Source organism: Amblyomma maculatum, chromosome 6 (assembly GCF_055883805.1).
Source record: "Amblyomma maculatum isolate TAMU_Amacu chromosome 6, ASM5588380v1, whole genome shotgun sequence".
NCBI lineage: Eukaryota > Metazoa > Arthropoda > Arachnida > Ixodida > Ixodidae > Amblyomma > Amblyomma maculatum.
Window position 1 is genome coordinate 57,459,138 of NC_139349.1, and position 144,179 is coordinate 57,603,316.

General features: G+C 45.2%; 3 protein-coding genes across 3 annotated transcripts; 1 reads left to right on the top strand and 2 right to left on the bottom strand.

Annotated features, from left to right (window-relative positions):
- Positions 1-6,159: 6,159 nt before the first annotated feature.
- On the bottom strand, positions 6,160-28,909 carry LOC146185826 (uncharacterized). The gene is made up of 3 exons (XM_084607923.1): positions 28,799-28,909; positions 24,049-24,990; positions 6,160-6,201 (listed from the first exon to the last, which is right to left on the bottom strand). Exons 1-3 carry the CDS (start codon positions 28,907-28,909, stop codon positions 6,160-6,162), a joined length of 1,095 nt encoding a protein of 364 aa, XP_084464049.1.
- Positions 28,910-29,566: 657 nt separating this feature from the next.
- Positions 29,567-113,703, bottom strand: LOC146185827 (uncharacterized). Its single transcript, XM_084607924.1, has 5 exons — positions 113,521-113,703; positions 76,009-77,037; positions 40,485-40,620; positions 32,176-32,287; positions 29,567-29,828 (listed from the first exon to the last, which is right to left on the bottom strand). The coding sequence occupies exons 1-5, from the start codon at positions 113,701-113,703 to the stop codon at positions 29,567-29,569; spliced, it is 1,722 nt and encodes a 573-aa protein (XP_084464050.1).
- Positions 113,704-116,699: 2,996 nt separating this feature from the next.
- On the top strand, positions 116,700-124,346 carry LOC146185828 (beta-1,3-galactosyltransferase 1-like). The gene is made up of 4 exons (XM_084607925.1): positions 116,700-116,785; positions 117,181-117,486; positions 119,023-119,227; positions 123,864-124,346. Exons 1-4 carry the CDS (start codon positions 116,700-116,702, stop codon positions 124,344-124,346), a joined length of 1,080 nt encoding a protein of 359 aa, XP_084464051.1.
- Positions 124,347-144,179: the final 19,833 nt, after the last annotated feature.

The following is a 144,179-nucleotide window of genomic DNA, read 5'->3' on the forward strand; positions in this document are numbered from 1 at the left end:
TACAAGAAAATTAGCGCGAACAAGACACAGCATCTCTTCGTTGTTGCTGCAGGTCGGCGCGACAACGTACTTCAAGCTTGCCATGACGAACCAGCCTCGTATACTATCGCGACGTAACCACCATGCTAGATGGCATGCTATCTTACGCCGGCAGCGACGTCTCTGAGGTTGTCCCATCCTTCAAACGCAGAGAGAAGGCCCGACAGGCCGTTCGACGCACATTCCAAATAACACAGTCCATACATATGCTATGTTCAAAGTACTCATGTCCTGTGCGCATACACTGGATTCGCGGCCATGCTCGCGATCCACATAATATTCAAGCGGATGCTATGACGCATATAAACACATCAGGCGATCCACCACCTTCCCCTCTTCCCCCAGATCCGTTCCTGTCCCCCGTTTCCGATTCGCAAGTTCTGCGCCAGCGAACACGCGCTCTCATTCCTCCGTGTTCTCACCCTCTCCCCCGTAGTCTTACTCGGCAGGAGGAGGTGACAGTGCGCCGGATGCGGGCAGGGGCGGCTCTGATCCCATCTGTTCGACATCGATGGCGGGAAAAAGATCTACCAGTGACTGACATGTGCCCTCACTGTGACACTTCACCTGACGTCTGCGATGTGCGTCACTTGTTGTGGACGTGTCCATCAACGACTAAAATTAGGCAACGGATAATCATGAAGGTGGGCCTGCGGTGGAATCGCGATAGTGATTATGAGAAATGGACAATGAACAATCGCTATACTGCCAACCTTCTCGAATACATAAGCGCAACTGGACTTCAATCCTTTTTTTAACTTTCTATCTCCTGCATCCCATTCCCCCTTTCTCAACTTATGCCTTGTGGCAAACTCTTCGAAAAAAAAAAAAACTATCATGCGTCCGTATAAGCAAGAAGCAGCGTTCATATGCCGAGTGCTACAACTGTCATCGTCATCACACCGAATATGTCGTCGGCGACCTCGTCTGGGCCTGGACTTCAGCTCGCCAATTGGGACGGAGCGAGAAGGTCCTGCCCAGATGCCTTGGGCCCTACGAAGTCGCGTGCCGCATAGGAAACCTGAAGTATGAAATAGTTCCCGGCGGGCCAGGAGCATCGCCACACGGTCGCACCCTAAGGTTGTCACGTAGTGTACCAGAAGCCGTATTACTTATGAACGGATCCTACCCCCAATACCACTTTCCTTGCTTTCTACCCCGCCGATATAGCCAGGCGCTAGACGCATCCAGTTGATGCTATTCCGACCTCGATAGCGGTGCCTTGTGTCAGCCAGCAGCCTGGCTCCGAACACAAAGAAGTCGCTGGCTCTCGCTCGAGCTTAATACAGCAGGGTCGGGTGCTAGGGGTCTTGACTGAGCTTCTGGTGCCACTAGTATTTAACAGCGACCAAAAGCGCCAATTTATCGACATCCCTCAACATACGTGTGTAATTTGGAGAGCGCAGCTTTCTCGGTAAGTGTCGGGACGATAGGAAACTATGGGTGACATTGGTTCGCACTCCTACTAATCAGAGAAAGGGAAACATCGAGTATTCGTCCGCGTAGCCGGGTCATGAAAACATACCGGCGCGGACACCGGTAAGTGGAGCACGCTATTCTCTTCAAAATACAGTCACGTTTTTTGTATCACATGTAATGAAACTGTTCTCTACACAGCGCCTAGGCGTCGCCTACCAGTCGACACACACCATAGCTGCAAGTTTCAATAGCGACGAGTGAAAAATTTTCGAAGGCAATGTCGTGCTGCGTCAACTTTTTTCCATACCTGTACATTAGAAAAGGCGGTACTTAGAGTTCTAGTGGCCGGTATCAACGTACATGGAGCGCATGTCACTGAGAGAGCGGTTGGACCGCTCAGTCATGCCGTTGGTTTGGGAGTTATATGCTGCAGTAAAGCGATGAACGATCGAACATTCGATAGAAGTATAGAGAAACATGCGTAATGAGTGGACACTCGAGCCGTTTCACGGCCGATCTAGTAGGGGTCTGACAACCCACGAGGCGGCGTAGCCATCTTGGCTTCCACTTGTTGTTGTGGCTGTAGCAAGGAAGGAAAAGAAAATGCACGGGCCTTCTACTGGCTCTGTAACTGAGCTACCTCCGCTGCCTCATGCAGACAGAAGAGGTTTGACTGATTTATAGGAAGGGAAATGCGCGGTAACTGTCTCACTTGCTTTCTGTGGACACCTCAACCACGCCGTAAGGGAAGGAAGGAAGGTAGGAGCGAAAGAGGAAAGAGAGAAAGAGGAGCCGTAGTGGAGGGCTACGGAGTAATTTCGACCACCTGGGGATCTTTAACGCGCGCTGACATCGCACAGCACACGACGCCTCTTCGTTTCGTCTCCATCGAAACGCAGCCGCCGAGGTCGGGTTCGAACCCAGGTACTCCGGCACAGTAGTCGGGCGTCTTACCACTGCACCACCCCGGCGGGGCTCTTCACCACCCCGGCGGGGAGACAGAAGAGAAAATAGAGAAGAAGCAAAAGGAAGAGGCAGAGAAAGATGCGCACCGCAAGAGCAGCCGTCGTCCACCACCGAAGCCGAAGCGGTGGCGGGTGCAATGACGGCCTACAACAGATAAAAAAATTTTGGTGGCAGGCTAGCCCCCACCGCAAGCGGTAGTCACCAACCTGCCCATCAGGGGAGTCAATCTGCTTCCACTTCAGCTCAGAGGTAGACAGCTTATTATACATACACTGCATTGCATGCACGCTTCCCCTTTCCTTACCCATTCTATACAAGCGTTGACGCGGCGCCGGTAATGTGCCGCCAGGTACGCACGCCTCACCGCGCTTTTCAATGCGTCGCCTCGTGTTGCCGGTAACTTGGTTCCCTTTGCCTGCAGAAATATTTTGGTGCTTCTTGAGCAAAGAATGTTTCAAGTAGGTCACTTGTTGCGCTCCGTGAGCGTATTTTCCACATGTAACTTAAAATATGAGCCATAGCGCCCTTTTAATGTGTAGTGTGTAGTTAATGTTTGTTTTTCATTGTGTTTTTCTGAAGAACATGTGCCTCCTTCCATTGCGTAATTTTCTGAAGTAACCCATAACACTTACGGTTTAAAACACGGAATACATCGGTAGCTTGTATGTATCGTAACACAAACATTTATTTTGCACTACAAGAACACCCTATTGCGAATTTGAGATCATCTTGTGATTGATGTTTGCTTCGCTATATTTGCACAATGCATGCGCTTTTGACGTTTCGTAAGCACCATTTTTACATGCAAAGTTCAAAGCATTCTCGTTGTAGTCAGAAAAGCACTGCTGCCAGTTCGTGGCCTGCATTTTTGAAGACATCTACTGCTATTAGCCGCTTACAATAGGCTTCCTGTAATGCCTTTCTCACACGGGCAGAGGGCAGTTTTGACCGCGATCAGGAGTATAAGCATATTATTGTGATACTATTACGTATTCAGTCTGTTGTATTTTAAATGTTTGAACAGCTTATATTGCTCAAGGTGGAAGTATAGAAATTCGGTGTGGGCTGTACCTGCATTTTTTCCTCCTTACTTGGGTGTAGCCGTTCACAACTCAATTTGTGTTGCTCTCACGGGTGATGTTTTGGAGGAAAAACACGCAGCGGGTATGCGCAATTTTTCCTTTTCTTTGTGATACCGTGCAGCGTGCTTTACCATGCCTCCTTTCTTATCGCTTTTTGTGCTTTTTTTTTTTACGTTTTCTAAAATGTGTGATCCAATATTTTTTTGGTACAATATAAAATAAAAAAACAAGAGAAATGAACTCTGTGTCTGGAATCCATGCCTCCTATGAGGTCAACTGAGAAAACCTGCTAAATCACAACAAAAATGTACAAAAAGAACAGCCTCTATCATATTATTCCAACCTGCATGAACAAAGTAAGCTGCGCTTAGGTTCGTCGAGAGCCTTGTTGGTATTTCCAGTAAAAAGGCTGCGATCCGCAACTTTGTTACGCCTGTATCCATGACATCATTAAAGACCTTACGCGCCACTAGAGACGTTGTAGTTGAATATTTTAACAGCCAAAGTTAAATGAGAATCGAAAGCATTGCTATCTAAACCAAAACTGAAACAGAGCAAAAGCACGCACCTAAAATCTCGGCGGACGTAATTAGCGGTCTGACCAGCCGATTGGAACGCTGACGGCAGAGCAGTAGCTAGGCAGCAGGGTCCCTATGGAAGTGTCCGCTCTATACTTAAGTATGTTTCTCTATGATAGAAGCGCTTAAACAGTGTCAGAGAGGAACACATGTCCAATGTTACTTGCGGTTGTTTAGTTACGCGGTGACGAAGTAATCAGATGATGTAGGATGAACGAAACAAAATCTTTTTCTACTGGCAAATTGCAGGGTCGACGTTTCCACGTAATGTGTGTGATGGTCTGAAGTGGTTGACAGCGGGCCACAAAGATCGATGCAGCTGCGGTCAAAATGCAGGTTGGGACATGGAAACGGCTGCTAAGTTGCCGATGCATTTGAAGACGTTTCTTGCGACACTGGTAGGAGGTACATGACCAAATATAGAGTAGAATGAAAGCCATAAATGCCGCGCCACTAGTAACCCGCACGCCGCAGAGCATAGGTTTTCAATGCAGTTGTGTGGGCGCATTGTGGATTTGTGTAAAAAGAGGCGCATGATAGCAGAAAGAAGGTGTCAGGGAATCACCAGCATCCACTTCCGCCATCAGACAGATAATTACGGAAGCAATTACGGCCCATCACGAACAATGAAGTGGTGAGCTTGGCAACGAAGTACCCGGGACGGAGGAATCGCCAGAAGGGTCAGGATTGAGGCAATGTAAGGTTTTGTCAGCAGCTCTGAAAGCCCATTGTTAATGTGAAAGTTCCGAAATTTCGTAAGCGCAGACCAAGCAAAGGAGGAATTATATGGTAGCGGCGAACTGGAAAGGAATTCAGCGTCAGAGTGCTTGCGGTCATATCGATTTATGACGAGAATGTCGTACTCGTGGAACGTATGACTCCTGGAGACGTAAAGCCCAGCGGGCGAGACGGCTCGACGAATGTTACAGGAAGGACAGCCAGCAGAGTTTCGGGGTGGTATGTGACGACATTGAACGGCTGGCCCTAGATGCGCGAGGGCGGAAACTGGCGCAAGCCCAAATGATTGCTAAACATTTCTTTTCGCTTATAGGATAGTTATATTCCGCTTTTGTGAGGGTGCGGCTGGCGTGGGGGGAGGGAAAGCATATTCCCAGTCTTCCGTTGTGCAAGAACAGCGCCCACACCGACGCCGCTTTAGTCAGTAGGAACTGCGGTTAAGCAGTTGTGGTCGAAATTACGGAGTGCGCTGTAGAAACCAGCAGGTGGTGCGAATTATTGAACGTTACATTACAAGCGGGGGACAAAGTTAAAGGTTTTGGTTGCCGGCGAGAAGCATGCAAAGACGCGATGATACAGGCGAATTTGCCTGTGAGCACAAATATGAGCACAAGTTGATAAAGCTGCGAAGTTCTCTGAAGTTTTTCGGTTTCGCGAAGTTAGTGGCCGCCGGATGGTTCATGTAGTGTCAGGTAGAACGTCATCCTCGAAGGTAACATGGACTGGTACCGTGAGCTTGGTACCGACAAATAGGACATTTTTTCAAATTGAGCTGTGGCTGCCTTAATCAAGGCACGTAAACAAGCAGTGAAGGCGCAGAAAGTTAAATGGGAAATGTTTAGAAAACAACGACATCATCAAGATAATACGGACGTTTCTTATTTCATCCTGCTCACAGTTTTACCTATAATTGTCTCGAAAGTGGCTGGGGAAGCTGAATGGCGTTACATTAAATTCACACAGTCCTTCGGAGGCGACGAAGGCTTTTTTTGACCGTTCAGCGAGTGCCATCGCCACTTGCCAATATCCGAAGCATAAATCCAACAAAGAAAAGAACTGTGCTCCCCGCAAGCAATCTAGCGCGGTGTCTTTTCGTGGCGGGGAATAAACACCTTTGCGTGGGATCTCATTTAGGCAGCTGTAGTCCACATAGAACCTAATTTGCCATCTTTCTTCACCAGAACAACGGAAGATTGCCAGAGGCTAGGAGAGGTTTGTATGATTCCGCATCGAAGCATGTCGTATACACTGTCATGGTTGACGCGGCGCTAAGTGGGCTCGTGTCCTGTGGGCGATACGCGGTACGGTTAGTGCGCAAGGTAATGCACACACCTGTGTCAATTGCTTGAGAGGCGACCAGCGCATGGCACATGGAATGCCTGCAAAGGACAAAAGAAGCACTGCAGCATGCAGGGCCTCTATCTGGTTACGTTGAGCGGGTGGAAGGTTGAGAGTCATGGCAGAATAAAGGACGTCAACAGGAAGTGTATTAATATAAGTAGCACAACACGTCATGGCAGCGACGTGGGAAATGGCAATGGGATTGGAGAAATCGTGGGTGAGCATGGTACAGCTCCTTAATGTGTCTAAGGCATTCACCGTGAAGGAGAGCTGAAGGACAAGGAAACGGGTCGGAGGCGTGGATGACAGAGCGACCATCGCAAATCATGTGAACTGCGAAAGGAAGAAGGTGGGGATGGCGGGTGTGGCTGCGGTGGGTGGAAAGAGGACATGGATAACGAGGCAGAGTCAGAACTGAGAGGAACGAGAGCAAGAAAACGAGAAAGACATCGGAGTATTCAGCTACACGGAGCGCACAGGCACAAGGAAATATCACACACGGGGAAAGTGAAACACTAACGCGGTTGCAGTCCATCACAGCACTGTGAATCTATAGGACGTTGAACTAGAAGATGACGACGTGAAAGTACTCGCATACTGCAATAAGCTCGACGAGATACGCGGCGACTTATATAGAATCTTGTGCTATGCCATCTGCGATTGTGTTTATGAGCTGCGAATTTGCAGTGTGGAGCAAAACGCCATAATTCCGCGGTGTTACTTTGGTAATCTTATGGTGGAGGGGATCACAAACGAAGGAAATGAAAGTGCCTGTATCCACCAGCGCGAGAGCAGGAACGACTTCCCCGGATACGCCAATCATATTTGTGGTAGGAGACGGAGACTGAACGAGTTCGCAAAGACGCACTTCGTAATTATCTCAAAAATTACTGGCCTCAGTTCGCCCCTTGGATGTGAGCCGGTGGCTGGATCATCGGTGAAATAGGATGTCGGGGACGGCATAGGTGACCGGTGTGTTGGGTACTGAAGGCGAGATGCAGGCGATTCAGAAAGATGCTGAACATGGCTGGCTGGCTATTGTATCGGTATGGGTGAACATCGTTCTCGAAAGGGGGGATTGCTAACGACAAAAACGTCTGACTTCGCCCGGAAGTCAGAAAGAGTAGCAGTTGAGGTGAATGCTGTCGGTTAGCCACGAATCCGTAGTGTGTCTTCGGTATCGGGAAAACGAAGCTGACATTCGAGGCACGGGAGGGGGTGGAGAATAAAAATTAGGGCTGCTGAAGAAATAGAGCTGGGTGAAGAAGGAAAAGAAAATGCACGGGCCTGCTACTGGCTCTGTAGCTTAACCACCTCCGCTGCCTCGTGCAGACAGAAGAGAAAATAGAGAAGAAAGAAAAGGAAGAGGCAGAGAAAGAAGCGCGCAGCAACAACAGCCGTCGTCCACCACCGAAACGCTGGCGGGTGCAATGACGGCCCACAACAGATAAAAATTCTGTGGCAGGCTAGCCCCCGCCGCAAGCGGCGGTGACCCACCCCTCCCAGCCCCATCTGGGGAGTACTGATTTGTCACGCTATCAGCGCACGTTATCGGGCACACTTGCTCTATGGACACCTGATTTATAGGGAGGGAAAGGCGCGGTAACTGTCTCACTTGTTTTCTGTGGACACCTCAACAGCGCATTAAGGTAAGGGAGGAAGGTACATCGCATGTAAAGATCCCTAGGTGGTCGAAATAACTGCGCAGCTCTCCACTACGGCTCCTCTTTCTCTCTTTACACTTTCACTCCCACCTTCCTCCCTTCCCTTAATGCGCTGTTGAGGTGTCCACAGAAAACACGGAAGACGGTTACCGCGCCTTTCCCTTCCTATAAATCAATCAATCAGGTGTCTATAGAGCCAGTGTGACAGATACTGTGCCCTTCCCTTCCCATGAACCAACTATTATTATTACTTTCAAATTGCGCGTCAATCTCTTCCTATGCCCTTTTTCGGCTCTACTTCCTGTTGCGTAAAGTCGCACTAATTGACTGATTTAATTAACCATTTTAATATTTGATACATTGAAATGTGGTGCCAAGCTATTCGCTAATGAGACCATTTTCACCTTTACTTTTTCATACTTTGCCTCTAATTATGTACCTAATTAACCTATCGCCCTATTTATTTTTTCGCACACACTACACCACCTTCTATCGATTGACACTGCTTGTTAACCTCTACGACTTCTCAATTACTCACAACTGCTGCGGACACGATTTTACGTGTTTTACTTTAATTAACTACCTAATTATCTTGCCATAGTTATTATTTTGGACAAAACATTACGTCACCTCAGCTGCTGCGGACAACTTTAACATTTTTTGCCTGTAATTAATTACCTAATTAATTTATTGACCTAAATATTTTTGCAGCGTCATTACGTCAGCCTCTATCGATTGACACCAATGACTAACCTCTACCACTTCTCGATTACCCGCAACTGCTGCGGACACGATTTTGCAGACGCGGTCTGCGGTCAGAAATCTGTGAACATAGCGAAGTAACGCTTTCACTTTAATAAACTCTTTGCAGTGGACGCCTCGCGGTTGGTTGTGGGAACGCTGACGTAAGAGATTAGTTGCCTCAAAACGACAAAGCACGAGCGGAGGGCGACTTGGCAAAACACGAGAGGAAAAAGCTTTCAAAATCTTTCCGGTCAGAGAAAAGGCACTCAAAATGCATTGGCAATCTCAACCTCTTCTAAGCGATCTCACGTATTATGACTAGCTGGCTTGGTCTACTTCTACATTGCCAGCTTTTCATCTGTATTACTCTTGGATTCTGTTTCGTTCGAGTTATAGCGCTCCGGTTTCATGCGAGAAAATAAAATTGGATGCCACTTGAGCAAGCAAATGCGACGAATGTAGCAAATCCAATTTGAAACGAATTGGCATCCTATATACATCGTGTCTTCTTGTTACAATGCGGTGATAATTTAGACAAGGGATCACTATCAATCCCTTGTAGCTTTGGCTACGTTGAAAGGCGTATAACCAAATTACAGAAACCGAAAATGACAGGAAAGCTGTTTCATATAGCAGCACTGTTGTGCATCTGCAAAGTACTCAAACTGCTAAAACTGTAATAGGCTCCAGCTCGCCCAACTGGCTGAAGAGGCTGCTAGGACCCAAGACTTCCTAGCCTGCATCTGAGGCGGCGGCACCCGCCCCCTGACCTGCGTGTCGGGGAATGGGTAGATCACCTTATACGGTGGACATTAAAGTTTAGTCGGGGAAGGGGGGGGGGGGGGGCAGGGGGCAGATCAACTTATCCGTTCGACATTAAAGTTTAGTCTATCTATCTACTTTTGCGGGGTAAAATAACGCAAATTGACAGAAAGGAAATCGAGAAAAAAGGTCAAATGACGTGCAATTGTGTGTACACATGCAATAAATGTGCAGCCAGCGAAGTTTAAATCAATCACATTTATTCAAAGGGTTCATCGCGTAAGCACATCTGTTTGGCGTAAATGTTCTATGTAGGTGCAAAAATGCACTTATAAAGTTTTTGTTTGCATATTGCTAAAGTTGTGTTTGCAGGGTACCTTTAATCTTATGTTTTAAATGAAAATTCTTAACCTGCGCTTGAATTCGGGGGCTCTCGTTTCCGGAGTGTAGTTTAAATATTACCTTAGTGATTTTCATTTCATAAGCCGGTCCTGGACGTTATTTTAATGCCAAAATTCAGAGAACCCATTCAATTTTCAGCGCAGCTTCTTTGTGTATTGAAGAAAACATCTCGAGCTAGTTGGTTCATCACAGAGCAAAACAGCGCAAACTTCACAATGGACAGAGAAGGGCAGACGCCCTTCTCTGTCCATTGTGAAGTTTGCGCTGTTTAGCTCCGTTCTTTGTGTCCCAAACTCTGCCTCAGAAAGCTAAGGCTTCACAAATTAGTAAATAAATTCGGGCATCCGGATTGTTGATACGCTTTATCAATCATTAACTGCGTAAATTCAGTGAGCTGATAGCACTGTATCTATTATTTTCCTCCGCTGTAATGCTGCGGTCTCTGTCTTCCATACGCATTTATATGTTTTTTTTTTGTGTGTGTGTGTGTGTCGTGAATAACAGCGTTGAATTGTTTTCCGAGGTGCTTTCAGATAACAGCAGTCGGAACCTACCGTTACGTATCGTCGATAATTGGGCTTTTAACATGCCGTGCACCCAAACTTATTCTTGGTTCGTTGCTCAGTACTTCTGTATGTGAAAAATATTGACGTCCGCGTTTATGGAGATATTCACGAACCAAGTTACTACCCAAAGAGGCATTTCTTTTTAGCGGAGTAAATAATTTGAAGTAGTTATCTGCGAAACTTCTTGCTTCTAGTTTGCTGTGGTCCTTGTGAGACCACGCAGCACTGTTTTTCATGTCGCTTTCAGGTATTTCACAATTTTTACAACAGTCTGTCAAGCAAAAACTATGCCGCCGTTTTATAACTGGGTAAATACCGAAGAGTAAAAAACCAGGTAATTTTTTTTTTTACCTGAACGACATCTTTATTTGTCGCCTATGGATACGAAAATGCTAAGAAGAGTGGGCGTTTGGAATAAAGATTTTTGCGAAATAAATCAAATTGTGTGACATGTCTGCCTAAAGGAAAAGTAGAAGCGTCAAGTCAAAACTTTTCTAGCCCGCGCTCGGTTTTGATGTTGCCGTCTTTCGCCACGCTTACAAGCTCCTTTGAAGCATGGTGGGTGGCGAAGTTCCCATCAATTCTCCGAGAGCTCATTATTCTCAGCTTCTCGACCGTGAAGACAAAGGAGGCAGCGCGCACTTTGCTGCCACCACCGAGAGCATAGGCCTGGCAAACTTCCGTTCACATAGGAAGCAGTGCTCGTCGGCGATGAAAGATAGGACTTTCCACCGCAGCACTTCTTGATTTTTCTCCAAGAGAAAGGTTCACTGCTTCATTAGCTTACTATAGTGACACCCAAACCATATTTTGTCAACGAAAGTTTTCTTTCTCTAAGCTAACCGGCTTTTGGCACTATTATTCCGTTCGTTACCGTAAATGATTCAATACGGGCATGCGCATGATCTAAAAACAAGTCGGTGGCGTAATACATGCAGTTCTAGACTCAGTTCTAGAAAAGTCTCAGATGAAACTTGCGGATGTTTTGCACAGCTAGGTATATAGAACTATGTGAATTCCATCATTATTGCCCCCAAATTCAGTTGACAAGTGTTGCTAGGAAACATTGAATAATTCGTCATAAGTGGACATTTTCTCACTTTATTAGGGGGAAAGCCTTTGTTGGCTCATAATCTCGTTCGCAGATGTTACACTTTGTGGTCACCCTAGGTCACGTGATGCCACCCAAGATGAGGGCCATCATCGCTCAAGGTAGGCCACCCTGGGCCCACGCCCCCCAAAGGGGGACGTATTAAGGCGTTACGTGAGAGGCGGTAGCTGGCAGCTGACGTGGCCGAGCACTAACTGTACGTAAGGCTTTCTGACAATACGCTTGGTAGGCGCTGCCAACGCGGGCCTCTCCTTTCATATGGGAGGGTGATATCACAATCAGCCTGCCAAGACCCTTGCAGTCACGTTATCTATAGGCCACACAGGCATGTCCATACGACTCAGTTAAAGCGGGGCTTTATTTGTTGGCTGGTAGCGTAGGCTGTCGCGTTATACCGATCCAGGCTTCCATGTCGCGCCTTTCATTTGGCCTTCCTCGAACAGCGCTCCACACAGCCTACAGAAGCACAAGCAGTAAAACCAGAAATGAAGGAAGTTTAAAACAAAGGCTTTCGCCTTATTGCACTTTAGTTGTCCAAAGTGCCACACAATGTTTATTTTTTGGCAAATGCTTTCCTTGAAGTCTCCTCATGCAGTGGTTTACTGGCGCTTCCTGAGCAGAGGTGCTCTGAAGAAGCAAATAAAGTTATTAACTGTAGAAAGTTCAAATCGAGTTAAATGTTTAGGGATTCACAAGAAAACGAAAACGAGTATACTTGGCCTTTCAAAGAACACAACTCTGGTTAAGCTAATATGTGTTCAGAGTCCAGACTTGAAGCGCTCTTCGAACATACTTATTAATGTAGCCAATAGGCATCGATGATAAGGAAAGCTTCAGTTCAGTTCAGTCGTTCAGTCGTGTCCGACTCTTCGTGACCCTATGAACCATGTCACTCCACGCTTTCCGGTCTCTCACTATCTTCCTAACATCACATAATTTCATCTGCAGTGCCTCGAGGATGCCATCTAACCATCGCGTTCGCTGCCTACCCCTTCTCTGGCGACCCTCAACCTTTCCCAACGTCACACGTTTCTCCAGCGACTCCTCTCTTCTCATCAGATGACCAAAGTAGCTGAGCTTTAACTTTAGAATTTGACCCTCCAATGAGCAGTCAGGGTTTATGGTCGAAAATATCGACTGATTTGACCTTCTGGCAGTCCAAGGAACTCTCAAGGGTCTTCGCCAGCACCACAATACAAACGCGTCCATTCTTCGGCGGTCAGCCTTTTTTACAGACCAACTCTCGCATCCCTACATCACAGCTGGAAAGACCATAGCACGAGTTATATGGATCTTGGTTGGCAGACTAATGTCTCTGCTCTTTACTAGGCGGTCAAGGCTAACCATTGCTCTCTTTCCCACAAGCAGGCGTCTCCTAATTTCATGGCTGCAGTCTCCTTCCGAGGTAATCTTGGAGCCCAAGAACAGAATATCTGTCACAGCTTCCACTTCTTGTCCATTGATGCTCCAGGACTTGATAGGGCAAGACGCCATGATCTTTGTCTTTCTAACGTTCAGTTTAAGCCCAAACTTCTCACTTTCTTCTTGTACGCGCATCAGAAGTCTCTTGAGTTCCACTTCACTTTCTGCCATTAAAGTGGTATCATCCGCATATCTAAGGTTGTTGATACGTTTTCCAGCAATCTTCACTCCATCTGAAGACTCGTCCAGACCGGCCTTCCTCATGGTGCACTCTGCATATAGGTTAAATAGGCAGGGCGACAGTGTGCAGCCTTGCCTCACTCCTTTCTCGATCGGAAACCAATCAGTAAGACCATGCCCAGTTCTGACTGTGGCCTCTTGCCCTTCATGCAGGTTCCTGAAGAGACAGATGAGGTGAATTGGAACTCCCATTTCTTGGAGAGCTTGCCACAATCTGCTGTGATCGACGCAGTCAAACGCTTTCGCATAATCAATAAAGCAGAAGTAGATGGGTTTCTGGAACTCTCTTGCTTTTTCCATGATCCAGCGAAGGTTGGCAATTTGGTCTCTAGTTCCTCTGCCCTTGCGAAACCCAGCTTGCACGTCCGGAAGCTCCCGATCCACATACTGCTGCAACCTACCTTGGAAGATTTTCAACATCACCTTGCTAGCATGCGAAATAAGCGCGATCGTGCGGTAGTTGGAACAATCTTTGGCACTGCCTTTCTTTGGAATGGGGATGTAAACTGACCTCCTCAAATCCTGAGGCCACTGCAGGGTTGTCCAAATCTTCTGACATAATGTATGCAGAATGTTAACAGCGTCATGGTTGAGGTTTTGAAGCAACTCAGCTGGAATGCCGTCAATTCCGCTAGCTTTGTTCTTAGCAAGGCTGGCAAAGGCCCATTCAACTTCACTCTTCAGGATGCCCGGCTCGAGATCAGTAATCACAACCGTCTTACGTTGGGTTTGCACATTCGGGTCCATCTTGTACAGTTCTTCTGTGTATTCCTGCCACCTCTTCTTTATCTCTGAGGCTTGAGTCAGGTCCTTGCCTCGTTTGTCCTTTATCACGCCCAGCTTAGCAAAGAAGTATCCTTTGATATCTTTGATTGTCTTATACAGAGCTCTTGTGTTCCTTAATTGGCTGTTGTCCTCAACTGCTTGCCACTGTATGTTCAGGAAGGCATTCTTATCTCTCCTTGCTATTTTCTGAAAATCCACATTGAGAACCTTGTATGTATCTTTCTCTTTCCCCCATAACTTTTGCCATCCTCCTTTCCTCAGCTATTTGTAAAGCCTCTTCAGATAACCAGTTTGCTTTCTTGCATTTCTTTTGCTTTGGAACTACCTTAGTAGCAACTTCTTGTATTATATCACGAACATCAGTCCACTTCTCTTCGGGCTCTCTGTCTTCTAGATCTAATTCATGAAATCGATTCCTCACTTCCACAGCATATTCTAATGGAATTTGATCCAGATCATACCTGAAAGGCCTTCTAGTTTTCTGCGTTTTCCTCAATCGAAGCTTAATTTGGCAACAAGAAGCTGATGATCGCTGCCACAATTGGCCCCAGGCCTTGTTTTTACGGCTTGTATAGCGCTTCTCCATCTCTGCCGGCAAGGAATATAACCGATCTGATTCCTGTACAGACCGTCCGGTGAAGTCCATGTGTACAGGCGCCTCTTGTGCTGTTGAAAATGAGTATTCGCTATGGTCAGGTTGTTTTCTAGACAAAACTCTACTAGCCTCTGCCCAGCTTCATTTGGCTCGCCAAGACCGAACATGCCTATAATTCTGGGTATTTTTTCACTCCCGACCTTATCATTCTGTCTCCTATGAGAAAAACGACGTCCGATGATGGGGGGCGGTCTAAAAGGCATTGTAGGTCCGCATAAAATCTCTCAACGTCAGCTTCTTCATCAGTAGTGGTTGGTGCAGAGACTTGGATAACTGATATGTTGAAAGGGTGACCTTGGATCCGAAGTGAAATCATTCGGTCGTTTGTGGGGTTGTACCCTAGCACTGCTTTGCCCATTCTTTTGTTTACTATGAGAGCGTCCTCATTCCTTCTCCTGGATTCGTGCCCACAATAAAAGACATAATGGTCGCCGGAGTTAAATTCTCCTACTCCGGTCCACTTGAGCTCGCTGATACCCAAGATATCAATGTTCAATCTGTCCATTTCTCGCTTGACGACATCCAGTTTACCTTGCGTCATAGATCTTACATTCCATGTTTCTATGTGATATATCTCCTTGCAACATCGGACTTTCCGGTCGCTTCCCGACACATCCACAACTGAGCGTCCTTTTGGCTTTAGCCCAGCCACTTCATTCGCCCTGGAGCTACTAGGAATCGCCCTTTATTCATCCCCGGTAACATGTGGGACGCCTTCCAACCTGGGGGGCCCATCTTCCGGCGCCATATCATTAATGGTATTGTGACTGGCCATAGGGTTTTCTTAGCAGGAAATACCGGAGTGGGTTGCCATTACCATCTCCAGGGAATCACATTTTGTCAGAACTCTCTGCCGTGACCTGTCTATCCTGGGTGGCCCTACACAGCAGAGCTCACGACTTCATCGAGTTTCGCAAGCCCCTCCGCCACGATAAGGCAGTGATCCATGAAGGGGAAGGAAAGCTTAGCGGAGCGTAATAAGTTTCTTTGTTTGCTTTGATCTTGATCGCTGGGGAATTATTAGCGTGATGTTGTAATTCCCAAAATAACCAATTTCCGAGTTAAGAATTACTACAGGTTGCCAGCGGAATACTAACTAGCCTCCACATTGATGCGGCGTGTGGTGCTCTTTATCGGCATGTCGTTTTGATTCCATAGGCAACATAAACAGGGAGAAAGTGAAATGTAATAGGGAGGAATATAAGGAGCGTTCGCATACCTGCGACCTTCATCTTACGGTCACATTTTTAGGTGAGACTCGTGGCAGTAAAACATTTTTCATATATGCTGCAATGGGGAGGAGCTTGATGCTGGTGGTAAGCTCGCAAGGGTACGTTAAACCCATCATAAATGCACACCTGCTGCAATAGCCCTAACGCTAGACTATCGTGCGTGGCTTTATAAAAGCCGTGCATTCGAGTCCCAGTGCGCCATGTAATTGTTTTAAGGAGTGAGCAGTTATAGTGAACACACTGCAAACCGTATCTTTTATGAAGTCCGTTTAAGGTTATCAATAGAGATGGTCAGGAAAGAAAGAGAATGGAGAAGGTGGCAATAATACAAACAAGCGAAGTACGTCGAAAAATGAAGGAACGCTTTTACTGGCAGATAGAGGAAAACCAAGCAAAACTTCAGAGCATGGCGGCTTTATCTATATTTATTGATATATATTTCCCGTCCTTTATCGCCACTGGCAGTGGCTGGACTTAAGAGGGATGTTATGGCTGACAAGAAAGCCTGAAGGTGTTTCTCGCCCTATGGCCTCATTAGCCCGCTCCTAACTTTGCGTCAGTCTTCCTCACCCCCTGCAATTTTCGCAACTCGGAAGCGGATGTTCTTGGCAAGAGGGAGGTTAGCTGAGGTTCTCTCTGCCAGAGGACGGAAAAACGGAATGCCAAGAGAAAAACAAGTTCGCGTGATTTTCGCTAACGCTACCACCCTGCAGTCCAACGGAATGCGAAGGATCACCGTCGCTCTCGAAAGACTCGACGTTGGCGTAGACAAGCGCAATTTGTTTTACGCGACGTAATAAGAGTCTCGCGTCGCGGAAAAGCCAGCTTTACCGTCGTCTATCATGGTGTTGTTGACCATGAGCGAATTGTTTAGATTGGTTGAGAGGGTCGAGACGTCACAGCTGCAAGACCTCGCCTGAGAAAGTTGAACACCTAATAACGTTCGTTTTAAACGTGACCTCATGCGTCATAGAGTTTCTTAGTCTTACCTAGAGGGAAAGCTGTGCTGCCGTCTATGGGAGTTTACATGGCGTTTCCAAACGGCCAGTTCAGCCACCATGGGCGCTCAAAGCATCATGGGCCGGAGAGCTACCGAGTGCAGAACTACAACTTTTGGCCAAAACTAATGCAAAGATAAGCGTTGTTTTACCGTAAATAATGTCCTAAGATTGAATATTGTGACCATAAATTGCAAAAAGAGAGAGAAACAGCATGTCAGTGTGATATTTATTCAATATAAGCGAGGGCTCTTTCTCCTATTGGCTTAGTTTTGAGCAGCACAAATACCAATATTTCGCACTTAATAGGCAAAATTTGAAACAGAAAAACGTTATAAAAATATTTATGGTTGTGCAATCACTTAAGGAAGTTTTTAGTGGCATTTCGGGAAACAAAAACCATTTATTGGCGACGTCTGCTTTTGCGCCTTCGCTACTATGGCTTTCGCGGTCTACGTACCCACCTTCAGATGATCATTATGACGAAAAAGAAACATTGCAGTAACGCCACTCCACGTACTCGAGAAAAACCGACTGCCCCGCAACAAGTAGCACACCGGCCCATGATTCTTAACGCGCCCATGGTGGCTGAAGGGCAGCGCCCTCAGCTTTCCCTCTAGTTAGTGTAAGGAACTCTATGTCTATGCGTCGAATGAAAGTGATTTAAAAGGGACACAATTTGTGAATAAAGAATCGCCGAATGTTGCAATTGATGAAACATTAAAATAAATCGGTTTCGACTTACGAAAATAATTGTATGTTAAATTTGGGCTTCTAACAATAACCTTTGAATTGCGAATCATACAGGAAACCGGCAGTCAATGCCACACAATGCAAGCGTTGTTCATTTATATGGCAATACAATTGCAAATGAAAATCCGTAGGAGGCACTTAGGTCTCTCCTAAAGGCGGTAAGGCAATTTCCTGCATCTCATTTCACTCAATTGTTGCTTTGTTTCCATTCATTTGCGTATTTTCTGTTTCGCTTTTTCTTTTTTTTTTGCTCCATCTTATCTTTTTCTTAGTCTGTTTTCTCTTATAATGTTTCTACTCTATTTGGGTTGCTTTTTTCTTTGTTTGCTGGTTTTACTCTTTTCTTCTTTTTCACTACTTTTTTCCTCTTTTCCTCTTCAGTGACTCTATCCGATGTTGTAACGTAATTACGAGGCCTGACATTAGAGCCTTGCAACATTTTCGCACGTTTCTTGCAGAATTGTGATGCATTTTGCATAATTCCGACGCCCGTGGTAGTTTTCAGGTTGCACACTATGTCGACCTACGTAGTTATTTTGATGTTTAATTGGTTATTTTGCCTCTGAATAATTAGCTAATTACTACATATGAGTTAAATATTACACATAATAGACACCTTTTTCCTCCTCTGAATCATGCAGCCATTATTTTGCTAATAAATAACGTCATTATTTTTCAGGGACAATGTAGCACCCTCCTCGGATAGCCACTTTCTGCGCACACTCATGCGGGCTTAAAGGTTTTTGACTTAAAATTTCAAACATACCAATCCACATCTCAAATCGTTTCGCTGCAAAATACAAGCCTGCTACACATCCACACTCCAACACAGTCACCAAAATCTAGATTCTGGAAGCACTGCATATGCACTCAGATCTAGTAAAGAGGTTCGTCGAACCCAGCTTACACTTATCGCATCAAAGCACACTACTCTAGTAACACTGGAGTCTATGGTCGTGGAAGTTTGATATGAGGATCGACCATTCGTCTGTTCTGCAAACCGAGCTGTCGGGTCAACATAAAGAGAATTCGGAGTATCAGAATTGTATGGTGCAGAGTATATGAGTGTTCTGATGCGTTGGATTTGACACGCCCCAAAAGGAAATAGCACCATGCACAGAAGAAATGAATTATTATTGTCTGTAGCTGTGCAGTTATATTAAGACGGAATTTCGCAATTTATACCACAAACATCTAAATGTTGAGCCTTGACAGACTCAGTAACTGCCTCAGCCTTCGTCCTTCTGGAGAGTCTGTACAGGTAATCCAGAGAAAGGCACGCGGTATGTCTCGAAATTCTGTAAATAATAGCGACTCCTCATGAGGCAGTCTTATAGGTAAGGCACATGAGCACAGAGGCGCCTGATTAGCACAGGAACAAACAGCGGGTGGTGAGGGGGGTGCTAAGTGGAGTAGAACTTTTTCACTCATTCTCAACACGCAAGGCATGGTTGTTTGGCTAGGGAACAAATGGGAGTTTAAATGCATGTCGTGTGGTATATCCCGTACAGTGGTACCTTAAAGTGCATACTAAACAATACATATATAATTAAACAGGAAAGATGCCGCCGATGTATACTTTCCTTCTGAGCTATACCGGTAAGCTGCTAGTCATAATCTGCGAGTGCTTGCCAAATGCGCTCCTTCTCAATCTTATGCTCCTTGATATTTCCTTTTCATGGCCCGCATCTGTGGTTACTACCTGTCAAATGTAGACATATTTGCACGCTACTTCCAATACTTTGCTACCTAACGTAAACTGATGTTCCTCCCCTAGGCTGTTGAACCTTACTTTAGTCTTCTGCATATTGATTTTCAAGCCTGCCTTTCTATTTTTCCTGCCTAGGTCATCAATCATTATTTGCACTTCATCCCCCGAGTTGCTGAGCAAGACAATGCGAGTAGCAAGTTGCAGATTACTGAGGTATTCTCCATCTATCCTACTTCCTAACTGCTCTCATTCCAAGTCTCTGAATACTTCCTCTAAGCAAGCTGTGAATAGTGCTGGGGAGATTGTGTCTCCTTGCCTAACACCTTTCTTTATGGGAATTTTGTTACTTTCTTTATCCAGAACTATGGTTGCTGCGCAGCCGCTATATATATCTTCCAGCACTTTCACGTACGGCTCGTCTACATCCTGATTTTGCGATGCCTGCATGACCGCTTTAGTTTCTACTGAGTCAAATGCTTTTTCGTAATCGATGAATGATATGTATAAGGGCTGGTTATATTGTAACGTAACGTTGCACAGAAGGCGCTCTGGCACTCTGGCACCGAAGAACACCAACAGCCGGTCAGGGCAGCACAAAAGCGGAGCACCGTTTCACTTCGTCGTCTTCTCCGAATCGCCCGTTCAAATCTTCGTCGTCTATAAATGGCATGTGTCATTGCCCCCCTTCTTGGCAGCATCGCCTCGATGCTGCGAATGCTGCTTGATGCGATGAGCTGACAGATAGTATGCTAGGTTGGTATGGGATTCCACAGCACAAAACGGGGCGCCATCAGTCTTAAGATGAGTCAGCGGGGCGATCGTGGTAGGGTTTCATCCGGATGACGTGTACAACATCAGTGAACTTGCGTCGTCTGCGGCTTGAGGGATCTTGGGTCGCGGATTCAACTTCGTAGGTAACGTCGCTGAGGCGGCGGAGGACACGGTATGGGCCGAAGTACCGGCGCAGCAATTTTTCAGAGATCCCACGATGACGAACGGGCGTCCAAATCCAGACATAGTCTCCAGGCTCGTAGGCAGCGAAGCGCCGTCCCTTGTTATAACGGTCAGCGTCTAGTTGCTGTTGTAGGTATATGCGCTGTCTTGCCAGCTGCCGCGCTTCTTCCGCACGCTGAGTAAAACTAGCAATGTCCAGGTCGAGCTCATGTTCGTCGTCGGTGTATACGGGCAGCATTGTATCAAGTGGAGTGGTCACTCGACGGCCGAAGACAAGCTCGTAGGGTGTCAGCCGCGTCGTCTCCTGAAGTGCCGTATTATATGCGAACGTGCCACATGGGAGGATTTGATCCCAGGTCTTATGCTCTATATCCACGTACATAGACAGCATGTCGGCCAGAGTTCTTATAAGCCGTTCCACCAAGCCATTAGTTTGCGGGTGGTATGCCGGGGCCCGTCTATGGCTAGTATGTGTAAGGTTCAGTACAGCCTTAGTCAGGCGGGCCGTAAAAGCTGCCCCGCGGTCGGTAATGACAACAGCCGGAGCGCCATGACGCAACACGATGTCGTGGACAAAAAACTCTGCTACTTCGGTGGCAGTTCCATTTGTGAGCGACGCGGTCTCAGCATATCGGGTCAAGTAGTCTGTCGCGATAACAATCCAACGCTTTCCATTAGTTGACTTCGGGAAAGGACCAAGAAGATCCATCCCCACTTGTTGGAAAGGAGTTTGCGGTGGAGCGATCGGCTGAAGAAATCCAGCTGGTTTCACGGGTGGAGTCTTTCGGCGTTGACAGTCACGGCAGGTTTTAACGTAAGATCGCACTGAAAGTAATAATTTCGGCCAATAGGATTTCTCCCGAATTCTTGCAAGCGTACGACTAACTCCCAAGTGGCCGGCGGGCGGTTCGTCGTGACAAGCGCTCATGATGTCAGGCCGTAAGTGCGTAAGTACTACGAGTAGAAATGACTCTCTTGATCTTTCAAAATTGCGCTTGTAGAGAACTCCACTTCGTAAAGCGTATGACTGCAAGCCACGACAAAAAACAAGCGGTACTCTACCATCGCGTCCTTCCAGATAATCGATGAGCGGCGCCAGCTCCGGGTCCTTAAGTGTTGAAGGTCAGCCATATGGGTTTGGGTAATGACCCCAATAAAGGGAAAATCGTCGGCGTTTTCCACTGCAGTGGAGTCCAATGGCGCGCGTGACAAGCAATCCGCATCTTGGTGTTTATGTCCCGACTTATAGACAACAGTAACGTCATACTCTTGAAGACGGAGGCTCCAACGAGCTAAGCGTCCAGACGGGTCTTTAAGGCTTGCCAGCCAGCACAAGGAATGATGGTCGCTGACAATATGGAAGGGTCGTCCATACAAATATGGTCGAAACTTGCTGATGGCCCAGATTACCGCAAGGCACTCTTTCTTCGTTGTCGAATAGTTCGCCTCCGATCGTGAGATTGTTCGGCTCGCGTAGGCGATAACCCGTTCTACTCTGCCTTGCCACTGAATGAAAACTGCGCTGAGGCCAACGTTGCTGGCATCAGTATGTACGTCGGTTGCGGCGTCTTCATCGAAATGGGCGAGTATTGGGGGTTTGTGTAGGCGGCTTCTAAGCTCCTGGAAGGCTTGTCCTTGATCGTCTCCCCACAGGAAGGGTATGTCTTCTCTGTTTAGTGCTGTCAATGGTTCAGCTATCTTAGAAAAATCTTGGACGAAGCGTCGGTAGTACGAACACAGACCTAGAAATCGTCGAAGTGCCTTTTTGTCGGTGGGGAGTGGAAAATTTGACACTGCGGTAGTCTTCTCGGGATCAGGGAGAACGGCCTGTGCGCTGACAACATGGCCGAGGAAGCGTAGTCGCTTGAAAGCAAAGTGGCATTTCTCAGGCTTGATCGTTAGTTGCGCACCTTTGAGTGCTTGAAGCACGATGCGCAACCTGTCCAAGTGTTGCTCGAAAGTAGGCGAGAAAATATCATCATCTAAGTACACCAAGCCCGACTGCCACTTCAGACCTGATAACACCGTGTCCATCATACGTTGGAACGTGGCCGGTGCAGAGCAAAGACCAAACGGAAGCACATTAAACTCGTATAGGCCGTCGGGCGTCACAAATGCCGTCTTCTCTCTGGTTCTCTGATCCACCTCGATTTGCCAGTATCCGCTTTTGAGGTCTAATGAGGAGAAGTACCGGGCATCGCGTAGTCGGTCGAGGGCATCATCAATCCTGGGCAGCGGACAGACGTCCTTTTTGGTCACGTTATTTAACTTTCGGTAATCGACACAGAATCTCAAGGTGCCATCTTTCTTTTTGACAAGGACCACTGGCGACGCCCATGGGCTTGTCTAAGGCTGGATCACGTCGTCCGCAAGCATTTCATCCACTTGCGTTTTAATGGCGTCACGTTCCTCAGGAGAAACCCGGTACGGGCGCTGGCTTACCGGTAACGTGGTCTCATCGGTGATGATGCGGTGCTTGGCGACAGGAGTACGACCGACCTTAGAGCCTGTGGCGAAGCAATCTGCGAAATCGCTCAGAAGAGCCGAGAGAAGATTCCTTTGATCGGGCCTCAAATCGGGGCAAATTTTAACGGTTTGCAGAGCCTGACAAGCTAGGTGCGGCCTCTTCTTTAGGGTTCGCTCCGGCGGTGCATAAATGAGGTAAGGCAGTAACATCGTGAAGGACGGCAACAGCCGTGTCCTTGGCGAGATGCCGCATCTCCTTAGCAAAATTTGTCAGGAGGATAGTAGCACAACTGTTCTGGAGTTGTACGAGTCCTCGAGCAACGACTAATTCCTTCTCGAGTAGTAGCGGAAGGTGCCCATCCGCGATGCCCTCGTAATCGTGGAACAAATCATGCCTTACAAGAACCAGCACACTAGAACGTGCCGGAACCCTCACGTCATCGTCGACTATACGCAAAACGTTCAGACCCGGATCTTCGTTTTCAATGCGCGCCACGGCTCGTTTCGTCGAAAAGGAATCACGCGCTTCTTTCAGGTCAATGACAGCGCCGTTGGTCTGCAGGAAGTCTAGACCAAGAATCAAGTCTTTCGAACACTCAGGAAGCACGATAAATTCTCCGACATACACAAACCCACGGATGCCGACCCGCGCTGTACACTTGCCTGCAGGTTCAATCAAGTGACTTCCCGCCGTACGAATTTTCGGGCCGGACCAATGTGTCAAAACTTTCTTCAATTCTCGGGCGAGACCACGGCTCATTACTGAATAATCGGCACCAGTGTCGAGTAACGCGGTGACATCCACTCCATCAATTGTTACACATAAATCGGAGGTAGTATGCCGGACGCTGTCGCTACCTGACACAAGCGAAATCTCGTCGGGTCGGCCTGACGATGACGGAGGATCTTCACATTTCCCGACATCAGCGACTCTGCCTCCGGAGGCCGCTGGTATTAGTTTTTCCGGCCAGGGCTGGGAGAGCGGCGTCGGGAAGAGGTGGGACTTGTCGAACGGTTGCTCGTCGGGGACGTAGACCGACGCTCTTGGTAACCGGATGTGACGGAGTACAGTCGCGCTGCAAGGTCGCTTGCAATCTCATTAGGCCGTTCTGCATTCCGAGGGTAGAGGCCCTCCGAGGCGAAACCCCGCATGTTAACGCGGCGGTACGGGCACGCCCGGTAAAGGTGACTGGCTTCACCGCAATGATAGCACAGGGGCCGACGGTCCCGGGGCGGCCGCCATACTTGACTTCTACGGGGTCGCTGGTAGATTGGCGGAGGGGAGTAGCGAGGCCCCATGCGACTCCATGCGAGGTCCTCCATGCGAGGACCCTGCGGCTCCATTGCTGGAGCTGCGGCGTTGATACTATGGTCCGGCGGGGGAGCCTTACGTAGGACGGACGCGTAGGTGGGCCTCGCATCGAGCGTCTGGTGGGAAACGCGCTGCTGGGGAACGTCAGCAACTTGCTCAGCCGCCATATGCACCTCGTCCCGGATGACTTCAGCCAGTGAAGGAAAAGGTGTTGTGTTGCAGGGCATCCGGAGCGCTTGCAGTTCCTCCCGCACGACAGAACGGATGAGATTTCGTAATGCGTCCATGTTGCTGCCGACCTGCACAGGGGGTGCGTCGGACCCAATGATGTTCACACCACGGTTATACTGACGGGCTCGGTGCTGCAGCGTTGTCTCCATGGTCGCTGCCTCGCTGAGAAACTCCGCCACAGTGCGCGGTGGACTGCGCACCAGTCCCGCGAAAAGTTCTTGTTTAACGTCCCGCATCAGGTGACGCAACTTCTTATCTTCTGGCATTTGTGGGTCTGCACGCTTGAAAAGGCGTGTCATGTCCTCAAAAAACATACGCACGCTCTCGTTCTGGTGTTGAATGCGCGAGTGTAGTGCAGTTTCTGCTCGCTCCCGGCGGTCGGCGCTAGGAAAAGTGGCTTTCAAATCACGGCAGAAGGCTGCCCAGGATGGGAAGGAAGCCTCATGGTTTTCAAACCATGTCCGTGCAGACTCTTCAAGTGCGAAGTACACGTTGTGGAGTTTACGCTCATCAGTCCACCCGTTGTAACGAGCAACTCGCTCGTAGTTCTCAAGCCAGTCCTCGGCGTCCTCGAACACGTCGCCATGAAAAGAGGGGGGTTTTCGCGGCTGATGGCACAGGATGTGGGTGGGAAGCCTGCTCTCAGATGTCATTGCAGCAGGTTCTACGGCCGTCTGAGGGTGTGTCGTCCTGGTAGCGGCAGGAAGGGGACCGAATCCAGGGGGCTCTCCATGTAGGCGGCGGCTGAGGCGTTGATGTACGGGGGTAAGCTCCGTATTGACAGGTTGATTATGCAGGACTGGATCGATACCCAGCACCTCCACCAGATTTGTAACGTAACGTTACACAGAAGGCGCTCTGGCACTCTGGCACCGAAGAACACCAACAGCCGGTCAGGGCAGCACAAAAGCGGAGCACCGTTTCACTTCGTCGTCTTCGAATCGCCCGTTCAAATCTTCGTCGTCTATGAATGGCATGTGTCAATATTCCAAGCAACTTTCTATCACCGGGTTGTTGGTATGGATATAATCGATAGTAGAGTACCATTTACAAAACCCTGCTTGATTATTTGTTTCATTTTTGTCTTAGGTTGTCCTTATTTGTTAGCGATTACCTTAGTAAATACCTTTTACGTAACAGCCTCTAAGCTGATTGGTCTGCAATTTTTCAGTCCTTAGCGTCTACATTATTATGAATTAAGATAATGTTTACATTCTTCTATGGCTCCGGTACCGGTGATGACACTAGCAGTGCTTCTACAGAGTGGTCAGCTTTCCCAGAACGATATCCCCCCGTCCTTAAATAAATCTACAGTTATCTGATCCTCTCCAGTGGCGTCCCCCTCTTCATAGATTCCAGTGCTTTCTCAACCTCGTCATTCGTCACTGGCGGAACGTCTGACTGCTTTTCCCTACCGCCAATCTCATTATTGTCCTCACTACTTTGGCTACTGTAGGGATCAGTATAGAACTCCTCAGCTGCTTTGCTTGTTTTGTTCATATTCGTGATGCCGTTGCCCGCCTCGTCTCTTAGCGCATACACCTGGTTTCTGCCTATGCCCAATTTCTTCTTCATCGCTTTAAGGCTTCACTCTTTTTTTTTTTTGCAGCATGCTCAGTTTTATTCATGTTATACTGCCTTATATCGGCCACTTTACGCTTATTCTTTGATGTATATTCTTTTAACATTCTTTGAGGTTTGAGATCTCTGTCAATTCTATCTTGTCTGTTGGATTGTAAGCTTTTATACTTGGGCGCTTCTTAATAAACCTTTTCGTCTCCTTAGACAGCTTACCGGTATTCTCTCTAACTGTCCTACCGCTTACTTCTACAGCGCACTCAGTAATGATATCTCTGAAATTATTTTCATTGCTTCTAGGCTAATGTCGTCATCCTCGGTTGGAGCTGAATATTCTCTAGCGAGATCCTGAACTCCTCTGCCCTACCCCTCATCGCTAATTCGTTGATGGACTTTTTTTTTACTAGTCTTTATCGTTCCTTCTTGAGATTTACACTATTTCGAGACCTTACCATCTTGTGGTCACTGCATCGAACTTTCCAGATTACCTCTACATCCTGCATAATGGCGGGGTTAGAACACAGTATGAAGTCAATTTCATTTTAGTCTCCCCGTTAGGAGTGTTTCATGTCCACTTCCGGTTCTTCCGTTTGCTGAAGAAGGTAATCATGATTCTTAATTTATTTCGCTCGGCAAACTCAATTAGCAATTCCCTCTTGCTATTCCTAGGGCCAATGCCATAGTCACCCACTGCCTGGTCTCCTGCCTGGTTTTGCCCTACCTTGGCATTGAAGTCGTCCATTAGTGCAGTATACTGCCTCTTTCTTTTCCGCATTGCCGATTCTACATCTTCGTAGAAGCTTTCAACTGCATGGTCATCATGACTTCATTTAGGTGCGTAGGCCCATACAACTTTCAGTTTATACCGCTTATTAAGCCTAATGAAGTACTCACCTATAGGACTGAAACGTGGAGGCTGTTGAAGAGGGTTCTACTTAAGTTGAGGACAACTCAGATGGCTATGGAACGAAAAATGCTAGGGTAACATTAAGGAATAGGAAGCGTGCAGAGTGGGTCAGAGAAATAACTAAGGTTACTGGCATTCTAGTGGAAACCAAGAAGAAGAAATGGGCATGGGCAGGACATGTAGTGCGAAGAGAGGATAACCGATGGTCGCTTAGGGTAAAAAACTGGATTCCAATAGAAGGAAAGCATAGCAGGGGGCGGCAAAAAGTTAGGTGGGCGGATGAGGTTAAGAAGTTTGCAGGCATCAAGTGGATGCAACTAGCACAGGACCGGGTTAAGCAGAGAAATGTGAGGGAGGCCTTCGCCCTGCAGTGGGCATAGCTAGACGTATGATGATGTTGACGATGCAGTAGACAGGAATCCTGGCCCCTATGGCATCAGACACTGAAAGCATGCCTTAAGTGTCTCCCTAACATTTCGTACCGTAGCGAGAATCAGATCATCGTCGCAGCGAGAATGTGTTGCGGCGTGCTAAGAAATCTTCGCAGCTGCGACAGCGGTGTCGGCGACAAGGGACTGAAGGTGGAGATTTACCTTTTAAATTTCCGCCTCCGACCAAGTTCGTACTAGGAGCCCCTCGCTCCATAGCTTAGGAATAGTCAGCATGAAGAAACTGCCGGCCGGCCGCCAATTGACCTGGATGTAAACACTAGGCGATAAAGGTTTCGAGTAGAGCCATGCTTGACAAACATATATGCGAAATGCCTCCAGAGCTGGAAAGTAAGCTGAGAACTTGAATCAGGCCGGGTTTGCTTTTTACCATTGCACAAATGTTAGAGCCAGTGCTAATATCCGAGTAAATAAGCTCAGGTCTCATTGGTACATCAAGAAGACGATCGTCTGTTATAAGACATAGTATCTTTATATTGTAGCGGACAACAGGGCAAGACGTGAACGACAGGGCTAAGCTGTAGGAGCAGGCAGAGTTCCGAACACAGCGCGCGAGCCGACTTCAGTGTCCTCTTCTTCTAGGCGCACTAAGAACATAGGAACACCAGGTGGCATTACTCACCCTCTTAAAAAAGAAATCAGAGACGGAGCGCGAGCGATGGTCAATGCAAACGAAAACAAAGATCAGCACATGGACAGAGTAGATAACGGCTGCAAAGTAAGGTGTCCTACGCGGCAACGAAACAAGCACATATCACACTGCCGCGTGAAATAGGGCTTCATGTTGACAACGTGCACAACCTCGGAGCATGGTTGCCGACGCGAGGGCTTCACAAACCCGCTGGAAAAACTTCGTATGTCACTTCCGTGACACGGTGCACAACTTCGTAAGATCAGAAGTAACGGTAAATAATTGTGTCACACAAGCCGGGCCGACGCACCGGGGTCCACACCTAAACTTGCTCTCCAAGATGATATGTGACTTGTCGATGACGGAGGTTGTAGCGGCGTGCATCCGCGCCCTGCTGTTGTTGAATGTGAATGCGGGCAAGTTGACGTGCTTCCTCAGCGTGCTGAGCAAACTGCTCGACGTCTAGCGTGAGTGGATGATCATCTGTGCAGATCGGAAGCATGGCATCCAACATCGTCTGAACGTCACGTCAGTAGACTAGGCGAAATGATGTAAAACGCGTCGTCTCTTGGGTGGCCGTGTTGTAGGCATATATGATGTAGGAGCGAATCTCATCCCAGGTTTCGTGCGGCGAGTCTATCTACATTGCGATCATGTCAGCGATGTGTTTGTTGAGTCTCACCGTGAGGCCATTTGTCTGCGGGTGATATGCAGTGGTTTTTCGGTGGTTGGTATAACTAACCTCAAACACGTCGTGCGTGAGCTGTGCCGTAAACGTGGTGCTTCGATCGGTGACTGCTAGGGACGGTGCGCCATGACGCAACGCGACTTGCTGCATAAAGAACAGCGATCTCAAATGATGTGCCACGCTGCACTGCCTTGGTTTCCGAATACTGCTAAGATAGTCGGTCGCGACTATAATTCATTTGTTACCGACCGATATCAGTGGAAATTGGCCCAGAAGGTCGATGCCGACTTCGTCAAACGGCGTCCGAGGTGGATTAATAGGTTGAGCAAACCCGCGGACTTGAGAGGCGGCAGCTTTCGACGTTGACACTCACGGCAGCCTCTGACGTAGTGATGGGCGGCGTCGGAAAGTTTAGGCCACTAATAGGCCTGACGAACTCGAGCGAGTGTGCGTGCAAAGCCCAAGTGGCCGGAAGTGGGCTCATCGTGGGAAGCAAAAGGATATCGGCGCGACGATCGGCCGGCACAACGAGAAAGTGCGCTCTGTCAACAGTGCTGGAGTTTTTCTTGAATAAAACGCCATTCCAAAGACAGAATGCAGACAGGTTCCTTCCAAACTGGCAGGGACGTCAGCAGCGCTACCCTCTAGGTGGTCAATTACAGGTCGAAGATCTGGGTCAACTCGCTGTCGGGCCATTATGTCTAAGGCATTCCCTGGTCCAAGAAAACCTCTATCGTCATCCTTGGCGTTATCGACTAATCCGACGGCTGCCCGCGAGAGCGCGTCAGCATCTTCGTGCTTCTGACCCGGTTTGTACACAATGGTGTAATCAAATTCTTGGAGGCAAAGGCTCCATCATGCTAGGCGCCCCAATGGGTCGCGGAGATTGGCCATCCAGCACAAAGAAAGGTGGTCAGCAACGACTTTAAACGCGCGGCGATAGAAGTAAGGCATAAATTTTATAGCTGCCCACGCAACCGCGAGGCATTCCTTTTCCGTAGTGGAATAATTTATTTCAGCACGGGAGAGCGTGCGGTTGGCATACGCAATGACCCTTTCCACGTCAGCTTGGTGTTGAACGATTACAGCGCCAAGGCCTATGTTGCTGGCGTCGGTGTGGACTTCGGTGGCAGCGTCTTAATCAGTGTGCAAGAACAGGGATGGTTTGCAGTAGTCTGCGCAGTTCCGCAAAAGCCTCCTGTTGCTCGGTGGCCCACACGAGCTGTGTATCATCCCAGGTGAGGCGGGTCAGGGGTACGGCGGCGGTGTTGAACTCCAACAGCCTGTGCTCAGGGGGCACGTCTTGATTCCTCCTGCTAGTACGGTGCACAGGGGTGCCGACTGGCACAGGAGTTGAGTCCTGGGCTTGTGGTGGTTTACGGGACATGTACTGGGATTGATACCTAGCACCGACACCAAAATATATCGCGAACAACAGGGCAAGACGTGAACGACAGGGCGAAGCTTTATGACAGGCAGAGTTCCGAACAATATTTAGTGTGGGAAGAGGCCAGCGTGAGGGGATCTTTTACCGACATGACTCACTGAGGTCGGAGGCTTACTAATTAAAACAAAAACGTAGCCTGTAAGCATACTTAATTCAAATGATCTCTCTTCTGACGTTCATTACTCTGCTTTCAACTTAACGTGTACGCAACTTCAAGCGCATTCAAGCATTTAGGCATAGAATGTAAAGAGCGGTCATTTATTTTATGGCAAACATGCACTTTTTTGTCAAACATTTTTCTCGTTGGCGCAGTCTGGGCACGCTCTAATTATTCGTCATTCATCTCAGCGACAAAGGATAGATTTATTATTTTTAGCTTATTGCGCGGTTGTCTCATCAAGGGCTACGTAGACATAAAGCTGGTTTTCGAGGAGAGCTCATTATTTGCAACCTCTAGAGCGTGAAATGCCTCGTCCTAAAACTGGGTCTTCACGCAGACACGAGTTCTCAACGCCCTGACAGTTTGGAAACATAAAGAGTTTCCGTGCTGCTTCTGCAATGTTTGGACACTCCGGGTCCTTAAAATTTACTGTGTTCACATAGGAAAATGATGTCGCTCTAGTGTATGTATGTAGTACAGCCGCGCAAGATTTATACAGCGTACCACAGAGAAGCCAGGCCACGAATAGTGTGCTCGTATGCGATCACGTTTCTTTGAAAGATGATTTCTTATAGGTTAAAGCTAATTTTATAAATTAAACCTAGAGTCAAGAAAACTTTAGCAGACAGGAAGATAAAGTGAGGGGTTGTTAGAACTTTAAAGAGAAATAAGTTAAACTTACTCATCTGTTAAAACTTTCCCGAGAAAAACTGTAGGCTATGCTAGTTGGTACGGTTTCATTATTTCAACAATTGCAGGATTTGTGGGGAAACAATTAGGAAGTTGGGCATTTTTGTTGCGACATTGGTAAGCGTTATTATATAGTCAGACCTAGAAATCGACTCTGCTTATTTGCTTTATCTAATACCATTGGAAAATAATTGGTCCCGCCGTGGTGATGGAGTGGTTGGGGCGCTCGACTACTGTGCCCATGAATGCGGGATCGAATGCCGGCCGCGGCGGCCACTTTTCGATGGACACAGAAATGAAGGCGCCTGTGTGCTGTTCGATGTCAGTGCACGGTAAAGAACCCCAGGTGGTCGAAATTTCCGGAGCCCTTCACTACTTCATCTCTCATAGCCTGAGTTTGGTTTGGGTCGTTAAACTCCATTAACCAAACCTAACGAAAGAAAGCCTGTCATCAGCATGAGAGTAATCGGGAAAGGAGGTAAGTGGAAGATGCAAAAAGCACTTTTGTTTCAAGGCTCAAGATTCATGTAACCGTTTAGAACATGAAGATTAGGATCAGGTGTTGATTCCAACTCCCTTTAAAGAGCAGCAGTCTTTGCTGGGCTGAAATCGGAGGATTTGGCCACACACTTGTATATCGTTTGTCTGGTTTCCGCTTCTGCTCCCTGTCATGATTGGCGCATCCTAGCTTCTTGTCGTCCCTGCACGGTGGTCGGAACAGCTGCGGATGGCTTGAATGCTGCGTCTTCTGCTTGCTGACCCCCAAGCAGTGAACATTCACGGCGAAATTCTCGTGGTGCAAAATCTGCGCTGCGGACTGCATCGAAATCGCCGTACATTCCTCCAAGTGAGCAAGAAGCGAACGCCGGCGGAATGCACTGTCACCAGGCCAATCGCAGTGAGCAGCCGTCTCAGCGGCGCAAAAGAAATGGCTACAGCTAGCACACAACGAAACAACACACATGTTGACAAAACAGCGTAAAACGAAAATCGTAGGGGCTGGCGATAAGCATCGTACTTTGCAAGTTTGAGTATCAGGCTGGAAATCCTTGGCCATGACCAATATTGGCTGTTGTCGCACAAGTTTGCTTATATACCTCTATATGTCGTAAACTTTTTCTTCATGTTATCCTTACGAGGAAAATCATGTGAGCTATACTCATGACTGTCAAAAGGTGCGACGATGTTGCTCGCACCGAAAACGATCGACAAAGAAGACAACCATCGTTGAAGAGAAGGCTCCAAGTGCTACTATATCTTGTCCAGCTCCGCCACCACCTACAGTAAACGCAGAAATCGCACCTTCTAGTGATGCTAGACCTGGTGCCTCCGAAGCTTTCTACGCGCACCAGGCCAGAAACGTTGCTTCCATCCAAACCTCCAACACCTATAATTGAGCGGTAGCTTTTTATCCAGACGCAGGACGGACTAACCTCTTTACACAAGTACTCACGCGGAGTCCCACAGAGTGGGGTGTTGAGCCCAGCCCCGTTCAACCTTGCTCTCATCGGCCTGGTCGATTTGCTGCCACAATCTGCTCAGGTGTCTATCTATGCCGATGATATCTGCATTCGGGCGTCAAGTGTGACTCGTCCCCAAGTCCGTGCGAGACTTCAAAGGGCAGCATCAATCATGGCGTCTTACCTACATTTGCAAGGCCTTAACATTTCAAGTGAGAAATGCTCTTTTCTGGCCTTCACACGAAAACCGATGTCACACTACACCATATCTATAAACGGGAAGGCCATTCCCTATGAAAAAAAAGCCATCGTTTTCTGGGAGGCGTCATCGACAGGAAACTCTCGTGGAGCCCACATCTGAATGATATGAAAAAGTGACTACCTGCCATTGTACATGTTCTCTCCTTCCTCGGGGAAAGTCATGGGGCGCATCGTGCACTCGATGCTAAACCTTTATCGATCAATATTTATGGGGTACATGCGGTACAGCCTTCCGATATTCAACAACATCAAGAAGACGAACATTCGGACTCTCTAAAGTGTGGAAGCGCAAGCTCTCCGCATCTGCCTTGGTTTGCCTAAATGCCCTTCAACGGCAGCAACTGTTCTTCTAGCCGGGGAACATCCTCTCACTGCCTATGTTGCTGTCGAGATCGTAAGAACACACATTAGACACCTCGCATGAGTTTAAAATCACCACCTGGCAAATCTCCCAGCAACTAGACCATGCTGTGCCTTTTCCTAAACCATTGAAGCGCAGCGCACTTATTTTCCATTGAAGTTCACCCCTCCTTCAAGACCGTGAGCACTCATATGGAGCCTACATGAACCTCAGATTCACTTTTCAATTCCTGGCACAAAGAAGAAAGCTAGGCTACCAATGTCTGCCTTGCAACAAATGACGCTGGAGCACCTTCATTCTAAGCATAATCGCCGAATACATGTGTACACGGATGGCTCAGTTACGTCAGCTAGCACCGTGGGATCAGTGGTAGTACCGGAAAGGTCCGTCTTGATAAAGCTGAAGACTACACATTTCACCTCGTCGACTGGTACGGAACTAGCTGCCCTACGGGCTGCGGTTGAATACATCAGCCAGGAACTCCCCCAAGAATGGTCAGTTTTCACTGACTCCAAAGCAGCGTTTCAAGACACGCAAGCGGCACTACGCCGCGGTTCAAATGAACAACTCATTGTAGAAATCCGCCCGCTGCATCACGCCGCAATATACAAAGTTCACGACATCATCTACCAGTGGTTGCTAGGGAACTGTGGCATTGCAGGAAATAACCAGGCGGACGACGCTGCCCGTTCTGCCTACAACGACGGACTTTCAGTTCAAATTCCGTTAACGAAAGTTGACGCAGCTAGCCGGCTTCGCTGTTTGGCTCTGGAGCGGACACATTCTGCGTAGAACACCGGAGAGTTCTCCAACCGTCGCCTCAAGGCATTGGACCCTGGACTGCGCCTGCGTATTCCCCACCACACAACATGTCTTGGAAAAACGTTACTGTGCCGCCTGTGGCTTGTCGCTGCTTTCGCAAACAAATACGCCTTCCTGATCGGGATGGCTGACAGCCCTGCTTGTGAACAATGTGGCGTTGACGAAACGATTGAGCACCTCCTCTGTGAGTGTCATGTTTTTGCAACTGAAAGACATATGCTGCGTACTGTATTGTATCGTCTGGCAGCTCACCCCTGAACGGAAGGGAAGATCTTGGGACCATGGTCAAAAAGGTCATCTGCGCTCAAAGCCTACAAAAAACTTCTCTTTCTAAGAGAGACTGGCCTAATTTACAGACTGTGATATTCTCACATCCGCTCCTCTTCTACCCTCCAGTTTATTACCCCCCTTCCCCTTTCCCAGTGCAGGGTAGAGAACTGGAATTATTTCTGGTTAACATCCCTGCCTTCCGCCCTCCTTTTCTCCTCCTCCTCCTCCTGTCAACGGTGTTCATGCACGTTCCGGCGGCAGCAAGGAGACGAAACAATCCACCCACGCATATTGTTTTCACATTTTGATGTTGTAAATGGTTCCGCATAGCAATTGACACGAGAACAATGTTTCTAAGCATTCTTTACGTTATTCACCTGACGAGTGAGCTCCTGAACCACCGCATGGAGAAAAAAAAAACAACTTGCCTTCACTTCCCATAAGACGCCGCCGCACTGCGCTTTGCGTCGGCAAACTGGGCCTTTGCCGTTTCAAATACTTGGGTTAGCCTCGATGCAAGATTTGATTATGCCTGAGGAACGCCAGGATTTGTATAATTAGATTTGTTTATTTTGGCAAGATTTCCAAAAATGTAATAGCTACAGAGCGAAGCCGGCCGAAGGGGGCGGCGGCCATTACAGAGGGTGGGGCCAAGAGAATCAGTTCTGCCTGATGATTGGTGGACGTCCAGCGGAAGCATGCTCCCGCGTTAGCGAACGAATTCCAATGGCAAATTTAGAGGAACGGATTTCCGTCGGAGCAGTGTGCTTCGTTTGTGATCCGGTGAGGCGTACGTGATCTGCCATTTTAATTCAACCTGGTGATAAAATATTTGACGAAAAGGAAACAGCGCGAAAGAAAGTGTACAAGAGGGAACATGCAACAACATGAGACGAGCACCCCGCCCCCTATGTTCTTGCGTTTGCTTTCTTGCCTACGTTTTTCTCGCTGTTTCTTTTTTCGTCAGTTAGCAATAAACCGATTAGACGAAAAAACAACTGCCGATTCAACCACAAATTTTGTTGAGAAAAAAAAACAGGTTCAACCATTCAACAATGGTGTACCGAATGTCGGGCGTTAGATCAAATCGTAGGAGCCTGGGAATCATGAGACTACTCGCCGGATTTATAATGCGCTGGAACCACAGGTGGTCGCAGACCTTATATACGTACCTAACTTATAGTTGGTATAGTATTGGTGGAAATCGGTAATGATGGGCTTGCTAAGTTCGAGTTTGCGAGTGTTGGGCTGCTGGAGTTCAACCCGGCTGAGCCTAGTTTACATAGCGGAAGCGCGATTAAGCACGGTCAGTCAAGACTTTCTGTCGTTTAACTCCTCTATGGCTTCCTGTGAACGTCAAGGAAACGCAGCCGAAGCATTGTTTCCAGGATAAGCCTCATCCATGGCTGTCTGCGAGCCTCAATAACAGTACAACCGAATGTAGGGACACGAAGGTGTCGACACCACTTTGAAGGTGGCGAGCCAGATGGGCAGTGATGGCTGTGGAGGGAGAGGGTGGGCAGGGAAATGGAAGTCTGTGTGGCATTGTGCCAGACAGTTGTGAAGATATGTACCGGAAGGAAAAAATTACCAGAGTTTAAATTAAGGTTAAATCGAGTTAAACGTGCAAAGCACGGTTTATCTGGTTTAGCTGCTGGTCGGTATTTTTTTGTTTGCTTTAAGTTTCGATTTGGTAACGCTCTACGATATATGCACATTGGGAACTGTGTTCAAGTTCGCGGTGTCTCCTCTATCCTTTCAACTCACCCCGCCGGACCTGGCACGCTTCTTCGGTCGAGACAGTAGAAGGACCTGTCTCACTCGACATCCTTGCGTGGCCTGACATGCCATAGCAACTGCGCGGTGCGCCTATGCAGTGGAGCGCAGCAAGATGCTACTTTGTTTTTTTTTTCATACTGATTTATTTTTGTATTTTATTCTTTTATACCGCTATTTAATATTAATTAATATTTTATTAGTATTGGTTGGTATTTATCATCATCAATATTTATCATTTCTCATACCCTACAAATACCCTCACTAGTAATTGGTTTACAGGAAACGAAAGACGCAGTATTTATGGCGCACATTCTGAAAGCCCGGTTAGATCTCGTGAAATAGTGCATTCATACTAAAAAGGTGGCAGGTGTGTGAAGAAAAAGCAACAGCAGCAGGTGTGCGAGTTATAAGAAGCGAACGGCGCCGGCTCTTCGCACTGTATTAGAAGTCAAATTTTGGTGTCAGTTGACATCCACATATAGCAGCAGTAGCTGACGCTCTGAAAAGCAAACTAGTTCCCTATAAGAAACATCGCAGCTCCCAAGACCTTATTCCACAAACTTCCATTTTCAATTTTCATTTAGTATTTATTTGGGCCTTTGGAATATGTTTAGTTACGATGTTGCGGCTTTGAAGCTTCCGTGAGAAGCGACCGTAGCATTAGCCCATCAGTGAACGCACCTCCGAAATGGCTGCATGACGCAGGATGTCGTTACCGCAGCGTGCGGCGAGTAACGCTTGGTTTCACGGACGGTAGGACTCGCTGTATAGTGATTTCTGTGATTGGCGCTCACTGCTTCTGTCTCATGATGTCACTATGCTGAAGTCCGACCAAACCGAACTGTGAATTGAAAATGCACGCTGAATGAGTGTGGCTCTAGGTTTGTTTCCCAGCAAAACAAAAAAAAAAGTTCTCCATCTTAACAATATATTTTTTTTAACATTCGGATGAGGCTGCAAGCCAATAAACAGATGGATGACGACCGATGACGACGATGTGATTTAATAAATGCCAGCAGGCCTGGCACGATCACTCCTGCCCGCGCAGCTGCCCGCTATTGCGTCCGTAACGTTACCAGGGGCCACCGGCGTGACAGGATTGGAGAAGATAGAAGAAGAAGAAGGGAAGAAGACAACAGTTTGCCGCCACGATGAGCCCCGGATGAGGCATGGCCCAGGACATTTCCTGGCCACCCGTAGCAAAGAGCCGATGGCCGAGCCCCAGGCACGCAATGCATGGTATGGCCAGGGGTAATTTCATTATTTGTGTTGGTGTCTTGGGTCGTTAGGCTATTTGCTCTGCATTTCAGAGCAGTGGGGTCACCTAGATGATCGGGTCTTTCGTCGTTCCTTGTGGTCATGTTGATGGCGTCTCTCGTCAGTGGGTTAATTTTGCTGCGTTTTGTCCTCCGTTGTGTATTATGGTCGGGGCAGGGGATGGGGTGGGTGGAAGGTAAGGTCGTGCCGGGTTCGGCAGGCTGGGAACAACCATGCGATGCTTCCTAGAAACCCGTTGTCGAAGGCACAAATAGACACAGGACGCCGAAGCTCTGGGCAAGGATGAGAAGAGATGATGAGCGTACCCGGCACCTGCAACCAAAATGTTACGAGGCTGCAAGCCGATGAACAGACGGATGATGAAAGATGACGACGAGATGATTTAATGAATGCCGGCGGGCCTGGCGCGATCACTGCTGCCCATGCCACTGCCCATTTGTTCTTCGTCCGTGACAATATTACTTTCGACACGGCTGCCCTATATCATGAGATTTGCACTGATTGAAGAAAAATGCTAGACAATTCTTTTATAACGAACTTGATCTTGCAGAGAAAAAGCATTACGAATTCTTGAATTAAATCGTTTTGGCTCTAAATTACCAGAGCATATTTATAGCATAAGTAAAATACATTATAGAAATGCCATTTTAGACACTAGTTGGCATAATAACGCGATGTAAATCCTAAATTCCAAAATATTCGCAAAAATGCTGTTTTTGATGAGGAAAGAAGTTCTGTTGGTGGGCTGCCTTGACACGCATTTAGCCTTTCGAACAGGGACAACCATTCTAGCTTCCAGAGGGTAAAGATTTTCAAACGTAGGCTGTCAGTTTAGAATTCCTGAACAGCGTCCAAGGTAACTCGCTAATCGTACAGAAGAAACTTCCTATTGCACAATGCTGGCTTAAGAAATACGTAACAATTGCTCTTTCTCGCTTGTCCTCTGCACATTTTTGATCTGGAACTATCGGTATGATAGTAACAACGTTATCATAGTAGTTCTATAACCAAACTATTGATGGCGAAAAATTATCAATCATTAGTACTCTCCAAATGAATGATGCGTAAACTCCGCTACGTGCAGGCGGTCATTATACGGATGGCAAGGCTTTTAGTCCTCGCAGTCCATGCGTCACCGAGTGCTGCAGGTTTTGCCTCCATAGATGCAGTGGATAAAGCACTCAGAGTAGCGCGCCTTGATCCTTTCCAGGCACCTTCTGCGTTCTGAAATGCTTGATGACGTGCACACAGAGTGCCGCTTTTTGTTGGCCTTCCGTCCTTTGTGCTTTGCGCTTTTCCACGCTTGAACATCGTTGTGGCATGAGGCCAGCCAAACTAGCTGAAGTCCAGCGGCAGTCCTGGTATGGCATGCGTCAGTGCTCAAAGGTGTTGAGGAAACAAACATCTTACTTTAATAAGCTGCTACACAACTTATCGCGTGTTCGTAAAGAGAATTGAGCATCTAATGACAGGCAAGATACAAAGTGCCGTCTACAGCGGCTTTCTTGGGAAACAGGTTATACACTTCAACGCAAAGCTAGCAGTGCACTGATTGCACGCCAGCGGGATGGTAAGTTGCTGTAAGGTCCAGGTGCATAACGTGTATTCAATGTATTTCCTATAAAATGCAGGTGCGTTATCTATTTCCTTTATTTATGTATCTTGTATAAAAGTATTGAACCATTTTGAAATCCACCTCGGGTTCAGCATATTCGGATTCGATTGTGACGATAGCTAACAATTATAAAACTACTGATTGCACTATCGATAGCAAACATTCATGGACTAATTCTGCTATGGGATCGATAGTGTTTTCGCACTATTATATTCTAACAAAACTCAGGATACCACCAATAATATAGAGACCTGAACTTCGGCATTATCAATGCAATTGTAATATCGAACACGACGAATACGACAAGCACCAGCGTCGGCTTCTGCCAGCAGTAACAGCGCTGACGTCTGATCCGGAGCTTTGTATGCGAGAATGCTGCTACAAGGTTCAAAAATAACTGCTTACATTTAAAACGTTTTAATAGTTGGGCAGAGGCAAACGTGTCGAAATTATCTACTCTGCACTTTTCATTGTAATACCAACGGCAATGTTCTTTCCCAATATTGACGTTTTTGCTAAAGTTAGTGCTAGGCGTTAGGTTTTCGGTTTTTTCACGGCCGTGTTATTATTTGGACGATGAAATACTTGAGGGGTTTTCCTTGCATTAAACCTGATATAAAAGGTTTTCTTGTTTCTCCTTTAGAGATATTTAAGGACAATACACTTAAAATTCTGCCCTTTTTTGGGTGTTTTTGTGGTTTCCACAATTCTTTAATATGAGACAATTTGAAATATAATGTTTTCTTGCATACAAATATGGACCTTGATTACTCACTGTTATCGGAATTCAGCAATATTTTAATGCTTAAAAAACGTTCAATGCAGTAATACGGAAAGTTGAGCTAGTTGGTACATGATTGAAAATTACGAGCTATTTTCGGTTCCTAATAAGCTGGACAAAATTTGTGCGGTTGTTAACAGAAGCGCTAGAGATCAGAAACAAAAAAGTAGAACAAGAAAATGTGCGTGCCAAGTGGACCATGATTCGCGTTTTGACGCATGTGAAGAAGGGGTTGTGTACCAAGTACCTTTTAAATGTGGGAAAAATTATATAGGGCCAACCGGCAAATGTATTAATACGCGCCTGCGCCAACATAACATTTCTTTGAATAGTGCCCCTTCATCCAATTTGGCCCTTCATTATAGAGACTGTCATTTAAATAAACCTAGTGGGTCAAATGTGCCTAGTAGGAAAACATGCCTACCGCTTTTTAAGAAAACCAAGATTAAGTTTAGACACAAAGATCAAATGACTAGAGAACTGTCAGAGTCATATCACATCCATAAGAACAGTGACATGTGCGTGAGCTTACCATCTGTAAGCATCCAAGATTGTGAGATTTTATATGTGGATACCTAGGAAAAATCTGTGAAGCGTATGTGCCTTTGGTTGTCTTCTGCGAGTATTTAATCTGTGTTCTTCGAATAAACTTTCAGTTGATAGTAGCGCCTGTCCTTGTCATTACTCTCTCGTTGTTGTTCTCCGTCGCAGCGCTCGTAATTTGCAATTACGTTCAATGCATCCTCCGCTATTTAATAAAGAATATGGGCACAGGGACATTATGACGGTATTTTTCGAGCTTGTAAGTATAATGCTGAAGGTTGTGGAAATCCCGTTTTTTTTTTTTTCTAGATTCGGTCATGGTAAAAAAAAAAAGTAGATAATTTGATGCGGCTTGATCTTTTTTGCGAGTAAGGCGAGCGCTCGTATGTGCTTTCGCTTGACAACATCCTCGGCTTGGAATGAGAAGAGATGCAGTGCAGATCTGCTAGTCAGTGATTAAAAAAGGTGGTCAAAAAGAATATCGAGAGATATAGCATAGTAGAGAGCTTAGAAATAATCTTCAAAACCTTGGGCTCTTTAACGTGCACTGACATTGCTTAGCTCGCAAGCGTCCTTACATTGAGCCACCTACCGCACGCAGAGCCACCACGGCCTGAATTTCCATCGGCGTCCTCGAACAGCGTGGAAGATGCTGGCCCAGCAGTAGCGAGGCATGGTGCTTGCGACTGGTCACGGGCCCGCAACTGGCTCCAGCTGAGCCAGAATATCTGCCACGTGCAGAAAGAAGAGTTATGAAAGAGATAAGATAAGAAGGTTTAGAATAAAATACTGGTCGGACCAGCCGAGTCTGCTGAAGTGACGATTACTGCTAGATTAACAACATACCCCCCTCGTAAATGAAAAACAGGTGGAATATGGGACGTTAACCCTACCTTCCTGGTCAGGAATCAAGCGTGGCTGAAGCATATGCCACAAATGTAGTGGAACGCGGGAAGAAAGCAGGCATTTCGCCCCACATACTTGTGCTCCACAGACGAAGGGCGCAGGGCATGCTGTCAGGATGGTAGCCAGTTCAAAAACAATCATGGGGCACAGGAACCTAAGAAAACCTACAAACATTCCTTCTGACGTTTGGAAACGACCTTCATGCCCTTCACTTAATATATTATCAGAACAACGCATTCATAACGAGCCCGTTATGTCGTTAGTGCGCTTAATCAATCAGACCCTGTATGTTTCGTACTTACCCGGTTTCCTTACAAGTGCTACTTCACACTCTCCCTTTTCTTCGAAGCTTACCTAAATAAAACATTTGCCTAATGCTTTCTTTCTCTTAGAATACTGTATTATGGCCTAGAAAACTTTGCGCTTCAAAAGGACGTAGCGGATACATGCATGGTGCACGCCAGGGACCCTATAGAAGCGAATGTTCAGTGACTTTTTGCACTAAGTAAAACAAATACAAGTATGGCAGATTATGGAACAAGGAACAACACCCAATATACAGCATAAGGACGAGGCAGATAAGCCGTTTACAATGGCCAGAAAGAAAGCCCAAGGTACGGCACTTTTATCTTAGCTGGTAAAAGGACTTGTCTGCTACTCGAAGGACTTCATTTAAGAGGACTTTGCCTACTCAAGCCTTTGAGCTTTAAATTGAACTCATATGACGCTACAATATCCGGTGCTTATAACTAAGTTTTACATGATGTGCCTTTTTTACACCATTGTCAGAGCCCAACAAAGAAGCATGTCTTTCCACTGCCTTGTTGAGATCCGCAATTCGGCCTGAAAATAATTGCCATTCGAAGCATAAACTATACCTTTACGCGGGAAAAGGAAGGTTTTATTTTAGTTTGTATTAATCTCAATGAACTCTTGATTTATGAATAAGATATATGACCACTGTGTGGATCCTGTGCGATAAACCGGATAAACTGGAGTAGGTCGGAGGCAATGAAGCGGTTCCTTTTCCCCATCTCGCTCTGAGATCTCCGCGGCACGTTGCCAGTTTTACGTGTGAATTAATAATGCACACACTACGGTTCCCGTCCACGGATCGGCACCCCGAGAAGCAGAGCAAGGAAGTATCTTCCGCTCTCCACCTCCCCCGCTTATTACTTATTCCTTCACGCGTTCCTGACTGCAGTCTATGTGCGCTGTTTTCTTTTTATGGATCTGTTATTTCCTGCATCATTTAGTACCGCATGGACTCTTCCTTGGAATGTTTCCTCGTTTGGAGTTGTGAGCATTTTGGCTGAGCATGTTATCCTCCAGTTGATAGAGTTAGTGTTAGATTCGGTTTCAATTTCAAAATTGCGATTATCATATATGGAGGTTATTTAACTAAAAGTTAGTGAATGGGTGCTAAGAGCATTTCTTGGTTATAAATTCGGCCAAATGGTTGAACCTGCTGGCAAGAAGGACGAAGTTACCTTCGACATTATTAACTCAGAACAACAGAGTGAAACTTCCTGTTTTGCAACACTGCGGCAGCAAGCCGGTTTGTTTGAATTAAAGGATTTGATCTCACAAAGCGGTATCTATTAACAGGGACGCCAGACTGACCAATGCGCTGAATTTAGGCTACCTGCTGTTCTATAACTTGCACAGAGGTCGCAAAGTATCCGGGCGCCATACGTTTCGCCTCCATCAAAACGCGACTGCATGGCCGGGATCGAGTCCCTACCTTTAGGATTATCAGTCGAGCACCATCATGGCGGTGCACGGCAGTAAGTAATCTGCCAGGAGCTGCCATACATTTGCATGGAGAATTATGTTTGGAGAAAGAAGCCACATGATGACACACGAGGATATCTCAGTGATTAGACGGAGCGAAGTAGCGAAGTACAGAGCAGGCTTTGTTCTTTGGCAGGCGCGCTTAAAAGCTGGCTCAAGGAAGGCGAGCCGCTGTTAAGACCTTCTAATGAAGCTAAGGCTCCGATATGTGACAAAACGAGAAGCAACTAAGAACACTATGCTATGTTCTATTTAGAATTCTTCGTTTTTGTTCGGCCCTTTTCGCGCGGTGACTATGGTAACAAAGAAAGTTCGTTTCAGTTGGCTTTATAGCTTAAGGTATCTGCAAGTGGTGAACGCGTTCCATGCAGCTGTTCATTGAGGATACTTCCTACATGTTTAAAGACCATGATTTGTTGTGTACACAAGGTATATTGATGATTTATTTAAGAACTTCATGTTTGTGACCTAAATGGAAGCACGGAAAAATGAACCATTCGTAGGCTAATAAGCCGCTACACGTCCCCGTATCAAAACTATAACACAGGACGCATAATCGTCACTACTGCGGAAGAAAATTTAGGCTTACTGTGAGATAATAAACTTTTAGGCCAATTAATGCGGCATTGTGTATTCTTTCTACTTTTCCTTCTTTTTTCAAGTTGCGCTGGTGTGTCAGTGATTTGTTCCCCCATTAGAAAACCTAAAGTCCGCCTCGTGCGGCAGAAGCCTATAAGTACCACTCTTTTTTTTTTTTGTTGATCAGAATAGCCGTGCACTAGGCCGGGGGAAATCTTGTACTCATTGACAGAGGATATATTTGTAGCGGGCGGCACTGGGGATTAAACTTGGTACCCTCCCGATGCAAGCCGGGTGCTCTATCACAAAATCACCACTTCAATTCGCATCGTGTGTGAGTTTGGCCCATGATAACCATAATTCCTTATGCGCCAGAAAGCATCTTCTAAGTTTCTTTCTTTCTTTCTTTCTTTCTTTCTTTCTTTCTTCTTCTTTCTTTTCTTTCTTTCTTTCTTTCTTTCTTTCTTTCTTTCTTTCTTTCTTTCTTTCTTTCTTTCTTTCTTTCTTTCTTTCTTTCTTTCTTTCTTTCTTTCTTTCTTTCTTTCTTTCTTTTCTTTCTTTCTTTCTTTCTTTCTTTCTTTCTTTCCATCCCTTTTCTTCTCGTTTCTACTCTTTCTTCTTTCCTTTCTTTCTTCTTACTTACTTCCTTATTGTATTTTTTCTTGCATACAAAATGTACCAAAACAACTTGAACACTGTAGAAATGTTTGGACCTTAGCCAAAGGGCTGGGGTCCGGTTGATAACACGCGATCTCTCACGATCTTTTACGGATGCAGACTGGCGTTCTCGCCACATCTGTCACAAGCTCACAAGCTTCGAATCAGCATGAAAAGCTCAAATTCCTCAGCGGCTTGCTTAGAGCTCCCTCCATAATGAAAATGCACATTAAAAAGAAGGGGACCTTCCTGCTTGGAGGCACGAGTAGCACGCAAGCTCCTCATTCGCTATTTAAACGTTTTTGCTTACATTATGTGGAATGGCTTAACAGAATGGGTTGAAATGACAACCTGTACTATTGTAGCTTTTCTTTATCGATTTTATGAGCATGTGGCCGTGCTTTCGCATTTGGTCACGATAGCATGCGCATATAAAAATAAGTGGAGAAGTATTTAAGTAGAAGCTTCATGGGAAAGTGGCGCTAAAGAATGTTTTGTTAGCACTTTATTTAAGTTTTTGCTTTGCACCGTGGCTTTCTGATGTACCGCATTTGCCAAAAGTAACCAGGCTGCAGGGTTTGCTTCTCAGGCGTGTTTGGAGACCTTGATATATTCCAAAAGGCAAAAAATGGTATTTACAGATAAAAGTGAGGGGCTGTTAATCCCTACAGGCGATTAATAATTTGGCATGTGCTATAAACGCCTATCTACAGGAATGATGAGCAAACCATGCAGCCTGGTTACTTTTGGCAAAGACGGTACATGGCATCGCATATTTATTACTAATGACGGCTGTCCGCACAGAGAAAAATTTAGAAAGCCTAGTGAGGGCGTCGTTTTGAGCATAGCAAGGCGGAACGCAGTCACTCATTAAAACCACATTTTTAATTTATTCTTCCAACGAATCATAGTATCAGAGAGTGTGGGTAACTAGACAAAAGGCTCAAACTACCCGTGCGCTGACGGGGAACTCTGGCAACGTAACGTGCGGACGTGCCAAGAAAAGCCACCCATCCGAAAACATTCCTCCATCCACCCTCCCGCAAGCAGGCAGGCACGTTTCTGAAAAAAGAGCATATGAGACGGCTGAAGGTAAAGACCACGTATTGGCTTTGAAATTTGAAGTAATACGGTAAAAAAGCAAAATTGTTGTGCGGGACTAAACTAGGCCTCAATTCTTCTCTGAGCGGGGCTGGCGTCACGAGCACTGCTGCCACCAAGCGGCACCAGTGACCCCGCATCTCGGTTCCATCACCGTACTTCCACTTTGCATGGATGGCGAACAATATATTCGTGGAATTCAGGTTCAGTGAGACCGGCCCGCCTAGCCCCATTTTGCCTTTGCTGTAAGCACTTTGTGCTCCGAAAGTGCACCTCCGACAGGACTTCAGCTTCCGACGTGCGAGGGAATTTTAGGGGGAGCGGCTTCAACGCAAGAGCGTGCTCGGGCGCACTCTCATGCAATTAATCGTTAACGCGATTGAGTTTCGGCAAGTTCTGGCCTGACGTAGCAAAAGTTTGTTGGCGCTCTTGTGACTAACAAGGCTCGTGAGTTGGCTTTTGCTAGCACGGAGCCATGCCAATGCTTGGTAGCTATAGCTTTTGCAGAGCTTTGTGAACAATATTGCGATATAAGTACAGGTCTAAGGCTCCAAACTTTGTTCCCGAAAAGCTATCAAAGTGTATGCGGAACTTACTTTTGTGTAGGCAGGACTTAGCGCTCGTGCTTTCGTTATATGGCTGAGGGAAAAGTAAAACGATAAAAGGAAATTGAAGGTTCTGTCTTATTTTCCAATTTTATGGTTCAATAGTTGCAAATTTTGCCAGTTGATTAGTGAACTCTGAAAGCCTATAACCTTATAATACACTTTACGAAAGCAGAAAGCGATTGTACAAAAATAAATAACTTCAGAAGACGAGTTTATCTGAAATCTTGAAAATGTTGAGTCGCACGCTTCCCTCATTGCCTGCTACGAAAAACCTAATTGCCTCACCTCATTGCCTGCAAAAGGATACCCAAGCACCGTGGGTGCTTTGAGCTGTGTGCCGCTTCAGTCCCGGCTATGTAGATGCAGGAGGAAACTGCAACAGAAACGCGTGATAGGCGACAATCTGGCGCAAAACTCAAAACGGGTACCTAAACATCTGCACCGGTGCAACAGCTAAGCGGAGATGAGAAATTCCAAACTCAATTTCCCACAGGCAGCCCTTCTGCTCGGTCATTGACAGCTAGCAAAGATCCCTTCGCGGAGTGGAGGCGCGGAGGAAATGCTGTTTGAAGCCGGGAAATAACTCTGAATCTCTTGCGTGGGGATGATGCCGGAAACTGCAAAAGTTGCATGAGCTCGGGATCGAGGTTTCCGGCCCTGCCCAGTCCGCTCGAGACAAATATACCTTGGCCCAGCGGGCCGGGCCAAATGGAGGCTTTCAGGTTAGTCCGAGCTGGCATAGCTCCAAATGACAAACTCGATTTAAAATGCGCCGGTTCTCTTCGAGCTATTGCACGTCTGTTGCCGCTTCGACAGGTGGAGTCGGGGGCCGTCGATGCACAATTGTGCGGCACCGCAGCGCTATCCTTGGGGAGAGCGCGGAAGCCTGAGAGCAAACTCTCTCGTGAAATCTTGTTGGATTCCAGGATGTTGACGTTGCAGTCAGTGACTAGATAAAGAGGAATCTGTGCTCGGATAAAGGAGAATTGGTGCTGGGATGTTGACTCTCGGTTTTACTTCGGCGTCCTTTATAAGTTGCCGTCAAAGTAAGTTGAAAGCATTTCTTGCTGAACCGGCTGAACCTATTTAGCGAACGTAAGCTCTGCAATGCATGGTTTAGCCATTGATGGCCCAGTGACTACACCATCCATGGCTAGCAGAGTGTGGCGGCGAACGCGCTGGTTTAAACTAGTGGCGAAGTGAAGGAGAAGTCCATGGCACAGCTAGTCGTCATCTGATTCCAAGGCCGACATCACTCGTTGTCCGGCCGGTGGTGAGCAAAGGAGAGAGTACGCGACGCAGCTGTGGCGAGGCGCAGATGAAACTGGCGCACGTACTAAGCGTGCGCAGATGAATGACCTTAGAGAATGGTAGGGTAACGGTGACGCTGTAAAATTGCCGGACACAGTCCTTACTACTACCGTTTGATTCTGCCACAGATCATGGTGTACCTCTGCCGCTATTTGCTGAAAACGTCTGTCCGATTTTCTGACTTTTAGCACGGAGAGGCTGGTACAGTGAGAGTGCCACAAGCCATTGATGTCACTGTAGTAAGACGCAATTCGAGTTACTGTTCGTGATGCAAATTCCATTTTGTCGTGCAATGTCATCAACCGCGAAGCGACAGCATTGCGCATGAAGCAGAGTCTAAGCCGCTCTATTGTCTGAAGGGTGTTTTCGAAAGATGGAAACATAGATCTTATTGAGTCGACACAGTACACGGCAACGCAAGACACGAATTCGCGGAGCGGTTCCAGGCAAAGTTTCAAGTAACGAACACTGCGTGCACGTTTATAAGACCAAAACATGCATATTATAGACATTACGAAAGCATTGTTTTTCTCAGTGCAGTCCTGGAGACTTCATGGATCTTGCCCTGCGTGCCTTCTAAAGGGTAGCTCCAACCGTTCTCCGTAGACGTAAATGTTCTTTGAGTCCAAGCAGAATATTTTTCAACTCCATATGAGTTGTGGTCCATATCGTGGTCTTGCTCTTATAACCTGCGATGGTCTCAGTATAGCTTGGCATATCCAGTTCTTATCTTCTTTTCTTATTTGTGCAGCCGCGTGAAATCTGTTGTTTGTACTGGCCCTGTAATTTACTGGCGTCGGCACACAAACGTCACCATTGATCCGATTACAAGATGCCTATAGTCAGGTTGCGTCGCAGGAGCTTATTCTGTCACTCATAATGCATTCAAGATGCATGGACTACTGGCGCTTTCGCCTTTCCTCAAAACTGAAGACGATTCGTGCAACTGAACTTATAGCTAAAAGACAAAGGCATAGGGATGAAGAAAGGAAATCAACAAAATTTGTGTCCGTCGTAAGAGTCCCTGTAACAAAAATAAGTTTCTCATTCCGCTTCACGGCTCGCTCTAACATATTTCACTGTTGTCCCTAAGTCGCATTAAGATATTTTGTTTGAGATGTGCTGTCGTGTCCCGAGATTTCTTTTCTTCACATGTAACTGCTTGCTATATTTTCACTTGTGGCGTAGGCTTAACACTGATGGCATTTACGGAAACTTATGTTTTCTTTGAAATCTTTCTACCGAAGACGTCGAGCTTTCTGGGGCTCCACTTCTAACTTAGTGGCAACTAGTATAAACCTGTTCACGGGATTGTCTAATCTTCCAGTGCGTAGCAAAATCTCAGTTTTCAAATTTGTCTTGCGCTCCCATCAAGTAGTTAGGAGTGCCATAAAATCAAGCAATACATTGCAATTTTCAGCAATAATTGATAATTGAAGCAGTCCGATAGGTGAGTTGCGTATGTATTGACTTCTTTAGCAATGTCTCAAGCTACATTAAAATAAATTATAAATATCTATGTATTAAAGCACACCCTTGTCTAGAATTTGTATTTGTATACCGCCATAGTAGCTTTAGTGTGTACTCGATGCAGCATTGATTTTTTTCGTTGGTAAAGCAGCAAATGTTGAGCTCAGTACTGTAGCTTAACAAGAGGAAAACAATCTGCGAAAGAAATGTCCTACACGGTAATCGCTATGGAAAAAAAAAAATCTCCGAGTTGTGAAGCGATACCACGATTACTGGCATCGACAACGCGTCTGGAGAATAAGTGGGAACACTAATTGTGTGAGCACCCCCATCCGTCCTCCACGCCCCTGTTTCTGCAGTATTTTGGCAGCTTTCATGCCGGCAAGGCTATTTTAAACATATTACGTTATTATGAAACAGTGATTTCTTGTTGATGTTTTTTTCGGTTGTTGGATACTGGTGTTATGGCGTGTACACGCTCGATCTACTTCTCTTCGTGCGGGGCCGAGGTTCAGCTTCTCCAGTTTGACATCATTTCAAACACATACCTCCGATCCACGTAAGGCTTTGCCGCGTTCTGCTCATAATATTTATGATACATTAGGTGCGAGTGTGTAATAGCGAACATCATGGTTAACTGGCATTAGAGACGCTTACATGCTTCTTAGATTTTTTGTCAAATACGCTCTTAAGGGTGGGAAGAGTGTGAGGAGGGGGGGGGGGGGGGGGGGGGGAGGTATTTTTTCATAGTATCGCGGAGTGCGCAGCCGTTAGGGCGGTAACGAAACTCGGTGCATCGTGCCAGAAGAAAGGTTGTTAAGCGGAAGGATCACCCCACCCCGAGGAATTAAGCTATCCTGCTAATCCCTTCTCCGTACTCTCCAGCATATTATCATGCATCGGGGAGGTACTAATGATGCTAAGTTCACGTTTAGTCCGGAGAAACCGCTGTGCGCAGACTGCCAAGAGGCCGCGGGGTCCGCATCAGTGCGAGAAGTTGCAAGGTAGCTTTTCGAGAAAGAAGAGCGACAGGCGCATTTGCTTGAGGAGAGAAGAGCAGGCCTGAATATTCTGCCATACTTTTTACGGTGCTCCAGAGTTAAGGATCTCACTGCCGTTTGCTGGTTGCGTTACTTTAATGCCATTCCCTTGCTCAGTGTGCCGTTCTGGACATGCTAATGACCTCATTTAAGGCCGTAGCGTAACAGCGCAACTGCACACGTCCTAAGAAAATAACCAGAAAAAAAGGGCACAAGAAACGAAACAGAGCGCATACGTCATTCACTTTCTTCTGAAGCAAATCTGCATCCTGACGAACGGAAGCACACAGGGACTCACGAACTCGATGTAGAAGACGTTTATTTTGAAAGGAAGTTAATGTTTGGGTAGCTTTTAATGTCAATTTAAGGCGATAACGGAGCAGTGCAACGGTAGGCAACCAAAGCAAAGCTGAAAGAAGAGCAGAAAGGACAAAAAACGGTATTCACGCTCGCTTACAGCGTTTTTCTGGAGCACATTTACACTCTGCGTTTTTTTTTTTTTGGTAACTAACCAACGTTGTAAGAGGAAGGTTAGCGCTCTGTTTCGTCACTCTTTTTCCCCCTCTTCTTCGGCTATATGCCGCTACGCTGTTAAGCCATCACCTCAAGTCTACAGTGTCAACAGGCCCAATAATTTTCTTTTTTTCAAGCGATCCGATGTCCGTCAAAGTCCATTCACTATCTTGTTTGGTTCTTTAGTTTTTTTTGTTTTGTTTTTCGTTGTCAATATTCCTTGCGTCTATATTTGTGGCGGTTCTAACTTTGCCTTCTCGCATCATTCCATTTGACTGTTTCAGGCCGACCAACGAATCTTGAGATTATTCCAGTATATCTCATTTGCATGGAATCGTATGACCAAATGGAAGAATTCTATCTCAATGATTTCTTAGGTGACTACAGCAATGGTTGTACTTGATACTTTCCTTTTGCCTCACGCGAAAGTTGTAGCCAGCGACGCAATTCCGGCTTGAGCATTCCTATGTGGGCATACGCTCCCTACTGCTGGCTTTCTTAATTCACTTCAGGGAATATTGAAAACGTATGCACAGCTTTTGTTCTGCACTATCTTGGTTCTTAGAATGGCTTCGCAATTTTTAATGCAAAACAAAAACGCACTGCACCAAACGACAGCAAGAATTGAGGTGATAAAACCTGCAGATGAGTGCCGGCCTGATTAACCACCAAAATTCCTATGTATAAGCTGATCTTTATCCTTACCTAAGGCTTTAAAAGATTCAAAGGAATTGATAAAAGGGTCGTCCTTTAGAGCTTTTAGTTTCGTCATTCATCTGCTTTAATTCAGCGGTTTTTGTCGTAAAGATTCCTTTTTATTGTGTAGTCCTTCTTTGCAATATTTATCTCGGAATGAAGAATCAGAATGTCTGAGTTTCTCTTAAATATATTTATTCAAAAGAAAACCCCCTCTCGCTGTCTAAGTATTATTTCATGTATTTTGCTCAGTAGCTGCGTTGAAGAAGATTAATATCGATCCGAATAATGGCAAATGGTGAAAGGTATAGTGCCAGCTTGGAGCCATCTGTCGTGTGTGGATATAGTGTCATAGCATTTTCTCATAAATTTAGAACAGGTGGCCGGCCACGTTTAAATGACATTAGCCGCTCGCAGCCCTGTTTCATGAAACATGAAACGCTAGATTGCAAATTTCACAGCTTTATTAAAATTTTGCATTTAATTATGCCAGTATAATACAAAACCTGATGTAGATATCAAAACATATAATGGCGAATTATTAACTTTGTGAAAACCCTTTTTTATTAACGCAGTCATTGGAACGCGCACATTTTCTGACGTCTTTATGGCGCCCAAATTATGCTTAAACGCTAGGCATATGTAATCTCTCAATACTTCAGAAGCAGTTTCAATATGTGAGGCGTTTTGTCGCTACATTTGTGTGGTGCGGGCACCTCCAAACGAGCGGAAAGCTTCGTTCCCTCTTCGTTTGCACTGAACGCGACACAGCGAAATTTCAATGACGATTTGGTGACTGGTGAAGCGAGCGGCTCCTACTTCACCAGACGCCATCACTTTGCCTTACCTTATTCGGCGTTTGGTGCTCACGCTATTTGAGCAGTTCTGGGTCAGCGTTTCTGCTCACCCAAGGACTCATGTAACGTTAACGTTGTGCGCATGCGCACTTGCATACCGGTAGGCTTATATGCCCCTAACCGATATAACACTTTTTTCTGAAATTTCCTACTATTTTTGGAACGGTCTGCTGAACAGCATGCCATTTCCACAATGTTTGTCATTCACGCTCTATGTTATGCGAGGTGTAGGTACGCTGGCCGCATTTTTTTGCACCAAAGGTCCATCGTGCGAAATTCTGTTTCAAGTTCACTCCTCAGTCACAAAAGAAATATCAATAGAGCCCGAAGCTAGAGGGTTGCTTTGCTGTGTTTCCTTTATCTTGAGCTTGCTTTTCTTTTGCGTTGCAAGGCTCCCACTGTCGATTTGTGTGGTATCATTGAAATGTAATAGTATATAGAATCGGTCGGTAATAATTAAAGAGTTTGATGAGGTGGTAGGATATGTCATGGACCCATTTTAGAAGCTGGACTACCCTGCTTGTATTTCTCACTTGAATGCTTAAATCGTGAGTTTTTACCGCTTCGCCCGATTTCACGAGTAATTGCGTGCACCGCTGTATACCTAGACGCAAACTAGTTTGCTCATATAATGCCCATAATTTAGGCATCGCGCAGCGTTTCCCAAGTGCCTACGCCGGCCGTTGGTCGCGCATGCGCTCTGTGTCATGCTGTATATGGCGTCATGAGACACATGACTCGGTCAAGTTGGCAGTCGTTGCCAGCTTGGGCTTTGTTAGGCGTTGGCAGGGTAAGATCGAAATCCAGCCTTTTAGGACCTTTGGATCCTGACCTTGACACGTTTCCTCTAACCGCGCAGGCGCTTCCGTGCGACTGCGTTAAAGCGGGGATATTTATCTATTCGGGTGTTCTTTCTCAAAATGCGGTATTCTGCGACTGCATATGCTGGAGCACGTGCGTTATAATATAGGGGCATAAATAAAATGCTATCGATTAGGCTACCTATTAAATTATGTCTTGCCGTAAAATGCGGGCTTAATTAATCGTATCCTTATTCTTCAAATCCGTCTTTGCATGTCGTCTCGAGGGAACAAATCAATTGCAGACATGATGAATATATATTTTAACAACAGATTTTTAATCTACAGCTCTTGCATATCTTACGAGTGCTCTATAAATCAAATGTGTAAAACAAAGCCACTATACGTTTCAGGCCGACTTTGGTAAGCGCAAAGTTAGCTAGTCAAGCATGCTTCCCGCAGCGCGAAGTAAGTTAGGCGTACTACAGAAATATACAACTATCCCGTAGACAGCCCTCCTCCAACTGCAGCAGTAGTGTTTTTGTTTTATTATTGATAGCGGTGGAAGCCACTAGGCCTGCTCAATAACTGCCGCGGAAAATGCATGGATTCCGAGCTACCGCAGCAGGTCTCTGTACTCGTACGCAGGCCTCGTATACAGGCCGAGCATGCGGTGACCTGAGGGGAATTGTTTGGAGAGTGAAATGAGAGGAAGGGCAAGGTAAGCGCAGAACAAATATTTGTACTCGAAACTCGGCGAAAGAACCGTCTGTAGGCTAGTGCATATATCTGTTGCTCCGAATATATTTGCTGCGGATTGTAGGCACGCAGCTTATCGAGTGCTTGAGACCACTGTCCTGAGGGAGTACATTTTCCTTGCTACGCCATAACAGTCTCAGAAATATTTGCTTAACTCTGCTGCTTGTGAGTGTTCATTTCTACTTTCGTGCTGTAAGCAAGTACTTACCCTACAAAGACAAATAAAGCATAAAATCTAGAGAGACCGTATATGGGGTCCAAATACTCGGTGAATGAGAGCTTTATATCGAAGGGAACGGCACAGAAGCAGGAACAGCGAGGTTGTATTATCAAGGACAAAAATTTGAAAAACACGTGTGATGATTCCTTTCTTACTACGCTACTCCAGTCGTTTTTTATGTTTTATCATTATAATAGACTTGTTTCAGACGCCTACCCGGCAGAAAGTGAGTAGAACCCTGCTTATAGTTTCACCTTTCCTGCTTGAATATAGTTAATCGAATGAATGCAGCAGCTTAGAGGTGTATAGCGTTAGATGTCCTATTTAAGCTAGAGCTATAGACGGACGTTTCGGACTTATTATTTGGGGTTAATGATGTTACTTTTTAATACAAATATTTAGTAGTGTCTAGGCACCTTTCAGAAGCAGCATGCGGTTTACGCCAGGGCATATTTATTTGTGTGCAGTGATTAAAGGTTCCTTTTTCCCACTGAACACATTAAGAAACTTAAGAGACATATATCGTTCTAACTTCTAGTACTGGCCAGTATGACATTGTCCTGTCATCTAAGATTCCTCCTGGCTTCTTGCGGTAAGCAGAAAGCCCTTGAGGTTGTGGGCGATTCCTCTGCCCGAGGGATGCGCACGACAAACACACAGTGGGCCGTATGATAAACATCTTTAATCTCACAGGGATCGGGGATCGTCGAAGTCGGTGTCGTCGTCCGGTTGGCTGCGGGTCGTTGAGAGCGCCGGAACGAAGAGCCAGAGACCAAGGAGCCAGAGACCAAGAGAGGGCGAGACGGCGGCGCGTGCCTTCTTTTATAGTCCCCTCGCGCGGGACCGGTTATCCCCGAACAAGCGGGGAAAGGGAAACGGGCCGCGCGCAGGGAGCATCGGGAAGTGGCGCGGCCTTAGAATGCGCGGCGCGCCACGAGCCCTACATCTTCCCCCCCCCCCTCAGCGTCCGACCCGGGCTCCGCCAACAGCCGGGCCATGTCCATGTCCGAGCCCGGGTCGGCGTAAAATATGAAGCCTTGTCGCCAGGCTCTGGCGGGATGCCATCTCAGCTGGTCCGTGGGACGGGAGAGGCAGCAGGCATGGCGGGACTGTTCCGGCTGGTCCCTCTCCGGCAGCGGCCACATCCACGGGGTCACCGCGCAGCTGGGCTCGGCCACGGATACGACTGGCAGCGGCCCTGAGCTGCTGCTCTACATCGTTGACCCCTTTCGACGTGGCGCCGTGCTGGATGCACATTGCAGCAGGCGATTTCGCCACGGGCACACCTGGCTTCCTGAGGCCCGTACTCCAGGCCTGGGCAGCGGGCTTCAATCCAATTCGTTGAAGACGGCCAGCATGGCCGCGCTGGTCACAATAATGGGCCACAAACTAGGGGGGTACCCCCTGTTTAAGTGGCCCCTCCTTGAACCAAGCGCTGGGTGCGGTTTCCCGCCCCAGCGACGGTGGTTCATCTGGCTGCTGCAAAATCTTATCAGAATGCATTCTGAAAGAAGCAAAGACGTTAGACAAAGTAGTGCACTACCTTGGCCTTAGGTTATAGCGTCGGTTGCGATCCGGGTTGCTACCTGCATCGTTTTGAGCTTCCCCCGCTTCGCAGTTATCGTCCTTGCGAAGGTGGTAAGCTTTCAAGTCTGCGACGTGCACCGGACCAGCGGTTTCACAGGTCGCCAACAACCGCAGCTGGTAGGTGAGTGGCGTAGTCCGTGCTGTAACTTCGAACGGTCCAACCCACTTGTGCGCTAGCGACGCGGCGAAACCACGCGCTGCGTTACTAAGCGGGTGCGTTCTTTTCAGTACCAAGTCGCCCGTGTTGAAAACGACGTGACGACGACCTTTGTTGTACTGATCCGCTTGCTCCATGCGCGCGACATCGAGGTTTTCACGAGCCGCGCGCTGCGCTGCCTCAAGGGGCTCGCGGAGCTTTGCCGCGTACTGTGTAAGCGGAGGGGGTGCGGGCCCCGCCGCGTCAAGTAGGGCGTTCTCTAGCGGAAAAGCGATCTCTTTCCCAAAATTCAAGTAAGCAGGTGTCATACCCACCGACCTGTTCACGGTTGTTCTAGTGGCGAAAGCCAGTTCGGACAACCGTGCGTCCCAATCTCTGTGCTGCTCGGTCGTCGCAACCAGCATACTCTTAACATTCCGATTCACTCTCTCGGTTATGTTGCTCTGAGCGTGGTATGGACTCGTTTTCCTGTGGCGGATTTGAAGCGCCCGACAGGAATCAACAAAGACTTTGCTTGTGAAATACGAAGCATTGTCTGTAATGAGGTCGGAAGGGAAACCGAAACGAGTGAATGTCTCCAACAGTTTCTCCCAAATCCGTTCTGACACAAGCTTCCTAACGGGGAAAACCTCAACCCACTTGGAATAGTGGTCCGTTATTACCAGGATATATTGGTGTCCGCGCGCGGAGCGAGGGAGGGGTCCCATGATATTGCACGCGACCACTTGCCACGGATAGTTGCTAACTGCCGGCTTCATCATGCCAGCGGGTTTCCCCGCCCGAGGCTTGGCTACCTGGCAAACAGGACATGTACGGGCGTAACCCAGCACATCCTTTCTCATACCTGGCCAGGTCGCGACACGGCATAACTTGTCGTAAGTCTTACTGCCGCTGCCATGGCCTGCCAGCGCTGAGTCATGGAAGTACTGGAGGAATCGTTTCCGCAACTTCCTCGGGACCACGACTCGGAAGGGGGATGCAATCGCCGCTTCCTCGTCAAGTTGGGGGATGTAGCGGAGCAGTAAGCCATCATCGCCCAGCAGATACGCGTCGTACTTGCCCTCAGCGTTCCCGGTGCAAGCTGCACTACTCGCAAGCTCTGTCAGCACCCGCTGGCATAGACCGTCTGCTTTCTGGGCCTCAATTAGCTCTTCCCTACTGACCGCTACTCCCCATGACAGATTACTCTCTGCCTCGCTTCTTGGCAGGCGAGTAGTCGCCGCCACCAGCTGCTGCGCCTTCTCTCTCTCGCAGCACCGCGCGGCAACTCTGTCCGCCTCCTTTCTCTCTTTAACTACGCAGGGCGAGACACTCGCGTCCGCCCTCTCCTCCTCTCCACTAGCGGCGACGCCGCTTTCAGCAATGCTGGTCTGCGCCTCTTCTGCGCTTCTGCCAGCCTTCAACGGTGCGCGCGATAATGCATCGGCCACCTTATTCATGCTGCCCCGGCGGTACTCAATGGCGTACGCGTAACGTTGCAACGTCAGCGCCCATCTCGCGAGTCTGCCTGCGGGGTTTTTCAGCCTCTTTAACCACGAAAGTGCCTGGTGATCTGTCTGCACGGTGAAAACCGCTCCGTCTAGGTACATGTCGAACTTTGACAATGCGAACATTATCGCCAGGCATTCCTTTTCGGTCACGGAGTACTTCCGCTCCGCCGATGTGAGCGTGCGGCTAGCGAACGCGACAGGGCGCAGTTTGCCCTCGTGTTCCTGCAACAAAATAGCTCCTACACCGGCATCACTAGCATCTGTCTGCAAGACAAACGGCTTGTTCAGGTCGGGGAAGCCAAACTAGCGGTGTTCGCTATCGCGCGAGCCAAGGCAACAAAAGCGTCGTTCTATTCCTTGCCCCAGACCCACTTCGAGCCTTTCCGCAACAGCTGGTTCAACGGCCTAGCGAGCTCTGAACAACTAGGGATGAATTGTCTGTAGAAGGCAACCATTCCCAAAAACCTCTGCAAGCTTTTCACGTCCGTCGGGCAGGGGTAGTTCAGAATTGCCTGCAGTTTGTCATCGTTCGGTCTCAAAGTGCCATCATCAACCACAAATCCCAAGAGGTTCACTCTCTTTGATGCCAACTGCACTTTCTTTGGGTTGATCGTTATACCCGCACGTCTCATTCTATCAAGAACGGAATTCAGGTGAATGAGATGCTCTTCGAACGACCGTGAGAATATCACGACGTCGTCGAGGTACGCCATCGCGTAGTTGAACCTTGCATCGCCCAGCACGATGTCCATCAATCGCATGAACGTGCTCGGTGCATTAGACAAACCAAACGGGAGTCGAGTAAATTCGAAGAGCCCGCGGTGACAGGTGAATGCGGTTTTCTGAATGTCACCTTCCACCACCTCAATCTGCAGGCACCCTCTGCTTGCATCCAGAACTGTGAAGAACCTTGCGTTCCCTAACGCGTACATCACAGCCTCGATCGACTGGAAAGGGTACGCAACCGTAGGCGTCAGTGAGTTGAGCTTTCGATAATCAACACACAGCCTGACCGAACCATCTTTCTTTGGCGCTAGAACCACTGGGGACGCCCAGGGACTTTGTGAGGGTCTCACCGCGCCGGTATCTATCATCTCGTCAAGGGCGCTGACGAGAAGCTGTCTCTTATGCGCGCTTAACGGCCGCGGGTTACATCTGAAAGGGCGCGCATCACCCGTTTCGATCTCGTGCTGAAGCAAGTCGGTCCTGCCTGGATTCTCTGTGAAACAATCCGAAAACGAGAGTAAAGTTTCTACGAGCCTTCGGCGCTGACTACCGGTTCCCGAGAAGGACGCGATAATTGCTTCTAATGGGCTACCATTCAGTGTCGCGGGGGAGCCCTCTGCCACAAAAGCGTGAACGCTCGCTCGCTCAGCGACGCATTCCTGTTTGGGTGCGCTAACAAAGGGAATGAGGGAGGTGAAGGGGCTGTAGCGATAGCCGTTCTCCCCCATGTCAAGCACAATGCCTTCGCTCGAAAGAAAATCTCTTCCCAGAATAACTGGTATGGCTAAGCCGGGCAGATAGACGAAGCGATGCCTCCGCTTCCTGCCGTCAAAACGCAGGACCAGACGCACTGCTCCTTCTGCTTTTGTCGTCCCTGCTGCTAAGCTCAAAGGGGTTTCTGCTGGCCTGACACGGATGTTACATCTACGGCAGGCCTCGAAAACATCATCACCGACCAATGACAGAGTTGAGCCCGTGTCAACGAGTGCCGAGTAGCTTTGACCAACTAACCGCACTAACATAAAAGGGCTCGAGCGCGACAACATTCCTTGCGCTCTACAGGCGAGGGGGACAAAAGCCTCTGCGCCCCCGGGGCTGTCGCCCGGTGACGCGGCGTGGGAGTACATTTCCCATTTTCCGCCGTGGCTACCACGAAATTCTCCCGCCGACGGCGACAGGCTGGTGTTACCAATTATGGCCGCCGGCGGTCCGCGTTTCCCTGCATACGCCTTGCTTGACACTCTCGTGCCACGTGGCCCGGCTGGTTGCAATTCCAGCAAAGCCGGTCGTCCACCTGCCGCGCGGACGGGGGATGCCGCGTTCCACGAAGCGGTTGGGGACGTCATTCCCCTCTCTCCGCGCCTGTGCGTACGTCGCTGGCGAGCCCAGCTCGACGCCGCTGCTCGAACGCGTACGGGTCAAGAGCGCGAGGAATCGCGGAGCCTTCCGCTGGCCTTTCCCGCCCTACCGTCATTACGTCTGCGCCTCTGGCGCGCGGCGCGGAGTCTTGGCCTCCGGCCCAGGCGCATCGCGGCTCTAGCGATTCGGCTGGCCTGGGGGGTGGCTGGTAGCGCAATTCAGCGAGTAAATCCGCCTGTACTACCTTCGCTTCCTGTGCTAGGGCCTCGAGGTTTGAAAAACCACGTCCCCGCAAATACGGCTTGAAGCGCGGATGGCATTGCCTCATCACGCGCGTGACCTGTTCTAGATCGGTTGCCGTGGGATCTGCCCTCTTGTAGAGCTCCTGCATTGCGCGTACATACTCGAGGAGGCTCTCCTCTGGGTGCTGTGTGCGCAACGCTAGCTCCTCAAGCATCCGGCGTTCGTAATCGGGCGGCAAGAACTCGGCGCGGAAACGATCGGTGAAGTCTGCCATCGACTGGAAGGCCGGCTGACAGCGTCTCCATCGCGCCGCGCTCTCAACAAGTGCCACGGGGATTACCTGCGCTAGCACCACGTCGTCTGGGGAACCCAGTGCCGTCTGATAATCCTCGAGTTCTTGCAAGAACTCGTGGACTGACTTCACATCCGTGTAGCCGGAAAAGGAGGGAACCTCTACATTTATCCGTGGACGCGAGACTGTCGCCGCAGCTGTGGCTTGGTTGGCGCTAGCCACCGAACCGAGCTGAAGGGTGAACACCGACAACACTTCGTTCATCTGCCTCATCAGGGCGGCCGCATTGGTAACCTGCGCAGACTCTACCGCGTCCTTTACCTCACTTCCGGACGCACTGGCGTCCGAAGCGGCGTCCCTATCTGGCACGTCTTTTCTCGGAGGCATTGCACTCAACAACTAAGGCCGGCCGGGAGCCTAAACGCGCACGACTACCACCTAGCCCGCATCAAGAGGCTAGTCACAAAGGCTAAACACTTCATAAAACTAACATATGCACAAAAAAATTAAAACTCAAACCGCCCGACACTAACAAACACACACATAACCCAAAACAAAATAAAACACTGTACAAACACTACTATACTACACTCCGTGTCATCTGCACACACGATAGCCCTAAACTCAAAATGGCGTCGCGCCTAACATACAAAGGACCGGCCCGTCGTGTTGCCGTGCGCTGCCAGAAAAATCGTCCACATGGGTGCTAATTCAGCCCCACGTTGGGCGCCAGTTGTGGGCGATTCCTCTGCCCGAGGGATGCGCACGACAAACACACAGTGGGCCGTATGATAAACATCTTTAATCTCACAGGGATTGGGGATCGTCGAAGTCGGTGTCGTCGTCCGGTTGGCTGCGGGTCGTTGAGAGCGCCGGAACGAAGAGCCAGGGACCAAGGAGCCAGAGACCAAGAGAGGGCGAGACGGCGGCGCGTGCCTTCTTTTATAGCCCCCTCGCGCGGGACCGGTTATCCCCGAACAAGCGGGGAAAGGGAAACGGGCCGCGCGCAGGGAGCATCGGGAAGTGGCGCGGCCTTCGAATGCGCGGCGCGCCACGAGCCCTACAAGGTACAGAAAAGTTTTCTTCCTAAACCCTCCCCCTCGGTCTCACTCGTGCAGAGGAGGTTGCGCTTAGGAGGATCCGAGTTGGGGTTGCCCTCACAACGGCTGTCACTCGGACGTGGTCTCAGAGTGTCCGATATGTTAAAACAAAAATATTGAAGCCGACATTCATCATTTGATGTGGGTCTGCTCATCTGTAAAACCGACGCGAATCTGGCACATGAAGATAGCTGGCCTTTCAGCAAGCATTCCTGCCTCGTGTATCGCTTGGATGCAGGAACCACGTCATCGCTCACTCTTGGATTGCATAAAATTAGCCCACCCTTTTTCCTTTCATTTAATCATTGCTTCATTCTTCATCTCATACCCACCTGATACCCTGAGGCAATAAATATTATTGCAAAAGAAAAGCAACTCTCCGAGCTGATAGAAACCGTATACGGAGAAAAAGTTAGATCTTTTTGTTCAGGGTCCTTCCCACGTTTGAGAACTCTACAGACTTACTGGGGTTGTGAATGCTCTACTACACTGCTCAATAACAACCAATGTTGCTGGAAGACTTTTGTTAGTTGGTATATGTTGCTTTTGATTCTAAAAAAAAAAGAAAAGCAAGAAGCGCGTAACGTTTGCTTGTCCACCAATGTCCCCGATGGAACTATATTATTAAACAAACGCTACGAAGTTTGATAGAGATGCGATTGATATGCCTTCGCTGCTCTGGTAGCGGAAACTGTTGCCGAGCATTTTGCACTGGCCTTTTTTTGTTCATTGTCGTAACCTTGTCTCTTTTTCAAAAATTTACATGGCGTTTCTTTCCCCGGCAGGACATGTGCTCGATTGTATTGTAAATATTCGGTAAACACATTTGAAATACACTTCGCGCAGATGTGCTTGTTGCTAATTTACTCAAACTGTTATCAGCGCAAAATACTTCGCTTTGGCTGTATGAAACCCTTAATCTCTTAGAACCAGCGGCACAGTTTCGTCATTAGTGCGCATAAACTGATTCATTATGCACGACAATTTTCTGAGAGTTTATTTTACCGCTACGGATTAGGTTTTTTGTTACGCAAGCCAAAACATACTTATGGTTCTACTGTTACCAGTTCTACGAGTTTTAAACTATTTTGCCATGGATGTGCTGCTTTCAAGCCTAAGTAGCAATTTACAGTAAATAATATTCGTTTTAGACATTTGTATAACTAATCGTGACCTAGCGCGTAGGATATCAGTAATAATTCCTACTTTGTTCCAAAAAATGGATTTGCCGAACCGCCCGCTTTTTGGTCAAACGAAAAGCTGAATGCTCTTCTAGTCAGAAATGCCAAATAATAGCTTGTAGTATCAATTATTAGCTTCAAAAAAAATGGCAGTAGTAATAAAATTTTCATGTGCCAGTATTTGTGTTTCCACAGTGTAACAATAAAGCTTTCTTACTGCGTCGAGTATAGCTTGAGATAATCATTCGTGAACACAAATAGTAACAGTTTTACGTGCCAACCGAGATCGTATTGTTAACGTTATGCGTGATATTTTGTAAAGCATTCGCTCAAAACGACACTTTCGAAACTTAAGATATAACATTGAAACATCTGAAATCTGTGCTCTAGGACAATTCCCATGGCACGTTTCTTTACATCTTTAATGTAAAAAGCGAGACACATTATGCAATTATTCATCAAGATATAGAGTGCTTTACATGTCACAGATCAAATCATCTGTACAAAACGGTCTCGACTAAAACATGACAGAGTATACTTCTACCTAATGTAATGCCGCTAATAATACACACGTAGTAAGATTGTAGGGGATGCGGGGACAAATTTATTACAAAAATGACAACCCCAGAATCTGTTGATAATATATTTGCATCTCTGCACGTGCTCTGATATTCATGAAGACCCCGGAGATAGTGACATATACGCTAGTTCTATAAGTAGTAATGACACCGGCGAGACATTTTTTGATAAACAAAAAAAATGAGCCTTATCGAGATGCTGTTCGACGAGAGCGAAATTACTTTCCCGGGTGGTATAAAGAAAGCAATAGGTTATCAGCATACAGGGAAGGCGAGTGCTGCGCAAGACAAGCTTCGTGATGCGAGGTCCTTCTACAACAAAAACGGCCGTCAGTAATAGCTGTTACATTGAGCAAGGCCCGAATGACATCAAGGTAATCTTGGCGCCTTGGTGACATCCCTTCCAGGCGAGCGCAATCTCGAACGTCACAGTGGGGATTGTTTTTTTTTTCTTTTTGAGCGATGTAGAATAGGAGTTGGCGCGCCCCCTTATTTTCCCGAGTTATACGTCAAGTACTCATCGACTACACATCATCTAGGAACCACCAGACAAAAGAGGCCGTGGCACGCCGTGATGAGAGGGTGAAGATGAGCCCCATAACAGTAAATCAGTTTCCCGCTCTCGGGATAAGTAAATCTTTTGTATTTTTTTATGAACCTCAGCAAAGATTTTAAGGTATTGAGAAACTGGTCCACGAAGAATATGATGGAATCTGACTGCTAGATCTTTCCATACAAGGCGAAACGAATTGTAGCGCTTCTCTGGTATACATATTTATGCGTTCTGGTATATTTTGTTCGTGGCTCTAAAATAATCGAGGTTATTAAAGACTCGAACCAACATAACGCTTACCACTTTGTATATACTTCGAGGTAAGTGTCGCTGAGCCGTCATAAAAAGCACTTATATTAAAAATGGAGAACTCAGTGACAATGATTTCCGACATTGTTACGGTGGCTGTTAGCAGACCGAAAGCAAGAGTGTAAAGATTTCTGTATTAAACAAAAAAGAAAGCGTTCGATTTACGCTGATTACAATCCTCACTATTAGCCTACCTATGCACAAATGTAGCCATCTTATTCCCTAACGCTTATTGACATCTCCTAATACCTGGATTACCGCAAAACGTGCCTTGGGTAGTGAATACTGTCTTCAAACTAAATTTCGTTGGTTTGTATTACTGATAAGAAAAACTATATTTCGCATTGTTTAGTGAGACAAAATCAATGTTCTCTCTGTTCTGGCTGCTCCATGTCCACAAGGACAAGGTTGTTTCAACTACATAGCCTGTATCAGAACACCCGCTGTGATCAAGAATCGCTATGTACTGCACTTAATTGGTAATTGCAATATCAGCTGTGCTTCGGTGACAACGGTACGGTGCGAGCCAATGAAATCGATTGCAATTATCGTGTTATTAACTCGAGAGAGCCTCAGCTCCTAACGTTAGCCTTGAGTTTTGCTATTTTGAAGCCAGGGTTAATATCCCCAATTCTATTCAAGTACACAACCCCCTGTTCTCGTATCTACAACCGTGAACGCAGATTACTTGTCTACCTTGAGTATTCTGCAGCGCTGATAAAAAGATTTTACTTAAAACTCCTCTATTTTAAGCCTTATTTGCTGTAATGTTCTGGAAGCGTGAACGTTTAAGCATTAGGATAAGCGACACTAAGTTTCTTTCGTCCTATTATTGATGATGTATTACGGTTACACGTTCGAAAAGCCACAAGCATCGTGCATTATTATTGCGAATTGTATTTTCACTTTTTCTTGTCATTAAATTTAAACTTTTGGAGAATGTATTGAAAGAACGTATCTCCAGCGTTTCCTTTTCTGCCGTGTATAGTAAATCGGGTCTAAAACTACAATCTAACGTGTCAAAATGCACTTTCACATGGTAAGTTTATTGGTATGAATCTGCAAGCCTTATCAGAAATCTTCAGTGTAGACTTATGCTTCACTGAAGCTTTTGGCTGTAGCTAGACGGCCAAGTGGGCATTGGCCTTTCTCACTAAAGCTACGCCTGCGACAAAAAATTTACATATAAAAACTACTGTGTGCCGGATAAGACATTTTATTAACCGATGAACATTCCAATATTGATATCGTGTACACGGTGCTATTAAGTAAAATGAACGCCAAGAATCGCGGCTAGTGAAATCTTTGCCTATATAATTCAGCGGCACAGTCTTTACGCGAAGGGTCAAAACATAGCTTAGAATTGACGGTAATTCCAAAAATTATATGAGAAAACAACCGATAAACACGGCACGCAGCGCTAAATACAATTTCTACTAGAAATCGCTTCCATGCTGAAGCCTTGTTTGGCAATACCTGCTATCGTGAATTTGGCTCCTTACAAAGTACCAAGTATTTTATCTTCAGAACTAGCCGCTGTGTAGGGGTAGTCGCGGCCACAATGGTTGCCGTCGCGCAGACCGCCATTCTACCTACTCAACCAAAAGGGGCTGCCAAAGGCCGCTGCCAGTCTTTCGCGTTGGAACTGGAAGAACAACAATGTTGTATAGGTCATGCGTCGGTTAGCGCTTGACTTTAAAGACCCCCTTGAGACGGCCTGCACTCCAGAACTGGAAATATTGGGCCAATTTTTTTTTTTCAGTATCGTGATGGAATGCCAGAAATTCTTCAAGTAGTGGGCTTTACTCGTGAAAGCACCCTTGGCAAAAGCAATCAAAAATCACGCATAAAAGATTGAACTTCGTCCCTCAACAAGGTATGTCAGTCAGAGAGAACATATTTCCGGCGGTTTTCAGGATTCGTTCTGCTGCCTTTTCGTCCAGTACTACGTAAGTTGAAAAAGAGCGGAAACTTCAAGTGTTCTCCAGTGCGCTTTGTATTCACTATCAACTGTCAGCTAGCTCAGACCTTCCTTCAATTAAGCGAAATGAATGAGAGCATTCTTCGTGAGGCTGTACAACTCTTTGCTACTTCTGTATGACGTGCTTTGCAAACTGAGAATTGGCTCTTGCAATATGTTTTTTCTTTTTTTTTTTGCCGCACGACAACGCAGTACATTAAATATCTATCGGCGCCTTTCATCGTGTTCTTCGGCCATTTTTTATGCATGCTGTTGCCAGGCGCCTAGCTGCATTTGTTGCAGGCATCGTTGCTTCGCAACCTTCGTTGTGCATCTGCGGCAGCCACCGATCTGCAGCTGTATGTAATACGCATTGTTGCTTCGTACCGTCCTCCTTTGCCTAAGACAATATCGTACGGAACGCTGCTGAGTTCCTCCGATACGCTGCAAAGCAGGACCAAGTGAAGTAGAAGCGTCTACAGAAGCAGTGGGAAATTGACAGTTGTCAATGCGCCGCAACGGCAGAAAGGCAACCGTGCCTGCAAAAGAAGGACGGAGCCCTCCTCGAGCGCTACGCCTTCGAAACTGCTGAGGAACCCGAGAAGAGTTTCGAAACGATGCGCGAATTTAGGACTCGTTCGGTGCTTGAGCGAGTTGCCGTAAGGCAAGCTCTGAGTGTCGTCTATGTTGGTTGATTGAATGTGGTGAGTATCACAGCTCGCGAGTATAAACATCATTGCCCTGAAATGTTTTCAATGCTTCGTAGTATGCACAGTGAGTCGCATCCTAATCAGCTGGATGAATGCTCCCGCACTTCATATGCATCCAGCGTAGCTTTTTAAAAAAATAATATATATATATATATATATATATATATATATATATATATATATATATATATATATATATATATATATATATAATTTTTTGGGGGGTGATTTTCGATTGATGATTTTCACTCTCTCAGGTCTAAAGAAGAAAATCAGTTCGTGGACAAAAATTGTTGCAGTCTGAAAAGCAGATGGCGCCGCAAGGTTGAAGTTGTCACCGAGGATTTTTTGCGTTCGATGAAGTAAATACGCAGCCGTGACAATCAGAGCAACGTCAGTCAAAACGCTATTCTAAAGCTTCAGAATCTTCTTTATAGGCTTGGTACGTAAGAGCTTCTATTTACACTATTTTGCAACAATATCTGCATGCTCCGCGAGCAGGCGACACGGTATGGTGCTGCACACTTAACGATCCCTAGTGATTGGCTGAACCGGCCTCCTAATTTCTTCACTACTGCTAGAAAGTGATAAGATAAAATGTAGATGCAGCTGGCATGAGGGAATGAAAGTAAATTCGAATTCTACATAGAGCGGTTTCTTTTTGTTTATATGTTTTTCTTTTCAATTTTTGTACCGTTTAACAATATTTACTGAATGCGGTGTCACAAAATTTTGTGGCTCAGTAGACACGAATATTGTGTACAACCACCGATATAGTTAGGTGCTTCAATGAAAAATAGATTTGCTCTTTTTTTTCTTTCTCGGCGATGTAAAACAAGTCTATGTGCGTCTTCGTTTAGTTATCAAAATACGAGAGAAGAGAGAGAGAACAGTTCATTTGTTCATTGTTATTATTGAGCGGGGAGGGGAGTAAGTCCGATATGGCGCCCTACTCGTGGTCCCCCCTGCCGGTTGAGTAGGGTAAGGTGGTTTCGGCTGCTAGGCTTTGCTCAATCGCAACAGCCAGCAGTGTATTTGGGATTGCCGGGACACACACTCTGGGGATGCAAAACCACATGGGCGTTGGCAGCAAGCTTCCACACAGCTGTGAGGGCCAGATGTGCACATGATCTCTGATGCCTGAGTGGAGGCAGGCCTAAGTGCACACCACCAATGTATCATTCAAGCTGGACACATACAATCCTGCGAGCCAAAAGGCACAATGTGCCAAAAAGGGGAATTTCCTTCCGGCAAAGTAACCGCTGGAGCCAAAGATTCTCCTGATTCGATTGAACGGATGACCAGGGCCCGCGGATGGTATGGGCTCTTGAGCCGGGTACGATCCGGAGGGGCCCCAGAATCGCCACCCCCACGTTAGGTTTTCACCTGTCTATGACGTCGTGTGCGCCCGGTGTGCGCCCGGTGGGTGAATGGTATCCCGCGGGGCGGGGCCGCACATTGGATGGAACTTGGTGCTCTCCCTGTCCTGACCAGACCGGCCGAAAAGAGAGCCAAGAATATAAGAAAGATATGGCAACAACTCGCTGTCCCCAAATCCCGTCTAACTACCCATAACTAATCCCTTACTCCTATTTCACAGTTCCTATTCTCCCATCCCATTACGCTACTTCCCAGAGGAGATCAGGAGAGTCTCCCCGGGCCCGCTCTCCTGGCTTTGGGACACTATAGTGGCATTTTCTGTTATTTTAATAATTTCCGTTTCAAAATATATTTATCGAATGGGCCTGTTCATTTATATTTACGATTGGCAGACCTCTCTCCACCCGCGTCACACAAGTGGTGCAAGAGTCTGTCTTTAGACTCCAATCAACTCCATGTTATTATTGAAGCTTCAGGTCCTGCTTGAGTCATTCTACTTCTACTGGCGCGGGTGCGTGCTCAATAAAGGGCGCCCGTTTTCTCTGCTGCCCCACTCAGCACGTTGAATTAGGCTACCTAGTTTTGTCATGCTGACGTACAAAAAAAAAAAAAGAATAGATTGAATTGCCTTGTTGAATGTGTTGGCTTACGCTTTATCTTTCCTGATAACAAGGTTCGCAAACTTCCAAAGATGCTTTTTTATACAAATGCAAATAAATACCTTGAAGACCGTGACCTTTCCGCTCAACATGGCAACAAAAATAGAAGAAGAAAAAATTTTCATGTCACGATTACGTAAGTATGATGTGTTTCCTGAAACCTGAGAGATGGTTCATCATCAGGTTGTAAAATATGATAATTCTTTTTAATACAGTCTGCCGATTTCTAAGTCCTCAGTCCTGTAGTATAGGCGCATTATATTTCTTATCGTTAGTTTATTCTGACCTGCACTAATATGCTATTGAAGTTTCTGTTTTTGCTCGCCAGTCATGGGGCATAAAATAGCAATAGACAAACCTTCGCCATTCCCCCCCCCCCCCCCCCCCCCCCCTATGATGATATCAGTCAGAATACATATAATACGCGGGAAAATATATGCCCATCTAAGCGGTGGTGACCTGGATAGTTTCTTCGGAATGAACATATGTTTAGAGCGCCATTAATGGGCCTGGATTTATGTGATGCGTCTCTTTCAGCCAATTGATTGCCGACACACGGCACGACTTCCTGCTGTATCTAGGCTTCGAAAGCGCGTCAAGGTCTCACTCGGCATATGTGATCTAGCCCGAAGCTGGGTCAACTAGCGAGAGGAAGTGCACAGTGCCAGAATCTCTCTTATGGCAGCGTGAATCTATGTCGGGAAACCGCTTCACCGATAAAAATGGGTCTTGATAGCTTACCGCGTTTTCTCTCTTAGTGCATGCATACGGACGTGTTGTAAAATCTTGGAAGTACATCAATTCAGTTCAGTTGTGATTGTCACCTTGAAGTTCTCCAGTAAGGATTGCGTGCAGATAACAAATAACTAAGAATAATTAATATTGAAAAAAATGATCACACAAGGGCATCAAAAATCAGCAGTGATATCACGAGACGGGCTGTGCTTCCCTATACCAGTTCCTAAGAAAAAGGCTGGTGGGAATGTAGTGATTCGTCACCAGTTGCAACTGAGTGAAGGCCTAGCAGGTAGAAATGCTAATTATGGGAATATTACCGAGCGAACGCTGCCTGACTTCATTCCTGAAGCCACTGAAGCAATGAACAACCTCCCAAAGATGAAAGGCGTCTCAAGTGTTCGACAAATGAGCGGCGCGCAGGGAAGGCGCAGGGAGGAGGAGGAGTTTCGAACCGCCCAACGATATGACACCTCAACAATACAGGGTTGCCACAACAGCCGCCTGCTAAACCTGATAGTGAATATGGTCTATACCCACTGGAAGGCGATGGCCTCTCCCATATTTCTCCAATTAACCCGGTTCCGTGCTAGCTGCATCCACTTGACCCCTGCGAACTTCTTAACCTCATCCGCCCACCTAACTTTCTGTCGCCCCCTGCTACGCTTTCAATCCCTTGGAATCCAGTTTGTTACCCTAAGCTACCATCGGTTATCCTCTGTTCGCACTACATGTCCTGTCCATTCCAATTTCTTCTTGATTTCCACTAGAATGTTAGCAACTTGAGTTATTTCTCTGGCACACTCTGCACTCTTCCTATCTCTTAATGTTACCCCAACCAGGTTTCGTTCCATAGCCCTCTGCGCGGTCCTCAACTTAAGTAGAACCCTCTTGGTTAGCCTCCATGTTTCAGGCCCATAGGTGAGTACAGGCAAGATGCAACTGTTGTATACCTTTCTCTTGAGCGGTACCGGTAAGCTGCTAGTCATAATCTGCGAGTACTTGTCAAAAGCGCTCCATCACAATCTAATTCTTCTTGGTATTTCCTTTTCATGGTCCGGAGCTGCGGTAACTACAGGTTTTCCCTCTGAATTTAATCCTAGCGCCAGTAGAAATAATCTGAGCGCCGACTGATATAATCTAAGCGCCATGTAATTTAATTCGAATGCCAAGCATTTAATCGTAGCGCCAGCATATTTAATCCAAGCGCCAACTCGAATAATGTCCGCGCCAACCAATTTAATCCGAGTGCCAACGCAATTAATACAAGCGCCAGCGAATTTAATCCGGGTGCCAACCAATTTAATCCACATGTGGAAAATGAATGCGGTGGAGGACTCCAAAGCATGAAACATGAATTCCGGAAATAAATAGAAATTGAGATCACATTCCAGACCATGCGACGAGTAAGCGAAGCGTTAGTTTATGGGACGACTTTCGTCAATATTATGACAAATGCACAATCTCGGCACTGAAATACTGAAGGGTCCCAGAGCTGTGGCTTACTGGCTCTATATTCCAAGAGGACAATGTATCCCACAAATGTGCGCACTGCTGATTACAGAATATATACAGAATTAAAATGTCTTCGATGAAACACAATTATTTTATCACACAATTAAAAAACGTTTTAATCAACCGTATCTATTTTAGCTATATGTAATTTCATCAGCCAAACATTACACAGCCAATGCCAAAAAGTTCCAAAGCAGACGGCAAGTTTTCCGCCTCCGTTTACTCGGTGCCGAATTGTCGTCTGTTTTTGCGCTATGCTAGGAGAATGGATGAAAGCACAGACACGTGAATTCACTATTAGAAATAGGTGTACTTTCGTTTGCAAGAAATAGAAATGTTTTCTCAAGAGCATAAAACAAAAACTGCTAGAAACGCAGAAGACAAGATATTTCAAAGCAGGCGGCAATCTTCGCGCCTCCGTTGTGTGTGCAGCGTTGTCGTCTGCATTTGCAGGACGGAGTAGAGCCGGACGGTGGTGGTGCGTGCTCGTATATTATAGGCAGGTGGTAGACTGCGTGTTTTCATTAATTTTGCATGAACTTTATGCGCATTATTTTCTTCCATGGAAGCTGATGAGCAGTGCCCAGACATCCTAATCGGGCACCTAAAACGGGGACCGCCGTTGAAGCCTCCAGGTGCACCAAGAAGAAAGAACAGCAAAGTCTCCGAGCATGACAGGGCCAGAATTCTCGAAGTGTCGAGGCGTGGAGGAGATGTGAAAAAACTGGCAGACACGCTGGGCATCAATTTAAAGACGGCGAGATCCATTGCAGCGAGCGATAGAGAAGCGTTGAAGAAAGGCGGAACATCGAAGAAATTCGGAAATGAGGTAGTAACGGCTCTAAAGAATATTGTGGATAACAACCCTGCTTTCACGCTAAAGCAAATAAAGCAAGCAGTGGAAGAAGAATTGCCGGGAATAGCTCTCTGTTGCGGTCAATCGGCCTCTGAGTCATCAACTTCATAGTTGATGACTCAGAGGCCAATTGACCGCAACAGAGATGACGTGAAGCGCAGCCGCAAAACATACGCGCAATGGTTGCAGTGGGAAGGGCCTCGCTTGTGCAGGTTTTACATCGATGAGACCAACTATAACATATGGTGTTGAAGGAGCTTCGGCCGTGCAGTGAAGGGACAGCTTGCGGTGCAGACGACGACTGGCACCAAAGGAGCAAACCTTGACATTCTCGCCTGCATGTCCGCAAATGGTGTCATTCATTGGACGGCCGTAGACAAGGTTCACTGGGTCGTTGTCAATGAATTTTTGAGCGACATATCAGCCCGTGTCGAAAGTGAAGAACCTGGTTCTGAAGCGGTTTTTATTTTTGACAACGCTCCAGCTCACAGCCGTGCAGAACAGGCAAGCCTGGCCAGTCAGACGCACTCGATCAAGCGGCTGCCTCCTTACAGTCCATTTTTCAACCCTACAGAGGAAGTCTTTTCGAAGTTCAAGTCGGAAGTCAAAGCTTTCCTGAGCGAGCGGAGAGACCTGGTGCTAATCACTCCTCCCGGAATGACTAAAAAGGACCATCGGCACAGTTTGTTGCTCGACGCTGCCCGACACTCTATGCAGCAAATACAAAGGGTAGAGTGCGCTGCTTTTGACCGCCATAACTTCTCTTTTATACGGGCAGCTTTGCATGAAGACGATATGTAAAACGTTCTGAGTTACACTTAAACCTGCCTAATGTCTCCTAGAAAATAAAATTGCATTTCAGTCGGCTACATCTGTGCTTGTACGTGCTTATAGTTTGTTGGCAACCTACGCTGCTAGGATTGCCACCCAGGCAAATTAAATACTGCTGCTAAGGTGACCATATTGAGAAGCCAGTAGCTATTCCTGGCCTCGGTTGTAAGCTCCGCTGTACATAGTTTCATTCCCTCTACCGTGCCGCGGCCAGACTGATAGCAGGGGCGCGCTCTCTCTTTCCGTGGTAGCGTTACTCTAAGTCTTCACGCCGAAACCAACTGTGTGTTACACTGATCCTTTTCTGCTAGTGGTGGTGTTAAATCATGATTAGAAACCCAAATACATTTCTGCACCGGTTGCAATTTCTAAAAACAGCCGGCTGTTGTGTGAAGACCGCACTTGCCATCAGCATGCAGATTCAGTGCATAAGACAGCCCATGACAAGCAGTGCTTAACCAAACAATTAGAAAATGACAGGTATATTTATTCACTTGCCATGCGTCTAAGCTAAAAGCTGAAAGAGACGTGTCACAAACCGCTTTTTTTTTTTTTCAGTTGCACATATGGTTCTTGGTTGTTGCAAGATACAAGAACAAAGCGAAATGGTGCATGCAGATGTGACGCATACTCGTCGTATGGTCTGGAATGTGATCTCAATTACTATTTATTTCTGGAATTCATGTTTAGTGCTTTGGAGCCTTCCACCACATTCATTTTCCACATGTGGATTAAATTGGTTGGCACCCGGATTAAATTCGCTGGCGCTTGTATTAATTGCGTTGACACTCGGATTAAATTGGTTGGCGCGGACATTATTCGAGTTGGCGCTTGGATTAAATATGCTGGCGCTATGATTAAATACTTGGCACTCGAATTATATTGCATGGCGCTTAGATTATATCAGTCGGCGCCCAGATTATTTCCGCTGGCGCTAGGATTAAATTCAGAGGGAAAACATGTACTTGTCCTAAGAAGATGTATTCGCCTACTACTTCCTGTGCTTCGCTATCTAACGTAAACGGCTGTTGAACATTACTTCAGTCTTCTGCATATTGATTTTCAAGCTTACCTTTCAACGTTTCCTGTCTAGGTCACCAATCATTCTTTGCAGTTCATCTCCCGAGTTGCTTAGCAAGGAAATTTCATCAGCTAATCGCAGATTACTGTGGTATTCTTCATCTACCCTTAACCCTAACTGCTCCCATTCCAAGTCTCTGAATACTTCCTCTAAGCAAGCTGTGAATAGTACTGGGGAGATCGTGTCTCCTTGTCTAACACCTTTCATTATGGGAATTTTGTTACTTTCTTTATGCAGAACTATGGTTGCTGTGCAGCCAGTATATATATCTTCCAGCACTTTCACGTACGGCTCGTCTACCCCCTGACTTCGCAATGCCTGCATCACCACCGAGGTTTCTACTGAGTCAAATGCTTTTTCGTAATAAATGAATGCTATGTATAAGGGCTGGTTATATTCCGAGAATTTTCTATCACCTGGTTGATGGTATGGATATTATCGATAGCAGAGTACCCTTTCCGAAAACCTGCTTGATCCTTTGCTTGATTGCAGTCTAAGGTTGCCCTGATCCCATTAGCAGTTACATTAGTAAATACCTTATACGTAAGAGTGAGTAAGCTGATTGATCTATAATTTTTAAGGTCCTTACCGTCCCCTTTCTTATGAGTGAGGATAATATCTGCGTTCTTCTATGTTTCCGGTGCCGTCGATGACACCAGGCACGGCGTATACAGGGTGGCCAGTTTTTCTATCACAATATCCCCCCGTCCTTCAACAAATCTATATTTATCTGATCCTCTCCAGCTGATTTCCCCCTTTTCATTGTTTCTATTGCTTTTTTGAACTCGTCCTTCGTCACGTAGAACGTCTGAATGTTTTTCTCTACCGCCAATCTCGTTACGGTCCTGACTACTTTGGCTACTGTGGAGATCAGTGCAGAACTCCTCAGCTACTTTGCCTATCTTGTCCATATTCGTGATGACGTTGCCCGCGCATACATCTGATTTTTCCTATGCCCAATTTCTTCTTCACCGCTTTAAGGCTTCTCCCGTTTTTTACAGCATGCTTAATTTTCTTTATGTTATACTTCCTTATATCGGCCACTTTGCGCTTATTTATTAGCTTTGATATCTTTGCCAATGTTATCTGGTCTGTTGGATTGGAAGCTTTCATACTCTGGTTTTTCTTAGTCACATTTTTCGTCTCCTTAGACAGCTTACCGGTATCCTCTCTAACTATCCGATCCCCTACTTCTACAGCGCACCCAGTAATAATATCTCTGAAATTATTGTTTATTTCTTCTAGGGTAATGTCGCCATCCTCAGCTAGAGCGCATCGATACCTGTCACAAACTAAGGTTCCTCTCTCAGGCTGTTGAAATTTACTTTAGTCTTCGGCGTTCTCCTTTCGCGAACTGCGGATTTAAAAATAAACGTAAAATAGAAAACATAAGAAACTGAGATCTCAAACAAGAAGAAGCTTGCAAATCATCGTGCCTCTGACAAAAATAAAAAAGAAAACTGTTTTTGTCTCCTCGCAGTAAGAAATACAATATTAAAGACGAATAGGATTCATGACTTCCACTTGTCGAGTGTAAATAACAAATTATCTCCCATTGTGTTCCGAGTCGTAAAAATAACTAGAACCTAGATATTCTTCACACTGTGCAGAAACGCTCATTTGTATTTCAGACGTACAGACGTTCCACCTATGAAGAATTGAGGAGCTTAAAAGGCTGATATCCCTTTCTATTTTCGTTTTGGTGGTCCCTTGCAGTACAGGCTTTGCATTTAGGATTGGGTTACCTTATTTTCGCATTAAAGAGAAAGGGCTTCCGTGCGAAGCACGCTTAAAAGCTATGGCTCATCATCTCGCAGACAAAATCTCTGCATTCGCTATCAAACCAATATGACTAAATTTATGCTGGTATGTGCTTCAACACAGCTACAAACTTTAAGGTCTAGAGATCAATGTTTTAATATGCAAAGAAATAACATCCTACAAATGCGCAGGAAGTGTACTGTTATAGTACGAACATGTTTACCGCCTTCCGATATTACTACTTCATCTTAATGTGCTTTTCTTTATGATAGAACATTAGGGAGTCTGTATTTCTACGGCAATTATTACGTTTGCCCCTCTATCAGTCGGCAACACTAATATTCCACTTTCTTTGGCAAATATGACAGCTTTTTAGAAAAACTGTCGGCACAAATATATAAAAGCAGGAGCACTTTTTGCAGGTTGTAGGAATATTACATGATACAAGTTATCAAACTGCAATATATACATGCGCATAAAAATAAAACATTGGTGTTTCCAGGGCGCTAGAATCCATACAGACCCAGAGGCGAAGCGAGAACAGCTGCCAAGAAAGAGCGCTAATAAGGAAGATAACTTGGCTGTTTCAGTGGTAAAGTAATCAGTGCAGCCTCTGGTATGTTCAAGTTCCGCGGTGAGATCTCTCTTCCGAGGTAAGAGACCGAAGAGAAATTATTTAATATGGTTATTTCATAAAATTCATATGCATCTAATGATTATTTTTGAGAGAACGGTGTTACTTAAAAGTCTATTATAATGTTTTCTTAAAAACACTCAACCTGCTTAACATAAATTGCTTGTTCGCGTTCAGAAATGAAAGACAAATGATTGAATTTTAGTTGCCCATCCCTGCGAGAGCCTTCAAGGCTCTTTATTGCATGCCAGAGATTTGTATTGCTCGCAAAGGCATGCCACTCGACTAAAATATGTTCAAAACAGCACCAACAGGTTTGCAGAAGTAGCCTGTAGAGAGGAAACAGGCGACACGTACCGGCTTTAATACAAATAAGTTACTAGCCTTATTACGAGAGAAGCCGTTGGAGTGGACGAAGTTGACACAACAAATCACCAGTGACATGAACAACAGGCTGAGAGGTGGCTTGCGTGCACGTCTGTAATGCATCAAGATTGTATCTGGAATCATTGCCAAGAGTGTGCATGTTGCGCTTGCCTAGGCGCAAATATGATACCTTGTCAGAAATTGGGACAAAAGTCAATGCACTTCCCGATTTTCTACCACCATCATCCTTGCAAACATAAAGGCCATCTAACGAGTGAAATTTCAGAAACCTTCAGTATTCACAACACGCTGATCTTATCATGCGTGAACGGTCTGTCACGCCCTCTGACACTAAGGTGAGCACCTTATCCAGCAAAGTTATCTAAACTCCCTAACAGCATCTACACTAAAAAAAAAAACAAAAAACAAGCGTACTTTTTTCTTTTTTATCTAGCCAAGAAAAGACATGCACTGTCTTTTTCTTCGAATAAAAATCCCAGTTCTAATTAAACGCTTATGACACCTGTTCTATTCACGTCGTCTTTTCCCCGCACGTTAATATAACATGCCAAAATATCAACTCGCTCAAATCGCAGCGCTGAATAATGTGCAGCAGCTAAAATGAGAAACGTGTCTTCTCTGCTGTTTGATTGGCCTGGTCATAAAGCCTTTACATCTATGGAAAAAAAAAATGAGGTAGAATGAGAGCAATCTGAATTTATGTTTCTATTGAGGAATCTACAGAGCCACAGTAGCATATGCGCAGGCTAAACAGCAGATTATAACACTTGTATTCCACCCGCTTCATGGCGTGCCACAAATCGGTTATCTCCTCAGGAGAAACCCAGTGCCCGTAGATAGCAGTCTTGTAGTCGCATGGCGAAGCCAGCTTGAGCATCTGCATTCCAGACAGATGTCTGATGGAGACACCGGCACGTTCGGCGCACTTTCCAGTAAGGTACACGTCTTCGTTAGGAAAATGTTTGACTAGGCCTGTGGTTTCGTACAGCCGTTGCACGGCCCGGCCTCCGATGATGTACATGCCTCCAGCAATGAAGTCTGGGAGAACGTCTCTGACTTCGTCTTCGTACGAGATGTGCCACTTGACGTCTGGGTTGCGCTCGGGCGAGTAGCGGTGGATAACTTGCCCGTAGATGGTGTCCTCTGACCTTTCGTGCATAGCCCAATAAAAATTGGGCGCATTTAGGATGGTGTCGTCATCAATCTTCACGACGAACCTGGCCTGGGGACAGTGAAGCTTGACCCAGCGCAGTATCATGACTGTTTTGAACGTCAGGTTTCGGTACGAGTCCCAGAAGTTTTCTTGCACAATATCACCATGTTGTAGCGATTCCGCCGTTAATGTGTTTTGCAGATGTGTTGTGTTGGATCTGCCGAAAAGGAAAATCAGCCTGTTTCTAGATGATTTCCTCACTTCTTTTCCCCATGTGCTCCTGATTGCTCTGCGAGCCTTGACGTGTTCTGGCGCTGAGTAGACGGCGAAAAGGTAATCTACTGGAGCGGTAGAAGGGCACACATTTCCTGGGTTGATGAGATACTTGTTTGGTTTGTAGAACAATCGCTCACCGGACAATCTTTCTTCTGCTATGTTTATGTCTGGGAACCACCGGAGGGGTTCTTCGGGCAGGGCCACGCCTTTGTCAGAGTCGAGGAAGCGAGCAATAATGTAAGCGCCTATAGCTAGTAGTACTGCGAAAGTCAGCAATTTGATGGCGCATTTGAAACATCTTCCAAGTTGCGCCTTGAATGCCTGTCAGCGGAAAAAACAATTAATATTGATAGCTGTAAACTACTCGTCTTGGCAAGAAAATTAAAATAACTGTCTTAGTTATTATTACTGGCGCTTGAGCTGTTAATTCGCTCTAGTGTATAATAATATATTTAGTATTATGCTAGTTTGTGGAGTATGCTTATACTAGCTATACATCCTTTTAGCACGCTACACCATGGGCTGAAATCTGAAGCCGTATTATCTATGCATCTAAGCTGTTTAAAAACTGACAAACTTCAAAACTAATCCTAATCTCAGAAGAAAATTGAGTGGTAAAAATTATGCGCCATGTTATCTCAAAAAGGGATGTGATGACTAAGTGGAAAAAACAACAAGAACAACAAATATTTAAACTTTTTGTCTTGACAGCATATTCAAAACTCTAGTCATTTGCTATCCTAAGTGGAAACAACAACAACAACAACAACAAATATTTAAATTTTTTGTCTTGACAGCATATTCAAAACTCTAGTCATTTGCTATCACAGCAAATATTATTTACCTTTTACATTAGGTTCTATATCTCGCTACGCTGCGCAGAAAAGGAGTGTGACTATAGCTCCGTTCACTATTATTCGAAGCTAATAAACGCTGTTCGCTGGCGAAATGTATGGCGTGGTAGCTGTCATAATATATGTATCCACCAAAATTGAAAAGCCTCTCTTTTCAATCAGGCTACTGAAATGTAAAAACTTTTCTTATAGGCTGCCTCTTGTAAACAAATGTTTGTCAAGCTATTACCAACTCCGCGCGATTGTTCGCTCTAGGTTTGGTTCTTCATGGAGGGTACTGTTTAACTTACTATTTGGCGAATTGTTTTTTCTGCGTAAAACGTATGAAGAATTCCGTTTTGCAAAGATAACGTAATTTTCGGCTGTCTCCTACCTGCACACTGCAATGAAGTACTTTCTGTGGGAGCAAAAGTTTATTCTTTCCTCATGTGTCTCTATGTTGTACCCCAAACATAGTACACGCAACATGCTTCCTTCAAAGCCATAACATTAGGTGTCCTGGTGCGCCCGTTCGTAAAGGGCTAGTACAGCGACAGACGAGAGCTTGCACCTGGACGCACTACAGGTAAAAAAAAAGCGCTATCTATGGGCTCTCCTCAGTAGAATTTGAAAGGGTACCAAATAATTTGGAGGCGGTCACTGCTCTCTCAACGCCATTGAAAAATATATTGCTCGTTGCGGTTCGCAACAGGATCGTGGACTTCCAAGGGTAAAAAATAAACTACACCAATCTTAAATACAAAACACGTAAACTGTGTAATTACACAAATGCTGCTACTGCGAAACATAATTGCGTAAACTTTTATTAAACCGCAAAATTCTTTCCTTCCAAAATGTTATTGAATCGAGCCCAGAGAACTGTGAATTTCCTGGTGGTGTCCTCATTTTACTTGATGCTTAAGTCATTCTGCATTGTATGGTGTTTTAAAATTCCAGTTGCCTATTTTGACGTTGTAAGCTGGTGAGATTACGGAATGATATGCCAACTATGTTAAGTTGTGAATCTTATGAAGGCCTAGCGCATACACCGCCTGCATACAACTCTTGTTGAGAATCAGTGAATACTGAGTATCCTAATCAGAATTAGTGCTTGGGCTCAAATTATCGCTACTCGTATATATATATGTGAGAATGCTATGATGAGAACTGTAAACTGCGCATGAACTGACACTCACGTCATGCGTGCTTTTTTTCCGCCTCTGTGTGCATGCACTGTCACATTCAAGAACCAACCTTAACTTGATCCGTTGCTTACCGGCTGTTTACGGGCCCAAAACTCCGATATTGAAATTAACTACTCGTGAAGGTAGGGGGAGCAAAGCAGATGAAACGCTTTACAATAAAAAACTGCGCGCCAGAGAATTATGAAATATAGCAATTGTGAGAGTGGATATAATGTGCACTTCCACCCACTGGCTTACTCCGCGAACCTTTTTACATAATAGTTCTAAGAAATCTGATTCTACAAAAGAAGCTGTCATGCAACGCATTGGACGTTTTTGCAGGAGCCGACGTAAAGTGTAGAAGCATCATTACGCATGCGTCTCTTAACACTCTTAAATCTGATAATGTCAGTAGACTCCGGTCATACAAAGGACGCTGGAGCGGTATTTATAAAGAATATCAATATATACATTTCCTATCTTCGTCCATAAGTGATTTGGAAGGCTTATTTCGAAGTAGTACAAATCAGAAAGAAAAAATGAACAGTAAGTGGTTTACCTTGTACAATAAACACAGTTTCATTATAGCCAACTTCAGGAATGCAATGTTGTGCCAGTGCCACAATACTCAACGCGAATATGTCACCTGCACTCGAGAAGTATAAACGGTACCGTCAGGTGTGCCGACTTTAGCAAAAACATAGTGGAAAGTAGGAAACGCTCGTAACTCTCCCCACGTACTCTCCAACGAATGCGCATGACGCACCGCCTCGAACATACGTTGATGGCAGCGTTCGCATTGCTTTATAGATTAGGCTGTACACTATAAGGGCCATAGCAAGCATTTTATGTGTAGTTACGCTTTCGCGATTCCGGTACTAAACTTTCGGTACCAACTTGCACTGCTTGAATCCTGGGCTTCTTTTTACTGTAATATGTTGCTCAGGCAGAAAATTTGCATTGTTCACGACATTTTCATTACGAAACACTTGCTCATATTGCAAGCAATTAACCACGGGAAACCGTTTTGGTATAGTTCCTGCTTATACATACACTGCCTTTATGAATCATATGCACAAAGTAACTTACAGGCACTAGTGTATTTTTTTTTGTTTAAAAGGTCTCACACTCATTCAATAAACCAGTTATCAGTATGCAGTAACGGCTTAGCCAGAGCTGGCGCGACTTCCAATGCAAAACTGTCATCGTGTGCTATTTAAAAACATACATCCAATCATGTGCATTTTTCCCCCAAAATCGTCAGTGTAGGCTCTTTTTTTTTTTTTTTTTCCTCGAGGTAGTAGTGAAAAGAAATATCTCCAGCAGCGGCTGCCACACCTCCAGCCCAAAGCGGGACATGTGTTCGCTAACACGTCTCTGATCTTCCGCTTTCCTTCTTTTTTGTTGCAGCTTTTTTTTCTAGCGGGTTTCGCCAAAAAGTAGAGCTCGTTTAACTTTGGAAGGGGCACGAGTTCAAATGCTTTCTGGAGTATATTCTACGGCTTCTCAATTTGACTTTCACATACCCCAATGCTCACAGACACCATCTAGGTGCTGACCCCTCCACCAGTGCCACTAGCGCGCAATGATTGCGCTACTGGGATATTGCCAGTGTCTTTCATACCACCAGTCGTGCTCTCTCATAAAGCAAAATATAGAGCTGAGGGTACGGACATTGCCCTAGATTTAAAATTATTGAGTGTCCTGTATGAAGCTGTCGATGTACCCTTCCCTTACTAGTAATACCAGACTAAAACGTCTTAATGCGTAGTATTTCATTGCAGCCCTAACATTTTCAATTCTGTTCACTTTTGGGGTCTCACACCAGCATAATGCACGAGTAGCGTGGTCATCGATTGCCGCAAAACATACAGGCGGTGCATTGAAGTAGAAGCGTTTCTCCAAGCAATCACTTTTAAGAACGCTCAAAAATATACCGTTTTAAATAAATCGCGTTGTTATGAAGGCAAATCCTTCTCGGCACCCTTGCAAAATTTTGGTCCGGAAATGAGTCTACAAGGAAAGCAAGGTTCGTCAGCCAGCGTATCCCAACGTATACTTTACCACTGGCGTGGCTGTGGTTGAAAAACTTCAGCACCTCACTTCGCTCCTCCATTGTGGTTTCATACGATCGTGTTGTTACGCTTGCGAGGAAAGAAATGCGACCTCATCGCATACATTTACTTTCTAGGATAGCTGCATGTAGCGAAGTATACACATGCCGATAAACAGCAGGCAGCAAACCGGAAAGTAGAGCTAGCGAGGCGTGACTACGATCCAGAGCCACCTGCTAATAAAGACAGATCTTGTTTATATATTGTACCCCACAGGAAGTGTGCGATGTCATGCCACAATGGTGATTTCGTATCAGGTGTTCCCAAAATAGAAATTTTTCGCTGCTGCTGAAAGCCATTTAAACCTGTGGTTCCTTGTAATCCTCTCAGAACGGTACTGGTTTCCATGACATCGTCTAAAACACAGCGCCAAAAAGCTGTGTTTCGGAAACACACTTGCGTAGGTTACAGCCATTCTAAAAGAAATGTTCACGTTTATATAACCCTTAACTTCACGTTGACAAATATCAGCAAATAATAAACTGTCAGATGCAATATTAGAAAACATGACTGTGATTGTCGAAGTAGCAGTTGTGTTAGGGATAGTATTTTAGAGCGTCGTGATAAGCCTTCTACGAATCCTAGCACAGTTTCTCTTCCTGTGTGCTGCATGAAGCAAGCTGCAAATGTCCGGAGGGAAAACTACGTCAGTCTTTTGATGGCAATTTACTCTAGCAAACAAAAGCTGATGCACTCAAAAGTGCTGAAGGATCTAAATGCTTTGCATCGTCGACACAAGAAGCCGGTATTGCGCCATACATGTGATAACCACTAATAAAGATGACCAACAAACGTGACCAAAAGCTATATAACAGACTACACGATAGCGTATAAATCTCCACAGAAATTCACAGCAGTACTTGCTTTTTGAAGACTGTATGACCATGAATGGTTGCAATACGATTAGGAAGATCATCAGGTAATTACAAAGACGATGGAATGTGCGATAAAGATCGGAAGGACGAGGCTACTAGATGATGATTCTGGAATATTTTATGAAAAAACAAAGCAAAACGTCTTCCTACGTACCTCTAGTGTCGGGAGTGATAGCGATGATTTGGGATTATAAATGGTAGTTTGTAAGTCATTTTTTTGGTTATTAACAAAAATAGAAGGGTTCAACGCTGCTGAACAGAATATTGAGCGAAAGCATTAGCTGCGGGTTACCGAACGTTCTTCTTCTCCTTCTTCTTCCTCAGCCCACATATAAGCCCCGCTTTAACCAAGCCGTATGAACGTGCCTTAGTGGCCTATAGGGGCAAGGTGCACGCCAGAGTCCTGGCAGGCTAATTCTGACATAACCATCCCATGTGGAATGAGAGGCCTAAGTTGGCAGCTCCTGCCAAGAGACCACGGACACGGACACTTACACGGACAAGGACACGGCACAGAGCGACGAACAATTAGACCTGGCGTAGTATTACTTTCGCAATAAAGGTGCAGTGGAGTTCCGAATACGTGAGACCGGTTTGATTAAATATGCTTGATGCGGTGACCTAGTAAGTGGGGCGAATTCAAATTGGGGAAAACCTAATGTCGGATAAGCTAGTTTTCGAACAGTTACTGGGACATCTCGAAGATTCCATTTCGGATAGCCAACGGTATGCGATGCCTTGGCACAGTTGTTAAATACGCTGGTCTCAGAGCAAAGACTTGAAGCCACGCGTACGGCCATGCGAGCTTCCAAATACTGCATATTAGCACCATGCTCGTGATTGCTACACACAAAGCGATACCTAGCTTTGCCTAGCAAAGTCAAACTATAGCTTCAAAATAATATGCTTGAAACGTGCAGCTAACAGAGGACAATTAATGGCGCCCACTCCTGCCCTTCCTCGATGACTCTGGATTAGATGTTAAGTACAGCGCTCTTGATAGAGTACAGGCCCTAGGCACAGCGCGACCACCGTTCAGAAAATGGCATCTGCTGGGGAGTGTCAACCTTGATTCAACCCAGCCGCAACTGCATTTGCAGGACTGTGCTTTTTTGTGCTACGGAGAAAAAAAAAACGTTTGTTTGTTAAGGTTCTAAAGGCACGTTTTATTGCCCAAGTGTAGCATGACTGCGTTATATTTGCACGCACGCAAAAAAGCACTGTTACTTCTTCAGCTTCCTGTTCGCAAGCAGGACCCATTGGGGATAGTTGAGGAAGCTTTTATTAAATATACTGCGCAGCGTAGCATGACCAAAGTAGGCTTGGGTTAAAACGTCATGCAATAACGAACTGTTATGTCTTTAGGTATTAAGGACTTGCCTTTTTGCCGTTTTTCGTTCGCAAGCAGAAACATTGGGGCTAGTTGTTGAAGCTTTTATTCAATATTTGCGCAGCACAGTAGCCACCTGATAAGAGGTTTTAAAAGCGAAGCCGTTCGCACTTCTGGCTGTCTAAAAGAACATAGGTTTTGATTATTGGCACCATTTTGTAAGTAAGGTTTTTGAAGAAAATAAATAAAACATTTACAGCGCGCTATCAGGCCGCCGGTGCCCTCTTATAAATTTATTTTGCCTACGGCTATAGTGCCTTTGTTCGAATTTTTGTTTGTGTGCGTGTGTGTGTGTGTAACGAAGGAATTCCGAACTGACTTGAGACGTATGGCCCCTAGGCAAAACAAAGACCTACCACCTGCTTCTAGTTTTGTTTATGTCAAGAAGACGTGACAAAATGCTATTTGTAAAACGTTAGCGCTTTTACTTTGCTTGGCAAAACTAGTTTAAACGTTAGTTACGACTGCACCGAGTCTGGCGTGCTGTTCGACTCGTCGTTCTTGAACATAAGCCGAAAATAATGAGGAAGAGCATCGCTTATTTTCTCTCCCTATTTTTGCCCTTTGACTCCGTTTTTCTTTGTGTTCAGCTCTCACGGCGAAAACAAAAAAGGCTTGAGTCATGAATAAATTATTTTATGACAAATTTTAATCTCTTTTATTACTAACATCTCTAAGGGATACCGAAGAGAAAATAAACGAGCAATCTTTATTCTGACATCGCTTGCGGCGAGGGAGAGCGCAAGATGAATCAGGAAGAACATTTGCACGCTGACAAAGCAGTGAAAATAGATGTGCAATGCTTTTCTTCTGAATCCTTTTACTTTGGATAACAATTTTTTCAAAGCATGCATGACTGATATTGGCGTTACGTGCCTTAATGTAGTGCCGTTTTAAGAAGATAGTGACTGCATGTTTTATTTTTTTTTTTGCGTCCATAGCCAGTTGTTAGGACTAGCGGCAGTAACAAAGGTGAGAGTTGTGAAAACAAATTCAGGTGTAAGTGTAATGTCTATACATGATCTGTATTCGCCAACTAGTTTTGGAGAACTGGCGAGATTTGCTCTAATTTATTTTCTGACGTTCCCTGTAAAGGCCTTAAGACAAAGATATTGCACCTCAGAGGGGTAAAGAGGGGTACTAAGGAATCTATTTCATAACACACCAAATATATTAAACTTTAGAAAGCAATTTGTAGAATTCGACCCCTACAATGAGCAGCGCATTACAAAACACACGTGGAAAGTGCATACGCAATAGACGATTTGCGGCTACAATGTTATTATTAAGTTGGCAATTATGGTGCTCTGTTAAGAATATGGACCATATCTCCGTCGAATCTGTATATTTGATAAATTCAAGAAATCCCCAAGCATTTTAACACAAAAGCAGCAAGCATGAATACACAGTATACAATAATCATTGGCTTGAAACCGAGTCGCAATACATCAACCTACAGAAGTGTACCGGAATAGCGATGATCTTAACGCTCTTAAGTATTTTAACGCCGTCGCTATGATTCTCCAGCGCAGCAATGCGTACTGTAGAAATGTATGAAGTAAAGGGGACTAATTTGAACAAGGGAGGAGAAATTACTTAAATTCAGCATTGATATTTCTTCTTGCTTTCCGAGAATAGCGGTAGGAACTGGTTAATATGCTATTTGCGAAGAAACCTCAACGAACTCGCTTATCGCTTGCAAGGAGCACATTGAGCTCACAAGCTTAAAAGAAATGAATAACACGACAGTGCATGCATAATATATAATATTTTTAAATCCGACGTTCATCGGCGGAAATAAAATGCTGGCCATTCAGATATCTTTAAGCCTAAAATAGCTCATAAGCATCTGTATGCTTGATACAATAAAGGCTAGAATTGCTACCTCTTTCGCATTTCCCGAGAATTGGGAGAGGAAAACGCAAGGGCCAGTATTCCCGACAAGAGCTATTTTTCTAATTCTATGCCGTGTCATACAGCGGAAACAATAACAGACAACTCGTTTTTCCTGGTATGGCAACAATCCTATTAAGATCGATCGCGGCGGTCCGTTCCTGTTTATTCCTTTCTCAGAAGTTCGGACCGTGGTGGCAAAGGCGCAGAAGAGGCAATCAGTGGCTATGCTTTGTGCAGGGAGCACCCAAATTACTGCAGCATAATATAGAAAAGGAAATTACTGTTGAATTAAGGCAGCTTCAGATTGCCACAGCAGATTGCAGCTGATAAGCTCATTAATAGAAAAAAAAACATGAATCAATTGTAGAATAACACACAAAAAATAGCAATCGTCTAGAAATAGCGCATTAATAAAAAAACGTGAACCGATTAGAATAACACAAACATATTAGCAATAATCTAGAAATAGCCTTCGTATCCTGGCCATGATGAATACATAGTTTTCGAGAAAGTATGCATCTAATGAGCTTCCTGACCTGTCAACTGAATGAATATTGTACGCCTATATGTTACATGCCTGAATGAATATTGACAAATAATTGTTGTAACAGAAGTCCCTAGCCTCATGCACATTAGTTTTGAGTTGTTTTTTTTTTTTTTTTTTTTTTTTTTTTAATGTGCTGAGCAGTACATCCTGGCGACTTTCTTCGACCGACAACGTAGACGAAGTCGCTTGATGCGACGAATAAGCTGTATTATTTCTGTGTTATAGCATCGGGGCTCTTGGAACTGCGTTTCCAAACTTGCTCGGCACAAACTATGCACACATACACAGTTGCGTAAACGTTTTTTATTAACACACGCACACCACAAAGTTTGCTAGAATGCAGAAGCTCATCAAAGGAATTCGCAAGCATAGAAAGAACAGCATCATTGTCAGCATTTGGAAATTTTGTGACAGACTCGTATGCGGGCTTCTTAGGATCATGAAGCTTAACTAAAACTGCATTATGATCAGAGAGACCTTCCACAACCTTAAATTTAAAATTCTCACGCATCAAATCTGCTGTGACAAAGACAAGATGTAAGATGGAGCACTCTATGGTAGGGCTATCAACATCCTGGTTGGTTGGTTGGTTCATAGGAAGGGAAAGGCGCAGTATCTGTCACACTTGCTCTGTGGACACCTGAACCGCGCCGTAAGGGAAGGGATGAAGGTGGGAGTGAAAGTGGATAGAGAGAAAGGGGGGCCGTAGTGGAGGGCTACGGAGTAATTTCGACCACCTGGGGATCTTTAACGTGCGCTGACATCGCACAGCACACGGACGCCACTTAGATAGATAAAATGAGACAGCGAAGTCAATTCAGTTCAGTTCAGGCGTTCAGTCGTGTCCGACTCTTCGTGACCCTATGGACCATGTCACGCCACGCTTTCCGGTCTCTCACTATCTTCTTAACATCACATAGCTTCATCTGCAATGCCTCGAGAATGCCATCTAACCATCGCGTTCGCTGCCTACCCCTTCTCCGGCGACCCTCAACCTTTCCCAACATCAAATCTTTTTCCAGCGACTCCTCTCTTCTCATCAAATGACCAAAGTAGCTGAGCTTTAACTTTAGAATTTGACCCTCCAATGAGCAGTCAGGGTTTATGGTCGACAATATCGACTGATTTGATCTTCTGGCAGTCCAAGGAACTCTTAAGAGTCTTCGCCAGCACCACAATTCAAACGCGTCAATTCTTCGGCGGTCAGCCTTTTTCACCGTCCAACTCTCGCATCCATACATCACAACTGGAAAGACCATAGCACGTGTCATACGGACCTTGGTTGGCAGACTAATGTCTCTGCTCTTTACTAGGCGGTCAAGGCTAACCATTGCTGTCTTTCCCAGAAGCAGGCGTCTCCTAATTTCATGGCTGCAGTCTCCTTCCGAGGTAATCTTGGCGCCCAAGAACAGAAAATCTGTCACAGCTTCCACTTCTTGTCCATTGATGCTCCAGGACTTGATAGGGCAAGACGCCATGATCTTCGTCTTTTTAATGTTCAGTTTAAGCCCAGCGAAGTCAATTAGTGTATTGCAAAGACCCTTGTTGCGGTCAGTTGCAATCAAGGAGTTCCATTTGACGTGTGGTGCATTGAAATCCCCACTTTTACTATCATGAAGCATATCCTTCACGATATAGTCAGTGACTTAATAAAACATAATAATAATAATAATAATTGGTTCGCAGGAAGGGAAAGGCGCAGTATCGTCACACTTGTTTTTGTGGAAACCTGAATCACGCCTTAAAGGAGGGGAGGAAGGTGGGAGTGAAGTGGAAAGAAAGGAAGAGGAGACGTAGTGCAGGGCTACGGAGTAATTTCGACCACCTGGGGATCTTTAACGCGCGTTGACATCACACAGCAGGGAGGCCTCTTCGTTTCGCCTCCAACGAAACGCAGCCGCCGCGGTCAGGTTCGAAACCGGGTATTTCGGAACAGTAGTCGGGCATCTTACCACTGCACCAACCGAAACTAGGATTACCCCGCCGGGGTGGCGCAGTGGTTACGGCGCTCGACTACTGTTCCCAAGGACGCGGGATCGAATCCCGGCCTCGGCGGCAGCTTTTCGATGGAGGCGAGAAGCATGGCGCCCGTGTGCTGTGCGATGTCAGTGCACGTTAAAGAACCCCAGGTGGTCGAAATTTCCGGAGTCCTCCACTACGGCGTCTCTCATAGCCTGAGTTGCTTTGGGACGTTAAACCCCGCAAACCAAACCAAACCAAAACTAGGATTTCCGCTGCCACCTGGTGGTCGGTATGCAGTATCAATTGCTACAAACAAATTAAAAACCCTAATCTTGCACCAGAAAGACTGTTTCAGGGAGTTAATGTAGCGCCACGTGCTAGATGCCATTTGTGATAAAAAGTGCTACAGCACCACCGCTACCAAGGAGTCTATCTTTTCTAATAACCGCGTATCCGGGGGGCAATTTCAGTCACACAAATATCTCATGGCTCATGGCATTCTACAACACAGTTGAAATGGACATACTTATTCACCAAAAAGCGGGCATTCACTCAATAGTGTTAGATTTTGCTTGAATGGATGTCAAGAATCATTCTTCGCACTGACACTGATTGGCACTTAAGAAGCAATTTAATTGCCCCACGAATATCGAAATATGTCGACAACTGTAAGCGAAATTTGCTGGCGTTGTTTTTAAGTTCTGTTGCATTCTTCTATAGTAGTTTACGCACAGAACGCACGTGCGCTGAAAAATCCTCCGTTGTGTACTGCGATGATCCCTTTAGTTTGCGAACGTTGCGCAATATAGCAGCGTTTGTTTGAAAGTCTAACAACTTAATGATTACAGGCCTTACTTCTGCCTCTCTTTTAGCCCAGAGTCGGTGCCAGCGATCGATGCTATCGCACGGCACACCTAGCTTTGGGGTTAGCAGCTCCGTTATCGATTCGGGTAGCGCTTATGATTCGTATGCCGCTTCAGACAAGCCGTGTATGATCATACTGTTCCTGCGTCATCGATTCTCAAGAGTATTATTTTTTTTGTCAGTATTATGCAGAATATATTTTATGCCAGACACAGGTGAGTTAATGGCTAATGCGGGCTTAACCTCAGCATTTTCTCTAATTTTGATTCAACATTGGGTTCCGGGGGAGGCCCCGAGTTGGCTTCAGCATACCCAGAAAGAAGAGGCAAGTTTTTTGCAATCTCGTTTAACCAAAATATGCTACTATTTTCGACAAACAGAGCGAAAAAAGTGGGGTCCGGTAATAGCAGTAAGAAACAATTATCGCTCCGGTAACATTTGCATTTGTGAAATTTACCCCCCTGTAAAACGAACCGGAAAAACCTCAGGCAGCTGTCCATGCTGCTGCCAGACCCACCCTCGACCCTCGGCGGATGGAGAGTCACTGAACACTGCTGCTGACGGAAGTTGAAGCGAAGATGAGCCAATTCAATAGCACCGACATCCGTTAAGGGCAGCAGTCTGTAAAACGAAGCAGAAAAACCTCAATCAGCTGTCTATGCTGCTGCCAAATATTGGTAAGTTATGCGTAGAGACAAATATCGGGAGAAGGCGAACCACTTCTACAGAAACGGAGGTACGGTATACTTTTTACTCCCCCTGATGGTGTAAGATGCGTCCACTCAGAGGAAGATGCAGCGTATAGCCACGCATACCATTCTCCTTTTTCGAGTTCCCTACACTCGTTTTAACGCAGTTTGTGTCGGTGCTTTCTTATTCATGCAAAGCAGGTAGACTTTGTTAGGCGTTCGTTGTCACCTCGAAAGCCAAACCATACGGGCTCTGGTGTCAGCGAGTGCTCCTGAGAAGCGAGCTATATTGAATGCCTGTGCGAGAATAGAAATGGGCTGTGCTGGGAGAGGGGGGAAGCAATGCGAGCGCCTACTAGGAGGGCACTAAAGGCTTAACTAGACTAAAGGAACACTTTGCAGCGAGTAAATAAATGATGAGGACCGGCGGTGGTCCTGTCTCGCTACCTCGGCGCTTGGTCCCTGGCCAAACGGGACACGCCACGAATAGAATGCAGCTATTCTTGCGTGTCCGCCTGGTTCCTGGCATCTGGATACCGTTTTCACCTTTACGCCAGCTGATTTTTTATGCATTGATGGAACGGTAACGTTCGATAATGCTTTATTTATTCACGAAAGACTTGGGTCGTTCCGGAGTCTCAGTAATTAGAAATCCCATGCATCAGTCTGGAATTCTTTGTGGGTAGTTTCAGAGGGTTGTTGCCAGTTCTCAGTCTTGTCATACTGGCTTCATCGCCAGAGGTCACATAAATCTAAGTTCTTCCTTACATTCAAAGTGTCTGATAAGGGCGAGTGAAGGAAAAATGGCAGTCGTGCTGCCGTTGGATAACATAAAGTGCCTCAATGCGCTTTTCTTAAATATTAGTGTTGTACTCATACGTTCTAGGACCAAATAAAGCTCATTCTACCTTACCGCAGGTATGTAGCTCAGCAATAGAAAATTTGCAACCAAATATTCCCTTTCATTGCCACCAAAAAAAGTTGTGGTGAATGAAAGTGAACATACGTATGTTTCCTCTTTTCTTTTTGTTCCCCATATTTCTTAGATGCCTTACCTTGAAGTACTATGCCACGTAGAGAGGCCGAGATATCTAGGGAAAAGAAATTGCAAAACTACGCAATGGGTCAGAAAAACAATCGCCGCAATCTGGGGGTTGTACGGGCTGCTGCTTCCCGCTGACCTTAGCTATTCGTTTTCCGAACGCTGCGCTCCCAGCGCGGACTTCGTGCGAGGTTCGCTCTCTGTGCGGTGTCGCCGGCGCTGCTGACGCTGCTGCGAGGCCCTCGCCTACCGCTACAGCTCAGACTTGTTGCGCTGCTCATCGGCTTCTTGCGCGGCGGTGGTAAAGACAAAATGGAATCTGAGCTGAGCTTCATCTTGACCACGCACATTCACTTCCAAGACCCAGTCACTCGTGATGAAATAAATATTCGCCCTCAACCTATTTCTTGCATTCTCTTATCGCCGGCCATCTCTGTACTTGGCTGGTTTGATAGGTCGCCTATAGACAATTTCGGTCAAGCAAAGGTTCACAGTGTGCTTAACATATTTCATCTCTTCATGCTTTAGAAACTGGAAACCGCACTGCTATGTCGCGCTGCAGCCTAATCATGGTCAATTGTTCAAGAGATTTTGCTCTACTTTGTCTTCCTATCTCTTCGGGGGTACCCTTTACTACTTTTTGTTATTTCTTACAACGAAGTATGCTGTGCAAGTCGCGAGGCAACTACAAATCACACGTTAATCAGGTAATGTAGCATTCATGTCTTTTTTTTTTTTATGGTGTGAGTTCCAATCCGTTTTCAAGCATCGCACATCTCAAACTAGGAAGCTTTTCATAGACCAGCGGTCTTGTGCAGCGTGATCAGTAACCTCTCCATTGCATTCTTGGTGGAGAACATGACGATCTAGTCTAGCCACCAGCAACCGGGTTTTAATGTCACAAACGAAAGAACGCTGACAAATTCTCGCGGCAGAAAAATACGCACCAGTGTCACCTCGTATTTACAATTATGTTATGGTGGTTTTTCTTCAATACGTTCTGGAATTCCGAGGGCACCAAAAGGTTTTACATTGCATTGAAAAACTTGACTGCAGACTCACCAGCCTCTCGGAATCTATGGCTTGCAAACAGTTAAAATCGATCGTTACACTTCGTTACTCTTAAACTATTCGTATTCAAATGTCATACTGTACAACATTTTGTGCCTTTTTCGTTTCTTTTCCCAAAACTAGCGCCCCTGTGATAGAGATTAGGGATGACTCCAGTCCAAAGTCAGCGTTCCATTTTTCCATATATACCAGACAGCTACCCCGCCCTATGCGTGCAGAGATGACGCGAGAACGCAGCGGGAGAGAGGGAGGGATATGACTTCTCCTAGACTACAGCTCGTCCATTGCCTGAGATCGGTTTTCGCTCCCTGCACATCATTTCTTATACAATGAGACTATGCAAATAGGCGGGACGAATAGAGACTCGGCCGACCTGCGTTCGTAGGGCGGTTGGAGCCAGATTGCGGATCCAGAGGCTGACACGGCCCAGAGTGCACCGGCGTACTCTGCTTTGATATCACCCGCGAGACGGGAGCCTGCTTATTGTTCGGGCTCTACTGCGGCACAGAAGAGCCTTCTTTAGAGGCTGTTCACGGGCATTCCGCCACTCCCGCATGCCCACAAAGAGTGGCTTGCAATTCAGCACTTGAAACGCCAATAGCTGTGTGTGCCTAGGTAGGTCGGAAGTCGGGGAACAATGACTTCTTTTGCAGTTTGTGTATTTCCCTAGAGAGTGGCGAGTCTGAAAACTTTGCAGAATTTATCTCCGCTGCTCTGATCTCAGTTCTTTGTACCAAAACTAAACGTAGAATCAAAACACAAAGTCGTGTTTTTTTCGGCACATGAATATCTCACCAAAGCAGTATCCAGTATCCTAGTGGTTTGAGAGCCAGCCTCACGTGCGGGAGGTGTGAAGTTCGATATGCATTCTGAATGATACTCACCGATCATAAAATTGGCACAAAGAAACCCCTGATTGCTTCTTGTCTCCTCTACTGGATAATTCCTTGAATATCGGTATTTTATCCCACTCTGTAAAGAGGAAAATATCTTCTTACATAGTATTATTTGGTCAAGTCTGTCTTTGTGTTTTCAATATTTGACGAAAATAATTTTCATCGTAAGCCCCTCTGGGGTAGCGGAATGGTTATTGCGCTCGACTACTGTGGCCAAGGCTGCGGGATCGCATCCAGGCCTCGGCAGCCGTTTTTCGATGGAGGCGACAGCTAGACGCCCGTTTGCTGTGCGATATCAGTGCACGTTAAAGGTCCTCAGGTGGTCGAAATTTCCGGAGTCTTCCACTAAGGCGTCTCCATAGTCTGAGTCACTCTGGGACGTTAAACCCAAAAAACCAAGCCAAAGCATTTTAATCGTGAAAATTTGATTACCTGTTAAACTAACGTGCCGGCAAAGAAAGACGACTTGTATGAAAGTATTACAAGGCACATTTCAAGTTTCTCCTGCTCCGTTTGATTGGGGGCCGCCAGCGCCGAAATCCTTTCGACATCGAGACGATGACATAAATGCTATACGATGTGGTCCCAGCTAAACATATGAAGTTTTGAAAGACGTTTTTTTGTTTCTTGACGTTAATTAAAAGCACTCATTTTTGCTTAAACTTATCTGCTGTTGGCAAACTTCGTTTAATGAAGAGATGAGACAAGGTATTCGCCTTGCCACGATGGTGCAGTGGCTAAGTGCTTGACTGTTGTATCCAAGGGTGTGGGATCAAATCTCGGCTGCAGCGGCAGAATTTCGATAGAGGCGAAAAGCAAGGTGCCCGTATACTGTGCGATATCAGTGCACCTTAATCTTTAAGGTGCACTGACCCCAGGCGGTCGAAATTTTCGTAGTCCTCGACTACGGTGTCTTACATAGCCTGAGCACCTTTCGGACATTAAACCTCATAAATGCAACCAAAAACTTTTATTCAAGGACTATTTGATTTCGCATAACACTCTCGTATCAGGAACGTGTCTCACGAAATCAACTTCCATATTTTCAAATGGATTCTTGCAATACACATGCAAGGCGCCGGTGGCGTTAAACGCGAATATTTCCTATATCTTTAGTAGGTAAGTTAATGTCCATATCAACAAGTTAAGTAGGCAGCTATCTTTTTTTTAAATTTCGGGGAGCGGACTAGTAGCGAAACGTCAAACCCAACCGCTCTATCACATCAGAGAGCAGTTTCGGCCAGACCGCTATGCATATTCAACTCGAAATTTGTATGTGCAGAGTGAACTTTTATCTGTGCCATGCGTACGCCCGCATAACGAAGCACTGCAAATTTCATGTACTAGGCTAGGGGTCGAAGAAATTGGCCACAGTAATATAATCATACGAATCAGAAAATGCGGATGCGGTGACAATACGACTGTTATACTTACATGAAACGAAGTGATGTTCGCTGTTATTATGAGTGGATATTGTGAAATAAGAGTTGAGAACGTGACCCTAGCATTGCCGTATCTAATGGGACCAGTATGACATTGGCAGCACAAGCAAAAAAGATGACGCGATAAGTGGGGTTGATACCTCGAGGCGACCAGTGGGCTTATACCGGAAACCTTCGGAATAAATAAAAAGGCCTGATTTTTTTGTAACGTGCTCTTTTACCCGCATTCATAATAAAGGTGATTTTGTTCACTAGCGAAGCAGCTTGCAAGTGTCTTTCAAGAATAAAGTATGTAGCAGAGTACCCACCTATAAGGCAGGAGGCTGACGAAGAGAATTCGTCTTAACCTGGCGACAGCGCAGAGAGCTATGGAACGGAAAATGGTAGCTGTAACGTTAAGAAATGCGGAGAGGGCCGAATGGGTCAGAGAAATAACTCTAGTTAACGACATTCTAGAACATGTAGTGCAAAGAAAAGATAGAAGTAGGTGACTAAGGTAAAAAAATTCAGTCCAAGGGAAGGTAAATATAGCAAGGGGAGGCAGAAAGGTAGATGGGCGGATTAGAATAGGAAGTTTACGAGTTCAGGCAGACACAGCTGGTGCAGGACCGGATGATTTGAAGGGATATGAGACAGGAGTCGGCTCAGCACAGGGTATAGTCGTGCTGCTGTTGTTAATATAGATGATGAAAGAAAAGTGAGAAGTTAAAGGCAGACACAAAGGCGTCTCCTGTGACAAAAGCTGGTGTTCCCGCAACTTTTAGAAAGAGCACCAACTGATAAATGCAGCTTTTATGCTACGTCATCTTGAACTGCCGCACATAAAAATCAATATTTACGAAAGTCAGCTCCTCAGTCTGTCTATTTAATACAGGACGGGCATTCTGAGTTCTAAAGGAATAAAATTGCGCAGTGAAATTTGACTCAAAATCTAAGCCACACAGTAAGTTGCCTTGCATTCACCATACCTTTTCTATGTGCCTGAGTGCGAGCGGGGATTTTGTTGGTATGCGGGAGCACGTGTGAAATTTTTACACCCGGACCAAACAAACTTTGGTTTTCGTTTAAAGGGTTTAACGTTTCAAAGCGACTAGGACTAGAGCGAAGACCGTTATGGAGGAGTCCGAAAATTTTAATAACCTGGAGTTCTTTTACGTGCACAAAAACACGCAGTCTATGAGAGCCGTGCTGTTATCGTCCGTCGAAATCTGCAGCCATCGTGGCCAAGATTTTATTCCGCCTTCTTAGTTTCAGCAGTGGAGCACCCTAATCATAGACACACCGCGTGCGGGGTGCTAGCGGAGAACAAAAACCTCTGAGCATTGCAGGGCATTTTTCCTGCTAGGATGCTAGTGATGGCACTTTTATAGAGCCTGCGTTGAAATGTACGCAATGGGGAGGACAGGTTTCAAGCATGCTCAGTTATCACTTTTTGGATCTACATTTATGAGCTGGGCTCTAGTCAAGTAGAAGACTCGACAATAAAAAAGGCTGTGCAGTGCATGTTAATATACCTTAATGCCGAATATACGACTCTTTAGTGGGATCCCAAAGCCAATGGGTTCCTATTGTACATGTATGACAGCCTTATTGCCGTCTGTTTTTTCTTCGCGGTTTGAGGTCAAAATTTCGCACACTTCTCACGACGCTATGCTTTTGGCATAAATACAATAAAATGGACTTAGCATCTTGTAGACGAACGTAGCACAATGAGGACACGAGGTATTTATTACGGAACGGTATCTTTGCTTGTCGCTTTCTAACCGTAAAATTCGAGAAAGCCCCTATAGGTTTTAACCACCTTTGTTGGAGAACAAGGCTCAAATATTGTGTGCAAGCTGTATGCATTTTGTTTAGAAAATTCTTTACAAAAGCAGCAATAAGACTGGCAGCAGGATGCGGAATTTCCAATCTCGAAACAGAAGATGCGTATGAAAATATATGCCAACACAGTGGAAGGTTTTCCCTCTTATATGGTGTATACGGTATTCTACAAAAGTGAAATGCGTGGATAAACGCATAAAAAATCGAAACAACAAATGTTACTCTCACTGTGCTGTCCTGGATTTTAGAAAGCAATGCCAGCGCAAATAGGGGATTCCATGTTAAAGCAAAACAACAACGTTCCGGAATAGTAACGCCCATCGCTAAAAATCAATACGATTCCAGTACATGGTTCTAGATAGGCTAGGTTTTTTGTGTTCTCCGCTGTTTATTGCTGTGTGCCCAAGTCAATCAGGCATGCTGCATACTCAACGTTAGACAACGGACCCTCACTGAGTGTCTATTATATGTGTTGCCAAAAGATCTCCTTTTCTTCAAGTCTAAGGCGCAAGTTTTCAGCAAGCCAATTCCTAGTGCGACATGTTAACAAAAACAATTCCAAAGTCCTTGAAAAACTCCGAGCATAACCGCACTTCAGCGATTTTCATTCATTTAAGCTTTTCTTAACCGAGGAAAGGTAGAGCATCTTAATCCCATGCACATGAAGTGTATCATGATAGTTTTAGATTTTTAGATTTTTCGAGCATTGAAAATCCTGATGCATGTACTTAAATCCAAACTAACTCCTATCACTTTGTGTCAAATGCCCAGAAGGATACATGCAGTTACACCTCAGAGACACATCGCACACCATATAACACACACACACACACGTACGTACGTACGTACGTACGTACATACATACATACATACATACATACATACATACATACATACATACATACATACATACATACATACATACATACATACATACATACATACATACATACATACGTACGTACGTACGTACGTACGTACGTACGTACGTACGTACATACATACATACATACATACATACATACATACATACATACATACATACATACATACATACATACATACATACATACATACATACATACATACATACATACATACATACATACATACATACATACATACATACATACATACATACATACATACATACATACATACATACATACATACATACATACATACATATATATATATATACACTGGGGGTACCGTATATAACTATAGGAATCCCAGGGCTCAAGGAATGGCTGCAAGCAACGACAATAATTAATCTGGAGCCTTTGGTTCGTCTCCATCTACGTGAAGACGGCGTACTCTATGGGTGAAAAGGCACCGTGTCAGCGACCCGGGCAATAATTTACGACGCTCTGAGAATCGCGCATTGCTACTTTCCTTCCCTCGGCATATGCAAAATGTACATTTTGCTTCTTCATAACCCTTTTTTCAAAAGATTAATGACATATTTCACCCCAGCACTCATTGTTCTTTCGACCGTGAGCGTAAAGAAAGGAGGATGCGCCCAGAATCGTGTATACTGTGTGCTGTTAAAAAATGCCAAAACAATGGAATCACGTTCTAGAAATATTAAACTGAAAAAGACTGACAGGTGAATGAAATTTCTATAAGCTTTTCTCACTGACAGCAAAGTGTCGCGTTTTATCAATGTGGAATAAATATAGTTCGGCCTGCTTTAAAGCATTTCTTTCTGTTCAGGTGCGGAGTTACATGCGCCAAGAAACACCGTGGCTTTCGTCCAAAGCAGGATAGTTTTGGATCGCGCATCCTGTGCGCAGCACTTCAGTTCTCACGAGGTAGTTGTCTCTTCGCTAATGCAGAATGTACTTCAGGGCAAGTGAACTTATGCACGCAACGCAGCCCTAAAAGGAATGCACTTTTGCTTGTGTACTACCCAGAAGCAAATATATATCTTCTCATGACTATATATCTGCATTTTAAAAGCTTGGTAAGACATCTAAGGATCATCAAAAATGTAACCATGGATTCAGGATTTATTTTCAGTCATATTCTTAGTACAACACAAATTAGAGCCGCTTCTAACAGCCTGAAGGAAAAAAAAAAGAGCCAAGTTGCAGGTTAATGTTTACGTAAAAATTATGCATGACAATATGTTTGGGTAGCGCTCGCCAAGCTTTGCTCTTGAAATGCTCTCGAGTACTGCTGCTTGCAGGAAATTGGCAATTGAACAAGCGTGGCTGGTAAAAAAGACGGCAAAGAAAGGGGGAAAATCAGCAACTCTTGTAAACGTATAAGCTAAGCATAATTCGCATGGCAATTTTTGGTAGAAACAGTTTTCCATGAGATAGTTTCCCGTAGCATACAGCAAGGTATAACCTGGAAAGCGCTAGCGTAATCACGTCATTCGCAAAAAAAGAAATGTTTGCATTGATGACTCACATGTGTTTGTACTTTAATATAACGACTACATAACGTAATGGCAAAGCGTACCAACAAAATATACGACCTAGCCAGCATCTACCTTCATTTATCAGCCACTATTGAGCATACGTAAAGCAGACGATGCATACAGACAAAAGCCCTCGTATGAAAGTCCACTGGGAAGCAATGTAACCACGGCAGTAGAGCTCTCGCCATCGCGGTGTTTCACGGTACATCGTTTCTTCGCATGCCAGTAGCTGCTTCGTGAAAGCCAAGAGCTGAGTACCTGAGGGGGGGGCGGGGGGGGGGGGCAGAAACTTAAGCGGACAGGTGATTGCGGGGGTGAATTGGATGCGGTTTGCACAAGATCGGTTTAACTTTAGTTATAAGGGAATGGCATGTGCAGTGCAGTGAGTACAGCTCCACTGATGATGATCACGAAATACCACATTTCCAGTGCTACTTTGGATTCAGAGAGAGACCACCACCCAGCGGCGACAGTGTCCATTTACCTCCATGATGGTCTGTCTACAACATCAATTGAGCTACTTGATACTTCCGATGAAGTTTCTGAGTTGTGCGCTACGAAGATGGAGACCAGCTTTGGTGGTGGTATCTTCTTTTTCTCACCTACCACGCTTACCAACTACGTCGTGCACTACCTTCGCCACACAATAACCGCACACAGATCTACACTAGTGTTAGTAATGCGGGACTTAACAGATAAACGCATGCATATATAATGTTAAAAGGCACCGCTGGTAAGGTGGCTAAAGAGCTGAAAAACCACGTGGATATTTTCTTTGGAATAGAAGAGGCGGCTTTTCGCGTGGAAAGGTGTCAAGGTCGCTTGAATTCTTCGGTCAAAATATGTGGAGCTTCTGACGTCGTCCTTCACTAGCTGCCCAGTTCACCTTAAATCGAGTAATTGCAACAGATGCCAGCAGAAGCTGCCCAAGAAATGAGAGGTCAGCATGCCAATCAGCCATGCGCATTGTAGTGCGGCCGAACAATTTGACTTAATCTCGCTGCCGTAGACGCTTGTTCCCTGTAGATTTTCTGCACAGAAGTAATTTTTAACTGGTAATCAATTATCGGAAAAATTTATTCACCCGAAACGATATTGTTTGAAGAAGTAACCAATTCAATACAAAATTACTCACAATGTAATTATTTGCAAAAAGTCAATTACGCACAACTCTGCTCGTAACCAATTGATTACTATCTATATTGTAGATAGTGATTTTCATTTCTCTCCACGGGGGGAGCTCGTGCGGCGCATACCGTTCCCTCGCTGAAATGGGTAAATTTTACGACTATACGATAAGTGTTTTTAACCATGAAATTAGATGATAGCGAGTGGTCATTCCATTTTTTAATGCTTTCTTTAAAATCTGATGAATACGCAAGCCACTTTCACAGCACTCGTATTCTTACAAATAAGATGCATTGTTTTACTTCTATTTTCGTGGCCTTAACATATCTTGCTAGATATAGCACTGCGCTTTCTTTTGGATATACTAAAAATTAACTACCACTTTTGTGAGATGAGCTTAACGCTCCAAATGAGTGTTCCCATTGTAGAAATCTAACGATTACCTCTTTGAAGGTCTTCATTCTCCTGTGTTGAGCAAAGGGTATGTGTCTTCGGAGGTTTTTTTTTTTGTTTGCTTCTTTTTTTTTTATGTCAAGACATGGCTTTCCTAAACGGGTCAGAGGCAATGACGTCCTTTTCAGTCAATATCAGACGGTACCAAATACCCTCTAAGTATGGTGTTAGTCAGGTTAGGTCATTTAATGCAGACTGTATATAAACAATACTTTTGAAGTTTATGAAAAAACTTGTTCGGTGTAAATATTATTGTTATTATCACTATGAAAGGGGCGCCTTCTTGCCATGTGTCAGACAGCACCCTCTTTCTTTCTATATTTATTTTATGTTGCCACTGAATCTGTTTATCTGTCACAATGACTTTGAAATGGTCTTACTTTTAGAAAAATCCAATAAGCCTCGTGTTTGCTTTGACGGATCCGTCACTTTGACTTTGTAAAGTTGTATGTGAATTTCGTGTGAGAATAAACATTGCTATTATTAATCTTATTGCAATCTTTATTATCATTATGAGACTAAGCCGTTCGAACGAACTCTTCAGCCCAGTTATCTGTTGCAACTGTAACCAATTTGTCTCCTGAATAAAACAGTGACGTTTTACCACTCCTCTTTCTCACACGCAAATCAATAATTGCAAGCACATGATTGTATTAACCGCGTTATAAAAAGGACAGCGAAATGTAGCACCATACATTGGTGTTTGTTTTGTGAGTGAAGCTTTTTACATTTCATTTTTTTGCGCAAAAATTTCAAACATTCTGTAATGGATATCCGTGCACTTCCCTACGAACGTTTTGCAACAAGAAGGCAGGATAAGGTCTCTTGTGAAACAATGTATTCAGGTTTAGCTGCACATTTTTATCACCGGATGCAACGCTGCGGCCTACTAAGAAATGTGGCCTCTGCATTCACATGTTTCTTAATATCGCGTTCCCGTTTCTTGCTCAACACCTTCCGGAAGAGGCATTTGGATTTCGCCTCGGAAAGGAGCTTCTTTGCATTTTTTTTTTGTCTCAGAGGTATTGCTACTTTCAATAAATCAAAGAGTCTTAGGAACTGCGCAGGATTCTTGCCAAACACTTACGATCTGCGACCATCTCCCTGGCAAAGCCTCGACTGCAGCACACAATCCCTCGGAATCTACTAGGAGGTGCGCTAGTTTACTTCGCACTAAAACTATGAAAATATGCTCGTCGACCGTTTGTCAAAAAAACAAAAACAAAAACAAAACAAAACTGCGTCTGTCAAGAACACTCGCTTGACGTTAGATGCGAAAGCCTTTTTTTTTTTTTTTTCGTTCGATTTGATGTTTGGTATCACAATCCGGACTGACGATTTTTATGTGCTCTAGTCAGCTGAATGTCTCAGCTGATTTGATGATCAGAATTCTTGGTCCTAACTGCAGAACAAGCTTGCGTCAATGCTACGTTTCCAAAGAGAATCCAGTAGGAATAGAGTAGAGTCAAATCATGTACCAATAGAATGCGTGACTTATATAGTCACAATATGCGCGGATATTACTCCAAATGACGCAATAATGGAAGCTTCCAAACATGGCGGATGCACTGCTGTACCATGCTATAAATTATGGAAAGGAATCTGTAGTTGCTGAAGCACAGTAGTAATCGTTTCTATTAGAACCTTATTTTAAGAATAGCCATTCAAGAAAACCACAGCTGTCTATTTTCTAACCCTAGGCCAAATTTTGGAGAAATATCAGAAATGCTGAGAATATATTTATTCTCTTTTATCCTTTAATCTTTTATTCTTTATCTCTTACCCTTTTAATCTTTTATCCTCAAATCTCAGAAAGTTTTGGTCTGCAGTCTTGCTCAAGACTACTCTATGTAATATATTCCTGAACAATTATGAAGTACTTCAGTGCCATAATGAAATTTCTAACGCCTTCAACGCTTTTTTTCAGTTAGTTTTTACGAATGATAATCAGATTTTACCATCGTTTGTTAGCACTTCCTCTCCAATCGCTAATGTCGATCTTTCTATATAAGGTGTCCTTAGCCTTATACTAGGCTTGGATATAAGAAGTCTGCTGGTCCTGATGACATTCCAAATGCGTATCTAGACCGATGTTCTCAATAGACAGCTCGCTACTTCCATATTATATTCAGTAAATCTCTCGATTCTAGTACTGTTCCTGCCTCTGGGAAGCTAGCGAAAGTGCTTCCTTTATTCAAATCTGGTGACAACTTCTTTGCAATTACAGGCCCATTTCGCTAACGTCATCATCGTGCAGAATGTTAGAAATTATTATTTATAAGCAACATTTTCATCAAACGTCATCTCACTGTCATCGACCATCTCTCTGTCCTCTATTCTCCTGTTTTCATCGGCTTGCCGTATCGTAACAATATTGCAGTTTCTGGAAGCAAATAACATCTTATCTAGCGTTCAGCAGGGATTTCGGCGGGGTTTTAGCCCGTTAAAACAATTATCTGAATTTGTGCATTACATTTCTTCTAGCCTAGGCTCTGGTAACCAAATTGATGCCTTATTTATTGACTCCTCTAAAGTTTTTCACACCGCAATTCATTCTAAGCTCCTGCACAAACTAAACCTTGTATTAAAAATCCAACCTTGGTTATCTAACCTTCTTTCTGGCCGCTCTAAGTACGTAGCATACAATTCTGGTGAATGCAGTGTCATCCCAGTCTCTTCTGTTGTGCCGCAAGGATCCGTCTTAGGCCCCTTACTTTTTTTGCTTTATATTAACGACCTTCCGAATAACGTCAAAACTAAAATCCGCATGTATGCCGACGATTGTGTCCTATACAGCACATTCCATTCCTTTGAGGATCATTATCGTCTTAACGAATCACTTGTTGCATTTTCTGAATGGTGCGAAAAATGGCAAATGCGTATCAGTTTTCGTAAATCTGTACTAATGTCATTTTATAACAGTTCATCGCCGTCTGTTTTTGCCTAATAAATTAACAGCATATTTCTGGAAAGGGTTTCTGAATATAAGTATCTGGGAATTATTTTCACTACAAACTTATCTTGGTCAAAACATATTGATTTAATTTGTGGGAAAGCCCTTAAGAAATTAGGTTACCTGAGACCTAACTTAGCTCTCCTAATGACGTAATGTTATTGATGTACAAATCGTTATTCCTTCCCATACTTGATAATGCTTGCGTTCTATGGGATCCTCATAAACTAACTGATATCTGCCAGATCGAAAGTGTTAAAAAAAAAAATTGTCCTTTCATTTGTCGCAAGTATAACCAAAATTTCTCGCCCACTTCCGCCCTTCCTTCATTGCAGCTTACAACATTATCAAGTCGCCGGCAAGTAGAATCCTTGAAATTTCTTTACTGCATTGTACATTGTCATTATCGGCTCTCGTCTACCAGTTATATTATTCCAGCGCATCGCACATCCGCTAGGAATTATCGTGAACTAAATCTTAGCACCTATTTTGCCAGAAGCGATACATTTAAACACAGTTTTCTCCCTCGTACGATCGAGTCATGAAACAGGATACCTGGATCACATCGTTCCCTCTTATTGCATGAACTTGCTACGGCAATCAGCCACTGTTGATCACAGGAAGGGAAAGGCGCAGTATCTTTCACACTTGCTCTGCGGACATGTGAACCGCGCCGTAAGGGAAGGGATGAAGGTGAGAGTGAAAGTGGAAAGAGAGAAAAGGGAGCCATGGTGGAGGGCTACGGGGTATTTCGACCACCTGGGGATCTTTAACGTGCGCTGACATCGCACAGAACACGGACGCCTCTTCGTTTCGCCTCCATCGAAACACAGCCGCCGTGGTCGGATTCGAACTCGGGAACTCCGGACAGTAGTCGTGGGCGTCTTACCACTGCACCACCCTGGCGGGGCGGAATTGATGGCGATTGTTTCGTTTGTGTAAAAACTCAAATTTTAAATGTATTGTTGTCTTTGCTTCTTCTTTTTTGTGTTTGACAGTGACACTGCTATTGTTATTACTGTCACTGCTGAATTGATGACACTGCTATTATCACTACTGCTTTATGAAAAGAAATTGGTCCTTTTCTGTTTTACTTTGCCTGATCTTAACCGTGATCTCGCTTTTCTTTTCATTGGTACTCTCTCTCTCTTCATGTGCAATAAGGTGCTGGTTCAATTTTTTATACGCTATCATTGAGCTATCTACTATTCTATTTATTTTATTTTACTTTACTTTTTTTTTGCGGATACTACACTGCTCTGCCTATGTATTTTTACTTTGTATTTTCTTCGGGGCCGGGGGGGGGGGGGAGGGGGTGCGGGAGCTCGTCCAGCCGATTGGTCGGCTTTTTCTCCCTGCCTCCCCCATCATGATGGAAAATAAAGGTATTATAATTACTAAATAAAATGCAACGAAGCTGATGGCCCAAAGGAGGGACCGAAGGGGCACAAGTGTTAGCTGACACGCTTAGAGTGCAACGTAGTGCAGCCAGAAGATTGTTCTGTGACCAAGAGGCTCATATAGGTGATATGGCGGAACCGAAGACCCCTGCTACCTTTATGAACGAATCGGAGCTGGAGAAAACTGAGGCCACAGAAGAGAACAGTCAATCTGGCGTCGCCTGTAGACACGAACGCTGCCCGCAACAGATCTACTTTCAAAATTTAAGTCGGTATCCCTCATATGAACTTTGTGCTTCCACCCCAAGGATACCCCTTATTCACATTCTTTTATCCTGCTCGGCGTCTACTTCCCACGCCGGGCCACAGAGCAAGTGCGACAGTTACTGCGCCTTTCCCTTCCTGTGAACCAATTTAACTTCGAACCTGGGAGAACTGGGAGACCACACTGCGGTCAGTGGACCATGCCAGGCAGAAGATCGTCGTCTGTTGGGCAGCATACGTTATGGTTCAACATTCCATGAACGTTTAAATCGCTACTGGGGTTGTGCGGAGACCCAGGAGGCCTGCGTGCCTCGAATTCTTCGTAAAATAAAGTTTCTTCTCCTCCTCCTCCTCCTCCTTCTCGAAGTGTACCGACCAGATCAACGGAGTCTACCCCTCAGCTGCCCGACCAGCAAAACGAGAGGAGCGTTACTAATCCTGAAAATGCACCGACCTCATCAATGGAGTCTGTACCTTAGCTGCCTGACCAGCAAAACGTCGCTCGACCGCAACGAAATAGAACGCCAGTAAGGTATGCGGACGAGTTTACCTGAGACGAAAAGACTGGAGCGTGCCATGTGCTGCAAAGTGAAGTGAAGGGGGCTTCTGAACAACTCCGACCCGCAAGATCAGCTAGCGCTGGTTTAGCAGGCCGAAGAGGCAGCAGGAACCAATGAGATCCTGTACCTAGGAACATGCACCACCTGCAGCTCAAGACCCCGATCCCTGAACCCCTACCCATTTTGCGGAATAAAGTTTTATACTTCATGTGGAGTTCATGGTTGGGGTATTTCCGTTCTATTGTCGTATGAGGGGGATATCTTGTGTATGTGTAGGGGGCGCTATGTAGTTTATGCATAGGGGACGCTATCAACCATTCATCTCATCTGTATATAAGCCACAGTCATCGGAATAAAGCCGCGTTCCTGGTACCCCGACTGTAGCTTCGTCTGGCCATTCGGCGTTTCACGCAGCCACTCTCCGCGATCACTGCAAACCCTGAACCGTAAGACACTAAATAGCGTCTGTTCGCGCCTTAGATTTGCGGTTGTGAGTGAAATGATTCCATGAGTTGGCATTTCGACTCACACAATTTTGTGCTTGGAAAGTTATTTTACCTTACCGCGCATATGAATGCTACCATCAATTTATAAGTGCCGCTCGGTGGAAGGAAACAAAGCCAATAAAATTGCTGTACACTAGAGGTCGTGCCTAATGAGAAAGAAGATATCACCACATTTTTCTTGGCTATTCCTTTGAGAACGCGCTGACTATCGCTTCCACCCTGCTGCGATATTTCGTCCACCATGAAGTAAGTCATCATTTTGTACTACTCCTTACCGAATGAATAAAGAATAGGATGAAATTATATCTAATATTTATTACCCTGAAATAATGGAGGGTGCTCTTTACGCCACTCGGCACAGACGTACGCGTCTCTGCTTATGAATAACGTGTATGTGTACCGATATTCAATTTTTTTTCTTGCGCTAAGTTAAAGCAGCATTTACAAAATCCTTGTTTAGCCAGGGGCACTGTAAATGAGTCAAAGGCTGGGAAAGTATTGTCTTTCTGTTTTCTGTCACTACTCCATCTACAAAATCCTTGTTTAGCCAGGGACACTGTACATGAATCAAAGGCAGGGAAAGTATTGGCTTTCTGGTTTCTGTCACTACTCTTCGGCAATTCCTTGAGTTGGCTTTCCAGTCTAAACAAATACAGTCCATCTCGCCGTTGAGAGCAGATGGAAGCATGAATTGAATGAGAGGAAAGGCTTGATTTACCGAAGAGCGCTTCGATTTATAGAGAGATATTAGGGCCATTTTTTTAACCTACACCACCTACACCAGTGTAGCAAAAATCAATTGTAGGCATAGGTGATTTGCTACTGGCTAGACTCTAGGGTTTGACATTGAGGCTGAGATAAGTGTGAACGAACGCATCCGCCGGTGTTTTAATTTTGCACTTAGTCAATAGGGCCATTTGTTTAACCTACACCAGCTACACTGGTGTAGCTGATGTAGGTTAAACAAATGGCCCTATTGACTAAGTGCAAAATTAAAACAACGGCGGATGCGTAGGTTAAACAAATGGCCCTATTGACTAAGTGCAAAATTAAAACAGTGGCGGAAGCGTTCGTTCACACTTATCTCAGCCTCAATGTCAAACCCTAGAGTCTAGCCACACAGTGTAGCTGGTGTAGGTTAAACAAATGGCCCTATTGACTAACTGCAAAATTAAAACACCGGCGGATGCGTTCGTTCACACTTATCTCAGCCTCAATGTCAAACCCTAGAGTCTAGCCACAGCAATACCACTGCCGCTCGAATTCATCGAGCGGCCATGGCAATACAAGCGTTATATCGTTGTGTAACGGATGTAGAGTATAATAAGGCAGGGACGTAATCAACGCAAGTTTATGGCTACCGATTTTCTGCGAATTCGTCTTTCAAGGGGAACAAGCGCAAACCCCTATATCAAACACGAAAGAAATCCCATGTGTTATCAGTCATTTCACAGAAGGATAAATTCCTTCAGTATAACGCGCGCAGGGCCCCGGGCATCAAAGGACATCACAGACCATTTATTGCTTTTTTTCGTGCGGGTAGGAGCCGCTTGTACCTCCAAGGAGGTTGTAATTGGTCTTGATGAAAGAAACCGTTCTTGATAAATGCTTTTGCACTCAACACAAGGGTTTGTAGTTAGCTTATGACAAAGCTTAGATAGCTTCTGACAAAGCGTTTGAGGAGTTATCGTGTATTGAGATAGTTTTTAATGTGTATTCGAATTGCTTTTAGGAAAGGAAATGCGCAGTATCTGATACACTTCTCAGTGACGCCCGAAGCTTTGTAGGATCCCGGGTGTGGTGCAGTTGGAAATGGAACAACTCGAATGTGACAGATTAGAGTAAGCGGTGCTGTGAAAGTGCCGTAATTCCAACAACCTTGCTTTGAACGAGGCAGCCCACAACTAAGCTCGAGAACTTTCATCCAGACGAGCCGTGGAGACAACCCAAGGCTTCATTGGCAAAGAAAGCCTGATCACGTATTTGAGGTATCTTGCAGCGCCACAGGCTTGCCAGGCAAAGATGGCCACCTGCAGACAAATCACTTGACAGCAAGCGCCGATCTGAGGACAACGTCAAACCAAGCACATTTCCAGACGCCTAACTATTTAGCATCTATTATGAAGGACAATGCTCAGACAAATGCAAGACATATAATCATCAGGCCGATCTAAAGTGATCTGGAACTATGCTTAGGATTCACAAGCGAGTCATCATTGAAAACCTTGGCACTATGAGGCACTATTGCTCAGCTTCGACCCGGAGACAGCTCCAATTTATCCGACTGGCTGATGGGGCAGCCGAAGATCAAAAGCTAACGGCTGTTCTCTAGGCGGAAAGTAACGTGTATGTGACATCCTTTTATCCGTCAAATAAAACATTTTTTCCATTCATCCGACCACATGGGTATCTTTCACGTACACTGAATGATTTTGGGGAATATTTAGGCACAGTAACATATTGCCTACGGTGGGAAGCTATCTTGACTCATGTGGGTCTGCACTGGATGTCGAGCAATAGCTCTGCTAATATGACCAGAATTCTTGAAATATTGAAGGCTACGAATACAGTCTTGCGTGTGAAGCTGTTGCGGTATCAGCGTTTATCGAAAAAACTGTAAATTGGTGTAGATGAAAGGAAAGGTTACTCTCACACTTTTGCGTGTACACCTGACCGTGTCATAAGGAAAGGAAGAAGCGAGCGAAAGCAGAGATGCCTAAGTGGAGATTTTCGGAATAATTTAGGCAACCTGAACATCTAACTAGAATGGACACCATATTATCAGCAACCAACGTTACTAGACTAGGCAGTCATGTAAGGTTGTCAGCAGCTGCGTTCGAACCCAACCACTTCGGCAGCGTTTCGATTGAGCAAGGAAAAGGCGTCCTTATGATGTGCATAGGCACTATAGCATGGCAACGCACACTAAGAACTGAGATCGCTGCGGCACCCGCATTGGCGGAATGCATAATTTGTGGCAGAGGAGACACGGAAGAAGAAAGAGACTTCCTGTTTGTGACTTCACACTATGACGTAACGCCGCATAAAATTTGAATACCACGTGACCCCCCTTTGGACATCATTAGCAGCATAGCTATTTTGATGTCTGCTTGACCGACTTGGTTTTAATTATTTACTCCGCACGCGCCAAATTTTTCCCCTGCGAGATTTCGAGGCGAAAGTCTTTCACGGCTCCTACTGTCGGCGTCCTTCCGGTCACACTATATGTTGTTGTTGTTGTTGTTGAAAACTTTTATTGTCCAACAGAGAAGGACCACACCGCCTGGGCCGCTCTGTCTCACCCCCCTGTAAGGGGGAGGGGACTTAGCGGCCCAGCCGCACGGGATGGTAGCATTAGATGCTGGCCGGTTTGGTTTCGCCGGCGGCCTCTGCTGCCAGTTGGACGGCGGTGAGTTGGAGCTCAGGGTCCGAGCTTCGCAATAAGGTTTCCCAGGCTTCCCTACTGCTAACGTTTTGCGCCCTGCCTGGGGAGTAAGCGCACTCCCACATTATATGGTCGAGTGTTCCTCTCGCCCCACACTTTTTACATTTATCGTCCTCGCAGTCTGATCGGATATGTTTATTTAGTACTGGGTTTGGGTATACTCCAGTCTGCAGGCGTCTCCACGCCATTGCCTGACCTCTATTTAACGCCGTGTTTGGTGGGGGGAAACGCCTCCGGCATTGCCTGTAGTGTTCTGTAATGTCTTGATACGAGATTAGTCGCCCTTCTCTATTATGTTCTGCCTGAGCCGAGCCATCCTGTACAGCTCGGAGGTAGAGATCTCGAGCTGCACTGTGGGCCGCCTCGTTACCGCTGACAGATTCGTGCGCCGGGGTCCAGATGATGTTGATCGTCCTATCAATCACTCCTTGTGTTAAAATTTTGGTGGTGAGGGGGTTTACCCTCCCCCTACTGAAATTTTGGATTGCAGTTTTACTGTCGCTAATAATATATCTAGCTTTGGTGCCAACGCAAGCGATCGCTATCGCAGCTTCCTCCGCTATCTCGGTTTCTTTCCCTAATATGGTAGCCCCCGTGATGAGGGTGCCTCCCCCATCTACCGCCGCTATGGTCATGTATCGACTGTGTCTGTTTCCTGCCGCATCTACGTAGGCAACTTCATTTGGGGGTTTGCTCCGATATATTGTTTCTATCGCTTCCGCCCTTTTCTGTCGCCTTTCCCTATTAAACTCAGGGTGCATGTTTTTGGGTAGGGGAGGGATTCTTAGGTGCGCCCTGATTTTCCTGTCAATGTCAACCCTTTCCTTTTGCCCCCTGTCTGTGGCTATTCCAAGGTTACTTAGCGTAGCTCTCCCCACTCGCGTCGTGCTGAGTCTTTCAAGTTGCGAGGTTTTAACCGCTTCCGTGATTTCTGAAATCGTATTGTGCAGTCCTAGGGCCAGTAGTTGCTCCGTCGATGTGCATGTTGGGAGGCCTAGGGCCTTTTTAACGCATTTTATGATGAGCGCGTCTATCTTTCTCCTCTCATCTGCCTTTAGGTTCAGATATGGCGTGGCGTAGCCTACTCTGCTAATGATGAAGGCTTGTACCAATCTCAGGAGGTTTCTTTCCTTGAGGCCGCCTCCGTTACGTGAGACCCTCCTGATGAGGTTTAATGTCTGGGTCGCGTGGTTTTCTAACTTTTTAATGGTGATCGTGTTCCTTCCGTGTGTTTGTAAGTGGAGTCCCAATATTCGTATTGTCTCTACTTTTGGTATCTCCCTTCCTTCCACGTACACCTGTGGGTCAGAGGGAGGTTTGTTCCTGAGTGCCTTGTCATTATACACGAAGATTTCTGATTTTTCAGGCGAACATTTAAGTCCTCTGTCCGCCGCGTACTTAGAGATGACATCTGCTGCCGCCTGCAGCGTTTCATTGATCTCTGCGTCGCTCCCTCTGTTGATCCAGAGATTGATGTCGTCCGCGTACAGGCTGTAATTTAAGTTGTAATTCTCAATTTTCCGCAATTCCTTCGGGAGCCCTCTCATGGCCATGTTGAAAAGGGTGGGTGACAGTACCGATCCCTGAGGTGTCCCCCTGTTACCTAGCCTGATCACCCCAGATTGTATTTCCTGGAAAGTTATAACCGCCGTGCGGTCCGTTAAGAAATTTCTGACATAGCGATAAGTTTTTAGCCCTATTCCTGCCTGCTGGAGCCCTTCCAAGATGGCTTCGTGCTTGACGTTGTCGAAGGCCCTTTTTAGGTCCAGTCCCATTATGACTTTCGCATCTTTGGTTCTGGAATTAATTATGTCTTGCTGCAGCCGCAGCATGACGTCCTGTGTGCTCAGATGGAGCCTGAAGCCATACATCTCGTCTGGCCATTTCTCTTTTTCCTCCATATAATTTGAAATTCTGGTCTGAATTATGTGTTCCATTAACTTTCCTACACATGACGTGAGCGATATAGGCCGGAGATTTTCCAGTTTCGGTTGCTTCCCGGGTTTTGGGATCAGGATCACGGTAGCCTCTTTCCACAGCGGTGGGATCTCCCCTTTTTCCCAGCATTTCTGCATGTAGCTGGTAAGGGCCTCTATCGAGTTGTCATCTAAATTCCTGAGCATTTTATTCGTGACTCCATCTGGCCCTGGAGCTGACTTGGTTTTGAGTTTCGCTATCTCCGCCCTTACTTCAGCTCTCGTGATGGGCGCATCTAACTTCTCATTTGGAATTCCCTGGTAGTCGGGTAGCTCTCTAATTTCGGTGTCCCCTATGTATGTCTCGACGAGTTTCTTCATGAATATGTCATCGTCCTGCTCTTCGCATGCGTGTCTAACCTTAGCCATTTTGACTCGTGCTTGTGTTTTGGACGTTTCAGGGTCTATTAAATGTCTTAGGATATTCCACGTCTGCGGGAGGTTCATATTCCTTTCCATGTCGCCACATTTGTTAGTCCAATTTTGTTCACATAGTTTAAAGGCGTAATCTTCTATTTCTTTGTTATGACGCGCCAGTCTTCTTCTGAGATTTTTGTTGTTTCTGCCCTGCCTTTTAAGTCGACGTTCCATGCGCTGTTTGGCCTCCCACATGTGTAGGAGTCGGGCGTCCGCTATTTCCGGAGCTTTTTCCCCTTCTAGCGTCTTAGTTGTTTTCCTGGTGTCTTTCTTTACCGCTTCGCACCAGTCCTCTATATTTCCTATCTCTGTTAGGTCTCTGTTCCCCCTAATCTCTCTAAATCGGTCCCAGTCTGTGATTTTCGTCCGGAAGCACTTTTTTCCTTTGACTTTACTCCTGATTTCAACCGTGGTTTCCACTATTGAGTGGTCGCTCCCCAGGTTGAGTTCCGTATTTAGCCATTGCGTTGTTTCTACGTTTTTAATCAGGGTCAGGTCCGGTGAGGTATAGGCGGTAACGCTGTTCCCCGCCCGCGTGGGGTGTAATGGGTCAGTCAGCAATGTTATCCCCAGGTTATGCGTGTCCTCCCACAACTGTCTCCCCTTTGCGTCTTCCTTAGTGTACCCCCACTACGGATGATGGGCGTTAAAGTCCCCCACTATAATTAGCGGCTGGTTTCCTGCTACCTTAAGTGCCTTGTTCATTATCGCCCTGAAGCGGACCTTCCGTTGTCTCGGTGGGCTGTAGATATTGAGTAGGAAAGTGTTTGATTCCTACTTTTTTCCTGTTAGAATTTCTACAAAGACGTTTTCTGTGACGTTGTCCTCTAATTCGTGTTGGATTGTTGCTATGTTTCTCTGCACCAGTGTTGTAACTCTCGATTTGTCCCCTTTCCCACTGTGGAAGGCGCGATACCCTTGCAATTTGGCCGGGCCGCCGGTCTCCTGCAACGCTATAGCAAGGGGGGCTGAGTCGCGGATCGACAGCGTGCTCTGCAATACCGGTCGCTTGCCACTGCCACTTGACAGTTCCACTGCCAAATTTGGATGTTATTGGGCGGTCTGTCCATTATTCAACTTTGTTTTGTTCTCCTCAAGTATAGTCACTCTCGCATTTAGGTTGGCGGTTTCCCCCTTTAATTGCTGGAGCGCCTCTGTCATGAGGTGAAAGTGATTTTGCATCTGTATCTGCATATGTTGAATCTGCTTGGCTAAGTCCTCAAGTTTACTGTCTCTTTCCTTAGCGAAATTCTTAAGACTTCTGTCCAGTTTCGCATTTACTTTCTCTAGCTTTTCATCCACTGTTAGATCTGAGCTGCTATCCTCCCTAACTTTGCGTTTAGATGGGGGTGGAGAGGTATCCTCGACCAGCATATTATTATCGGCTCCCTTGTTGTCGACTTGAGCTGTAAGATGTTGGCCTTCGATTTTGTTGGGCGCCCCTATTTCAGATCCGCCTGCTTTTTTTTGAGATTTAGTCGCCACTGTATTGCGCTCTGTTTTTAAATTTTGTATTTCCTCCTTTAAACTAAGGATCGTTGCATTCATGCTCTTAATAATGCTTGTTAATTTTTCTATTTCCTCGTCTTTTTTGTCCTTCTTAATATTTCGGCCCTGGGTAACCTTGCCTGCGAAGCTCACGCCTTTGCTCTCACCATTCTTGGTTGTTGGTTCGTCTCGGTCTCGACTGGGGGTCGTGGCTCTCGAGCTTGACAGTCCCCTGGATTGGCTCCTCCGCCTGGAAGAGCTTCGTCCCCTGGAGGCTGTCCGCTGCTCCTCTCCTAGTCTAGGGAAGGAGCTCGTCCTGGGCTTGTACCCTTCTTTCTCCCCTTCTTGTCTGGCTCTTGGGCGGCTCTGGTGTTCTTGGGTTTTTGCGATTTGGTTGGTTGCTCCCTCCGATTCCGCTTCTTTCTTCATCTTCTTTTCCCAGATTCTCTTCTTGATTTCGTACGGTGTACGATGGATCAGCTTGCATTTGCTGTCCCCCAGCATGTGCTCTTTCCCGCAGAGTTGGCACTTCAGCTTGCAGGTGTGGTCCTCTGGTGGATTTTCCTGTCCGCAACCACGGCACTTGATGTTTGTCGGGTTTGGACATACGTCGATTCTATGGCCTAGTCTTCCGCATGCCTTGCATACTTCATATTTCTTCTTATACAGTAGCATCTGTGCGGGGCTCCCCCAAGGATGACGGTCCTCGGTACTTTCTCCTCCTTGAAGAGTATTAATATAGTCGTGGAATCTTTCCCGAGTCTTCTTACCCCGATAGCCTCCGGGTTTGCCTTGTGCCTTAGCATTTGCATGATGTCCTCTTGGGTGAAAATCCTATCCACCCCGTGCACCACTCCCTTGCCGCACCCGTCCGGAGTGCCCACGTAGGCGAAGACTGCCACCTCTTCTTCTTCCCCTAGCTTAATTCGGTTTATGCTCGCGTATTTCATTTTCCTTTCCCCACTTGTTGTAGCGATGAGAATGGAATGTTGTTTCGTGTTGGGTATCACGATGTCCTCCTCTTCCGTTTCTTCAATATTTACGCCCGCCGACGCCCTGATCATTCTTGCTAAATATGCGGCTCCACGTTTAAGGAGTCTATCTAGTCCTCCTTCGGGTCGGAGAATAATCTTGTCCGCTCCCTCCGGGATTCTTGCCTCTTGTCTTTCTACAGAAAATGCTGCCAGTTTTCTTCCGGCCTGCTTAAGCCTGAACTGCTCAGCCTCGATTTCCTTCCTGCTCTTTTCAAGCGGGACAACCTTCTTCCCTCTGCACTGGAACCACTGTCCCGGCACCGTGAACTCCTGCGGGTCCGCTTCTTCACCTTCAACCACCTCCATGGCTGCACTCACTTCAAATTTCCCGCGCGCTTCGTGCCGTGCTGAATTTCTTCGCCGCCGGTGGCGCTGCTGCACCCTCGGCTCCCCCGTCGGGGCCTCGACCACTTATCGTCTGGGTTAGGCTTAGCTCGCTTCGCCCCAAAAATCCTTGATGATTCGAGAAATCGGACTCACTTGGTGGAGAACTTGTTATCCAGACACTATAGCTGTCACACTATAGCTGTCAATTAAATTACGTCATATTGACGTCATCAAGAAACTAAAAATCCTGCCTCCACCAGGAATTCAACCTCTGTCCCTCGGATCCCAGCCAAGCGCTTTACCAACCATAGAGTTTCTTACTCTTACCTCGAGGGAAAGCTGTGCTGCCGTCTATGGGCGTTTACATAGCGTTTCCAGACGGCCAGTTCAGCCACCATGGGCGCTCAAAGCATCATGGGCCAGTGAGCTACCGAGTGCAGAACTACAACTTTTGGTCAAAACTAATTCAAAGATAAACGTTGTTCTAGCATAAATAATGCCCTAAGATTGAATATTGTGACTATAAATTGTAAAGAGAGAGAGAAACAGCATGTCAGTGTGATATTTATCCAATATAAGCGATGGCTCTTTCTCCTATTGGCTTAGTTTTGAGCAGCACAAATACCAATATTTTGCACTTAATAGGCAAACTTTGAAATAAAAAAACGTTATGAAAATATTTATGGTTGTGCAATCACTTAAGAAAGTTTTTAGTGGCATTTCGGGAAACAGAAACCATTTATTGGCGACGTCTGCTTTTGCGCCTTCGCTACTATGGCTTTCGCGGTCTATGTATGCACCTTCAGACGATGATAACAAAAAAGAAACATTGCAGCAACGCCACTCCACGTACCCGAGAAAAACCGACTGTCCCGCAACAAGTAGCACACCGGCCCATGACTCTTAGCGCGCCCATGGTGGCTGAAGTGCAGCGCCCTCAGCTTTCCCTCTAGTTAGTGTAAGGAACTCTATGTTCCCAACTACACCACACCTGGAATATATATATATATATATATATATATATATATATATATATATATATATATATATATATATATGTGTGAAGCAAAGAAGCCAACAGTCGGCGAGGCCAAGGAAAGCGTTGGGGATGGTACTATATGTCTTTTTTAATGTTTACTTGGATAATCACAGAAATTAGTATGTAATCTGTTTAGGGGAAAGATAATTAAACACAACGTAGAAGAAAAAACAACGTGCCGATGGTGGGATCCGAACCCACGACCTCCGAATAACGCGTCCGGTGCTCTTCCAACTGAGCTACATCGGCCGCTGTCCTCCCTGCTACTTTCTTGGGTATTTATGTTGTCTGTATACGAACCTTGAGAGTGTTCACCAGCGCCACCCTTAGCCATAGCGGCGGACATGGGACGTCCTTTGTTACCGCCAGCGTCACGTAGAACGTGATCAAGAGCGAGGGCGAGAGCTGTGCTAGAACCCTCTTACGCTAGCTATGGCTTCAAGACTGCCAGAACCGAGACCCTCGTAAGATACAAGCAGATCAATCAAGGGGAAATGAGGGTGCTCGTTATAATACATGAAGCAAAGAAGCCAACAGTCGGCGAGGCCAAGGAAAGCGTTGGGGATGGTACTATATGTCTTTTTTAATGTTTACTTGGATAATCACAGAAATTAGTATGTAATCTGTTTAGGGGAAAGATAATTAAACACAAAGTAGAAGATCAAGGGAGGACAGCGGCCGATGTAGCTCAGTTGGAAGAGCACCGGACGCGTTATTCGGAGGTCGTGGGTTCGGATCGCACCATCGGCACGTTGTTTTTTCTTCTACTTTGTGTGAAAACATACCCATGCAATGCTTACCCATTAAAGAATTCGGTAGGACCCGCTGTGGTAGTCCGTGATCAGTAATAATAATAATAATAATAATAATAAATTGTTCACGGGAAATAAAAGGGCTGTATCTGTCACTACTTCTGTTGACACTGATTGATTTATAGGAAGGGAAAGGCGCAGTATCTGTCACACTTATGTCTGTGGACACCTGAACCACGCCGTAAGGGAAGGGAGGAAGGTGGGAGTGAAAGTGGAAAGAGAGAAAAAGGAGCCATAGTGGTGGGCTACGGAGTAATTTCGACCACCTGGGGATCCTTAATGTGTGCTGACATCGCACAGCACACGGACGCCTCTTCGTTTCGTATCCATCGAAGCGCAGCCGCCGAGGTCGGCTTCGAACCCGGGTACTCCGGCACAGTAGTCGGGCGTCTTACCACTTTACCACCCCGGCGGGGCTGCTAACACCGAGCCCGCCACGTAAGGGAAGGAATGAAGGCGGGAGTGAAAGTAGAAATAGAGAAAGAGGTGACGTTGTGGAGAGCTGCGAAGTAAATGTGACCACCTGGGGATATTTAAAGCGCACTGACATCACACAGCAAGCGGACGCCTCTCCGTTTCGCCTCCACTGAAACGCAGCCGCCGATGGTAGGGATCGAACCCGGCATCTCCGGCACAGTAGTCGGGCATCAATCACTGCACCACCGTGGCCTAGATGCCGGTCTGCTGTGCCGGTGTACACAGGTTTGATCCCAACCGCCGGCGGCTGCGTTTTAATGGAGGCGAAAGGGAGAGACGTTCGTGTACTGTGCGACGTCAGTTCCCGTTAAAGATCCCCAGATAGTCGAAATTACTCCACTACACTGCATCCAAAGCTTTGGTCAGTGCAATACTTAAGAATGTGCGAATACTTGAAATTACTTAATGCCCAATCGGGTCTCTAAAATGTGAATCAGTGAGATTTAACATCCTAAGAAACACACACGCTACTAGAGCCGAGTAGGGAATGGCTTGGTAGTTTGCACCAACAGGGATTCTGTGACGAGCTTTGACATCGTCCAGCACATCGAAGCCGTTTTTCGTGTCGCTTCCATCAGGAAACAGCGCCTCGTCATAAAGGCAGTCTGACTCGTTTGAGTGAATAGCCGAACTTCTTAGAGGATATCATGGACAAGTTCCACACTAAATACTACACAGTGTGCTACCGCGCTACTGCGAATTGGTGGATTCAGCGCTGTGACACGGGCCATTTGTGCGACGTTCTTCATATTGCTAAGGCGTAGAATTCAACAATCGGATGGCTCTTCTATCTGGCTAGTTTGTCAAAGCCTGTCAAATGTTTATGCATCCCATTCACCCAGAAACTGCTGCCATGACCAGCAGCAGTTCATTTTGCTTGGCTTTTTTTTTTTTTTATTGTTGCGTCCTCCTACAGAAGAATCTTTGAAAACGGCTATAAGTTCTTGAGTCGTTGCACCTGTTTATAGTGCCGCTCCTGCCGCAGTGTTCCTGCTCTCTCACCTCCTATAACCATTGTTCAGCGGCGGCAGTGCACGTTCCCACGAATATTATTTCGTATTGAATTCAGTTGAAGAAGTACTCTCCGCATACCTATTTTAAAATTTGCTTTATTTTTTTACACTGTAGGTTCCTGTCGACTGCTAGGCGCTTCTGCCGTTCGCCGAAGACCCTGGTGGCCTTGTGCGTATTATGCGTGGCCGCAATAAGTATGAAATCCTGGAGTGGCATATCAGGATCGTTCAAGTTCTCTCACTATCCACGCTCGCTGTGTGGCCAAAACAGCACACATGTGGTCGTTGCGATTCGCTCGTGGCCCGGTAACGGGGCGTCCCGCTCCGCGATCCGTCGCAGCATGGCCCACTCTGTGGTTCGTTCGGCGTTGCCTAATTGGGACTTTCTCTTCTACATGGGGTTCTTCAGAGACTCCGCTAGGTAGGTTGCACACAGCTCTACTTATCTGCCGGGCACTAACATTACAAACAGCTACCGATTAAGATGTTTAAAGTTGATAACGATGTCACTTTAAAGGCCTCGAAATGTTCTCGAAATGTCTTTAATCGAGTTCAGGCCAACGGCAGACAGAGAACATAATCGATATTCCTGTACTAGAGAGGCATTACAGTAATGGTGGCATTCATGTTCACTATGGAGTGTTTCTCTGCACCTCCACTTGCACTTTACAGTGTTGGTCATGGAATGTTGTCTCTGCGATCTGCTCCACCTGAAAAGTTTCCCATTGACACTGGAGTGTTTGTGTCTGGCCGCACAGGCTCGGTGGCCACCGCCACTTATTTCCTTTTGCTTTGGGTTCTTACACCATGATTAACGTTGTGCGCTTGCAGTCAGATTCAAATGCATTGTGAACTTCTACAAGAGTGTGCTTTGCTGACTGCGTTTCTCGAAAGTGATCGACATATAGCGGTTTTCTAGTACGTTAAGATTTCCTTTGATCGGGTAGGGGACAAGCTGGAATGAAGTGCTTAAAATTGCTTTCGATCAGTTCTTGTAGACTGAAACTCCTTTTGCTAATGCCGGTTTGGGAACCTTCTCGTACTCATTAAAAATTCTTCATGGCACACAACAGGGCACATGCTTTTATTTCAAAGACTTCAGCAGCTTTGGAATTCGCAACAGCTGAATGCTTACGTATTATGGTATACAAATGTGGGGTGTACTTCACTCGTAATTTGGTTGCGTTATTGGTTTTGCAAGCTTTCACTAGATTTTGTGAATACTTATTTGTAACGCTAAATCTCAGGAAAATATATTTTAGACAGTTATCACAATCGTTACACCTTCAATTACTGCAGATTTAAAAGGTACAATAATGATAGCTTAAACTCCGCCAGTGTTTTTAAGAAAATTGTGTTTTTGCCATAGCTCATAAAGATAGAAAAAATCACGCCCATCGGTTTGACCACAAAGATGCTTTCACAAATCCGACGCCTGAAAATTTGTTTTAGTATTTGCGAAGTATCAGCAACATTTTTGCTCGATATATGCATTGCTTGCGTTTCAGCCATGGTCCCTGGCAACGACATTTTGCCAGTCTTTTGAATATATGTCATCCTAAATCACTTATAATTCGCAGTGTTTTCATCGTAGGAAGGCGTAGTGACTGATTGCTCATGCGAATAACGCATGAAGCTGCACTTCAGCTCTTATTGCGCATGACGTTGTTATGGACTCATTTTTCCTTGGATAACAGTTGGAGCCCTCGCCGATGGTTTTTCATTTTTGCGTGAACGTGACTTTCTCCAATCTGTTTCCTTTTGCGCACTCTTGCTTTCGTTTTAATAACGAACTGTAGCCAGCAAGCACATCCAATCATAATTAATCTGTTCGATCGATAGATGAAAGAAAAATACTTATGAGTGACTGAAGTTTCATGTCGAAGGACAGAATACCCAACAACGCGTGACCGGCTTTCTTGCATCTTTCCTTTCTCGAAACTCTTCCCATTCCAAGGATGGACGCCTTGCTTAACGAAATTTCCCAGCATGATGACCTGCTGGTGGCCCCTTACGAGTCCAGAGCCAACAACTCCGTTGAGATCACGCTGGACATGCTACGCTGGGTGGAAGGACGCTGCGGCAAAGGACGCCCACTGCGGCGATTCATCCACGTCAACGACACCGTGTTCGTCGATGCTATTACAATGGAGCATTATTCGGTGGGTTCTTGAATGGCTTAACCGTGACTCTCGAAAGCGGTTTCTCTTAATGAGTCATATGTGTACACCACACAGCTATAACCGTACTCTATCTATCTCTGACCGTCCGTCCGTCAGTACACCCTCTCTCTATCCTGATGTCATTGCTAATTGCGATCAGGGTTTTAAAATAAGGATGTCTTAGTTCGGCGAAGAGAACCGAGAGTTGTTGCGAGTCGCTCGACCTAGATTCTCCGAAGTTGTCTGCAACATTTTCAGCGACACTTCGTTGGGATTTGCTGGTTTGGTATTTACTAATAAACCACAAAGAACAAAAGAACTGTAAACATGGTTGGCCGACTTACAGCCTTCTGTCGGGTTCAATTGTTTAGGATACGCCGACGTTTTGAAAGCCTGGTTACATTTATTTTCGATACCTTTCACACGTATTTAAACTACAGGGATCTAGAATGTATTGAAGCTTTCCAGGTTGCCTTCAGTAACAACCGCATGAATCGCGATTTCCATCGGCGCTGTGGCCCAGCAAAATTTCTCCACAGCGCTACCTTTTCACATTTCAGAGCAACATCAGTCACTCATTCCACTGCATGGCGCCCCCGTTTAAACGTGTCCTCTCTCCTGTGTGTGCTGGCGCAGCGTGCTACGGCGACCACGGCTTAACCACTGTAAAATCAACCGAGACGGCGCGTCACCTTCTTTTCCAGCAGTGAACGTCACGATTACATGATGGATGATAGAAGATCAGTAATTTAATCTGTGCGCACGGGTATGAGTAAAGTGGTGAGGGAACACCGCCTGACGAGACTCAGATCTGCTATCGCAGCTTCCTTTGCTGACCCTATATCGCCCCTCCGTAGCTGTCGCGTAGGCTGCTGGAGTGCGCCGGCCTTGTCAAGATCTCGGTGGTGAAAAGCATGGTTCAGGCCCGGCACGTCACGTGACGGACGGGCTCCTAACAGGGGTGCAGTGATTGGCTTAGCTGCACAGCCCGCGCTTTTTGAAAATGGCATGCAGTGGATTCATTTGGTGAAATCGTCGAGCGAATTCGGGTTTTCGAAATTTTAATATGTGACTTTTACCTAGGATCAACTACGAAACTATAATTACGTTCCAGTACTCAGTTGCAATAGATGTAAATTACTCTATTAAAATTTAGTTTACAAGCTTACTAATAAGGATGAATCACCTGTGTTCCTATGTCAGCTAATACATGCGTTGTCAAACCACTAAAGCGATCTCGATGCCTCAAAAAGGCTATTTTGAAAAACTGTGGTTCACTGGCGTTTATGCGTCTTGTACTAATTTCGCGGTGAGGAGGAAAGTAGCCTCGAGCACGAAGCGGCAGCATCACTCCTCCTCTCTGGTATGTGTGGATGTGGTGCTAACAGCGGAAGCGCCAAGGCACACTACGCAGGAAGGGCTCGCACTTCGCTGTCTTTGTACATCAGGCGTCCTGAATAGGCGAAAAACACATAAGCTGCTTAACTCATACAATAATAGCGGGTGAGTCGTGAGCTATTTTACAGTTTTTCTTATATTTGATACGAATACCCAACACCTGTCTTTTTTTTTTTTTTTCACCCTCTTCTTTCCTTCCTATCTCCATCTCCCCTTGTTCGTTTCATTTCCGCCAGCCAAATATCGGATGCTAACAAGTGTCGCGGCTAGCAAAATCTTTTCCTTTACTTTGTTGTTCGAATTAACAAGACAAATAACAATCGAAGACATATATAATTAACAGTAGATAAAAAACTAACAGAGGTGGTATGCGTGCGTGTCGTTGTAAGCTGTTCCTGTTTCAACTCGTTCAATCAGACGAAGACAAGCGGCCTCTGAATTTTAAGCACCGACCGAAAGTGTTTCTCTCTGACAACGTTTAGTGCGTGCTCCGTATGTTTTGTTGGTCTAGAAAGGGTGGTAAAACTTCAATACCCGTGCAACAAGCACCTGTTGGGCAACAAGCAGGTTATATTATTTGCGACAAACATTTATCAGATGTTATCTGGTCAGCTATTTCAGCGAAGGCAACTGAAATTTATATAGGTATGAATGAACATGCTTGTCTCGTTCGAGGACAACGACGCCTAATAAATTGGTTGTCAACATGCTAGTGAAATTGTACAACAATAATTTTTGCCTGAAAATGCGCATCCAGACAGCTTTTGCTGTCGATAACAGATATGAGTGCGGTTATGGAAACAACGGCCATTCCTTAAAATAAGCAAATTTTGCGGAAACAAACGGGCTTTAAAATAATAGTTCATTAAAATAACTTTCCCTAAGGTCATTATGAGACAGTTTTCCATAAGATCGGAGTTTCATAAAAATCAATTGTTCTTTTTTATTTCATCTGGCCGGACAGCAACGTCACACGAACGCAGCTGGCGGCGAGTCACAGAATTTCCATGATAGCAGTTCCCGTCGTCAGCGGCAGCCATAAACCCTCGCCGCACGCACCGCCATTACGGTGGCCAAAGCTGAATTCTGATAGCCAAATAAGCAATGCTACGGGCACTTTAACGACGACGTGGCTAATAATAATAATAATAATAATAATAATAATAATAATAATAATAATAATAATAATAATAATAATAATAATAATAATAATAATAATAATAATAATAATAATAATAATAATAATAATAATAATTTATTATTATTATTATTATTATTATAATAATAATAATAATAATAATAATAATAATAATAATAATTTATTATTATTATTATTATTATTATTATTATTATTATTATTATTATTATTATTATTATTATTATTATTATTATTATTATTATTATTATTATTATTATTATTATTCGGTAACGAAGCCACGCCGTCGTTAAAGTGCCCGTAGCATTGATTATTTGGCTATCAGAATTCAACTTTGGCCACCGTAATGGCGGTGCGTGCGGCGAGGGCCTATGGCTGTCGCTGACGACGAGAACTGCTATCATGGAAATTCTGCGACTCGCCGCAAGCTGCGTTCGTGTGACGTTGCTGTCCGGCCAGATGAAATAAAAAAAAGAACAATTGATTTTTTCGCGGATGTGACCGCACATACCAGCATTGCGGTTGTTTTCAGCTTAGCCTCTAGATGGCGCCAGCTACACAAAGTAGCAGCGCCCATGATTTAACGGTCTATACAGAGCGTTTTATCGAACGAGCAGCCGAATTTTAAATATATTCCTTACCCGGTGCTTCAGCGAAGGTGGACAAGATTTTTTTACATTGGAAGGCGGCTCCTACGGCAAAATTGTAACAGTGCCGGTGGATATCATAAGACATGCCGAAAATGTTCATTAGTAAGGTAATAATTTATTTATAATCATTAACGTTTTAAATATTATCTTTAGGCGCCTGGTTGCAGACAGCTAATAACGGGCCGTTAGTAATAGCTATGTGAGGTTTTAGAATTTTTAACACGCAATTAGCCTCGGTGCTGTGGCTTTACATTTTTTTGGCCTGCCTTGTGCCAAATGTGCAGGCTTGTGAAAGACTCGCGCTCTAAGCTTCACCGCTAACGCCGCCAACCCATGGACCAGGTGCAGCGCAAATACTTCGGTTGCAATCCTGCATCGCGATAACTAAGTGTGCTTGCTGCTCTATCCCCCGCGGACCAGGGAAAGTTTGTTCAGCCACAGCAGCGACTGTAATCGCTTTTTTGAAATTTCTAAATACTGATATATCGGTTATCAATGGCTGCCTACAGATTTTTGGAGGCAATTATAGACATAATTGTAAGAATGAAAATCATTACCCTAAATATTTTAGTTGCTTTAGCGATTTACTAACATTTCTTCTGATGCTTGCCAACACCAGTAGTGGTGCCGCAGTATTCGTCTCCACAGCTGAGAAAGCCTTTTCTATATGTATACAATAATACATATGTACAAAAAACTGAAGAAATTGTTTCTACTTCCGTTTCATTCATATTCGTCGTTCTCTGTGAAGGCTATCACCTGTACACACTGACTCCGAATAAGAGTGCGGAATCTCTATAAAGCAGTTTTATTGGATATAACTTTTAGCAACAAGTACGAGCATCTATCTTCCTATAATATGTGTACGTTATCACAGGACGTCACATTTACCCCGATCTTGGTGCGTCTCCTGCGCTCAGGTCAGGTGTCAGCCTGGAACAAGGGTCGAAATTCTTCCCACTGCAGGGCTTTTAAACAATTGAGTTTTTCTTCGTTTCAAAAGCATTTATGACATTGTATTGTTCAAAGCTTTAAATTTATCATATCACCGAACCACTGAACTGGGATAATTAAAATATGATTTAGCGCATTTTGCCTAATTAGCTGAAAACATCTCTGCAACATATTGTTTGCGCCGTGGCTAAGACTATCTTTGCAAATACTCTTGTCCTGTTTTATCATTTTAACGCTCTGTTAGCACGAATTTTTGAAGTGTTTGCTGAAACATCCCCAGGTGTGTGTGTATATATATATATATATATATATATATATATATATATATATATATATATATATATATATATATATAGATATCAATCGGTGGCAACTGAAGCGAGAGCCAGGAGGTCTTTGAGTTAATTTTCAAATTAACATGCTCTCTGGTGGAATGATTCGCGTACCGTAACCCTGCTGTGCCGATTTGTTTTGTCAGAGTCCACCGAGGAAGAGTGCACGCCCTTCCTTCTACTGCAAAGTAGTGAAAGGAGTCGAGGTTGGTCGTGACCCAAAAGGTGTCAACTTCGTACCTCGAGATTTGTTCCGGGGTCCGGTGTTCCCACCCTATTGCGAGGGCGACGCCTTCTTCATCAATGGCTCCCATCTGGGTCAACTCTACGCGGCGTCCCTGTATATGCTGCATTACGCCCTTGTGCCGCAGTATGTGACCGGACACATGGCCGTCATCGCCGAGATGGGACATGTGGATGTCTCGAAGCTGATGGGTGTCGCATGGAGTTCGGAAGGCAGCAGGAAGTCATGGAAGACTTCACCCTACCCTAAACTATTCCTCACCGGCATTAAGAAGAACATGTGGAAAGATGTGTGGCTGCATTCCCTCTACAACCAGTCTCGTGGCAGCCAAGTCGAGCAGGACCTGGTTTATAATATTTTAGGGAGAATCAAACCTTCTTCATGATAACGATGTGTATTTTCCCTCCTGGCCGTGCCTTGTAATAAAGAAAAATACATGTCCTAATATTCCTTGCGCTCGTTTTGACGAGGTTTTGCAGCGCTAAATCGAGAAGCTAAAATCCTACAGAATAGCCAGCCTTCGGCGTAGCATTATTTGTAATCAGGGAGAAAAGTCTGCGGGACGTGAGTTCGTCGAAAACTATTTATTTCTGTATGACTCGCAACATAGGGAATTAAATGTGCCCTGATCACGAGGAGACATGCACGCCCCTTTCAGAGAAAAATTGTCACAGGAAAAACTAACGAGGCAATCAAGAAACAAATATTTTTCCTCAAATCCGCATCCCGACAAATTTCTCGCTGATTGTAAAACGGCGAGCAATATGCCAGCCATGGCACAATGCAGAGAGTTAAGCCGGCCGTCCTTTCCTCTTGATCGTAGTCTAGAAGGTGGCTGCCGCACGATGAACCTGACTAAAAATTATTTGTACAATTGATAACGTCTCGTTATAAATAAGATTTTCACAGCTAAAGTGGATATCACCAAGAAAGAAATCGGTATATAAAAATGATCTAATTTTGCCAAGAGAAAATCAAATTGACTAAAAATGACAGACTAAGTTGAACACGGAGCAAAGTTTTATGTGCAAATGCATATCAGTAAAGATAGAGGCACTAAAGGTCCTTTGTAAAGGATATGACGTCGAAGCGTTTTTGTATCCCGCCTGATTATCTTAGACGGATAAAGCTCCTTCTTAAAGAACGTGACGTCGAAGCGTTTTTGTATCCCGCCTGATAATATCAAACGGGTCCAGGTTCGCCTACATTTCCTTTACTACTCGTTTATTCATTGTTGCCCTATTTTGCGAGCTTCACTGGTGTCTCACCTAGTCTCTTTATCATATAATTGTAAGCTACTACATTAAATGAAACTCCACCCAACAAGCATATAAAGCTTCTCTTTAACCAAGGCACGTGCGTGCGCGGCCTAGAACCAGTGTATGACTATCACAGTGGTCACAATGATTGGGATCCAAGCGCGCTGTAGCATTCGATTTCCATCTTAAACAGCTCTTCGTGTTGCCCATGTCATATGGTCTCGTTATTCCACACAACCTGCTGACGAGTCAGTGCCCAGCAATGCCATCTGACAACTAAAATCTTCCAGAGTGATGATTATCGTTTTCCGCTTATAGCCCGCATTTTGTTCTTGCTCCGTATTTATACGGAACCTTTACATAAACGTTTTTGTTGTTAGCAGCGCTCGTGGTATCGCCTTCAAGTGTGACGCCATTTTTTTTCGTTCGTTTTCCATCAACTAAAGTTAAAGCTCAGCTACTTTGGTCACCTGATGAGAAGATAAGAGTCGCTGGAGAAAGATTTGATCTTGGGAAAGTTTGAGGGTCACCGGAGAAGGGGTAGGCAGCGAACGCAATGGTTAGATGGCATCCTCGAGGCGCTGCAGATGAAGTTATGTGATGTTAGGAAGATAGTGAGAGACCGGAAAGCGTGGCGTGATATGGTCCATAGGGTCACGAAGAGTCGGACACGACCTAACGACTGAACTGGACTGAACTTTCTATCAAAATGAGCCGATAGCTCCTTTGCCGTCTGTTTGTTTTCCGGATAACGGAAACTTCAACGTTATCGCGTTAAAATACGAAGATATGATGAAAAAGCAGAATAGAAATTATTTGCAAGATCAAAACGTATTGCTAGTGTATCAGTTGTAATAGCATAATAAGCGCCCCCGTAGATTTTTTTTTATTTACATAACGTGTCGAGTTCCTCATGTAGCGACTGCGACTAGAACTGGGCTAGACAAACAAGCCATTTCAACTTCATGGCCGGTCTGTACCTAGCCTCTAGTATATTCTCTCATAAATTTCTAGCGTGAAGCTAACTCACCTTGTGCCGCGCCTTAATCCTGCACGCAGTCCTATATTTCTCGTGCGAGAATCTACTTGCACAAAAATAAGGGGACAGTGAACAGTTAAATGACGATATACAGGACTAATATTAATGTGAAAGCATTTTTGTTTTGTTCCATGAGTGGCGTGAACAAGACGGGCCGGCAACAATTATCTTCAGCACAAACTGTCAATCGTTTGAAATAAAAAAATTTTCATTGCCAGGAATTGAACCACCTTCCTTCAATTTCCCAACCGAGCACGCAGACCAATATTACTCGCCGTTTTGTTTTCCCTGAGAAAAAGTATAACCCTCCTTGTCTAGCCTAGGGCATTTTCTAGCCTAAGGTATTAATGTAGCCTAAGGCCCCTTGAGGGCATTGACGGCAAGGAGGACAGGGGTAGTAAGAAAAATGAAAGAAAGAATAACGATTCAAAAAGCTGTCTCAGGAGGGTGACGAAAGCTTTTCGAAATTTGTGCATGCAAACTTTAAAGCAAAGGCAGTGAGTCTCCAGTTAAACAGACGCGTGGCGCCATTTAGCGAGGTTGACACAAAATACAACCACACAGCGGCTCTCGCCAGGGAACAGCAAATGAGCCTCAAATTAGTATTGCTTCTGTGCACCCTGGAATTTTTGTTAATTTAATCTAAGTTTCCCACAGGTTAGCTTCATCTCCTATCCAAAACATTTTATTCGTCATAAGCCATTAGGCGTATGTGCAAGGCCGCTGAACTGAAGGGGGAAATTCTTACCCTGAGCTTCGCTGTTCTAGAGGCTTCGCATGACCACGCTCCAAAAAACAAAATTGATCAAACGTCATTGTGCACACTTCTCTTGCAATGCTGTTCAGCGACGGCCCATTGTAAAATTGCTTCAAATGAAGGGTGTTCAATTTAAATATACAATAAAAACATCCATGCATGAGCTAAAAACGCGCATGATTGTCGAAGCAGCAGTCGAATCAACATGACATATATTGGACGGAACAACGAAATAGTGCCGAGAAACAGGACGAGAAAGGAGACAGACAAGCGCTAATCCGTCCCGTCGGTCAACGGTGTTTCGTCTTTTCATTCAACATAAAATAACCAGACCGACTCAGCCCACTTCTTGGATGGCAAATATACATGCTGCTGAGCTGTCTTAGCTATTAATATATATATATGGATATATTAATGACAGCGGGCAAAATATACTTGATTGCGCCTTGCAAGGTAAAATTCGTATTTATCGTACTAATGTCGCATTTCAGTTAAATGTTAAGGAACCCTAATTAGTGGCTTACTTTTATGCAGCGATGCTGCCATTGGAACAAGCCAGCTGTGGGTATAGCCTGAATAGAGAAAGAGGCAACGTAAGTTTCAGTTTAGCGACAAACTTCAGAATCCAGGAAAGAGAAAGGAGACGTGAGTTGACTGCGATACGTCCCGAGACCCCGTCTTGAAGTGAAACAAATCTGGTCGCAATGGGATGCAATGTGCGGTAGGTCTGAAAGAAAGACCTGGGCACACAAGGGAGGACTCTCGGAGGCGAGCAGAATCACGATTAAACGGGATAGTATATTGAAGGATAAAACAACACACTGGTGTTGTCAGGAGCGAAACGTGGGCAGCAACGAAATGATGTGAACAGTGAACAATGTGATCAGAAAAGCAGTGCACATCGCACTTTGTGATGGAGTTCTAAGTGTGACTGAGCGTGAATCGTTCCTGGAGGCCCCGTTCGCGACTGCTGAGAGATTCCTCCTCCAACGCCGCAGCTCTCCACAAACCAGCAAGAGGAAATCGGCGTTGAGGCTAGCGCTACTGTTCTGGCGAAAGAGCTCTGCATGTTTGGGTTTAGACGGTTAGTACACAACAGCATCGCAATGCTACAATAAAAAATGAAAACTCGTCCTACAGTGACAGATCTGTGCGCAGATATCTTGAATATTAGGTGTAAGACCGAAGTTGTTTTTTCCACTGAGGTGTTCACTCTCTGCGGGATACATTAAACGTGTTACAGTACTCTGCATAACGTTAACTGGGTAAACTGGTAGAAAATAACATGATCTCAAGAACACAGCAGGAATTGGTAAGAAGTATTTTGAAATACTCAGTCCTCGCTGCCTCACATCTTTCTGCAAATACTCAGAATTGCTGTTGTTCTGCAATGCACGAAGAAACATTTAGAACCTGTACTTTCACCTGGGCAACATCTTTCGCAATTATGTTTTGTGTGCTTTTCTGCAAGCAAGCATTCCACTCTTGTGAGGTATTCATAGTGTGTGGTTCACCGCCATGACAATAAATAAACTTTGCGACGAACCGCCGTTTAATTTGTGCCACAGAATCGTGCATGCACCTATGTGTTGGTATTCAATATATGTTAGCGCTTTCTCCAGTGCCTGCATCTAAGAGTAAAACTTCGGCTCACAGAGGCAGAAAATGTCACTTTTTGGAGTGGTGGTCTCTTAACGCTGCAACCCATTCCAGAGGAAACAGAATCGCACGAGCACGAGCTTATTTTTCTGACGCCATATAGCTTATGACATTGCACTAAGCTTCGTTATAGAAGAGTGCCGTGGAGCTCATCATAGAGAGGCGGCGTTTTGGAGTGAAAAGCAATAAAAATTACTCGGGAAGATTGTAGGCCGACATAAAAAATGCCTGATATACATTTATTCGCAATATCCTATCATTTGCAGAACATTGTTCTATGCAGCGAAATTCTCTCTGAATTGACGGTGGCTCGAGGCTCCATATCTACATCAAACCAATCGACGTCACAAGGGCAAGCACAGGCGGATGCATCTGAGGGCGGCGAGCGCGCCACTTCTCAGGCTTGCTCCCTTAGATCTTCTCACATGTCTTCCCCCTCCTCCCCTCCCCAGCTCTCAACAAGCCTACCATCGCATAAAGTGCGGGTTGTCAGAGTCTGGCTGCGCGAAGTTGTTTTCACTGCCGACCGCGCTCAGCCTAATCCAATTCCTCTCACGTTGCGGCAGGCGACGAAAGCCCCAATCCGCGAACCAGCAGGAAGCAGCAGAGAGTGCAAGGGATGTGTGGTCATGGGCTTATAGAAAAGAAACTGGATCCTGCTTCTCCTTTTTTTAAGGCGGTTCATACGTGAAGTACGTGCCATCCTTTTGTCGGCTTCGTGCGCATCGCGACGCAAAAAGAAAAGCAGGTTTGTAGTTGGCGACACAGTAACATAATTTAGGCCGTCTGAGTAGTGATTCTCGTCAGTCTATCATTTCGGAAAGATGACTGAGTCTTGCTAGCGGTTATCTGCCATGATTGTTGCCAGTATCTATGCCTGCGATGTTGACGTCAATGTCCTGGTATTCATGTTTGTTCATTTTTAACCCTAAAGCCTGTCTCTGGCTATGATCTAGTAGCTATTTGTAGATTTGCAAGCAGAAACACTGATCATTTATTAAAAAGGGTCCAACCACGGCTAATTACATTATATCACAAAGTCAATGCTCCAAACTCATTTGTGCGACAAAAATTTCAGTGCCTCCGATCATGTGAGATATAAAGGAGGAGCTTTCAGCTTTCAGGTGATAGTTTGCCAAACATTTAGCCTCTAGGCTATGTTTGGTAACTAAGCTGCTGCATTCTTCGGGGTTTGCAAATCAACCCGTCGCATCAGAGCTGGGGACATGTCTACTCCAGGCTCCTCACCTCATTATGAGCGCACTAAATCACTCACGAAAATTTTATTATTTTTTTACACTTTAGAGCTTTGAGTCCACTCTTTGCTCAACTCCTACGCCTGTGTATTCAGCCTTAGAATGACTATTAAATATAAAAAGTAGCGGCCATTCTGCTATAGAACATGCTTTGCTTCGTTGAGCAGTCTGACCTTAAAAACAATCAGTTATGTAACCAGTAAAAAATATGGAACGAGGACGTGGATCCTGAAAAATACCATATATATATATATATATATATATATATATATATATATATATATATATATATATATATATATATATATACGTTGAGCAGTCTGACCTTAAAAACAATCAGTTGTGTAACCAGTAAAAAATATGGAAAGAGGACGTGGATCCTGAAAATACTATATATATATATATATTTAAAGTCAGACTGCTCAACGAAGCAAAGCATGTTCTATAGCAGAATGGCCGCCTTGTTTCCATGTGCCCTTCGAAAACGTAGGCGTCCCTCTTTGAAGGGTGATCCGTCTAGAGCTGGTTTGGTCTCGCTCTCAACGACGACGGGCCCGATATTTCCCTGCACACGTGGCAACTGAATCACCCCCTTGAGAAATGCTAGCGACGACTTCAGCGGCAGGATCGTTCATCAAGCGACCTTCTGCTCATAGTCATTTCTCAGCGCAACGCATCTTTATTTTTCTGTTATTTGTAAATATTGGCATATATGTTCTTCTTTTCCTGAAGAAGCGCACCAATATTTCTATTTTTCTATTATTTGTAAATTTCTGCATACACGTTCTTCTGTCCCTGAAACAGCGCACCCATTCGGCGTCTTTATTGAACAAGCGGGAAAATGCAAACAGCTGCTAGCCGATTTAACTGTTTGCTAAGGCTTCATAGAACTGCTTTATTTCCGAGAATAAAGTACCCGGTACCTGCTTCCTTAGAACACACATAAACGCAAGGTCAAATAAAATAGATCGCAGCTTAAGCTTGTGGACATTTGCTTGCTCGAGTATATGATCCCTATTTCAGTTTAAACCTTGCTAGCATTCTGAGCATAATTGTAAAATAACAATGCAGTCCTATCTAAACCTTGCAATACTTCATAGAAATCCACTGCGACGAAATACATTGTTTTCTTGTTTCACCATCCCCGAGTCAGAAGCATGGTAAAAATTAACCGAGTGTCTTTCATACATCGGCACAGCACGCTCTATTTTTTCCCTCTTCTCAAAGTTAGCGCATTGCGATTGAAAACAGATTTTTTTCGTCACCTCCTCAGCTATAGTACCTTTCATAGTACTCAGAGCCGATGTAAATGACTTCATAAAGCTTCACAAAAATATCAGAACGTATGCTTGTTGCAAATAAAGAAAGCACGGTGTCAAGACACAATAACAGCTTTCTCACCCTCCTCGAGACAAAACATGGTTAAACCGTCACGTAGTATGCAAAACGGCTTCGAAGATTTTAGTACAGTGGCAGACTGCGAGTCCTCTCGGGAAAAGCGCATTGGCGTGGCTGTAAAGCAACCCTGCTCTTTGACCTTTGCGAGCGACAACAAAAATAAACCCTTCTTCAATGCCACTGGACTTCGAGACGAAATCCAGGTAAAAACAGGTTAGTTCCGCTAGCTCCTTCATTAAATCCCTGAACTGGCTTGTTTTCTTTAACGCTGTAAAGCCCAACCTTTCTTGCTTTGCTTCGTATCTCGTCGTCTTCGTCTTTGATATATTCATCTATTTTGAGAAAGTTGCGCTGAAGAACTAAATGAGTGGTATTCATTTTGAATGCGAGTCTATTTTGACTGCAACCCTACGGGTCGCGCTTGAAGAAGACATTCGTTCCCGCACACACGTTTGCTCTACGAACATCCAGTTTTCTGGCCATATTGGTAGCGGGTTTGGGCAATCCCGCGTCATAGCCAAGCCTACATTTGTCTGAGCAGGCACTGCCTGCTTTCTGCGATTGATATTGATATTGAGGGTAACCTGAGCTCGTTCGGATGATCCGACACGTAGTGTCGCCGTGTTTGACGAACTTAATAGAGCACACAAGCTCTTTGGAAGCATTCCGGTGAAACCAAAGAAGACTGCCAGCGTCGATTTGACTCAAGGAACCTACGAGCTAGTAGTGTTCTGCTTGGGCTACTGCATTATATGCATAATTAGCTATGCTAAACTTATTTTATTTCTTTTTTTTTTTTGCAAACAGCAGCTACGGCAACATGCTCGTCTTGAGTTTGCGATTCCTGTGCGGAGCTTATTCACTAATGCGAGAGTTTGAGGGAGAGGACGGAATGCTCCTGCCAACTTCTGAGCAGTGCACGTTCATTGTGCTTTTGTAGCCTAACGAGCACAAAAGAAAAAAGAAAAAAAAGAACGATATGTGACGTTTTTTTTTTTTTTTTTTTTTTCAAAATGGCCAAGTGTTAAATTTTGGGTTTGGATGTGAAATACCGGAAAGAAGTGAGGATCGGAAAGCGCGGTCTTCTTCACTGCTGCTTGGTGACAAGGGCGAACACGCCCCACTGTAGTAATCATACTGCTAGGTAAGTAAGTATACTCTTATTTTTTAGCAAACTTCCCGATCTCGTCCACTCACTTTCTCTTTCTGTGCCCTCCTGGATATGCTTGCCTTATCTTAGACTCCTTACGTCCCCATAGGCGTGCACAGGTTCTGCCTTAAGGGCTGCCAAGTTTCACCGCACACCCCCCTTCCTTAAGACACCTACAGTCTTCAAGGCACTACAGCCAATACACAGCGCGAAGATGAGAAATTACTATAAAACATTTACTACTGATGTGATGGAATAGCAACGCATACAAAATAGTTTGCGCTTAATAAACAAAACAAGCTTCGCCACGGATGCAGAACTGAAAATTACTCGACGACGCGCTTCTCGCTAACGTTGCTAGAACCAACTTCAATTTGAAAATTGCCCACCTCCGCTGTACATCGCAGGCGGTGGCCTGCGAGCATTTGTTTTTTTCAGTAGCTGCGACCTAATTGGTAGTCACAAAAAAGTTAGGAACGAATGTAAAACCTTAGGAACAATTCATAAGGTGTAACAGCAGAGCGCGCGGGATGTTTTAATGATTTTCGCTAACAAGGAAGACGATTCTCTAGTAGATTTTGCGCGATTTGTGCGAATAATCACTAACGCACCTGCTTTTGAGAAACTAGCTCTGTGTGCACATTTTAAGTAAAACAAGTTGTCTATATTTTAAAAATCTTCGTGAGCAGGCTTTGCAATTTTTCCCCGCAACACTTGGCGGTTGAATTAATTAGTGAACTATCAAATTAGCGGTCGTGCAGTTTGGTAGAATTAATAGGGGGCTATTTTCAGTTGTAGGGTAAATAATCTGAAATGAAATGAGCGTGCATGCATATTGATCAGCGGGCAATTTTAAAGCGTAGCATTAATTGTTCCTTACCGGCCGTGTAGGAATGCGTTTACAGAATGCGTTGTCAGTGGCTGTATCTTATGTTTATATTATTGCTCAGGACTAATTGTAGCTCTGCGTTGTTACCGTTTAATCAGTTAATTGTGACTATATGATACGCTAGATTGATTATTAAGTATTATATTGTTGGATTGCTTTCTAAAGTATACTTTCGCTGGAGTAACTGCAGGACTAATTTAGTAGTCAATAATTAGCTATGCGTGATTAAAATTGAACTTAATTACCCTAGCATCAAATTCTAAAACGTTACCTAGCTTATGACAAATATAACTGCACTTCTTATTGATTAACGTAAATAAGTATTTGTGAATAAAGGTGAACGTTACGCTACAGCATAAAATCGTATATCTTTGAACTGCTTGCATCGAGTACGATTGCATTTCACTAATTTGCAGTACGCTGATTGCACTGCACATGCTGACAGGCAAGTTGGTGTTGCATTTTTCTGGAAACAGAAAGCCAGCAACTTGGAGAGGATAGGGATCGTAATCAAACGTAGACGACCACGCTGCGTACGTCTTTTTTTTCTCTTCAAACTCTCATTTTAAGTTATTCACACCATGCACTGATTTTTCTTTCTTCAGAATGTTCGCCAAGTAACAGGCCCGGTCAACGTGGGCCGGGTCTTTGAGTTTTCACTTTATTCGTCCATTGAGTGACTGTGCAAAGTATCACGGAAAAGGACCTTCAAGCATTAAAAGGACGCCTCTTACACGCGTACGTTTTAAAAATGAGCTCGTAAGCAAGGATAATAGTGGTTCGTTTCCTATCCTTATAACTACCGTTATTAGGTGCAGGAATAACTTAGCGCACCACGCCGCCCACATGAATAAAATTTGTTATTCAACTGAGCGAACTACGAAAAACTTCAATGTAACAGGAGTACTAAATCAGAATTCAGAACTTTGGACTGGCCAGGGCAAGTCAGAGTCGCGCGGCTCTCTGGACGTTTTTAAGTTAAACTAGTTCTAGTAACTTTGCTTATCAAAATGATTGCTTAGTTGAGTCCCCGGCTTTCCGGAGGAAAAGATGGGCTGGAACGTAAGATCATGACTCCTCGGCCGCCAGTATTTTAATCCCTCACGGTCGCACCGATACCTAAGAGCATGCACCCACAACACGATAAAGAAAAACGCCGCCACAGAGCCACACACTTGGTGACAAAACTAAACAGAATGCCACCCGAAACGCTTGCTTTCACAGACACCGCCCTTGACGATGACGGGAACTTGGTCTTCGTGGTAGTCGTTGGGTTCGGAATAGAACAAGGCAAGACATATACAAGCGGAGTAGACGCCACGGCAGCGGAGGAAACGGCGGTCGCCCTAGCGTGCGTTAGTACGGACGCGAAGGTGATCATCAGTGACAGTTAACTGGCAGTAAGGAATTTCTTCAAAGGCAAAATATTGCACTGCGCGTTGAGCATATTATCGAAAGGAAACACAGACAGGTATCACTCTAACCTGGGCCCCCCTCACTCCAACATAACAGGAAACGAAGCGACCAACGCCCTCGCCCGAGCGCTCATTAACCGGGGGTACTCCAGCCTTAACCTAACTTTAGGTTCGAGACTCTTGCGACTTACAACGAAGTCACCGAGAACTACAAGTTATCTACTCCCAGATAGTCATGTCCGCAGAAGCACCTCACGCTAATGGGAAATCCGGAGGATCAATTGGGCAGATTCTGCAATGACGTAAGAACTCTAAAACATATCCTCTGAGAGAGCAGCCACTCGCTGGTCTACAATCTATTCAAGGACGCAGAAGCATAGGAGACCACGCTTCATAGCAAGGACCCGACGGCACAGGTCAACGTTGTCTATCTGGCAGCCGAAGCGGCAAACCATTTCCTCTACTAACCCCTGCCCCTTAGGGTGACATTGGGCTCCCTGGACACCTGCGAGCGGTACCAAAACTCCGGTGTCACCGCTTTCGGATAATAAAAATTTTCACCACCACCATCATAGTAAAAAACTCTGCAGGGCCATAACCCTGCACTTTTTAAAACGACTGCACAGATCGGGCGGAGTGAAGGTATGGGGGCCAACTTAACGCCCCGTTTAGAGGATTAGAGGGAGCTGCCAGGTTCTACAAGAACATACTAATAGTGTTGCATCTGAAACATAAGGCGAATAATGTTAAGTAGTCAACTGCTTACATATTTCTTAAAATTTGCTTTTACCTAGTACAATTAGGGACCCGATTTAAATAATAGAATTGTAGCCAGCCGTCATTAAACATTGACAATACGTCTTCCCAGTCAGCGCACTAGCACCTTTAACGATGTCTTTTCATTCCGCGTATATTATTGTTTTTTTTTTAATTACTCAAAGTATTAAAAATATGATGAATGAAACTGAAGTACACATTTCAAACATACATTAATAATTCATACGTACCGCAACTCGTTCACTAAATGCCACTCTGACACCCCTGGTGTCCCTTCGAGGCCTATCGGTTGCGTACTCACCTGTCATGCAGAGGACCTGCATGGGATCCAACTGCAGTCGTGTGAATTCTTTGCGACAGGTTTGTGGATTATATTCTCAGTTCTTGGATACGATGACGGTGTCACTGCTTACCTCGCTTCGTGAACTCTCGCGTATTGACAACATCGGTTTTTAGAATTTTGGAAACCCGATTGACCCTTCGCTGTGTCGAAACAAATTATAAAAATAGCGTGCACAAACACGTGCGCTTATCGAAAGCGCACGTATTCGGCCAAACCAGCGCCCCGCAGGTCACCTGCACTTCTAGTTACCGTGCAGGCTCTAGCAGCAAGCAACAGCGAGCACGGTGGTGCAGGAAGCCAGAGAATGTCTGGTAGCACATAGGCTTTGGAGTAATATGGCCAGGCAATGCTTTGACATATCCTTGCTCAAGGCAGGCTACAAATTTCTAAATTCAATAAGGGGGCAAAATGGACTAGTCAAAAATTGATGTCTGAACTACTTAAGAACTTGCGTTAATGCTGCCGATAGCAGTCGTAGTATGGGACTGCATAGACGTTCTTAACACCCAAGAGAAGTTTAATTTAAAAAAAATGAGAACGCGGGCTTTTCTGACCGACTAGGTGTTTTCACACGTGCAGCGACATTTACACTTGCTTTTGTTTAGATATAAGAAGAAGGGTAGCAATAGAAACATGATTTTTTTTCCGCCCAGTAAGTCGTGGAAAAATAGTGGAATTTCTTGTAGTGCACATTCTTGATTAAATACCTGTCACGAGAATTCACTAGACAACAGGAGTACCTAGCCGTTATTTCCAATCACTGCGTTCTTTCCTGTCAGCCAATGCTTCATCGCAGCTACAAAACGTCTGGTACATAGTGTTGTCATTTTACACAGGGAATTTTGAAAGGCAGTGTAAATAATTCGCCAGAAAGAAGGCAGTTCTGTGAGATTCTTTCTCCCAGGGTCTCGAATTGCCTTGCTGAAGTGAACTTAAAAGAAAAAGCATGTGCTTCATCGCATAGCCTTGGGGAGTTTTCTTTCTACTCACCTTTCGAAAACGAGCACGCGAGTAACTTTTCCACACCTTCTCGGCGCGCAAGAAAAACGCTCGCTCCAACGCGGGCGTGATGCCTGAGAATCCATTTCCAGCTTTGAGGCACGGCGCCATACCTCGCGCGCAAGAAACGCGAAGCATCTTTTGAACGCCACCAGTGAGTGGAAACTTGACAGCGGCATCAAATAAGGGCTGAAAAGAAACTGCATTCCGTTTAGGTGAGTGAAAAGAAAGGAGTACCCCAGAGCAGCTCCGTTCCTGCTTTGCACGATGCCTGAAAGGAGGGCTGAGGAGCTGTGAAGAGGAGCGAGGCTGTGCATCGGTCTTGTTTGCCCACCAGCGGCAAGGTTCTCTCCCAAGATTACACTCAGGCTCTAGTTCATACAGTTTCTCTATCTTGGGTCTAGTCCTGCCAGAGTCATTTTTCCTATATACAGGTTTCAGTTGAGGCAGCAAGGCTCTCACTATAGATTGCGGTAGGGCTTTCCATGGTGCTGAAAAACAATGTATATATACTTGTTACACCAAGAGCGTGGAACATATTGAAGCGAGTACATGGAACAAGCCGAAGATAGACACTGGCAAACCCATTTTGGCCAGCACTGATGGAAAAATGAGACCGCAAATAACATTTTCAGAATGAGCGAAGGCCTAGCAGAACCCTACCTGACTTAGTATGGCAGCTCAAACGGTAGACTCCTCAATTCATTCATGCGTTCTTTTTTTTTCTTAGCATCATAATATCTGTCTTTATCTCATGCTCGAGCAAACTGATTTGTGTCCGAGTACATCGGTTCCTAAACAGAAGACAAGCCTTCTTTGGAAAGGGTACTTTAAGTTAATGCCAAGTCAGTCTGAGATGCGCCACAGTTCTGCGAAGAGCACCTTCCGCATTGTCAAAGAAGATTATAAAAAAGGGTAAACTCAATTTACCGATTCACTTCCGGGGCGTGAATGCGCTCAAGTTGTGCACATTTCAATCTGTAGCACATCTTCGGTGGCACACTTAAAAAAAAATGGGTTTCTAAGATGTGCATCCGGAAGGCCAATTGCAGCTACTGCCGAAATAGGTTTACAATTTCGCTAGGAATTGAGGATGGATTGCAAATAGTTTGCTACGCGTTCTTTTTAAGAGAGCTCGCAACGAAAATCATTCCTCGTGGTCGTCCACGGATGAGCAATTGCACATACCGGCTACAGGGAGTGGCGAAGACGCAGGTGGTGAACTGTACGAGTTGGAATGCGTTATAAAAAAATAGTGAGAAATGTAGTAGGTTATTTCTCTACAGACCGAACGGCGAATCCATTTGGTTTCTGTGAATAGAAGAATGTATACCATATAGTGATGTTATTCGGGAATTTGGACATACAGGTCTCGCATATATTCTTTCAGGTTCGAGTTCACTAGATATCAAACAAGTTTCTCAGTCAGTGGTGCTGTTTTGCAGGAGAGACCATTTTGCACACCGCAACACACATCACTATTGCTTCGCCCAAGCAAAAGAGCGGCAATTTTAAAAACAACCGCACTGCACACATCCAGGCAAATTGGGGGGGGGGGGAGGGGGGGGGGGCTCTATCATGAGGTTCATAAAGACCCAGCAGATAGCAACACGAAGTCAGGCAGGGCAATATGCTTTTCTTTGTGTGTTGGCGAGTGTGAAGTAAAAATGTATTCGTTGAGATAATTGATTAAAACTTAGAAGAAGAACAACGACATGCCTCTGCTTGGATCTGAACCGAATACCTCCAAACTTTTCTTCAGATGCTCCGATGCTCTTGCGAGGGAACTACTGCGACGGCTTTTCAATCTGCTGCTGTGGTAGGTATTTACGTTGCGTGTAACTTATACCTGACAGTATGAAAAGGCACTGAACAAAAACTGGGGGGGGGGGGGGGGGGGATCAGTTTTCAAGCTTAGCCGGCGTTTCGACAAGGGGACTTGTCAAAATTTTGGCTTGGGTTGCCAACTGAGGCACCTTCTCAACGCTTGTTCTGTTCTCTTTCACACCGTGTAGCCATCTTTCTCTCCTTATACCCTTATCCTTGAGAGTGTTCGACAACCCCAACCTCCTTCATATCGGCGGTGCAGAACGTCCTTTGATACCCCACGGTTGACATTGGAACATGGCACTTAATTTATCTATTTAGCAGCTATTTACTTATTTACTGCATATGGATGCAGCACATGCAAATTATCATACAGTGAGAGGAGGGGATGGGAAGAGTGCAGCGTGTTTTATCCTCTGTTTAGTCTATTCCTTGATGCGTTCTTGAGGGACAACGAACAATATTTTTCTATAGAGTATAGAAGAGTGCTTTCTTCTTTCTCGCGCTATCAAAGAAAACTAAATTGACAACTGGTTCGACTCCTCTAACCAACGTAGCATCGTGCGTGCGAAAGATGCCAAATTATCTCTTCCATTCCATATTGAAAGACTTTCCAAGCTAATGTTCTGGCTCAGCCACTCAAATTTTCTAGACTGCGTAAGCCTCATTTAGGAATGGGCAAGTTCATTTAAAATGTTGGCCAATTAAGTTTCTATAGCTATTGCATAGGGATGTGTTTGGCTTCACTGTGCACGAAAAGAATTTCATTAAGAAGTCAGCGTGCAGTGCGCAGTATAGTGCAGTGGCATTAAAATAAGCAGTGATTTCCGCTGTTATAGTGGGCTTGTATTATGCATATCGATGATTTGAAGAAAGAACTGTGTTAGTTTCTTTTCGTTGGGAGGTTTCCCATGCAATAAAGAAAACAAAGTGTTGCGGTGATAGTCTTCGAGGTTGAGTGCTCTCTTCCTAAGAGATTGCCTAGTTTCGAATCTGCTCAGACAGTTTTTTGTTTATGCGATAGCCACAACTGCGACGTTGAACCCGGTTACCTGAGACAGGAGATATGGCCTCCAAGAAGTTTCACAAAAAACTGGATATAACGAACAAGACCAGATATAACGAATTGTCTTGGCATGTCATAACTAAAAACCGGATATTCCGTCCTCCCTCTCTGCTCGCTCCACATCCACCGTGGCTCTCTTGTGTCACTGTTGACATAGCAACCTGCCAACAGATGTCATAGCAACTATGATGCCAGCCACTGTCAAGCTACCGATGTGGTGAGTGGGACAACGGCTTCCACAGCAGATACTCCTGTGGCAGGGCCCATCTGCCCTTGTGTCTCTGGTGCACCATTTCCTTGTGTGGTAGGAATAATGAACCTTTATGTGGCTCCTGATTCTTTTTTACCATCAAAAACGTGACGCAACCATTCCATCTACACGCAACGTGACCATGCGAAGCAGCGTGAAAATCGGGCTTCGCTGCGCGAGCGAGCTTTAACCTTCCTTCACGTAGGTGGTCCTAATTGCCTCACTTTTTGTTTTGTTTGACTGTTGATATGCTGCTCCCGTAATGCAAGATACCAAAGTTGACAAAAGCGACACAGATATAAAGTTTGCCTTTAGCCATTTAAGCCTACCGATTGCGCCTGCGTGGCCAAGGGCCAGCTTCTCTATCTCGGGATGCAAGGATCTTGGAAGGCTGGAATCTGATGACACCCTCCCATTTCAGCTGTGAGGCCAGAGCTAGCAGCGTCTACTAAAAGGAGCACACAGTTCTGAGTCCGACTTAGGTCCTCGCGCAGTAGTGTTATCGCAATGAAAAAGATTACCCCTATGAACCTCATAAGTCGCTTAGTTCTGCAGGACGACAGCAGTAGCTTACTTTCATATAAGTTTAGAGAAATCATTGTTCGTTATTATATTGCGTGGTATCGACAGATTTCCAAGGTTGACGTAACTTTAGCGCCTCCAGGTGCGTATTTATGGAGGACACTGCAGCATATGTGAAAGTATGGGCGTGGTGTTCAGTGCTAGTATTCGTTTTAGAGTACAATTGGTGCTTATATATTTGGTTATATTTTTGCAGTCATATAAGTGGGTACTAAGAGAAAGATGTGTATCTCCAAGAAGAGACCAATATTGTGTTTGAGCATGGATGATGTATGGTAGCCAGTTCGGCTTATCTTTGTTTTGTCTGCTCGAAAGATTTCAACTGCTTGTTTTCGAACCGATCCAACACGCTGTTTCTTACTTCGGAAAGGAGGTTCGTAGACATTACAAAACTGTGACAGAAGGAGACACATTTTGTGCTTATCAGTTCTTCCAGCTTTCTCAGGTTACCGCCAAATGAGATTACGTCTTCAAGAAGAAAATAGAACACTGCAGTTCAGAGAATATGTGCATAGGGGCATCTACCACTTCCCTGGATGGTGTTGCTGCATCACTGCTGTGTTTCCTTTAAAGCTCAGTGTCAAAGGAGAAGAATATTTCTAAGTACGTAAAGCTACTTAAAGAGAACAAAAGGACATTTTCAACTATACTAGGGGAATAAAATTTTTGTCCCACTTTTGTGTTTCGTGTTCCGAGGTGAAAAATTGTACGTTACGGTAACATGGTGACCATTTGGGCTAGGTGGTGAAAATTTAACATATTTAACCAGCGAAAGACACAGAAACAAAAGAAGGGAAATTCACGGGACGGCTGTCCTTGTCCTTTTTTTCTAGTCTTTCTGTGTCTTTCGCTTATTCAATGCCTTAAATAATTGTACTTCAGCTCCAGATCAAAAACAATATTATTTTATCTAGTTCCGGCTGAAAGGTTCCACTAAATACTAAAATTGAAAAGGAAACGTAGCCATTGGAGTTGGAAATACCGGCAGCAAAATAGTTTTTGAGCTGGAATTAGTCTCAAGTTTCATATAAAAAAAAAAAAAACGGAACCTAAAGCTGGAAAGAACTCTCAGCAAGTCTTTTGCTTGAACCGTGGGCACATATTTGAATTCTTGCTTCCCTCTTGAAAGCACCCTGTTGGCGGTACATAAGGGGTCTACATTTACTCGCAAGCTTAGATGCGTACATGCGTGCATGTCGAATATGCTTAAGTTGCGCTAGTTTTCAAGTATCGCCCATGCACACAGGCTTCAGATAATTGCGTCTGACTCAGCCGCTACCGCAGTTTGGCTGCCTCCACTTAGCATATACGCATTTCAGGAGGCTCGGTATTTCAGTGCCGTCACATACGACCCGTATATGCAACATCGCGCAGCTAGTATTTCCTTACAGCTGTGAAGTTAGAGGGTGCATTGATAGTCAAATTCTTACATTTCGTTTACACCATACGCAAATTCATTAGCTAGAAGAAAATAAAAGGGCAACAGGTGGAGTTTGTGTTTATTGCTTTATTTTTAAAATTTATCGCCTTGTAAGTGTATTTGTAAAATTTATCGCCTAGCAATGAAAGTAAAGACAGTGGAGGAAGCTGAAAACACTGAATTTCTTCAATGCAGGCCTCCGTACAATAAAGCCGCTCGTCTTTCTGTATTTGCTTGATTATATTTACGCTCGGAGCTCACGAAGCTGTGATAGAACACGCCAAAAATTCCGTTCAAAGGCTCGTGTTTTCCTTCTTACGCCAGTCATGATGCTACACTTATGCACCTATAACATATTAATAAAATATGTATAGCAAATGCACATTGAAACTTTGTCTGCAATACTCCAAGTTTTGGGATTTCATGGTTGCTGTCTTGTAACGATTTGCGAATCAGGCTTTGAATACGCCGCTGAGTTTCGGTGTTGTCTTGACACAAGATTTCCAGTAGCCTTTCTGTCTTGTCTGCAAGTAGTTGAATACTGGCTCTCTACAGAAGACAGCAATGTGTAAAGAAAGTAGTTTAGCGTTGTTTCGTAACGTTCGCCGAAACTATATGCGCAAGAGAGGCATGGAAACACGGAGGTCGGAAAATAAAGGATATGTGGCGACGCAGCCAAGAGAATGTGCAGGCCTGTCGACTGAAAGAGGGCTTGAACAGCGTCCCTTCTTCCTACCGTCCTTAAGAGACCGCCATTTTTGCTTGCACACGGCGTATAGCTGTTTTCTTCACTGGCCGACCGCACAATTGTGACGGTCCAATCTTCCGTTGTCCCCGCAGCGATGGTCCTCGAGGGGATATTGGGGAGCGGCCGCATTGAGCAATGCCAGACCTGGTGGCTCTTCAGCTGTCCGCTGTTTCCCTGTCCCGGCCAGTGAGTGGTTCCTCGTTTCCCAAGTCCGTTCCTTTACGGCTGCAGTCCCGTGGAGTTACTCATGCTCCTTGTGGTATTCCTTGCTTATCATGGTCTTTTATTTTGTTCGGGGCCTGGATATGTATATAACGCGCACTGCCTTTAGCGGCAGAAAAATCTCAGCAGTTCGTTTCCCTTCTGAATAGAAGCCATATTTTATAGGGAGTAGCCAGGTTAACTTATTTTTGCTTCTTTTTTGATCAACCTAAAAGACCCTTAGAGGAAGTGGTACAGACAGGCTGCACAGTAGTACTGGCAGTAAAAAAATGAAAATAAAAGGAAAGTACTCAGTCTTAAAACAAGTGTTAGTATACTAAAACGGACGCAGGACGTTTATATAATGTAAAAAAAAAGACAAACAAATCTTACATAATAACGAAGCGCTCCATGGGCTCCTACAGGGCAGACATAGTAGTTAACGCATTTCTTAAAGACATGCAGAACGGAAGGTACAACATGGTACGATGGCAAGAATTTAAAACAGGAATAAGTGAGCACGTTGCTCGAGTTTCATTTCCTAATATTTACCGTGAAGTAAAAGAGTACACGTTAAAAAGAATCACTAAATTTCTACGAGAAAATTATCTATATGCTTTAGACATACAAGTAAATGAACCGAATGAGTGATGCGTTTAGTAATTAGATAATTAGATATTCCGGAAAAAACCCGTATTCTGCATTTATATGTCCATTTGTCGCGGTAGTATTCAAATACGAAGTTGCGGTCTTTCATTGTTAGTTGCAAAGTTCACCACGCAAGCTGAATGAACGTTTTTGTTTTTGTGTTACTTTGTGACAATATTCTTGTTGCACTGCGTGACCAGAAATAGCTAAGGGTGCAAATTTGTACGCGAGTTCCAAGATGTGAGTGATTTGGAAGTCGTACTATTTATGTACAGGACATATATGTATACCGATGCGTACACAATGGTTTCCACGAAAAAAACTTCAACCCCATTTAAGTTCTTGCAATGTACCTTAAAAAAAAAAAAAAAAAAAACAACTACTCATGCACGGGCTTCTTGCGGATATATGTAACGAGCCTTTCTGTGCCCTTAAGGGTGAGATGTAGATAATATAGAATCGGGAATGCTGTCTGTGAAACGTTTTTGCCTTCATTCGATGCCAGCCGTGCTTGCAATTTTTTGTTGCAAATTCT

What these genes read in the sequence shown, in the direction of transcription:
- LOC146185826 (XM_084607923.1), bottom strand. Translation starts at nt 28,909, where the DNA reads ATGAGCCCACTTCCGGCCACTTGGGCTTTGCACGCACACTCGCTCGAG. An exon ending in TCACTACGTCAGAGGCTGCC is followed by an intron (nt 24,991 to 28,798) that starts GTGAGTGTCAAC and finishes AATCTGGTGGAG; the next exon opens with GTGCTGGGTATCGATCCAGT. An exon ending in TTTCCCACCAGACGCTCGAT is followed by an intron (nt 6,202 to 24,048) that starts GCGAGGCCCACC and finishes TGTCCTTTGCAG; the next exon opens with GCATTCCATGTGCCATGCGC.
- LOC146185827 (XM_084607924.1), bottom strand. Translation starts at nt 113,703, where the DNA reads ATGGAGGTGGTTGAAGGTGAAGAAGCGGACCCGCAGGAGTTCACGGTG. An exon ending in TTTCTGTAGAAAGACAAGAG is followed by an intron (nt 77,038 to 113,520) that starts GCAAGAATCCCG and finishes TTCCGCTGACAG; the next exon opens with GCATTCAAGGCGCAACTTGG. An exon ending in CCGTGGTGGCTCTGCGTGCG is followed by an intron (nt 32,288 to 40,484) that starts GTAGGTGGCTCA and finishes GCCCGAATGCAG; the next exon opens with ATATCATCGGCATAGATAGA.
- LOC146185828 (XM_084607925.1), top strand. Translation starts at nt 116,700, where the DNA reads ATGGACAAGTTCCACACTAAATACTACACAGTGTGCTACCGCGCTACT. An exon ending in TTCTTCAGAGACTCCGCTAG is followed by an intron (nt 117,487 to 119,022) that starts GTAGGTTGCACA and finishes TCCCATTCCAAG; the next exon opens with GATGGACGCCTTGCTTAACG. An exon ending in TTACAATGGAGCATTATTCG is followed by an intron (nt 119,228 to 123,863) that starts GTGGGTTCTTGA and finishes TTGTTTTGTCAG; the next exon opens with AGTCCACCGAGGAAGAGTGC.